Source organism: Chanodichthys erythropterus, chromosome 17 (assembly GCF_024489055.1).
Source record: "Chanodichthys erythropterus isolate Z2021 chromosome 17, ASM2448905v1, whole genome shotgun sequence".
In the NCBI taxonomy this organism is placed as follows: Eukaryota; Metazoa; Chordata; class Actinopteri; order Cypriniformes; family Xenocyprididae; genus Chanodichthys; species Chanodichthys erythropterus.
In genome coordinates, this window is record NC_090237.1 from 6438880 (window position 1) to 6561982 (window position 123103).

The 123103-nt window shown below is 37.3% G+C and overlaps 8 protein-coding genes and 1 pseudogene across 16 annotated transcripts; 8 read left to right on the forward strand and 1 right to left on the reverse strand.

The window, feature by feature from the left end:
• Window positions 1–8165: 8165 nt before the first annotated feature.
• pxylp1 (2-phosphoxylose phosphatase 1) lies at window positions 8166–25285 on the reverse strand. 2 transcript variants are annotated; one of them, XM_067365627.1, is made up of 6 exons: window positions 25156–25285; window positions 23157–23298; window positions 15366–15527; window positions 15163–15289; window positions 11813–11952; window positions 8166–10141 (listed from the first exon to the last, which is right to left on the reverse strand). In XM_067365627.1, exons 2-6 carry the CDS (start codon window positions 23233–23235, stop codon window positions 9126–9128), a joined length of 1524 nt encoding a protein of 507 aa, XP_067221728.1. In that variant the 5' UTR covers window positions 23236–23298; window positions 25156–25285; the 3' UTR covers window positions 8166–9125. The 2 variants fall into 2 exon arrangements, with proteins under 2 accessions (XP_067221728.1, XP_067221729.1); XM_067365628.1 differs by lacking the exons at window positions 23157–23298; window positions 25156–25285 and adding an exon at window positions 16372–16458.
• Window positions 25286–31829: 6544 nt separating this feature from the next.
• On the forward strand, window positions 31830–49677 carry slc25a36b (solute carrier family 25 member 36b). Its single transcript, XM_067364875.1, has 7 exons — window positions 31830–32193; window positions 37285–37449; window positions 41960–42037; window positions 44766–44866; window positions 45858–45924; window positions 46085–46374; window positions 47823–49677. The coding sequence occupies exons 1-7, from the start codon at window positions 32153–32155 to the stop codon at window positions 48014–48016; spliced, it is 936 nt and encodes a 311-aa protein (XP_067220976.1). The 5' UTR covers window positions 31830–32152; the 3' UTR covers window positions 48017–49677.
• A 3620-nt stretch (window positions 49678–53297) lies between these two features.
• LOC137004629 (tripartite motif-containing protein 16-like) lies at window positions 53298–57480 on the forward strand. 3 transcript variants are annotated; one of them, XR_010892161.1, is made up of 6 exons: window positions 53298–53691; window positions 54304–54537; window positions 54655–54808; window positions 54898–54957; window positions 55097–57255; window positions 57401–57427. XR_010892161.1 is itself a non-coding variant. In XM_067365127.1 (5 exons), the coding sequence occupies exons 1-5, from the start codon at window positions 53530–53532 to the stop codon at window positions 55627–55629; spliced, it is 1143 nt and encodes a 380-aa protein (XP_067221228.1). In that variant the 5' UTR covers window positions 53298–53529; the 3' UTR covers window positions 55630–57480. The 3 variants fall into 3 exon arrangements, 2 of the variants coding, with proteins under 2 accessions (XP_067221228.1, XP_067221229.1); XM_067365127.1 differs by having other exon boundaries at window positions 55097–57480; XM_067365128.1 differs by lacking the exon at window positions 54898–54957 and having other exon boundaries at window positions 55097–57480.
• Window positions 57475–63365, forward strand: LOC137004628 (E3 ubiquitin/ISG15 ligase TRIM25-like). Of its 4 annotated transcripts, none has more exons than XM_067365126.1 (7): window positions 57475–57492; window positions 59986–60580; window positions 60758–60853; window positions 61115–61348; window positions 61434–61584; window positions 61677–61721; window positions 61850–63365. In XM_067365126.1, the coding sequence occupies exons 2-7, from the start codon at window positions 60023–60025 to the stop codon at window positions 62413–62415; spliced, it is 1650 nt and encodes a 549-aa protein (XP_067221227.1). In that variant the 5' UTR covers window positions 57475–57492; window positions 59986–60022; the 3' UTR covers window positions 62416–63365. The 4 variants fall into 4 exon arrangements, with proteins under 4 accessions (XP_067221227.1, XP_067221224.1, XP_067221225.1 ...); XM_067365123.1 differs by lacking the exon at window positions 57475–57492 and adding an exon at window positions 59639–59732; XM_067365124.1 differs by lacking the exon at window positions 57475–57492 and adding an exon at window positions 59644–59732 and having other exon boundaries at window positions 59991–60580.
• A 7840-nt stretch (window positions 63366–71205) lies between these two features.
• On the forward strand, window positions 71206–78837 carry LOC137004624 (E3 ubiquitin/ISG15 ligase TRIM25-like; annotated as a pseudogene).
• Window positions 78838–80109: 1272 nt separating this feature from the next.
• On the forward strand, window positions 80110–84490 carry LOC137004894 (E3 ubiquitin/ISG15 ligase TRIM25-like). The gene is made up of 7 exons (XM_067365583.1): window positions 80110–80404; window positions 81093–81708; window positions 81844–81939; window positions 83003–83236; window positions 83363–83516; window positions 83615–83674; window positions 83824–84490. The coding sequence occupies exons 2-7, from the start codon at window positions 81148–81150 to the stop codon at window positions 84351–84353; spliced, it is 1635 nt and encodes a 544-aa protein (XP_067221684.1). The 5' UTR covers window positions 80110–80404; window positions 81093–81147; the 3' UTR covers window positions 84354–84490.
• A 3141-nt stretch (window positions 84491–87631) lies between these two features.
• Window positions 87632–91038, forward strand: LOC137004982 (E3 ubiquitin/ISG15 ligase TRIM25-like). Its single transcript, XM_067365718.1, has 7 exons — window positions 87632–87767; window positions 88014–88586; window positions 88731–88826; window positions 89101–89334; window positions 89431–89584; window positions 89664–89723; window positions 89861–91038. Exons 2-7 carry the CDS (start codon window positions 88029–88031, stop codon window positions 90400–90402), a joined length of 1644 nt encoding a protein of 547 aa, XP_067221819.1. The 5' UTR covers window positions 87632–87767; window positions 88014–88028; the 3' UTR covers window positions 90403–91038.
• Window positions 91039–95248: 4210 nt separating this feature from the next.
• LOC137005227 (uncharacterized) lies at window positions 95249–107953 on the forward strand. Its single transcript, XM_067366044.1, has 14 exons — window positions 95249–95368; window positions 98925–99597; window positions 99731–99826; window positions 100091–100324; window positions 100449–100602; window positions 100909–101009; window positions 101796–101947; window positions 102139–102358; window positions 105116–105691; window positions 105834–105929; window positions 106361–106594; window positions 106696–106849; window positions 106930–106989; window positions 107120–107953. The coding sequence occupies exons 2-14, from the start codon at window positions 99037–99039 to the stop codon at window positions 107671–107673; spliced, it is 3192 nt and encodes a 1063-aa protein (XP_067222145.1). The 5' UTR covers window positions 95249–95368; window positions 98925–99036; the 3' UTR covers window positions 107674–107953.
• An 884-nt stretch (window positions 107954–108837) lies between these two features.
• Window positions 108838–120345, forward strand: LOC137004744 (E3 ubiquitin/ISG15 ligase TRIM25-like). 3 transcript variants are annotated; one of them, XR_010892177.1, is made up of 8 exons: window positions 108838–108958; window positions 109576–110191; window positions 110313–110408; window positions 110648–110881; window positions 116400–116553; window positions 116660–116719; window positions 116959–119328; window positions 120312–120345. XR_010892177.1 is itself a non-coding variant. In XM_067365351.1 (7 exons), exons 2-7 carry the CDS (start codon window positions 109631–109633, stop codon window positions 117489–117491), a joined length of 1638 nt encoding a protein of 545 aa, XP_067221452.1. In that variant the 5' UTR covers window positions 108838–108958; window positions 109576–109630; the 3' UTR covers window positions 117492–119990. The 3 variants fall into 3 exon arrangements, 2 of the variants coding, with proteins under 2 accessions (XP_067221452.1, XP_067221453.1); XM_067365351.1 differs by lacking the exon at window positions 120312–120345 and having other exon boundaries at window positions 116959–119990; XM_067365352.1 differs by lacking the exon at window positions 120312–120345 and having other exon boundaries at window positions 116681–116719; window positions 116959–119990.
• Window positions 120346–123103: the final 2758 nt, after the last annotated feature.

Genomic DNA, 123103 nt, shown 5'->3' on the forward strand with positions numbered 1-123103 from the left:
TGTTCAAAGTATGTCAGTGTGTAGGTCAGTCTTTCACAAAGAATCAACACACAGCCTTAACACTCAAGATACCACCATTCCTAAATTCATCTTTATAATTACACCAAGTGAATGGAAGTGTACAGTAAATTAATTCTGTCAAACGGTTCTGGTTGAGCACAATCTCATGGGAACCCAAACATGCAGTTAAACCTTCAACCTTTGAATTATGAACTCAGAAGGCAACCAAAACTAACTAGTTAATTCATATTTAATCTCTTCAAAGACATGGTAACTCATAACTATATGAACATGCAGTGGTATTTGCAACCTTAAATTATTAAATTTTAATGTTTTTTTTTGTGTGTGTGTGTGTGTGTGCTTGTGTAACAAAATCTAAAGCATTCTTAGTGTGTGACGTATGTGTGTTGCAGAACAAAGACCATATTGTGTGAAAAATGTGTGTTTGTGCTATGGTATTCCCCCGTACATGTGCAATGTGTGTGCTAAAGTGATCTAATTGTGTGAGGAACGTGTTTTTTATAGTGTGTGATGCATTCTTTCAATGTTTTTGTGTCTCTCTGTGTGTGTGTAGTTCAGGTAAAGCCTTTGTTATGGGGATAAAACATCCCACACAAAGATGGCAATATCCAAAATTCTTGTCTTTGTGGGAACATTTTTGTCTCCATGAGGAAAACAGCTTATAAATCATTTTTTGAAAGCAATTCTGAGTTTTTTGTGATGGGTAGGTTTAGGGGTAGAGGATAGAATATAAAAATCATTATGTCCCCATAAAACATGAAAGCCCAACGTGTGTGTGTGTGTGTGTGTGCACACTTTCTGCGCACACTTTCTGAAAGCATTAGAAGTGTGTTTATCAAGTCGAGAATTCTCATCATGTGGTATTTATTATTCTCAGTGTGTGAGATGCATGTTAAAGTGTTTTCACAGTTTGTAAATATTATTTCTGTGAGATAATGTTGTATGTTCAGTCAAACGCTGCTTAAACCTTGGACTTCGTCTGCTGTACTAATTAGGGGCCAAGCACTGAAGCTGAAATTATATGTTGGCAACACCTTTGCAGAACGAAACATCATTTTCACCATGCCTCAAACTCGAGCAGGTTAGAGGCAAAACCATTAACTGGTTAAAAGAAAAATATGACTAGGTTTGACAAATTTTAGATTGGATTTCCAAACATATCCAAGCATATTCTATTTTCCTGTGAATTGGACACAAATATAGAATCCACCTATCTTTGCCATGATTTTAATTATTCAAATGAAAGTTAGCATATGACCATGGGACCATAAATTACTAGACAAAAGAAGTGGGAAATTTAGTTGCACCAAATGCGATTGCAAAAATATCTAACAAATATTTTATCTGAAGTATTAATTCATCAACACAGGGTAAGAACAGAAAAGGGGAAAATTTCCCAGCTACCTCTGGATCCTTTCAGACAGATTTATTGCAGATTGGGAAGTCCAATGCCTTTCGATGTAGAATTATACACACAGAATGAAGGATATCTGACCTTATGCGATTTTCAGGTCGTTGGTTTTGCGTCTTGCAAGTCTGCGCTGATGCAACTGAACTCTGCCACCCCGCAGTTTTAACCCACTCTTCTCATACATGCACACACTTATATTCACAGATTTCTTCCAAAACACTGAATAATGAGTGAGATACAAATGTACCAACTGACTGACTGACTGTTTATTTGAGTGTTTGTGGGTCTCAAGCGGTCGGGTTAGTGATTGTGTTATTGTATTGCGATATGTGTGTGGATTTGTTCTGCCCTGGGGGTTCTGTGTCGTTTTGGCTCGGATCTGTTCCACCCATCTGGTTTTGGAGTACAAAACTGAGAGGATCAGACCCAGCCAGAAATATTTCACTCGCACACACACACACCGTGAAGAAACAAAGCACAAACTATTAGAACTTAATTTTATAACAAACAATTTCTTTCCCATTAGAGTTAGGCTATTTCTTGTTTTTTGCTTTCTTGCTTTCTTTATTCTGTAGTAACTTTAATTGAACCTTTTTACATTTTCTGATGGCAATGCAAGTAGAACTCACAGTAGTTTCTGAGGTATTCTGGGTGTTTTTTAGTGCATTGTTATTGTTCTGGCTGGTTGCTAGGAGGTTGATTACTGGCCTTCTTTTTGTATTCTGGTCAATGTAAAAATTCTTTGACAAAAAAGGGACGTTTGAAAATCAACCTTTAAACATAATAGCACACCTCTCTTTAACAAGACATGATTTGTGGTATTGTTCATTTTTCTGTATATGAGTTATACACCAAAGTTGGGGTAAGAGTTTTAAAACAGACATCAGTAAACATCTAAACAAATGTCATTCAGACACACAAGGAAAGAGGCACATAAGGAGATAAGAGTAAAATTCAAAACAACTCTCTTCTTTATGTGTGTGTGTGTGTGTGTGTCCCTGCAGGAGGTGAGCTGGTACGACCTGCAGCTCAGTGTGGTGTTGAGGAACAGGTGGAGATGGAAGACACCACAGAGACTGACATGGGGGTGTTTGGGCTCAACCATGTCATACCTGTAAGAACAGCATGAATTGAGTCTCTGTCACTGTCTTCCATTTAAACATGCTAATAAGAAGTGCTAGGATGGTCCTAATCATTGCTAGGGTGTTGCGTGGACATTGTTAGGTGTTTGCTAGTGTGTTCAGGCAGTTGATATGAATGTTTTTAGTGCTAGGCAGTTGCTAGGGTGTTTTGGGTGGTTGCTAGGGCATTGCGTTTTGTTTTTTCTATCATTCATGTCCATAGTACAAATGGCGCAGGATGTGTTAATCCCAAAGTATACTTTGGTTTTAGGTTTAAATTTTAAATTTTGTCACCAGAATAGTATGCAAGCCACACAGTTTTTGTAGCATATCCGCATTGAATTTGTTTTGCACATATCAGTTGTTCCACAAGGTGGCTGTTGTTTCACAGTAGAAAACTAAACTAAAGAAATCGAACAACAACAAGAGATGCCCGCTAGAAAGCATGAGTCGACTGCTTGCATTCATGCACCCTATCAAATGGGGCACATTTTATGTACGTGTAAAAAAGTAAGTATGCTTTGGGATTAAAGGGATAGTTCCCCCAAAAATAAAATTTTTTCAACATTCAAGTGGTTACAAACCTGAGGTACATTTCCTGAAAGCATCGTTAATCAACTATGGTCGTAAGTCCCATTTGTAACGACGGAACTTGGGTTTGCTTTGGGAAACACATCCCTGCACGGTAAACCCTAACTCTGAAAATAATTAATTGTTTTGAGTAGGACAAACTTAAGTTAAATAAATTAGTTATTTCAAATTAACTTTTATGAGTATTGTGCACTTTCTTTTTCTTTCAAGTTCACAGAACTGATATATTTTAAGTAAACGGAACGGTTTCATTGTTTTGAGTTTTATGAACTTATTTCTTTTAATTTAGAAGAACTTAAATTTAACTGAAACTGGGCTGGGATTTCTATTTTCCAGCCTTCTTTGCCCATGGCACTCGAAAGGGAGAGTAAATGCTAAAATTAAGTGTTATATAATGCACATTAAGTGGGAGATTTAGTAGTGATTGATGTTTCATTACATAATTTAGAAGAGTTTCTGTTAATGTGGGTTTTTTGGAGAGTTACCATCAAGGTGACAAGTTTTGCATGCAGCAGGTATGTTAGATGCTTTATATTTCTGCACTCATTCAGCAAGTGCTATGCTATTGCTTACATGGTACCAAATTAGCAAGTTAACATTTTCTGAATTAGCTTGTTACAGCTATACCCAAGTGTACACTAATAAAATGTTTACATTGAGGTTACGTGATAATTTTAATTTAAATGTAAGAATCAGTCTACTCAAACATTTCAAGTTACGTTAATTAAAATGTTTAAGTACAAAATAATCTGCCAATTACTTAAACTTTGAATTCCTTAACTTAAAAATTTTGAGGCAACTGATTGCCTCAAATTTTTTGAGTTTTGCCAATTTATTTGGGTTTGCAGTGTGTATGAATTTATTTGTTCTGCTGAATATAAAAGAAGATATAAAAGAAGAATATGGGTAACCAAACAGTTGATTTTTGTGGTGCCCCACAACTCTCTGGTTGTTCATCCAGGTTTGGAACAACTTGAGGTTCAGTAAATGATGACAGAATTTTGGGTGAACTATTCCTTTAACATGCTCAATATCATAACTGTAAATCTTTAGCTGTGTTTTGCGATAAGAACATGTTTATAGAAGCACATTCACACACATTTGTTTACTCATTGCGTCTCGTCTAAAATATTCAGTCACTCTGTAAGCGTGTTGAGGGAAGAATGGAGAGAGAAACACAACGTTTGGCCAGGCTGATGAACTGCGTCTGGCATGTGGAGGTCAGGATTTCTGAAACACTTCATGATCACTCGGCACCAGCATTCACTCGTCATTCTTTTCCTCACTCAATCACTCACTCTGACACGTACACACACACGGAAAATCTCGCAGTGCGTTAATGTTCCATAGCTTTCTGCACCCTTTAAGTGTGTGTATGGAGACATATTCGTGTTTTAGGATCTGTTTTTGAAGGAGGAAACATCAGGTTGAAGAAAATGTTATGACAGAGCAGTGAGTGAAGCATCACAGATGTGACCACACACACATGCACAGAACTGAAAAAGCCTTTTATAAAGACACAGTCATGAAGGCAACCGTTTATTAATCTTACTTGATGGTGTTGCTCTGAAGAGTTCAAAGTTAAATATGGATGTCAACAAAATATTTCACTGATGCTCTTTGCTCAGTTCCCCTTCTTTCTAGATTTATTATTCTGTTTGTCTATTTCACTTTATCTCTATTACTAATAATCAGATTTAACAATTAAAGGTAATGTTTTTCATAAATGCTTTTTGTTATACTGGTTGAAACTCTCTTCACATCATCATAGCAAACAATTATAGAAGTGGTCTAAATATTAAAATATTGAAAGCACTAGGAGGGGAGGGTGGGACCTTATACTTTCAAAGCCTCCAAATTTGCCTCCTCTACGTTAACCTCCCTAGACATTAACAATGGACACGTATTTTGACTGTTGGTTGATTAAAAAGGGGTTTTGTTGAGTCCACCCTAAACTTTGGTTTGTCTTGGTTTAAACCAGGTCTAACTTATCCACACTGAATTTTAAAGACAACACAATCACAACACATTTAAAATTGACTATAGTAGAGACATATACTCATTTAACATACTGCTTTTTGCATACTATATACAGCAGTAGTATGCATATTTCAAAGAGACTTTGTGACCTCAGTTTGAACGGCTCATAACTCTTTTTGGAGATCCAAATGGGTCCATACACACCAAAAACAAGCCATTTTTTTTTGCATAATCGCTAAAGTATAGGCTTATGCAAAAGAAAGTATTTTGTCTGGAAGCATAATGATTTCTGTATCATGCACAATTTAGAAAGTAAATTTAAAAACTCACAGACACACAAATACCATCAGAAACACACACTCCAATTCTCTTTAATTAAGATCGATTTCTCTGTCCAAGCCAGTAAATTAATGATCTTTTCTTTGGCGAGGAAAGCAGCGGCTAATTAAAATCATCTCATAGAGATCACGAGGCCTCAGATTCCTTTACTTACATCCCAATACACACTCCTGGGGAAATTTTGGAGATTACTCTAGGACAGATTTTTGGCTGTTGTGATTGAGTTATTTGACAGGCAAGGCTAAAAACTAGTCTGCATGATTTGCAATCTCGTATTTAACAATAATGACTCAAAGCCAAAAAGGCTTTCTGCGTTTAGAAAATGTTTAATGCTGACCAATGAACTGATGCTTGTTCTATTTCTAGAATGCTGACTCAATTGACTGAATTCTTACTCTCAGAGCCATGTGCAGCACCACAGACGAAAGTCTCCTGCCACCTTGTGGCCATCGTGTGAAACACAAAATCTAAATTGAACTGGCCTAGTTTCTTTGGCCAGCAGTGATGCCAAGTGTTCCCGCGGAATAGAGTACCTCAGGGATGACGTGTTTTTGTAGGCAAAACCTGGAAGCGAGTTAGCATTTTAGGACTTCCGGTTCCATCGCCCCGAAGTCAATGGGTTTTTTGAATGGGTTTTTGCTAAATCGCCTGAAATAAGGTCTGTGGTAAACAAAGCCTCTGAATATTTACACGTCTTGATCTATGACATAAAACACACCAGTTATAACCGCTTGTGATTTTTTAAACCGTTGTGTCTTAAAAACTAACAAGTTGCTAAAAGGGACTACTTCCATTGGCGGGGTCATCATGACAAACGGGACATTTGGACAGCATTTCTCATGAAAAAGTGTATAAGTATTCATACACAGCGCAGATCATAATCAGTGAGCAAGTTTTTAAATAAAGTTTGAGGACGCTTGGTGGTGACGTTCCGCGACCATGGTGTGCTGTCCGTTTATAGCCTACTATGACGACTTTATTTAGGCTTCAAAATGTATAAATGTTGTGTTAACTTGTAAAGATTATCTTGATAGACAAAACGTGTTAGTGTCATAACCCTTTGTTAAACACATTTTCTGCGATTTTCCAAAAGTCTATGGGAAAAACGCAACCGAGGGAACCCGTGCACCGCTAACTTCAGGGATGGCCTACAAAAACACGTCATCCCTGAGGTACTCTATTGGGCTACTTTTTTGTTGCCACGAGTTATTTTTGTAATCCGTAGGTTGAAGAGACCCCCCAACCCTGGGATGCGAACGGGCTAGTGCAGACCTGCCAACCCTTTATGGCCACTCAAATAGTTATGTAGTTATGCTTATATGAGTGAAAAGTGTGACTGTTTGCTAGTTCCATTAGGATTTACTAGCTTTACACAACTTCAGGATCTCTGAAATCACCAGTCCTTGTCTTTTTTTTCCAGGTTTATACAATTATGAAGAAATAATTGATGTATCAAAGTTTGTGATGTTAGTGGTATGTTGTTTGATATCTTAATAGTCAGTAAACTAGATACGCCCATGGAGAATTGAACAGCTGGTCTCATACCAACACTGTCAGACAATTATTTGAATTAATCTCTCCATGTTGGACTGTTGCTGTTTTATCAGGTATTTTAGATAAACCCATGCCTTATTGCCATGTAAATCAAAACAAACTGTGTTTGGACACTTTACATGTCAGTCAGATAATCTCTTCTGGTCTAAGTGGGTGGATCTTGAACAGAGTAGGATACAATTTGGCTGAAAGTCAAAATTATATGTATTTTTTTCAGATGAACCACAGTGAAGTTTTTAGACAAAATGATTCATTTATTGTAAATGTGCTTTGAGGTTTGGAATGTGGCAGCACACACTGATCATAAGAACATTATTCATAATACAAAAGTTAATTTGAATCAATTTTACAGTACTCACAAATACTACCACTCCTTTTAACTTTGTGTTACACAAAAATAAAGTACTAAAAGAAATTAAAGATTAGTTCACTTTCAAATAAAATTTTCCTGATAAATTTACTCACCTCCATGTCATCGAAGATGTTCATGTCTTTCTTTCGTCAGTCGAAAAGAAATTAAGGTTTTTGAGGAAAACATTGCAGGATTATTCTCCATATAGTGGACTTCAATGGACTCCAAACGGTTCAAGGTCAAAATGACAGTTTCAGTGCAGCTTCAAAGGGCTTTAAACGATACCAGACGAGGAATAAGGGTCTTATCTAGTGAAAAGATCGGTCATTTAAAAAAAAAAAAAAAATGTAAATGTATAAATGTATATGCTTTATAAACACAAATTAATGGCTTGTACCTGCTTCTGCTTTCCGTATTCTCCAAAAAGCTTACGCTGCCTGTCCTACGCCTTCCCTATTCTACATACGGAAAAAAAACTAAACTGGCGCCGCGTTCGTTCTGTAAGTAGAATAGAGAAAGCGTAGGACATACAGCGTAAGCATTTTGGAGAATATGGAAAGTGGAAGTACGTTTAAGGCGTTCATTTGTGTTTATAAAGCATATACAGTTGTTTTTTTTCGAAAATGACTGATCGTTTCTCTAGATAAGACCCTTATTCCTCGTCTGGTATCATTTAAAGCCCTTTGAAGCTGGACTGAAACTAATTTTGCCCTTCAACCATCTGGAGGCCACTGAAGTCCACTATAAGGAGAATAATCCTGGAATTTTTTCATCAAAAATCTTCATTTCTTTTCGACTGAAGAAAGAAAGACATGAACATCTTGGATGACATGGGGGTGAGTAAATTATCAGGAAAATTTTATTTAAAAGTGAACTAATCCTTTAAAGCACACGAGGAGGAATGTGTCAGGACAACATGATTGCACTGAAAACAAGTAATTCTGCCAATACTATTCAAGTGAGAAATCATCCGGGACGGAATGAGTTCTCATCAAACGGAAGGGACGTGAAATGTAAATAATATCCATTTCCCGATCACTGCAATAAAGTGGCGAAGTGCCCTATATCTAATACAAATGTTTAAGAAATGTAGTCAAAAAAATTACAGTTCAAACATTTTCTCTATTTAGCAAAACCATTAGGATTGTCATAATGACTGTGCTGGACTCAGACTCAGAATAAAGGCAAGAGGTGTTTTGACAACTGACTGTTTGAGTGCTTGTCTGGATATAGGTGCTTTTGAAGGGACCTTGACATCACATCGTCATCCAGATCTCAATCACAATCACAATGATTGCTGTAAACCTCTTCAGTTTGTGTCAGTTGATTTGATGTGATTAGCAAAGTGTACAAAGTGTCGTGCAGGACAATTATTTGGTCCACAGACTTAACACTACATCAAAAACATTAGTACTCAGTCTTAAAGGAACAGTTCACCCAAAAATGAGGATTCTGTCATTTTCTCACCTTCACATCATTCCAAAAGAACATAAAAGGAGAAATTTTGAAAAATGTTCATGCTGCTTTTGATCCATTCATTGAAACAATGCAGTGATAAGCACCTGGAAACTCCTTGGAATATAGCACATAAGTTGTATTTGCTTTTTTGGAATCTCACTTCCTCAATTTTTTTGGGGGGGGTTTGAAACGACATGAAGCAAATGGTGACAGAATTGTGCAGAATATTTGGGTAAACTATTCCCATGTATCCTCCCTTGGCACTCTCTCATTCTCATTTCTCATTCACATTCATATATTACAGTACAATTTGGTGGCAGGCCTGCTGGTAACTCGTAGCATTGACAATATTGAACATATCCTTTCTCACAAAAGACAGGAAATTGCCCAGAGGGCACAGCGGCTGAGCAGAGCGTCGATTGTGGTCACGGCAGAAAGCTGTGTCAAAGGTCAAGTCCTCTCCGTTATAGAGAACACGAATAAACATATTGTCCAACCACTTTCCTCGTTTTCTATCATTCTTTCTCTCTTTGTCTTCGGGGCTACTCCACAGCTCAAACACTAGGCGGGCCGCAAACTTCGGAAATCCCGCTCCTTCCAGACCGAGCGCGCTTAGCAATGGCGCCATGGTTACATCATGAGCAGATGCTAAAGCGAAGGCTGCCTCTTCTTTACCTTTGCCCGTCTGGCTTTCTCTGGCGATCCTCTCCAATCGTGCTGCGGTCCGATTGAGGTATGGATGTGCCGCGAGCACAGCATAGCGACGATAAAGCCCCGCCTTCCGGCGCTCCAATTCGTCATCTTTCTGCTGCCGTCGAATCACAGCAAAGTGCTGTAGAGTAAGACACGCCCCCTCATCTAAAGCATTTGATGTAATCTGTGTGCTGGAGCATGGAAATGGAAGACCATGGCAAAAGTGACACAACAACGCATCCACCGGATTGGCCGCCCTCAGAGCCTTTGTGGCCACACCCAACGTCTTGGCCATGGTGACATACGTGCGCTCGAGTTCCGTGTCGGCGATCCTCTGGCGATACTGCCTGTGCTGCTCCTGGTCCAGGTACCGGTTGCGTGCGGGACAGTCGCACGAGGAGCCACAGAACAGCGTACTCCACTGCTGTCTAACAGTCAGCCTCGACCAATCGAAATGTGGCATGAAGCCGAAGAGGAAGGCCAGTCCACTCTGTAAGGTGCGGGTTTTACCTGTAGTCTCCACCCACAACTGCCGCGGCGACCAATCAGGAGTAATCAGATTGTGACGCTTGATGTAGGCCTGGCGAAGATGATCACCGTTTTTTAAGTGCTGTACGACTCCTGATAGAGAAAAAAAAGAGAAAGAAATATTAGTAAGCATGGACAATAACATTTTAGTATCTTTGAAATAATATTAGTTTTTATTAATAATTTGAATGTTTTTATATTTCTTGTTTTTATTTGAGTTTAAATTGTTGTTTTTGTTGTTGAGTTTTTATTCCAAATTTAGCTATTTTAGTACTTTAAAGGTGCCATAGAACGTCTTTTTAAAAGATGTAATATAAGTCTAAGGTGTCCCCTGAATGTGTCTGTGAAGTTTCAGCTCAAAATACTCCATAGATTTTTTTTTTTTTTTTTTTTTTTAACTACCTATTTTGGGGCATCATTAAATATGAGTCGATTTAGGCTGCGGCCCCTTTAATTCTCGTGCTCTCCGCCCCCGAGCTCACGGCTGCCTTAAAGAGCATAAACAAAGTTCACACAGCTAATATAACCCTCAAAATGGATCTATACAAAGTGTTCGTCATGCAGCATGTCTAATCGCATAAGTATAGTATTTATTTGGATGTTTACATTTGATTCTGAATGAGTTTGATAGTGCTCCGTGGCTAAAGCTAACATTACACACTGTTGGAGAGATTTATAAAGAATGAAGTTGTGCTTATGAATTATACAGACTGCAAGTGTTTAAATAATGAAAATAATGACTTGTCTTGTCTCCGTGAATACAGTAAGAAACAATGGTAACTTTAACCACATTTAACAGTACATTAGCAACATGCTAACGAAACATTTAGAAAGACAATTTACAAATATCACTAAAAATATCATGATATCATGGATCATGTCAGTTATTATTCCTCCATCTGCCATTTTTCGCTGTTGTTCTTGCTTGCTTACCTAGTCTGATGATTCAGCTGTGCACATCCAGACGTTTTGCCCTTGTCTAATGGCTTGAACATGGGCTGGCATATGCAAATATTGGGGTCGTACATATTAATGATCCCGACTGTTACAGTCGGTGTTATGTTGAGATTCGCCTGTTCTTCGGAGGTCTTTTAAACAAATGAGATTTACACAAGAATGAGGAAACAATGGTGTCTGAGACTCACTGTATGTCATTTCCATGTTCTGAAGTCTTGTTATTCAACTATGCCAAGATAAATTCAATTTTTAATTCTAGGGCACCTTTAAACTAAACAAAAATGAGAAATGTTGTCTTGGCAACTAAAAGAAATTAGATAAATTTACATGTTTTTTTATACTTTTTTTTCAGGTAACATTTTATTTTAAGTAGCACATTGTTTTGTGTGATTTTAGTTTTAGTTGATGATAATAACCCCGATTTACACCTAGAGAAAAAAAATATCGGTAAGACTTTATTTTAGGGTCTTTTAACTAGTTGCTTATTAGCATGCATATTACTAGAATATTGGCTATTTATTAGTACTTAATAAGCACATATTAATGCATGACCATATTCTACATTCTTAATCATACCCAATACCTAAACTTAACTACCTTACTAACTATTAATAAGCAGTAAATTGGGAGTTTATTGAGGGAAAAGTTGTAGTTAATAGTTTATACGTGTTCCCTATACTAAAGTGTTACCAAAATATATACATATTTCTTTGATTGTTGATATGTATCATTAAGTAATCACTTATTCAAAATAACTACCTGCTCAAGAGAGTATGCGATTTCGGACACAGCCTGTTGACTTGTTACCTGTCTGTGTAAGCTCTCCTATTTCACAGGTGCTGTGATTGGGTAATCGGGGCAGAGATCCAAGTGATGCGTCCCAGTGACCACGCCCACCGAGAGCCATGTGACTAATGAAGGAGGCCAAAAGGGCATGAGAGGGCTTTCTGCAAAATTACCATGAAAGATGCGTTTTAGTACTTATTTTAAATCAGAAATATATCTGATGCAATACATTCATGATTTTTTTTTTCTTTTTCAGATAAACAGTCTAAAAAAAACAGGATGCATCATAATGGCCAACAAGCATCTCTGAGGATCCATGTGAGAGTGTCATTACAAGATATATCCACAAGGGGGAGGTATGATAACATGTATGATATAAGCTAGAAAAGCCTTTAAATTTGACATGCTAATTTACATATGCATAAGGGACCTCTTTATAAGGAAAAGAGCTCAATAAAAAGGTCGATTAGCCTTTTGGTTGTTTATAAAAATGCAAATATTTACTTTCAGGAGTAAGTCTTTTGTTAGTCTGTAGTAAAATGATTAACATTTTAAAAACAATAAAATTCCAGATGTCTGCTACCAGCTTTGTTCTCGAAATGAATGCAACTACAATTACATGCATCATTTATATAATTATTGCAAGGATTTGATGCAGATCTAATGCAACTAAGGAGAAATCAAAACTAGTACTATATATAACATTTACATATATAAAATAATTAAATTTCATTATTATATGTACTATATGCAATAGACTCTGAGGTAAAGTTGATCATTTTTAATAGACGTCTGTTCAATACATTTCTTATTCTTTTTTTTTAGAAAACTGGAATTCAAGAAGATATTTCAATAACACTGTATGTTATGATATCGAACACAATGGGTATTATTTCCCTTTGCAGGCTGTTTTGAGCACACAGGAGATTTCTGAGCAGGGATTTCAGATGGATCACTCCATTTTATTATAATGCATCTTCATTTTTAAGTCAGAACCTGTCAGAGTATTATGGTCAGGTTAGGTCGGGTCATAAATCAGACCTCGACATTTAGATAGCAAGGTATGCGTGTATGTGAAGAACTACTGCGTGATAAAGAGAAAGAGACAGCAGGATTTATGGTTGAGGATTACTTTCTAATACATAAATCTCAGACATCATGGGAATATTATGGGTTGCTGTGCGTGATTAATAATACTTGCAATATTGTGAACAGCATTGGTCATGACATTGGTTAGAATACTACGATGAAACCATGGAAACACAACAATGTTATTTTAGGCAGCATTAGAGTGACTGTTCAATGCTGCTGTAACCACGGCGACACGGCTCAGGCATGGATAAAAGACAACGGTGGGAATTAAATATTAATCTGATAATGATTCAAAAACTCCATGAAAAGCACTAAACCTGATAAACACACACTAAACAAAACATAAGCCCACATTTACACACCAGTCACTGGTGGATATCAGTAAGATCAAAGAAAAAAATACAACCTTCTAATATGATGGACCAGGGAAGCATTTTAAAATGATGCATTCTGTGCCTTTTCAGTCATTTCATTATATATGTTAGATAGATAGATAGATAGATAGATAGATAGATAGATAGATAGATAGATAGATAGATAGATAGATAGATAGATAGATAGATAGATAGATAGATAGATAGATAGATAGATAGATAGATAGATAGATAGATAGATAGATAGATAGATAGATAGATAGATAGATAGATAGATAGATAGATAGATAGATAGATAGGATCACAGGTAGACAAGGGAGACACATTATCATTTACACCCGTTGTTTTAATCCGTCTCTTTTATCCGCTTTTAACCACTTCTGTCCTTATTTCTTTGAGGGGAGGGTTTATGGGCGGGTATATGTATGAGTTTTTTCAGATAATTTAATCTAGTGGATGAAATAAGCTCACGCAATTTACATATGAACGCAGCTGGAGACGATGGAAAAACATACGGAGCAGCAGCTTTCGTTTCTGCTCTGACAGCTGCGAGACCACACTGAACACGGTGAGTGTGTGTTAGAAATCAGGAATGGTGAGAGAACATTGTGCTTGGTACATTTTTCGTCTTCAAACCAAACTTGGGTCTTCAGCCTTTAAAGTTTAAACCCAGTCTGACTAGAGCTACATTTACATTTACATTTACGCATTTGGCAGACGCTTTTATCCAAAGCGACTTACATTGCATTATACTATACATTTGTATCTGAGTATGTGCAATCCCTGGGATCGAACCCATGACCTTGGCATTGTTAGTGCCATGCTCTAACCACTGAGCTACAGGAAAGAGCTCTTCCCATAATGTTTAAGCATTAGGTCAGTAGGCGGAGAGTAGGTGGTCTTTTGCGCTGTTCAAACTAGTGATTGACCGATATTGATTTTTTTCGAACCGATACAGATAATTTGTGTGTTTATGTGACTGATAACCGATATGCAGATATACTTATGTTTTTGACATGATTATAACACCACTAAACTGAACAAACCATTTTATTTATAACAATCACTCCCTCCTTGCATAGAAAACAAATCTTATTTATACACCAGTAAATTTTGTTAATTTTAGTCTTCATATTACAAAAATAATTGTATTTATAAAAAGCATCAGCAGCAACACTAATGTTAACACTAAGCAAAATAAATGTAGAATGTCTAATGTTTTTAAATGGAGAAAATAAATAAAAGACAGGAGTCATATCAACTTTGCAGAAATGCAACACTTCATTTTAAACTACAGTTTTAGATTTATAAGCTGTTTAATAGGCTAAAGAGTGAAGAATAATTCGCTGCATAATGTTAAATAACTGAATAATATTCTCTGGAATATTGGAATATAACAAACAAAACATCGTATTTTATTGCATTTCTCAACTGGTATGTCGATTCGCTGTAATGGCGATCCTGCGCGCAATTCTTAAAACACACACAAGATGGCGGCGTTTTTCGGTAAATCCGATATTGCAAAACCGTTATCCGATTATGGTAAAATGTTTAAATATCGGGGAAATTATTAGTAAATTGATATATCGGTCGATCTCTAGTTCAAACGCATTCACCCGCATGAGCATTTACACTACGAAAGCAATCCGGACGAATGCGTATTTAGCGCCATCCACTTGTGATTCGACCAAAATGCATCTTAATACCAGCTGTAAACAGGGCCATAGAAAGACAAAGATAGATAGATAGATAGATAGATAGATAGATAGATAGATAGATAGATAGATAGATAGATAGATAGATAGATAGATAGATAGATAGATAGATAGATAGATAGATAGATAGATAGATAGATAGATAGATAGATAGAGTTGGTCATCAGATCATTTACATTTGAATGTGTACCTCTTTTCTGATAGGGTGCAATCTATGGCGGGTTTCTTGGTTTTGGGGATGGAGTACAAAGGGAAACGGTCTCCATGCCGAATCATTACCTGGACCGACAGCAGCCTGTAGTCAGCCGGACTGTGACCTACGACACGCAAATACGTCACCACACGTCTGAGAGAGTCTTCAGGTGTGTGAGAAGGTAAAGGTGTGTTTCTTACCCTCCCAGCCGTGCTCGGTGAGGTTGGGGTAATTGCAGTACTGGTGTGTGTCTCTGATGGGGTCTGGGGCGGGTGGATCCGTATGGAGGACTGGATTCACACGCTTTCTGCTTTTACCAAGTGACCTTTGCTCTGCCACCGGATTGGTTGGAATGAGATGCACTAGGAATAGAAAGAAGGGAGTCATTAAGCACAAGCGCACACACTATTTCCAGCTTCTCAGTTCTGACCTCATTGAACAAACATTGAGTCTGCACAGTGCTGCAGATTGTTGAATTTTGGGAATTGCCATGGTGATGTGGGCAGAGGGAGGAGTCTGACAGGATATTAGCCACTGATTGACATCTAACAGAAATCCTTTGAATGTGACACACAGAAAAACACAAGACCAACATCTGGAGGTTTTTTTAAAATTTGAGCTACACATTAGGTACACATAAACAATCACAGCAACTCTCAAACGGGTTCATATTATGATAAATATTATTTTCTTTGAGGAAAGAGTAAACTGTACTATGAAAACCAATTTATTAAACCAGCCCAAGAGCATTTATACAAACTAACCTGTTTCACCCACATTATGAACAATTAAATTATGATTGTTTTTGACTCAAAAAACATTTGTGGATTTCAAAGAAAAGAAGTCAAATGTGAAAATAATAAAATGTACTATGTTTTGTAATAACGGCACCAAGTTAAGCCATGCATTGCTAACATTTTCATTATCCCTTATTATATAACAATACAATTTCGGCATAAATTAAAGCATAGGCAGATTTCTGGTAATGAGTTCCTTTTATTCAATTCACATTGAAAAATATTTATGCAAACATCAAAAAATAAAAAAAAACATTAGCATAGAAACAATAACTAAACTGTTCAATAAAACTAAACAAAATAAATGAATGTATGAATGGCATAGGGCTAAACAATAAACGCTTTATTAAAACTATTCGCAAACCAGCATTTCCAACTACTGATGTAACCAACCAGGAGTTAAACTCACCAGACAGAAGTATAACGGTTAGCTGGTTTATTCGCACAGCGACGGACATTGTGGAGATGTGAACGCGAGCATGTGTGTGTGTGTGTGTTTGTGCACCACATTCTGGTTTTAATTCAGCACTGACTTACTCCCTCCTGTAAAAGCAGTCCGACCAATCGCATGTTAGCTCAGAACTCTCAGCCAATCACAGAACATCTCTGTGTAGGCGCCGACCACACAAAGAGCTCTTTGTAGCGGAGTATAGTGTACAAGAAAAATCACACACACCTAAGCACAAATACAACAGACACAAATCAAACAGGGCAGACAGCGTTTACATTGCCGTTCAAGGCTGATATTGTGTGTTGTTGACATTGCGATGACTGACAGAAACCCACAATTCACCGGGATAAGAACCAGTCCTCTTTCATCCTTCTCTCCTTCTCATTTTCAATGTAAAGCTTCTTTCTCTCCGTCTGCTTGTTAGTCTCTACAGACCTGGAGCCTCTTTCTTTAAAAGTGCATCAGTCATGCTTGAGTGAACTGAAGTGAAGAGAGAGAGAGGATAATCTAAGACTCGGTTCTGTCCTACATTCAGACAGCTTTTTGCTCTTGTTGGAGATACCACAAAGGAGGGAATGAATTAGTAATGACCTCACACAGGGTGAAAGAAACAGGCATCGTGAGGAAGGCAGGATGACAAACGTAATGACAACACACATCAGACCAAAAACCACATTTAGGCATTTAAGATGCTTAAAATGCCATTGCAATAGATGAGCTAAGACTAAGCAACTGGTCTCAAGGTGGATGCATAACATGGTACGTTTTATGGTGTGTTCACACTTGTAGTTCGGTTCGCTTAGTTCTTTTGGTCATGACCAAAAAAAGAAAATGATACATTTAGTCCTGGTTCACTAGTGTTCACACAGTCATTTTATTCTAGATAAAATGAGATTTTTTTTGGTTTCAAATAGAGATCACGATTCTCCCACGATTCTGATTATGCAACCAAACAAAATAACATGCAATTTACAAAAGGTTCTGACAAAATATAAATTGCTGACTCTAATTGCTGGAAAATGTTTGAATTAATTATTTAAAAATGTTTTTGAATGAATTCAATGACTCATTAATACATGTTTCATTGCTGGATGAATCAGTGTTTTTGAACAAATCTTTTGAATGAATGATTCAAAGACAAATACATTTTTAACAATCAGTTGTCGCCAACTAGTGGAATCAGATGTAATTGTTACAACCGTTATTTGACGTGTTAAGTTCGTTTCAAAAGGTAGCTTGCTCTATTTTGTTCGCCATCATAGACATCTGCGTTTAAATACTAACTTAAAACTTATATCTCAGTACTTCTGTGATAATGTGAATATTTGTAACACAGAAATAACTAATGTGTGATTCAAAATGGTTCTGGCAGCACAAGCACAGATTTGAGCGTTCTGGTATGATTTTGTCAAAGGTTTAATAGATCGGGAACGGGAGAATCGTTGTCATTACTAAAGTAGGATCGTGTGGGTGCTTGAATCGAGATCGCGATCTTTTTACGATTAATCGTGCAGCTCTAACACAGTCATTTTTTAACCAAAAAAAAACAAAAAAAACAACAGCTTTTATTACGTATAATTGTTGAAAATCCAAAACAGTGTTGTGTGCTGGGCTAAATCTGATCTTTGTATGTACATACATATGATGGTATATGATGGAGCGGACAACTCATGAAGAGCTTAAAAATTGTCTAAAGGAGTCAAAACGGTGGCAGGAATCCCTCCGTCAGACACACAAACAAAGATCTGCTGCAAGGAGATTCGGTTCTGACGCCTGTATTGAACTATGATGGACAACATTGCAACTATGACAAGAAAAAAAAAAGGTATGCTTGAGCATTCTGTCCTTTTTAGGGTCGCATCTTCTGACATCATGTCCTGTTCTTGGTTTGTTTACATGTCTTTGGTCCGTGTTGCGTTCATATTTCAGTTGAACCACACCAGAGTTTTTCTGGAAGCGAACCGAGACCCATTTTTTTTTAGGTGTCTCCGTCTGCTTGTTTGGTGCGCACCAAGGTTCGGATGGTATCGTTCACACTTATTCAAATGAAAAGCATTAACAGAGCAATCACACCAGAATCCATTTTAAAGGATTAGTTCACTTTAAAATGAAAATTAGCCCAAGCTTTACTCACTCTCAAGCCATCCTAAAATTTAAAATTTCCTGATAATTTACTCACCCCCATGTCACCCAAGATGTCCATGTCCTTCTCTCTTCAGTCGAAAAGAAATTAAGGTTTTTAAGGATTATTCTCCTTTTAGTGGACTTCAATGGAATCCAAACAGATGGAGGTCAAAATTACAGTTTCAGTGCAGCTTCAAATTGTTCTACACGATCCCAGATGAGGAATAAGGGTATTATCTAGAGAAACCATCACTCATTTTCTAAAAAAAAAAAAAAAAAATATATATATATATACATTTTAACCATAAATGCTCATCTTGAACTGTTCATTTGATGAGCATGATGAGCATTTATGGTTAAAATGTATAAAATGTTGTTTATTTTTTTAGAAAATGAGCAATGATTTCTTTAGATAAGACCGGATGTGTCTCATACGTTCTGAAAAGTGAAGCCACGGGCTCTTTGATCGCCCCCTGGAGGCTGGATGCAGTACAGGTCATAAACCCCGCCCTCTCAATGCAGTCGAATGAGACTTCAGTGAAAACTTAAAAATAAATTCTGCTTCAAATAAAACTTTCTGAAAGATGGTTTTGGTCATTTAAGGTAGTTATCACACTGATATATATTCAATTGTTCGTTTTTGTGATGATTTAGATTTTAGCTAGCAATTTGATTCTATAAAAACGGGGCGTGTCGTCATGATTCGAAGTTGATTGACAGGTTTTCTGAGGACTGTCGGAGCTTCGAGGGGAGATTGAAGATGTATTAACTAACTGCTAATTTTCGATTTCTTTGTCATTAACACCAACAAAATGAGTTGTTCAGCAGTAAACTGTACTAACCGACCTACAGGATCTGACGGATCACTGAACTTTTTTTCTGTAACATCAAATGTGGGCGTTATAAGCTAATTAATAAATGTTATTAGTTAAGATAACACACCTAATGTTAACCATGTCGGGAAAAAGAAGGTGATCGTTATCTGGCAGTTACTTATTATTTTTATGGGTATAAAATAATAATTAGCAGGACAAAACTAATGATAGCTTACTCTAATTACAGCAATCGATCTCCTGTAAAGTTAGTTGAACTTGATTTAAAATGGCAGGACCGTTTCTGACGATTTAGAGTTGTTTCTAGTGGCATATTATATTGATTTTATCTACTGAATTTGCTGTTTCAAAAATATTATTGCTCTATAAACAGAATAGCCTATTATTTTATAGGTAGACTTTTAAATTGTGTATAATTTTTATAGTCTATTTAAAATACTAGAATGATGACGCAGTCGTCTGGGCGGAAGTTTGATATCGCGACTCCGCCTCCGGCTCAACTGACGATTCCTTCTGCGCACGCCCAGGCTCCAAACTTTTTTTTTTTTGACGTATTTGCGTAACGTTGCGTAACGTGTCAGCGCCCATTCATCAGCCCATTTTGGCTTCAGTTCAATACAATGGAAGGAAGCAACGTTGCGTCGTCCATCTTTTTTTACAGTCTATGGATAAGGCCCTTATTCCTCATCTGGGATCGCGTAGAACGCCTTGAAGCTGCAATGAAACTGTAATTTTGACCTTCAGCCGTTTGGGCTCCTTTGAAGTCCACTATATGGAGAAAAATCCTGGAATGTTTTCATCAAAAACCTTAATCTCTTTTCGACTGAAGAGAGAAAGACATGGACATCTTGGATGACATGGGGGTGAGTAAATTATCAGGAAATATTAATTTGAAAGTGAACTAATCCTGACCAAAACCAACCCAACCCTTATGATGGATGGATGCACTTTCTTTAGCTTCATACTCGTTGTTTCTTATTCACTTCCATTATAAAGCTTAGATGCATCAGGATATTCATAAATATAACTCTGATTGTGTTCATCAGAAAGAAGAAAATCATATACAACTAGAATGGCTTGAAGGTGAGTAAATCATGAGGTAATTTTCATTTTAAAATGGAATAATCCTTTAATTAAACCTGCCAAGAGTGAACACCTCCTTAAGGACTTCATGTCTGAACACAACAAAAACTTGGTTCTCATACACTGTCCAGGTATATCCTTTTGTTCAGACTGAGCTGTGATTGGCTGTGGGATGCAGGGGGAGGATTTTAAGAGGATCACTGACCAATCCCTGCTCACATTGTCCATAAAAAAGTCATGTTTGGTTTCATTCGAGTTGGTTTTGCAAATTCTTACCATCTGTGCTGTTAAATGACTAAATTAGCAGGATTTCCCTGTAGCTGTCACTGTGACATGAACTGGGGCTGGTTTCTAAGTTACAGATAACCACAGTCCTCAGTGAAAGAGGATTTTCAGTCAAGGACATGGGACACCTGGGTCTAATCTGGGAATAATCTGTCTCAAAATCCAATCTTACTGACCCTTATATTATAAAGATACATAAACATTTCTCTACTGCAAATCATTTTCTCACTAATGACTTTAGGACCTCGAGGTTTGTTGACTGCTCGGTTTCAGGTTTTAAAAATATATCATGTAAACATGATATGATTCCAGCGACTGCATTTAGACGGTCTAAATCAACCGTCTGTGAAGTATCATCCAAGTGTCAGCTAGTGGCCCCAACTTCTGCTGGGTTAACAAGCTCATATAAATGTGCTCAGAGGTCAAAGAGTCTGTACTTGAAAATTCAACTATCTATTTTCTAAATGCATGTTACAAAGTGTGAGCCATTTAAATTTTATTTTTATGTTTTGAACTCCAATTGTTTAAATCTTTTGATTTATATGCTGTTTATGGTTTTATGATCACATTATTTTACATGTACACAAGCAATGCTTCTATCGCTTGTTTCTGCTTCTTCGTCTGTGTTTGTTCTGGAGATTTTGTACTCGTTCAGAAGATGTGTAATAGCGCCCCCCACAGTATAACAGTGAAAACATGGGTTGCTGGAAAATTCCGTCATTGGCGGGAAAGTGTGCCATGTTTGATGGAAAATTCCATCAATGGCGGGGAGGCGTTGTGGCATAAATGACGGAAATTCCACCAATGACGGGGAAGCGTTGTGTCATAAATGATGGAAAATTTAGTCAATGCCGAGGAAGCGTTGTGTCATAAATGATGGAAAGTTCTGTAAATGGCGGGAAAGCATTGTAACATAAATGATGGAAAATTTCATAAATGGCGGGAAGGCGTTGTGTCATAAATTGACAGATAATTCCATCAATGGCAGGGAAGCGTAGTGTCATAAATTACGCAAATGGCGGGAAAGCATTGTGTCATAAATGACGGAAAATTATGTCACTGGCAGAGAAGCGCTGTGTCATAAATGTTGGAAAATTGGTTAACAGTGGGAAAATGTTGTGTCAGAAATGTCAGAAAATTCCATAAATGGCGGGAAAGTGTTGTGTCATAAATGATGGAAAATTTCATCAATGCCGGGAAGTGTTGTGTCATAAATGATGGAAAATTTCATCAATGCCGGGAAGTGTTGTGTCATAAATGATGGAAAATTTCATCAATGCCGGGGAAGTGTAGGGTCATAAATAATGGAAAATTCAATCAATGGTGTGGAAAAGCTTTTTTGTCATAAATGATGGGAAATTCCATTAAAAAAAGGGTTGAAAAAAAGTGCTAATCAAAAAAGTGTGAAAGTGTTAATCAAAATGTCATAACTGGACCTTCCAATGAAAAGGCACACTTCTATCAGGTGATGTATGCAGGACTTCTCCAGTCATTTATTCTGATTTCACCCCACCCTTTCAGTTCTGCTTTTACCTACCTCCAATTTTAACTCAACATCCAATCAACAGCTGGTGCATAGAACCAAGTCCTCGTCCTCCTTTTTTTTCTTTTTTTCTCTTCTCTTTTACATTACAATGCATAAGAAAATATTTGTCGTTTCTTCCATTTCATTGTGACTTTAATATTGTTTGACATTCTTTGCAGTGTATCAGGCAGAAGCCATTTCATTTAATGCGTTGCTTTATTCTTTTCTTTCTTCAGTGGAAGAAAGGATCTTAGATTAGTGGTTCCCAGAATGCTAAATTACACGTATGTTTGTTGGACAAGCACCATCATGTACCCTGGAGTTAATTTAAGTACAATGGTATATTTCAAAACACTACCACAGTACTTTTTTGTAGATGTTTAAGTATTGGTCATTGAAAAACCCATATTGACTGACCAAAAATCTGAATATTGAGGGAGTTCATGGTGGCCTAGCATGGTAATACCATGGTATTCAACCAAAGTATCACAGTATTTCTATAGTGCTGCCACCGTACTGTTTTGTAAGAGTATATATAGACACTCTTTGTATTTTTTATTGATTTTATTGGTTAATTTAAAAAAAAAAATCCCTTAAAATTGTGTTCTACTGAAAAAGGGAAAATCCTGATATATATAGCACGTCTTCAAGGGAAATGCCTTTGTTTAGTGTGGTGAATGCAGTCTAATTGAGACCATATTCCCACTGGAATTACAAAACACACACAAGCACATAACAAGAATGTAAATACAATCCAGCGGCGGTTATATTCCCACCTGACACACTAAACATACAAACACCACAATCCCCAGGGAAACCTTACAGTATGTATGAATAGCTGTAAGTTCATACAGAGGAAACGTGACTGAAATCATACATTGTGGTTCACTTACAATACTGCAAGCTGAAACTCAGCACCGCCAGCAGCGCACCCACCACCAGCACCAGGATGAAACGGCTCCGTGCCAGCATTGTCCTGTGATTGGTTCGGACACCTGTCCATCAGCCATACATGCACAGCTTCCTTGCTGTCACCTGGGAAATAAAGAGCGACAGAAACTTAATATTGCACAATAACACAGCATTACTAGGAGTTGCACTGCTTAACAAAAGACATGTCTGAGATGTTACAAGGACTCAACACAAACACAGTAATGAAACCTCAACAGTGCTGCTGGTTTCCCTTTTATAAACGTATTGCAGACACAACTAGTATGTTGAAACACCAACGGACAACACTACACACAGCACCAGCAAACAACGTGTAATTTACCCCAGTCGCAGAAAGCAGAAACTGTTATTAACTCTAAATACAGATAATAGCTGTGCCTTTAAATTCATTCCTACAACAAGCTTTTTGACCAAATCTGAAGCACACACACAAACACACACATCTGATGAACTGAGCAGATGTTTAAAGCCACCATAGGCCACATCATGAAAGCATTAAACCACGCTTCCTTGACTACACCCTTCACTCCTCTGCAGCGCACATGAAAACAAATATGCATTGACATTTACGAAGTGTTACAAGTTTTCAGCTGCAGCTTGGGTTTGTCACCTTTCTTTTCCTTCTTTAAATAAAACAATGCAAACCCCTGTGACTTTTTTGACAAGCATTGTGAGCAGTCTCTTGTAGCATGACATGCCATACTGCATCTAAAACTAGTTGAATTTTTCTGTAATTATTATTCATGTCATTTTATGACCCCATTTTAAAGAAGAGAGGACATGAAATATTCATACTTTCAAAATTTGTCACACAACCCACGCAGGATTATTTAAATGAATTAGTGAAGGCTAAAGCGATTCAAAAAGCAAATTCATACAGAGAAAGGCTTGAATACACCCTCTTTTATAATGAACATGTTTTCAGTTTCTGAAATACAAGGAACCATTCTGTCATGTGACAAGAAAACTATAAAACACACCCTTGAAGACCCTCAGTGACTCAAGGTCATCGAGTTCATTATGTGAAAAGAAATGCTTTGTTCAAGCGAAAGTGATATTCATTCACATCTTAAAACATATGCTATATAAAAATGATAAAGATGTATATTATTTTGTGCCTTATTATACCACTTTTTTTTGTAAAAACAAAATTATTATGTATAAACCCAAGTGTTGGGTGTGCTTAATAAGTAATCTAGTTACTGTAATTTAATTACTTTTCCCTTGAAAAAGTAAGGTATTACTCTTAATTGTTCTGTAATTTAATTAGTTACTTGTGATATAATTGCATTAAATACTGTACAGACTATACAACAAAAACAATAATGGATTTAACACCAAAATTTAATGTTAAAATGTATGTTTTTAATGTAACCTCCCTTTATGCACTTTGGTCAGTTAATAACTTAAGCAACTATGCATTGTTTATTTGAAAGAATCAGAGCAGTTTCAACTGGTAGATTGATGCTTAGTAACAAGTAATCCAATACTTTTTAGAAAGAGTAATCTAATTACACGGTTTAAGATGTAATAAATAGGCTACACATGTTCAATTTAACCTATAATCTTGATACTGAAAAAACAAAGCCCATGTTATTTGGCATCTACTCAAGTCAAGTAACGTTATATGGAGTATATTAGATGACAGCTCGCCTTTAATAATAAAGCAGTTTTCGCAATAAATGTCTCTGTCTGAAAGTGTTTAAATGCTGGAAGGACAGTTTACCTTCAAATAATGTCCATCTGTCGTGTTATGCGAGTGAAGATGGTCAGTTTATGATCTTAAAAGAGTCTTCAGAAATCGCGCAAAGGAAAAGAATGAGAAGAATGCATGGAAAAGTGCATAAGGAATAATGAATCTGTAAGCAGCGAGATCAGCTGCAGCAGATCAAACACATGCACAGACACGTCACGACACGAGAAGAGGGAAACCCGCTTTACCTGACCGAACAGAGACCAGTTATTCCGTGCAGAGGAGTCGATCCGAGCGATAATCCATCTGTCCGTAGCGAACGATAGACTCAACCCTGCTGCGATCCTCTCTGCTGCTCTCCTAACAATATAAACCCAGTGTGTGTGTGTGTGTGTGTGTGTGTGTCAGTCATTGTTGAGTTTTGCTGCTCCCTCTGTTGGTCATAGAAGGTCAAAGACGTTGTTGTGGGTCCATGTCTAGGTCTGTCTATCAGGAACTCTGTGAATGTGTGTAGAGATGGCCTAATTCCTCACTAATATAGTGAAGTGATACATTATAAAAAACAATTTGTGATGACATATAAGGTTTTTGATTGAAAAAGAAGAAAAATTGTTATGTTTAGGAGTAGAGCAAAGGAACCCAGGTGAAAAAATACTCTATAGCAAATACTTTTTAAACCATACTATAGTAAAGTACTTGAATTCATGTATTGTGGTAATTCTATAGTTGCTGTGATAATATAACAAATATAGTAATATAAACAATTGACTTTACCCAATAGTGTAAGTTTTCTACAACTTTAGGGTATATTATACTACAATATACACTATAGTTTACTGTAGTAAAAACTAAAGTATACTACAGTATTTATAACAGTTCACTATAGTTGATACTACAGTATGCTGTAGCATTCATTAACGAAGTGTTGTGAATACTATAATATATACAGTATACTAAAATTTAGTATGGTTCAAAAACACTATAGTATTTGCTATAGAGTATTTTTTCACTGGGGAACAAAAAAAAAAAAAAGGCTAATTTTCCAACTCCCCTAGAGTTAAACAGTTGAGTTTTACCGTTTTTGAATCCATTCTGCCAATATCCGGGTCTGGCGGTACCACTTTTAGCATAGCTTAGCATAGTTCATTGAATCTGATTAGACCGTTAGCATCTCGCTCAAAAAAATGACCAGAGTTTCGATATTTTTCCTATTTAAAGGGTTAGTTCACCCAAAAATGACAATTCTGTCATTTATTTATTACCCTCATGCCGTTCCACACCCGTAAGACCTTCATTAATCTTCGGAACACAAATTAAGATATTTTAGTTGAAATCCGATGGCTCCGTGAGGCCTGCATAGGGAGTAATGACATTTCCTCTCTCAAGATCCACAAAGGTACTAAAAACATATTTAAATCAGTTCATGTGAGTACAGTGGTTCAATATTAATATTATAAAGTGACGAGAATATTTTTGGAGCACCAAAAATAACAAAAGAACGACTTATATAGTGATGTCCGATTTCAAAACACTGCTTCAGGAAGCTTCGGAGCACAAATGAATCAGTGTGTCGAATCTGCTGTTCGGTGCGCCAAAGTCACGTGATTTCAACCGTTGGGCAGTTTGACACACGATCTGAATCATGATTCGATACACTGATTCATTTATGCTCTGATGCTTCCTGAAGCAGTGTTTTGAAGTCGCCCATCACTATATAAGTTATTATTTTGGTTTTTTTGGCACTCCAAAAATATTCTCGTCGCTTCATAATATTTATATTGAACCACTGTACTCACATGAACTGATTTAAATATGTTTATAGTACATTAATGGATCTTGAGAGAGGAAATGTCATTGCTCCCTATGCAGGCGCCTCACGGAGCCATCGGATTTCAACTAAAATAACTTAATTTGTGTTCCGAAGATTAACGAAGGTCTTACGGGTGTGGAACGGCATGAGGGTGAGTAATTAATGACAGAATTTTCATTTTTGGGTGAACTAACCCTTTAAAACTTGACTCTTCTGTAGTTACATTGTGTACTAAGACCGACGGAAAAAGAAAAGTTGCATTTTTCTAGGCGATATGGCATTTTTTTGAGTGAGATGCTAACGGTCTAATCAGATTCAATGAACTATGCTAAGCTATGCTAAAAGTGGTACCGCCAGACCCAGAGATTGAGATGGTCCTCACTGCAGAACACAAGATCCAGGGGATGGGATTGGATATAGATCCAACTCCTCCCACTTTACATATCCCTAAACTACCAGTCTCTGCACCCTGGATCTAAACCTACCCATCTCCACCCCGTGGATCTGGATCAAACTCTTCCCACTTTACATATCCCTTAACCTAGCCGACTCTGCCCCCTGGATCTCAAGTGTTCTGCAGTGAGGGGCTACTTGGGAGATCAGCTGAATGGTTTCGAAAACAGTAAAACTCAACTGTATAACTAGGGGAGTTGATAAATGAGCCTATTTTCAAAAAAAGTGGAGTGTTCCTTTAACCTGCTACGAAAACAATGGATAAGTAGGCCTATGTCCTCAGTACTATAGTCAAACAAATGCTAACGTGCGTGTGTGTGTGTGCACTTGTGAACTTTGATCTGAAAACTATAAATGATCTACCACGGGGCTTCTGGTTTTGCTTCAGGAACCAGATGCTGATCAAGGGTTCATTATCTTAAATTTTGGATGGTTTCATGCTTGTGGCAGCGCCGACCACATGTCAGCAAACCATGTTTATCCTTGCAGATGAACCCATATTTACTCCTCCCTTTTAAAGCATAGTAGTAATAATAGTAAGCCTATTTATTTTGCAAGTATGCACAATTATATGGTCAGTTGCACTGTGTTATTTGCATTTAGCATTGTTTTTCCTTTGCCGTCTGCAACCCAGTCAGAACAAACCTGTAATTTTTGTGTCAGTGTGTGTCATTAGTCTGTTCAAGTGTTATTGGCTGACCCTTTACAGTACTAGATTGCTCTGTGGCGATCAGTGTTGCCAAGTCCGCGGTTTTCCCGTGGAATTGGGCTACTTTAAAATTGTTGCCATAGGTTTACCAGGAGAACTCCACCAAAAATGCAGATTTTACCCCCCTGAAACGTGTTTTGGCTAGTTTTGAATAGCAATTGGGTGAGTTTGTTGTGAAAACCTGGCAACCCTAGTGGCAATGCTGTTCAGTGTTGCCAAGTCTGTGGTTTTCCTGCAGAATTGGGCTACTTTAACACTGTTGCCGTGGATTGTTTTTCATGTCCATGGGTTGAAGCGACCCCAGGTAACATGATATTTAGTCCCTGGAATGCAAATTTTACCATGGGAACCCTACCAGAAACGCAGATTTTACCCGCCAGCATGCAATTTTTACTAGTAGAATAGGGAAGGCGTAGGACATTCGGCGTAAGCATTTTGAAGAATGCAGAAACCGGAAGCACGTGCAAGGCATTCATTACTTATAAAGCATATACAGTTGTATTTATTTTTTTTCGAAAATGACTGATTGTTTTGCTAGATAAGACCCTTATTCCTCGTCTGGTATCGTTTAAAGCCCTTTGAAGCTGGAGTCCATTGAAGTCCACTATAAGGAGAATAATTCTGGAATGTTTTCATCAAAAGCCTCAATTTCTTTTCGACTGACGAAAGAAAGACATGAACATCTAGGATGACATGGGGTTGAGTAAATTATCAGGAAACTTTTATTTAAAAGTGAACTAATCCTTTAACACTGTTGCCGCAGTTTGTTTTTTATGTCTGTGGGTTGAAGTGACCCCAAATAACATGATATTTAGCCCCTGCACTCTTAGCCCGGATTTTATGTTTACTTAAAAATATAATTACAATATACTTAAAATATTTAAGTTTGGTTGCATTAATTATAAAATATAAGTAAATTCTACTAATTTGTGGGTGTATTTGAATGTGTTAATAAATGTAAGTTAAATGCACTTAAATTAAGTTTTTCTCCTCACCACGCCTCCTTCACACTGGTTTGCGGCAGGTAATTGACGCCATTTTGTCGTGGTGTGTGTGAATTCAAGGAGCTGTTGATAAACAGTTGGAACATTTGTTTTGGCTGTTCTACAGACATTTTTTCCTAACATTTACCTTTTTATAGTCACCAAAGGAGAAAATCACAATTTTTAAGTTACCATCATCGAGGTCAGGGTTTGTTTTAGTTGAGCTCTTGACCCTTAACTTTTTAATATTACATTTTGTTTGGGCAGTTTTAACTGCATTAAAACCAACCAGACAAGCAAAGTTAAAAGATGATCAGGTGATGTTGGTTATGTTTTCACATAATCATTATTTGATCTGAATCACTGAACTCATTTAGAGCCCAATCTCTGAGTTAGATTTACATCATTGATTACAAAAGCACTGTGAATTTTTTTTTTTTTTTTAAGTTGTCCTTATCACAAAAAAAAAAAAAAATATTATATTTTAGGCACACAGAGACATCAAGAATCAACCTGTGAATCTCAACGACGGTGACAAGCAACATGTTCTGATAAACAGATCAACTCTGAACATTAGAAAACAAGCTACTAAAAAGTCACAGAAAAACAGCAAAATTTAAATAGTGAGAATAAAGAAAATTACTAAGACAATTCAGCTCGTAATTTATTCATGCAGCAATGCATGATGGGAGGCATGGATGAATTTTGATTGGTGGCAAGTTAACTTGCTTAGTACATTGAACTTAAATATACTAGTTGTAATAACTACAAAATAATTAATATTACAAAACATTTTAAGTTAAATGAACTCGAATTATTAAGTTCACATTACTTAATCATTACTTAATTTTTTTAGGGCAACCAGTTTCCTCAAATTTTTTAAGTAAATTCAACTTATCTGGGCTAACAGTGTGGAATGAGAATTTCACCAGCAGAACCCCACCAAAAATGCCATTTTTAGTGGGGGATCCCCCCGAAACGTGATTGGGCTAGTTTTGGACTTGTTTGAATAGCAATTGGGTGGTTTTGTTGTGAAAACCTGGCAACCCTGGTAGCGATGCTGTTCAGTGTTGCCAAGTCCGTGGTTTTCCCACAGTTGCCGCGGGTTGAAGCGACCCCTAATAACATGATATTTAGCCCCTGCAATGCAAATTTTACCAGGGCAACCTGTGGATTTTACCCGCCGGAATGTCATTTTTACCGGGGGAACCCCCTGATATGTGATTGGGCTAGTTTTTAATAGTAATTAAGCAGTTTTGTTTTGAAAACCTGGCAACCCTGATGTTGTTGTACACTTTGATATTTTGTTGCATGTTTGTACCCGTTGAACTCATTCCAGGGCTTAAGGTGGAGCTGTGTCAGCAATTACAGATCGGTCAATTACAGATGGTGGGGAATGAGGATCTGCAAGGAGAAAAGTAAGAGATCTGTTGTTTGGATAAACCAGTTAGTGAACTACACTAATTAACCAAAAAAATAGTGGTTTCCACCCTTTCATGCTTGCACACACACACACACACACACACACACACACACACACACACACACTCTTTCTTGTACATCTGCCTTTAAGGACATTTATAGGACATTCAAAATTGAGTCTACAACAGGTTTGCAAGTTAATGCATGTTTGACACTGACACATATGACCTATATAATTAAAACCACGCATACACCCACAAAGATTGAATCACTGTAAATATAGATCTGCCTGTTTACACAGAAAACACACAGTTCAAAGGGCCAGTCTTCTGAAGCACCCTATTACAGTGTCTTCATCTCATCCTGGGTTTCTTTATCTCTCTTGAACACACTCACAGAAACAGTAGCCGTAAATGTTTTCCAGCTGATTATTTAGTTTGAATGTAAGTTTGTTAATTGTATTTTTACATATCTGAAAATGGTTAGTGCTGATTTCATTTAAGGCTAGGAACTACAGCATAAGTTTTGTCTTAGGTTGAAGACACGTGACTACCATTTTGATAAAATGATGACCTACAAAACAGTTAACCATTCACACACCATATATGCTATAATTCTCCTTTATGTTTACTACTTTATAATACAGTACAGATATAATTCCACAGTCAGACAAAATAAACTTAAAAAAAGTAATTATGATTTCCAATTTCAGTCCAGGGAAAGAGTAAACTATGCTTTTAATTTGTTTTGGAAGACATACAATGTCAACAAAAGAGAGTGTTTTGTGCACAAAGTTATTGTTTGTTCTCAAAGTACAGCTCAAAATTTTCCGATTTGAATTTGACAGCATTTTTCTCCTCCCATTTGCAGATGTCAAAAGAAACAAAGTAAGGGTCTGAAAACACAACGGCAGAAAATTAACTTAAAATAATAATAAATATAATAAATATAATAATAAAATAAAAGTAATAAAGAAAGAAATCTTCAAGTTTATTCCTAAAAAGATACCTGACATATACTACATCATCCAGGGTAAAAAGAAAAAAAATAAGAAGAGAAAATTAAAGAAAAATAAACACTGTATGGGATGGAGGAAAGCAGAGGCTGGTTTTATTGAGAGGTGTTTAATTATTAATATTAATAGGCCTACATATGTGAAATATTGTGAGTGAATGAAGAACAAAAGAGCAGAGCAGCTATTAAAATTACAATATTTTATAATAAAATTACTAATTTTGCCAGAAATATGTAAACCAGCATTTATTTTATATCTAAAGAAATATGTAAACCAGAATTTATTTTATATTTAGTACTTTAGTTATAAAATAAATGCTGGTTTACATATTTCTGGAGAAAATTGTAATTTTATTATTTTAATTTGATTAAATCTTTCACTGTAACCTTATGAATGTCATTGTTATATGAAAGACACAAGTGATCACGTGAAAGGAGTTTGATGGAGGCGGGCTCTAGTGACGCAAATTAACATCGACCAATAGACGTTTCTGTTTTGCGCGCTCTGATTGGTCGATCGACAGAGTGAACCGTGAGCGCGTTTACGTCGCAGAAGTGAGTGAACACGAGCCGATAAGGTGAACTGCGTACGGGGGAAACGTGCACGTTTTTAACCCCCTGATCTGACCTGCCACTTGGATTTTGACCCAGATCAGTGATATGTAGTCACCCCTTCACCGCAGACTCACTTTCAGACCATCTATCGAAGAAGCGCTGTGCGTGGATCGATTTGTTGTTGGAGGCGAAGCCGCGCTGAGACGCTTTGAGGTCGGATAAAGTGGTCTCACACCCACCCGCATGAGCTCCACACGGACGCGGACTTTGACACTGCTGCCCAGTGAGCATGAGCCGAGATGAGCCAGAGAGACACACTGGTGCATCTGTTCGCTGGAGGGTAAGAGCTTTACTCATCAAGACTCTCGACACGTACACAAACACGCCGATTAAAACTAAAATAGCTGGAGACTTCTTTTTAATAATAATAATAGTAGTAGTAGTAGTAGTAGTAGTAATACTACTAATGATAGTTGACATATTTATATATATTATATAAGATTAATTTATATTGTTATTGTTGTTAATTTTTATAAAAAGAGCCATTGTTTTACTTTTTCTTATTTTTGAGAGTTAAAGGGATTTCACCTAAAAATTAAAATCTTGACAATTTAGTAAATGATGACAGAATTTTAATTTTTGAGTGAATTATCCCTTGTATTATGTGTTTGATATGTGCCGAGACTTCTTAATTCCCCTTAGTGGAAGACTTTTAATTTGGTAGGTATGTGTGTTTGGTTTATTTTATAAAAAAATAATTGCTGGTTGCATTACCATCATGCCAACACTTGGGTAAAGTTGGTTTTATATTCGCACATTCGGACTTCTGATAAATTCAGACTTTCCAATAAATGTGCAATAAATTAATGTTTGCGAATTTTAAGCAGCGACATGATATTGACAACCAACGATTGTCAACTTACAACATTTTTCACAGTTGATCAAAATAGGCAAGTATTGCTTTAATGGCATATTTACTTGTGAATGTCCACTGAATGTCCAATGTAGTGTGATTAACAAGGCTATTAAATACAGATGTCTGAATGTGCGAATATAAAACCAACTTTACCCAAGTCATGCCAACCATTTTAGAAAACAAGTGTTTGGTTATTAAATGAGAAGCGACAGCAAATCCGCCTAGGACGAAAGATTCAGAGTTCGATTCAGATTTTGGATATTCTGCGAGTAGCTTTGTGTCATTTAGCAAATGAGTCAGTATTTAAATCCAGAATCAAGTTAACTTGGTCACACTTTAATTCTCAATATTTACTAACTATTAACTATGACTTTTTCCCTCAGTAAACTCCTAATTTACTGCTTATTAATAGTTAGTAAGGTGTTAAGTTTATGTATTGAGTACGATTAAGGCTTGTAGAAAATGGTCATGCGAAATAAAGGGATAGTTCACCCAAAAAAATTAAATTCTGGCATCATTTACTCACCCTCAAGTTGTTCCAAACCTGTATAATTTCTTTGGGTCTGTTGAACACAAATTAAGATATTTTGAAGAAAGTTTGTAATTAGGGTGCTTTGGGGCACCATTGACTTCCATAATAGAAAAAAAAATGCTATGGAAGTCAGTGGTGCCCCAAAACAGTCCCACATTCTTCAAAATATCTTCCTTTGTTGTTCAGCAGAACAAAGAAATTTGTACAGGTTTGGAACAACTTGAGGGTGAGTAAATGATGACAGAATTTTCATTTTTGGGTGAACTATCCCTAAAGGCATTAAAGGTACAATATGTAATATTTTTGCATAGGGCTGGTGGATATATCGCATGAGATTGTTACACGCATTTCGTCAGTAAAGCCGGTTCCCTGATTACCGCTAAATCGGCATCACCTGCTTTCAAATGGAGCGGCTTTTAATAGACAGAGCCGTAGATCACTGACAAGCTACGCAATATTGCGTTCATTATCGCAGATGAATTGCCTTCGATAATGAACGCGATATTGCGTAGCTTGTCAGTGATCTACGGCTCTGTCTATTAAATGCCTCTCCATTTGAAAGCAGGTGATGGCGATTTAGCGGCAATCAGGGAACCGGCTTTACTGACGAAATGCGCGTGACAATTGCATGCGATTTATCGCCCAGCCCTATTTTTGCAGTAAAATATCCAAAAACAACTAGGCCAGTGTTATATATTTTGTTCTGTTGAGTACTTACAATATCCCAAATGTTTCCAACTGTTTGTAAATCATGAGAAAATTGCAATTTTAACCAAGGCTCCAGGACGTGTTAGGAGTCGCCTGTCAATACCCGCGTTACCCTCGGTTTCCGGTTTTATTTTGTATAAACCATGGAAACACCAAAGACGCTTTAATATATTACACGTTTTAATAGACAAGGGAACAACTGTTTTGATATATTTATAGACCGAAAACGAATTATGTTTGTTTTTTTTTTTGTTTTTTTTGTGAGTACAATGCACTGTAAACCCTAACGCTCAAAATACTTAATTTGTTTGAGTAGGACAAATGTAAATTAAACAAATTAGTTCAGTTAAATTAACTGTTATGGGTATTTAAAACTTTCTTTTACTTTTGAGTTCACAGCACTGACATTTCAAGTAAACTAAACTGTTTTGCCCATGCTTTGCCCATGGCACTCGAAAGGAAAGGTAAATGCTAAAATCAAGTGTTGTTTAATGTTTTTTGTGCAAGATTAATGGTAAGGGAGATTTAGTAGTGATTAATGTTTTGTTATGCTAATTTAGAAGAGTTGGTCATTGTGACCGTTTGTTAGTTTCACTCAAATAATAATAAAAGTTAATTGTACTTAACAGAAAAAAAGTTGTGTGAACTCAAAATTTCATTGTAGCAAGGTGAACTTAATATGATTGAGTTGAGTTGCAGCAGATTTCTAATTCCCAGAATGCTTTGCATCAGAGTGTATAAATGTTGAAATTAAGTGTTATTTTGTGTGTTTTTGCATAGGGAGACATAAGTTAGTGTTTAATGTTGTGTTCTGTTGGGATTGACAGGGGGTTCTGCTATGTTAGTTTTGTAGGGTTACCATTCTGGTGAAGAGTAGACCGTGTGGTGAGGTTGAGGATGTCTCTTTGTCTCTTTAGTCTCTTTGATAGTTATAATAGCATGTGTTTTTTTGCTAACTGACATTTAACCAAGATCTGAATGTGATGTTTATGTAAATTAACTATGTACTTGAATGGGGCGAGGCTGAGAACTGTGGGAGCGAAGGAATGCCAGTCATGTGATTGTTAATGTGCACCACACTGGCCTTGCTCCACTTCCATGGCTCTCGGCCCCGCCCCACTTGTCACAAAAATTTTCTCCATCATACAGTACGTTTTAAAATGTATTGCATGCCATTTATCAACACGAGACATCCAATATTTAATATGATATTCTAAAATCGATCTATCTTACTGCAGTGTGTAACAGATTCTCACAGCAGCCGCCAAGCGAACGCACAGAGTAACGTTATAACATAATTTTCAACACACTCAAATGTATCTAATATGATAAACAGACCTGTGTTACCTCATACTCATGACCGGAAAAGCGGAAGTGGCGCCGGCGACTGTGTCATAATAAAAGTCCCGCTGCTCGTGAGGCGTGTTGTGCAATCGCTCATTCAGGTCCCACAACACTCGCTCCTGCTCTGCTTCATACTACAATAACGTTAATAATCGCATCCATGAACATGATTTCTTCCCGACTCCAATCCCTATTCTTTTGCACCATCCGTTGAGATGGAGACCACATGTCCCAAGATTCCGCTCTAAAACGTCATCAAACTACGTATTTGTTTTGAATAGGCTTCTAGTGACCTCTAGTGGCCAAAATTATGACATATTGTACCTTTAATATGTGCTTTATAAGTACTAATCCAATATAAAGCCAATATCCAAGTAATATGCATGCTAACAAGAATTGGACCCTAAACTAAATATTGAGAATTGGACCCTAATCTAAATTGTTACTGTTAAGTAGGTGCTAGTTAACTTTTTGGGTTTACTAAGTCAAAAACTAATGCAACTGTTTCCAAAAACTGAAAAATTTCATTATTGTGTCACACACAATATTCAAAAAAACACTTGAAGCTCAAATAAGCCTGTCATCTGACCTCTTTTTTTTTTTTTTTTTTTTTTTCTTCAGAAGACTTCAATCTTTTAGCCTGTGTTTGATGCAGTATTTACATTAATAATGTTTACATTCCATATTCTCACACATATATACATATATACTCAATACTGTACACATAGTAAATGTGGTCTGATTGCTCCACACTGCTGAAATCTTTGCATTTCCACAGGAAGAACAAATCTGATGTAACAGAGGAACAGACCGCTGGGCTGATAATGACTCTGAAAATGACACTTACTTTCAACACAACTCAATAAATCACTGATATATGTGACCAGACACTCAGCTTGATTCTAAAATGCAAAGAAAATCAACAAGTACAAACATACCTAAATATAAACGGAGCATTGTGGTTTGCAGTATGACTATGCATAATTTAGCACCACCATCCCAAGAGATCTTGAATTCAGCCTCACTGATGTTTATATTACAGTCTATATATAGAGAGAAACCTCAAGATATTTGTGCTCGAATTCTTTAAGATATTTCCAGATATTACAAAGACAAATTAAAATAGTTTTAATCTGTAATACTTTAATAGCAAGAATGGGTTTTTGTAAGTGACAGTTGTAGGTTTCAGGAACTCATCTGATCCGTAACTGGCATGAGGGAATCATTATTCCTGGCATTGATATTCTCATTTATTCATTGTAGCGTGTGCTATAAATATCTGTCCTTAGATAAACTGGCACAGTGTTTGAAATAGGACTATTGACGGGCACTCTCATTTACTCTCTGTCGACAGTATATGGCACTGTCTAAACTAAAGAACAGGCTTTTTATTGCATCGTTTTGTCCCATCTACTCATGTTATTAGGAACTGTTTTACAAAAAACATTAACGTTTTTTAACATAAATTGCACCTTTGTTTGGTTTATTTCTGTCTCATCAACGGTTCCTCTAACATTTCTGTAGCTGTAGTTTTAGATTCGTATCACATGTATCACATCTCTCGGATGCCTTTTTCCATTGGAAAATACAGATAGCATGTTGTTCCCGGCTCGTGAGGGATGGTTTGGGTTACTGTTTTGGCTGACCCATATCTCCCAGCACGAGTGCAGGTTTTGGAGATGATTAAGGGCAACTCACCTTTCACATTAGAGTTGAAACTCTATCACCCTCATTTCCTCTAAATCTGTTGTGATGTTTGACTGAAGTCATGTGGCTATCAGATAAGCCATGGCACGACTGACCCACATCGCGCGGTCAAACTTTCAACTGTTATTGGTCGAATTTGGCCATTTCTTCAGCTTGAATTCCTTTTGATTTTCTGTGTCTCTTTTTTCACTGTATGTCTGTCTTTCGCTCTCTGTTTCTCTCAGATGTGGAGGCACGGTGGGTGCGATCTTGACGTGTCCATTAGAGGTGGTGAAGACGAGGCTTCAGTCTTCTTCAGTAACGCTCTGCATCTCTGAGGTGCATCTGAGCACAGTTAATGGAGCCAGCGTGGCACGTGTGGCCCCTCCAGGGCCCGTTCACTGCCTCAGGTACGCATGTCAACAAGTTAAACCCTTTTCAGTAGTGCATACAGTATGTAAACAATTTCTTCTTTAATTCTTTAAGGGATTAGTTCAATTCAGAATTAAGATTTCCTGATAATTTACTCACCCCCACGTCATCCAAGATGTTTATGTCATTCTTTCTATAGTTGAAAAGAAATTAAGGTTTTTGAGGAAAACATTCCAGGATTTTTCTCTATATAGTGGACTTCATTGGGGTTCAACGGGTTGAAGGTCCAAATTACAGTTTCAGTGCAGCTTCAAAGAGCTCTACATGATCCCAGCTGAGGAATAAGGGTCTTATCTAGTGAAACAGTTGGTCATTTTTAAAAAAAAAAAAAAAAATTTAAATACTTTTTAACCATAAATGCTCATCTTGCACTAGCTCTACAATGCACCACGCATTACGTAGTCACATTGGAAAGGTCACGCGTGACGTAGGCAGAAGTACCGATAACAAAGCGAACATGCAGACTAAGTCAAACAGCTTTTACTAAAATTGGTAAAACTACGATGTTGGAAGTTTTTCGCCCTTTCCAACGTGATTACGTAATTCATGGCACATCGCAGAGCAGTGCAAGATGAAAAGGACTGATCGTTTCACTGGATAAAACCCTTATTTCTCGTCTGGGATCATGTAGCGCACTTTGAAGATGCACTGAAACTGCAATTTGAAAACTTTGAAAATTTGATTTGCATTGAAGTCCATTATATGAAGAAAAATCCTGGAATGTTTTCCTCAAAAACCTTAATTTCTTTTCGACTGAAGAAAGAAAGACATGAACATCTTGGATGACATGGGGATGAGTACATTATCAGGAAGTATACTAACAAAAAAATACCAAAGATGCTATGAAATTACCATGTTTTTTGGACATGAACCATGGTAATGCCATGATATTTTTTGAATTGCATTGGACTACCATAATGTGGTACATGAATATATTATTCAGTGTATATATATTTACTTGCATAAGGACGCAGGTTTGTCCATTACATATGTGTCCAATCAAAGGCCTGATCATCTTTCAGTACCCACAAACCCAAGCTCTGAGTGTCTGTACTGTATATTTGTGAGTTTTAGTAAAGATGAGAATATTTACTCTTCTGATTTAACATGTCGGTTTTAGTTCTGGATACAGGCTACACCCTGTACTGGAATAGTGCGAATGTTGCATTTGCGTTGTGAGAGTGTTGAGTCTGCGTTGCATTAGCTCAGAGTTTTGTAAACATTTGCTCTATGGTTTGTGGGCCTAAAACCGTGTGTCTGTCTTCTCTGCCAGAGCAGACGCCCCCTTTCTGTTGTCTCTTTCCAAAAATGTGGTCATATTTCTTCACTGCTCGACTAAATAAAGTCAGAAGACAAGACGAAATAGGGAGTGTTGGTTTGCCATCTTAGAATTTGTTTATTTTAGTTCTGTCATGGTCAAATCCATGAATGTAACATGTAAGTATATACATTACCAAGGCAGAGCTACTGAGTTTACACACACAGCGCATATTGCATAAAGTCTATAATCCCCTCTCTTTGCCTCTTTCTTTCTGTTTTCTTTATAATGAAACTGTTCTCAGTAGTTTCCACTCCCCCTTACCCAACCAATCACTGCCCTCACACTAAAACACTTCGTCCTGGAGTTTGGCTCTCGGATGAATTGTGTGTGTGTGTGTGTGTGTGTGTCTGACTCACTGGTTCAGAGAATGGGCCCCTTCACAGAAAGTTACTAAAATACTAAAGACCAAAGAAATGTAGAGACTTTGGTCTCTTATCAAAGTAATAATAAAATCATTATACACTTACTCATGGTTTATGGCTTGTTATGCAACCTGTCCATGTTGGCATCTGTCTATTGGCTTTGTGTTACCTGAAAAAAATTGCATCTAAATACCGTAGACTTTGATTGGATGCTATGCCTTGGAATGAAGCATTTTAGCCACCTTTCCTTTTTAAAAGTTGACAAGTCTGTTAATTTCGCCATCCCAACTATGCCCAATTACGCCCAGTTATATGCATAGTTGCATTGGTTTTTTTTATAATATTGTATAATATTTTTTAATTATGTTTCAAAATGTCTTTACAAAGAACACAATTTTTTTTCTCATTTAAAATCTCATTACTGTAATACAGCTGTAATACAGTTCATCCTGTCTCAGGGCTCCAGACATCAACCAAATGGGCGCATTCTGTGACCATGTTTTGTAGGGTTATGTGTGTGAGAGGGTGAGTGTCCGGGAGTGTCTAGTCAACTGTGTGCGTCACTCACGAGTCATCGGTGTGTCTCGCTGTCAACACGTCTAACGTCACAGCTCAGTCAAAAATGGCGAAATGAACCATTGACTCTCACCAGAGCCAGGCCCTCTACTGTGGAAGCTTGTTTCGATCACTGAATAAAAAATTAAAAAAGTGTAGGAAATATTGTTGTCTTGCCTTTTTTGCCACAATGGCTTCTTCTGACTCGTCATCTGATTTGCTATAGAGCAGGGGTGGGGAACGTTGATTCTGGAGGGCCATTGTCCTGCAGAGTTTAGCTCCAACCCTGAAAAAAACACTCACCTGCCTGTAACTTTATTGCCTGGCAAGGCCAGACTGATATCTCTTCTACAAGATATATCAGTCTGGTCAGTCCGCCCTCCGTCGCGATTAGAGTCAACTCCAAACTGTACCGTGCAATCAGATTTGTTTATTTCAGTGACGAAAACTTCACTCTAGTCACTCTAGTGCGGCGAAAGTCCCTTCAATATCAACAAAGATTGCGCACGGGAGACCCGAGAGTTTGTTCTATTCAGCCGTGAATTCAGTTTTAAATGACCAAAAAGACATTCATTATTTACTTTTTGCTGTTGACTCTCTTGTCGCTTTGCAATTGCATATCCGCCCTTCTCTGATTGGTTTACTCCGCTTCCTGTTTGCTTGGATTTGCTCCGCCCTAGAAATCGAATTGATTCTGTGGCCAACCAGACTCATCCGCTGGTACAGTGGTGAGGCTGGATATTCCAGGCAAGTAATTTTAGTAATCCTGAAGACCTTGACTCGCAATTGCAAGAAAAAACTTCAGAATTGCGAGTCAAGGTCTTCAGGATTACTAAAATTACTTTTATATCTCGCAATTCTGACTTTATAACTATCCATTCTGACATTATATCTAACAATTCTGATATTTTTCTCACAATTCTAACTTATTCTCGCATTTCTGACTTTTTTTTCACAATTACGAGATATAACCTCAGATATAATATAGATATAATAAAACCCTGAGATATAAAGTCAGAATCGCAAGATATAAACTCGCAATTGTGAGGGAAACAAGTAAGGATAGTGAGATAAAAAGTTGGGGTTATCTTTTATTTATTTTTTTTACATTTCGACAGAAACAAGCTTCCATACGCAGGGGTGGGGAACATGACCCTGCAGACCCTGCAGAGTTTAGCTCCAAACCTAATTAGTACACCTGAAGCTAATCAGGGTCTTCAGGATTACTAAAGTTACAGGCAGGTGAATGTTTTTTTCAGGGTTGGAACTAAACTCTGCAGGACAATGTTCCTCCAGGATCATTCCCCACCCCTGCACTATAGTAAATCAGATGACGAGTCAGCTGTTGTGGTGAAAAAAAAATATGCCAAGACAGATACATTAAGAAAACCGCATTGCTACTTTCAACAGCATTTCGCAGGCAGGAATCTAGCTTTCAGTCTGACTCTGAAATGAAAGTGAAATTTAACAGTGTATTTCATAGCTAGGGTGGAACCACCAAATTCAAAGGTTAAATTGAATTGTTAAAAAAGAATTGTGTGAAAAAAAAAAAAAAAAAAAAATGTCCACTCCTAGTGGCCCACAGGGGGATGTGCTCTGAGGGAGAGTAAGGAGAGGCAGGAGTTGTTTACTTGTTCTGATGCTCTAATGACCACTAATCTCATGTTTACATTTAATGTATTTGTTTGTACTGTCCACATCTATAAATACATTTGTTAAGCTGTGGTTCTTACTGTAATGTCCGTAATGCTGCTGATCCATATGAAGCCTATTTATTACAAAAGCGTTTGTTAGTAATACAGTTAAAATGGCGGGAAAATATAAACAATTGCATTGTGGGTCAATTTAAAGTGTTAGTTCATCCAAAAATGAAAATTCTGTCATTAGTTACTCACCGTCAAACCCGTAAGACTTTCATTCATCTTCAGAACACAAATGAAGATGTTTTATGTTTTATATTATTATTTTTGCAGTTATCAATTTGTTTGAATTACTTAATTGTACTGAAAATATCCCAATGAATGTCACAATAAACAAAAATAGGATTCATTTAAAATGACATGTTTTCTGTTGATTTTGTAGTAAAACACGAGACATTTATTCCACCTCAGCCCCCAAACATTTCTCAAGAGCCACGTTGCATGTTTTACCAACACCAGACTGTCTTTATAGTGTTCATAAAGCCATTCAATACAAAAAAATGTTTGTTTTGCGCTTCTGTTGATTTGTGTCTCTCTCTGTTTGTCTCAGATTAATTCTTGAGAAGGAAGGGCCTCGTTCTTTATTCCGGGGTCTGGGACCCAATCTAATCGGAGTGGCTCCTTCACGGTGAGTGTTTGACCATTCATGCAGTTAAACAGGCTGATCGAAACATGTCAGCGAGTGTATGGGAAACAGTAAGAATGTGTAGTCCTTCAGACAGTCATTCGGACTGCAGAGCGACTGATGCAATCCCTGCTCAACCGGTAAAGCTGCAAGTTTACAGGGCTTGAAATAAACACACAGATACAGCGTTCAGTTTTGGGGTTTTTTTATAGGTCAAACACACCATGATCTTATCAGCCATGCATGGTGCAAATTACAGGACTTCTGACCCCCAATTAAAGGGATAGTTCACCCAAAAATGAAAATGCGGTCATTTACTTGTTTTGTATGATATTTCTTCTGCAGAACACAAAAGATATTTTGATGAATGACTTCTTCTTACATTGATAAATATCTTCTTTTGTGTTCCACAGAAGAAAGTAAGTCAGTTTTGGGTGAACTGTCTCTTTAAGGCCTGAAAAGTACATACTAAATCATTGTAATTTTCAATTAAAGTATCATCAACATAAAGAAAACATGTGCTTTTCAGGCCTTGCCCTGCACTTTTCCACCACTCAAGCATTTTTTCGGTTTTCTGGAACAATGAAGCTTATAAACTGAAACTGTTACACCTTCGGGCCAAGGTGTAACAGCCCGCAAACTGCTCTAAGAAGAACAGCACAGCTTAAAGAGCGATTAAATAAATGAGCGGGCATGATAAATGGAGGTTTTAACATTTGGCATCTGTTTGAACAGATGTTTTACGTGCATACGTTCAGGATAAAGTGTTTATCCAATGAGGCACGCATGATAAATCGGTGCTAACTGACACTGGGCCTTACTTAAAGTTATGTAAACGTGTTATATGGACAAAAAGGTGAGATCAAACTTGAGATTAGTTGCTGAGCGTGTGGAAAGTGTTTCCATGTTGGACGAGTCCCCATGCTTCAGTTAACAGCTTCAGGATACTGCATGTGCAAACATTTGTGATTACATGTGAGGGTTTGCGAAGAACAGATTGTCTCTGTGAGCTGCCTACGTAGGCATCATAGTCCCCAATGGGTGTTTTGAAAGGTGGGGATAGGCTGCATTAAACAACTTGCCAGCATTGCATACAGTATATCATTGAGAAAAATCTTGTTTGGGACATGTTAGATGGTTTCTAGCTGGTCTAAACTGGAATTTAGCTGGTCATTGATTGGTCAAACAGGCAGCTTGTTTCAAAACCCAACTTAAACTATTATGAGGTTGGTTTGTTGGAGATAATGATCGACTTGGACCAGCTAATGACCAGCTTCCTTACTGAAAAGAACATCTTAAACCATCCTAAATGTAAATGGTTTTCTCATCTTGGTTGGTTTAGAATGTCTCCAGTAATACTTTTTATAATGGGGAACACATCTTCACTATTAACTATGACTTTTCCCTCAATAAACTCCTACTTTACTACTTATTAGTAGTTAGTAAGGTAGTTGTTAGGTTTAGGTATTGGGTAGGATTAAGAATGTAGAATAAGGTCATGTAGAATAAGGCATTAATATCTGCTTATTAAGTACTAATAAACAGTCAATATTCTAGTAATATGCAAGCTAATAAGCAACTAGTTAAAAGACCCTAAAATAAAAAGTTACCAAGTCTCCCGGACTGGCCAAGATTATATTAATCAGATTAATCAGAAAATATCTGTATTTTATTGCAAATGCTTTCCAATGTTTTTGTCCAAACAATGTGCAAATTTGGACCACTAATGGCCGGCTTCCTTGCTAAACATCTTAAACCAACCTAAATGGTAGCTGATTTAGTTAGTCTCCCGGCCTGGCCAAGATGATGTTAATCAGATTTATCAGATAATACCTGTATTTTATTGGAAAAACCTGTTATTGAACATACTGTCCAATGTTTTCTCCAAACAATGTGCAAATTCAAGGCTATGAAACATAAATATAAATGTATGAATTTAAACTATGCATTATAAAATTTGGCCGCAATGCATTTATTCTTTGAAAAATCAAGCTTAGCTTTGGTAGTTGTTTATAACAAGATAGATGGTTTTAGCTATTGTAAGATGGAAATAAGTGGGTCACCAAACAGCTATTTCCATCCAGTATTTGGTTGGTTTGTTGCCGGTTTGGACCAGCTAATGACTTGATATGATTTATTAGACAAAAAAGTAGTGAAATACACTTATTTGATGTAAAGCACAAACTTTACTCCTAGTGACACACAGGTTACATTGGCCTTGCATACTGTAATAAATGCAAAGCTACAATAAGTTTCTACATTTGCAAAATTTGCAAAAAACAATCAAACATCCACACAATACACTAATACAAATGCATCACTAAAACAACCTATCTAATAACCAACTTTTGGCATTAAAAATAAAACAAACCATATTTAAAAATACAATGTAATATCCATAAGCCTTTGCCTAGTATTAAAACAATGTTTCTCACCAGTTTCCCTGCTGCCAAAAAAAAAAAAAAAAAAAATGGAAAAGGCCAGAACGGTTAGCTTGTCTTAGCTGGTTTAGTTAGTCTCCCAGCCTGGCCAGTTAGTGTTCAGCTGGTTTATCTGGTTGGTTTAGTTAGTCTCCCAGCCTGGCCAGTTAGTGTTCAGCTGGTTTATCTGGTTGGCAACTCAATCTCCCACACTAACCAAAGTGGCCAAACCACAATGCCAGAGCAGTCTGTTTTTGTTCAGTATGTTAGGTTGTGTGTTATTACTCATGTGCATCCTGCTGTGTTTTCAGGGCCATCTACTTCGCAGCCTATTCCAGTGCAAAGGAGAGACTGAACCATGTGTTTGAGCCAGACTCCACACAGGTCCACATGACGTCTGCTGGGATCGCAGGTAACTTCCATTACATTTGACCATGTGATTCAACTACATTCCTGATGGGCTCAGATAGTGACGGGTTAACACGTCATCTCCATTGATCCTTGATTGCATGTGTAGATGCGTCTAGCATATTTTGAATTTTTCCCTTTTGTTTCATGCTTTGTCTCTGAGTAACAGGCCAGTAAATGTCACATGGCCAGAAGAGGGCATGTGTGTGCTTGTGCCTTCTCACCTGTCACTTGGACTTTTGCCAAGGAGGATTTAGATTCACACTCTGAGTACATATGCTAGAGTTTTTTTACACCTTTAAGCTGTTTGTTCATTGTTTAAGACATTTGATTGACAGGAAGTCCTTCAAAAGAGAATCACATGGGGAGATCTGTCGATTATTTCTTCTATCAATTGATTAATCAGATGATTTCTTTATTTTATGGGAAAAACGTGCACATACTGTACAATGTTTACCTGTAAACAGTGTGCAAATTCTATGAAAACAAATATAAGCTGTGCTAACATTGTGCAAAAGATGTTTAAGTTGAGCAAATATTTGTCCAGTTTTAAAACAGCAGAACACTTTAAATCAAGTTCTGAATGATAATAAAGAAAAAAAAGTCTCACATGATCTTTCAGAAATCATTATAATATGCTCATTGCTGCTTTTTATAATTATTTTCAATGTTGAAAACAGTTCTGCTGCTTAATTTTCTTGCGGAAACTGTGATGAATTTCTTTCAGAATTCTTTGACGTTCAAAACAGCAGCATTTATTTGAAATAAAAATATTTTGTAAGTAAATGTCTTTACTGTCACCTTTTATCATCACATCCTTGCTCAATAGAAATATTAAATTCTTTCAAGAAAAAGAACAAATATTACTGACCCCAAACGTTTGAATGGTAGTTTGTTATAAAAAGTATGAAAGTATCCGAAAGTGGCTAATTGTGCAGTGTGTGAAGGTTAGGATTCATTTTCAGCTCAGTAAAATTGCACCTTAATCTTTCCAGGGTTCACGGCAATAACGGCAACCAACCCAATTTGGTTGATTAAGACACGTCTACAACTGGATGCCAGGTAAATACTGACAGAAATGTGGCATACTGTTTGATTAATATCCTTAGTGACTGATTCCTTAGCCAGAGATTATGGTTTTAACTTGAACTAGTTCTTATTATTCCTGATCCCAGATTAAGTTTTGTTTTCCACTCACTAAAGCATGTGTTGTTCTGCACAGGAACCGCGGGGAGCGTCGTATGAACGCGTTTGAGTGTGTGCGGCGCGTGTATCAGACAGACGGTCTACGTGGGTTTTACCGTGGCATGTCTGCATCCTACGCGGGCATCTCAGAGACTGTCATCCACTTTGTGATCTATGAAAGTATCAAACGCCGTCTTTTAGAGGCCAAAGCAGCAACGCACATGGATGAGCATGAGGACACAGCCAAGGACGCGTCTGACTTTGTGGGCATGATGCTGGCAGCCGCAACCTCCAAGACCTGCGCCACATCGATAGCCTATCCACACGGTGAGCATGTCAAGATGCATGTGTATTTTCCCATCAGAGCACTATTTCATCTTAAAGGGTTAGTCCACCCAAAAATGAAAATTCTGTCATTAATTACTCACCATTGTGTCATTCCAAACCTGTAAGACTTTCCTTGTGTTTCCTTTGGAAGTTGGAACACAAATGAAAATCTTTTTAATAAAAACTGAGAGATTTTTTTCTCCCTCTATTGACAGTCTTGACAACTGACACTTTGACACTTCAAAAAGTTCATAAAGAGATCGTAAAACTAATCCATATGAACTGAGAAGTTTTGTCCAAGTTTTCTGAAGAGTTTCGATTGTTTTATGATGAACAGACTGAATTTAGGTTTGAGAACAGAAGCTCATACGTGCTGCATAACATGAGAACGAACCTCATTATTTCTTGCGGAAGCTTAAACGTGCTGCGTAACACACCAGAATCAACACAAGAAAAAAGAACATGGTATTTTATATATATATATATATATATATATATGTATGTATATATATATATATATATTTATATATATATATATATTTATATATATATATATATATATATATATATATATATATATATATATTATATGATATATGAAATATGCATTCTTTATAACAACTTGTATACAACATTATTCATTTTTCAAGCAAATATATCTATTTGTATAAATTAAATATATATTAATCCTTATTAAAGGTATTAAAGTTATTCAGTCAAGAACATTGAGTGATTTCCTCTTTTCTGTTGTTGTTTGATTAACAATAATGATGGATAGCAATGGGTTTATTAGGCTGCTGTCACTTTAAGGCCGAATGCACAGATCTAATACACTGATACACATCCGATTTTCCTCCAACTGTTTGTTCACTTATGACATAACTGACTGTGTTTACGTAAAAACTCACCAAAACAGACATTTTGACATCATTTTGTGTGTAGGTGTCCTAGGGCTGCCCTTGACTAAAGATTTTTCTATTTTTTATTTTCATTTATTAGTCGACTAATTGTACATTATATTAATAAACCATATAAATCATAATAATGAGCCTTTAATTATATAGGTATATGTATGTGAGCCTTATCAGTGCTCAAGCACACGCATAAAGCTTGCAGCAGCGCACCAGCAAACGTAATGATTATGAATTTTGTTTTGGTTCATTTTTGTGACACGCTCAAGTTCACTTGAGACCGAGACGGCAGAAAGCACATCCTGTTTGTTTTCATTATTTTATAAAAGCTTTTATAAAAGCACAACGCTTTGTTGTTATTGTGAGTTCATTCATTGACGAAAATGTCAATAGTTTTTCATCATCATTTTTGTAATTCAGAACTGTTTTTTATTTAGTTATCGTCTTGTTTTCGTCAGTGAAAAAATGAACACTGCTTTTCACATGGTTTGAAACCAATTCTGAGTGTTTTTGTTTTTCCTCTGTTCGGTTCTGCAGAGGTCATCCGTACACGGCTCAGGGAAGAAGGTAACAAGTACCGCGCGTTCTTCCAGAGTCTCAACCTAGTGATCCGAGAGGAAAGCTATCGAGCTCTTTACCGAGGACTCACCACACACCTGGTCAGACAGATCCCCAACACGGCCATCATGATGTGCACCTACGAGTTCGTCGTCTACCTGCTCGATGGCTAACCTTTGACCCGAGGTGCCTCAGTACTCATGGACAAAAAGTTATGTGGTTTTATTCACCTTGTCAAATGGTGTGTGTTCTGGGAGGAAGGTGTTAGAAGAAACGGGGTAATGACTAAAAAGTTGGTGTCTAGAAAGAAGCTTTTCCTTCCCTTTCGCTCTTTTAATGTTGTTTAAAATGATGCTGCTTCTAAAAAGCCTTGACATACCTGACTAAAGATTACAAGACGGATGGAGTGTGTTACATTAACATCAGCACCAGTTCACCTTTAACCCCTCAGAGTTTGGCTTTCCATCTCAAACAGCACTTCACGTCAAATTGATCTTGAATGTGGTTTCAGCGATTTAGTTCTGTCGGAGAACCTGTTGTGTTGGCAGGTCATTGAGGGTTTTGTCTGCCCCATTTCTGGACTATGTTGGGGATTTTCTCAAGCTCTGAGCTGGGAAGGCATTGGAGGGCACCCAAACAGAGGCTCACTTCCTGTCTGGAAATGGCCATTCGGGTTGCTCTTACACCATGCAGTGCAAAAACAGGAAGATCCTACATAGATTCACATACCTGACACTGTGCGCACACATGTAAAAAAATAAATACAAATGTCTAAGAGAGTGTTTTGTCGTTTTGACACTGTACAGGTGTGTGTGCTAGTCTCAAGAGTGTCATATTTGTGCGTTTATACATGTTGTCATGTGTTTGCCGCCCATATTTGACCTTAACACATGAATGTAAAAATCAATGCAGCCAAAGTAGGTTGTTGGCACAAAACAATATTTAATAAATATATGTTCTGTTCTCAGCAGAAAAATTACTAATGAAAGAAGGAATAATAATTTAAATTTGTAAAAAGAATTAAGTATTATGCAAAAAAAAAAAAAAAAAGCCACTGCACTGTAACACAAAATAAGCTTATTTTTCTTGGTGAGCATGTTGTGCCCCCCCCACACCAAACACACACAGAGAGCACAAAAAAATCTGAGAGTGTGTGGCTGCTCTGCTGAATGCCATAAATTCCTCATGCCGCAAAAAAAAAAAAGTTTTTCATTTTTGTCTTGTTTTGCAGTCAAAATACCTAGGCATCCATTGAACAAGATCCATTTACTCGAAAAACCAAAATTGCATTATATATTAAGGCTTTTTAAGACAATATTGAATTTCATTATTATTGTATTAAAATTTAATAATAACCTCAAGAAAAAGTGAAATCTTAATTCCTTTTAGATTTACACTTAACAAAAAAGAAATTTGCCAATGAGTTGAGACAAATAAACTTAATTCAGTGTATATTTACGGAAAATGCCTTGATTCTTAATTTCAAGTGAATTGATTTTGTTTTAAGGATGTTTTAGATCCTTTTTTCAAGGAAAACAAGACAAAAATACTGTTAAAATGTTTTTGCAGTGTGGACAAAGAAAAACATTAAAATAAAAATATAGACAAGCTGTCAAACGCATGTTTTCTCTTTACGACGCAGTTTTGTATCTGGTTCTCTCACTTTTTCATGCCTTTATGATTTGATATGACTCCCCCCCCCCCCAACCCTAGTGTTTTGTTGTTGTTTACAGTCAATTTGGTGTGAAAGGTGAAATAACATGCTCTGTTGTCACTGTTCATTATGACATTAATATTCAGCAGTTGATCTTATGGAAAAATAAATGCATATGAGAAAACAATGAAAGACTTGTTTATTTTGGGTTGGATGGAGTTGCTGAATGTTTCTCGCTGAAGTAAATGTACAAATGTGAAGAGCTGGAAATTTCTGAATTGAGATTTTTCTGATTAGACATTCACATTCACTTTAATTTTACTTTCACACGTGCACCAAGAGATTTTGTGTGCACATGAAACCAGGAAATGTGTGTGGATTCCAGTAAAGCAAAAATTCCTTTTAACTTGTTACACGAGTGATTCAGCATTACAGGTCCATACTGGTGTAGTTTGGTCAAATCTACATGGAGGAAAGTTGTTTAGTTGTCAAAGCAGGTAAGAAATTTACTGAATAAGAAGCTAATGTTTTATTACTATTATTATTATTTGCATATATGTAAACTGTAGTAAACACGTGTTTCTTTTGGTAACAAGTTAGACTTAGGGTTATGTTTTTATATAAACAAATTCACAAAAAGTAAAGTATTTTTGTACACTGAAAATTTTAGTTTTCATGCAGAAATTGTTAGTAAATTTCAGATAATTACAAAGAATGGGTAAGTAACACTTTGAATTTAAGTCACTATGAAGCAAAATGAACCATATTGTAAAGTGGAATATTGCTGTGTTTATTATAAATTCTCCCTGTTCACAATCTTTAATCAAAGTTATACATAATTCCCCACTCTTTGAAAAGAAATCTAATTTCTGATGACGTGTATACTGGCGCGAAACAGACGTCACTTTCCCGCCAGAACACGCTCCCTCAGCTGGACTGGGGTGCGTTTCCCAAAGCGAACTATGGTCGCAAGTTCCGTCGTTACCAATAGAGTTCAATGGGACTTACGACCATGGTTCACCAACGATGCTTTCGGGAAACTCACCCCTGAGTGGCGAAAAAGGACCTGCATGACTGGATTTAATAGGGAAACTGCGAAAACGCGAGTAAAACAAACGATTACACTAAACGTTGAGCTCGAAAATGTTCCTTATGATGTCAAAGAAACCTAATCCATGGATATTGGCATGCAGTCAGGAATCGTTTTTCTTTATATGTGCCTGATTTCGAAGTCCCTAGTCGCACGAAACTTTGAAATCGGTCGTGAAGCAACCGTTCACCATAGTAAACTGAACGATTTTAATGAATGTAACGTTAAAGCATATATGAATGTATCCACACAAAGCAAATGACCCTCAAAAAGGGTTTGTATTTCCACAGCGAATTAGGTACGAATGAACTGATTGTTTTAAAATCTTCCCGGTCTACTGACATTTAAGACATCTGCTTTAAACATACAATGCTCATTATAACTTTTGTTAACTCTATTTACTTCACCAGCTAGTTATTCTTTGACAGCAATGCCATAGAAATATACAGAGCTACCGCAAAAAAAGAAGTTCAAAGACAATATTATAAAGATGGCAGCACACTTGTTTCTCTGGCGAAAAGTAAAAATTGATTTAATATAATATAATTATATAGACATAATAACTGCCATTTTACATAAATAGTGTTTACATAATAACGTTAAAGTGTTAAAATATTGGTAATTCTAACTTCGCGCTCATCATATCCGGTCGGCCGAAGCTCAAATCGGATCCGAAATTTTCGCACATGATCGGAACTCAGCCCCCGTACTGCTCCATTGGAAATGAATGGTCATGAAATACTTCCGGTCCAACGGCTGTCTTTTGTCGTGTGCAGTGGAAAGGCAGCTTCAGTCAGGTTTGACGCCCTACTGAACTTAACACGGATGAAAACACGGATTTTTTTAAAATGCGCCGTTTAAATGTGTAGGTCACATCATTTTCACAACTAGCAACTTTCACTGCTTTAGACCTTATTCACAGCAGCGCCATCTTTGATTTTTTTTTTAATGGGAATGAAAGCGAGGCTGTGAGGGATAGACATCTCAAGTGGGTTGTACAATTATTTAAAATGTTTTTGATTGTGCTGTTTACGAAACAGTCAAAAAAACTTAAAATGAAATTTGGGTAGACAAAAAAACTCCAATGATGCACTAAAAACACGGTAAGTATATCCCTCACAGCCTTGCTTTCTTACCTGTAATGGCACTGCATTGAATAAGGTTTTTGTCTAAGAAAGTTTTTTCTTCTTCCTTTTTTTTCCCAGAAAGACAGTTTGTCAGCTGATCATTCTGTTAAACAAAAATTAGTGAAGGTGTGAAGTCTTTTAAAGTGAGTATCAGAAGATGCCAGTTTTTTTTTTTTTTTTTTTTTTTTATAGTGCAGAGGAAAAAATAGAATAAAATAAATGCAATGCAGCGTATTATTACAGGAACCTATGAGAACCTGAGCCTGGGAAGTCACCTGTAGGAGAAAAAACAAGATCCGCAAATCTGTCGCCACAGTTTCCCTACTCACAGTTCCTATGGTTTAACAAAGAAACAAAGAAAGACTTGTTTATTTTGGGTTGGGTGGAGTTGCTGGGTGTTTGACTCTCACTGAAGAAAATGTACAATGTGAAGAGTTGGACATTTCTGAATTGTGATTTTTCTGTCAAATTTTACTTTCACACATGCACCAATTTTTTTGTTACACGAGCATTTACAGTTCCATACTGCTGTAGTTTGGTTCTACACGGGAGAAAACAAGTTGTTTAGTTGTCAAAGCAGGTAAGAAATTCACGAAAGCTAATGTTTTATTATTATTATTATTATTAGCTATTATTATTTGCCTGTGTAAAAAGTTAAGCTAAAGAATGCTTATATGTAAACTGAATAAAACACGTGTTTCTCAGTTCCTTTTGGTAACGAGTTAGACTTAGGGTTATGTTTTTATATAAATAAATTCACAAAAAGTAAAGCATTTTTGTACACTGAAAGAAATGGCGTAAAACAGTTTACACTCAAAAATTGTTAATAAATTCCACAGATAATTACAAAGAATGGGAAAGTAATACATTGAATTTAAGTCACTATGAAATCAAAATGAACCATTCTTATTGTTTAATAGAATATTGCTGTGTTTATTATTTATTTGTGCAAGTAATTATTTTTTTAATTCATAATCTTAAATCAAAATAATAAATAATTAGCCTTCTAATTTCTGGTGACATATTCACTGGCGCGATGCTCGTGTAAACGTCAAAATAGACCGTGTCGTGTCCGAATGTCGTGTGCAGTGGAATGGTATGTGCCAAGGTCACATAATTTTCACAACTCACAACTTTCAAAACTGCTTTATAGACCTTATTCACAGCAGTGTCTTTGATTTTTAATGGGAATGAAAGCAAGGCTGTGAGGGATAGACATCTCAAGTGGGTTGTACTATTATTTAATATGTTTTTTGGATTGCTCCGCTTACGAAACAGTCAAAAAAAAACTTTCAAAGAAATTTGGGTAGAAAAACTCCAAACTACAGCTTTTTACAGCAGATACCACTAAAAACACGGTAAGTATATCCCTCACAGCCTTGCTTTCTTACCTGTAATGACACTGCATTGAATAAGGTTTTTGTCTAGGTAAGTTTTTTTTCTTCTTCCTCTTTTTTTTTTTTTTTTTTTTTCCAGAAAGACAGTTCATCAGCTGATCAGTATGTTGTTAAACGACAATCCATTGAACCCACTGTACTTCTATCACTCCCTTCATTCCTGTCAAAAATTAGTTTGTTGTTTGTGTGTGACTGACAATCATAAAAACCACAATGTGGTGTCTGTGGGTTCAGAATGGATTAGTAAAAAGGTAATCAATGCATATTATTTCAGGTTGTAATTTTTTCCTGAGTTGATACTATTCATCAAAGTCAATTATTTTTAAATACTAACTTAAATTAATGAAATAACCTGGCTTACCTCATCATTACCTCACTAATCTCAGAATTTTTGGCTTTTATATTTAAAGACTGCAATATGCGAATGGCAAGATATATATATCTACTTATATTATTTAATGATTTTGTATGTCAACAACTTCAGATAGAGTTAAAGAAGATAAAGGTGGCGTGTCAGAATCTGATCCAGGAGCGAGAGAGAGTTCAGCAGGAAATTAGTGAAGCTGTGAAGTCTTTTAAAGTGAGTATCAGAAGATGCCAGTGTTTTTACAGTGTTTGTAAAAGTGTTCAGCATGAGGATAAAAACGGAGAAAAAAATAGTATACAATAAATGAAACACAATGTATTATTACAGGACCCTAGAACCTACAGAGCCCAGGAAGTCACCTGTAGGAGAAAACAAAACACAATCATCCCCTCAGTTTATAAACCGTACTCGCAGTTCCCAAGGTTTTTTAGCAAATCGTGACCCATGGCAATCCGTGCCCTCAGATTTGTAAACCATACCTTTGATTTTTCAATCTGTACCATCAAATTCCTAATCCATGCCCACACTTTCGCAGTCTGTTCCCAGGGTTTGCAATCCATACTGGAACTGGAAATTCATGGGTATGGTTTATTAATCTGTGGGCGCGATTTTTGTTAAACCGAGGTAATAATTTATGAATCCGTGAGTAAGTCACTTTCATGCTTTGTAGTTATAGCCTAGTGCATGTTTGTGAAAAATGGGAAAACTAATTGTCTATAAACAGGCAACTTTTTTATGTTGCAAGATTTATGATAATGGAATAATAGATTTAATTGAAATTGGTCACATAAATACAGTATTTTGGCTGTTGTTCCTGTCCAACAGAGTTCAGCTCTAGAGACCATGGAGGACATTGAGAAGGTCTTCACTGAGCTCATCTGCTCTCTTGAGAAGAAACGCTCTGAGATTAAAGAGCAGATCAGAGCTCAGGAGAAGACTGAGATAGATCGAGCAGAGGAACTTCACAAACATCTGGATCAAGAGCTGACAGAACTCAGAAAAAGACAAGCAGAGATTGAGAAACTTCTGAATACTGATGATCAGATCCATTGTGTGAAGGTAATAACAGAAAAATGTTGAGAACTATCCATAAAATGAAACATCATGCTTGTTTTGTTTATTTTAGAAAATATTGGTTGTGTTTTACAGCTTATTTGAACTATTGTCTCATTTCAGAGCTGTCAGTCTGTGTGTGTTTTACCTTCATTTGAAGATGTTCCCAGCTTCACTCAACACACTCATCTGTCTTTTAAAGACATTTCAATCTCAGCGTTTAAGGAGGTTTTGGAGGACGCCTGTCAACAGCAAACAGCCAGGATATCACGAGAAGGTCTGAATCTTTTAATATGTTGGTATTTCTCTTCATACTCTGCAGAATTAAACCAACAAATTAACCGTACACTTGTTTTGTCTCTTCAGTGTCAAATATCTTTGTAACAAAGCCTCCAGAACCAAAGACTCAAAATGATTTTTTGCAGTGTAAGTTGAACTGTGGTTTCTTGAAGGCAAACACTCATTAATTTTTAAGTATCAGTGGATATGATGTTACAATGTGATCATTTTGGAACCAAAGTTTACTTTGTTCAATATGTGTTTTTTGTTCTTTCCTCCTCCTCAGATTTCTGTGAACTTCACCTGGATCTAAACACATCAAACAAATACCTCAAACTGTCAGAAGAGAGCGGAAAAATATCATGCTCTGATAAAGTTTATCGATATCATGATCACCCAGAGCGATTTGATGAGTTTCCCTACATCTTGTGTCGAGAGGGTTTGTACGGTCGCTGTTACTGGGAGGTCGAGTGCAGTGGCAAAAATTGGGCTGTAGCAGTTTGTTACAAAGGAATTGGACGTAAAGGAAGAAGTGATGAATCCAAACTTGGGTTGAACAAAATATCTTGGAGATTGGGCTATTATCTGCAGAATTTCAGTTTCAATCATGATAAAGCACAGGTCCGTATCCCTGTTGTCCGCTCCTCTAGAATAGGAGTGTATCTGGATCACAGAGCAGGAACTCTGTCCTTCTACAGCGTCTCTGACACAATGACTCTCCTTCACAGAGTCCAGACCACTTTCACTGAACCCTTATACCCTGCTTTTTTTGCTGCGCTGAGTTCGTCTGTCAGAATCATAGAGCATAGGAAAGTTTAAAAAGACCAAATGGAAAAGCAAAATTTATAGCAAAGTTATACAGTAAATTTATCAAACTAATCACAGATGCAAAGGATCAGAATACATAATCTCAACACATTTATTGAATGGTTTTACTCTCATCGATCTTGATTTAGTCATCTGAAAATCAACGTTTGTATGATTTATTCCATCCGTTTTGAGGTTAAATGATCTATTTAGATTTTTTTCATTTTGAATACCCATTTTTAATAGGTTATTTTTAGTGTGGAAGGAGAGATTTATTAAACATCAGTTGACTGGCCAGCACCGATAGCAATGGCGACAGGGATATAGGTTTGTCATTGAGGTTGCGGTACTTGATGCGTTGCCTCTCTTAAACTTTTTCACTCAGGGTGATTATCAATAGCTTTTTCACTCACTGTTGGGGAAGTGAGGCAGACAAATATTTACTGTTCATGTACCTTTTATGAGTTGGTGGCCGCGTACCAGCTAAAGATTTTAGGTTAGATGCCACTGAATTTAACGAGGATAAAAATGAGGCTGTGAGGGCCAGACTTACAGTCTTTTCAATGGCACACACTGTATAAAGGTACTAGATCACATCATTTTCACAAACTTTCAAAACTGTTTTGTCTACTGAAAGTTTTTTTTTGTTTTTTTTTGTTTTTTGGAAAGACGTTTCATCAGCTGAACAGACCATTGAACAACAAACCATTGAACCCACTGTACTTCTATCCCTCAAAGACTCATATTCCTTTCAAAAATACTGTAACTAAAGGCTAATAACATTCTTTGAGACTGACAGGGTTCCAAGCGATCCATAAACTAAATTTATTTTTTTTACTGATGTGTCTAATATTTGTGCCCTAGTGTGGGCGTTTTTTGGGCACTGAGCATTGAGATTTTAGAGCAGTTGCTCATTTGCTATAGTATATTTTGTTGGTTGTGTAAGGAACACACATTGAATTAATGCACAATAATGTTGTGGACATTACACTTTTTTTTTTTTTTTTTTTCAATAATTCAGTGGACCAGAATCAATTATTCTGCTTATGGTTAACATACCTCAAGACATTTGTCAGGTTTCTGTCTTTAATATGCTATTGTGCAAAGAACTATTTTCTTGCGCATCACATCCCCAGCCTCCATTTGTAAATTCCAAAACCTTTTATTGGAAAATAATTGCACACCTTAGAATCTTTGTCATCCAATCAGAAACAAGCAGTCAACTGCCCCATGGTGTAATTTGTAATATTATACTGTAGGTTGTGTGGCTGGCAATTAATATGTATTGTGTTAAATATGTATGTATTTTTGTTAAGTCATGCATTGAATATTGTTTTGCTTTGTATCTTTGTTTTTGTTATTTGCAAGGGATTGCTGTCTTCTGTTTGTGTGTTACAGTGTGCCTAGTGGCTTGGACTAGTGATTCTTGTGGTGTGTCCTGAAACTCTAGATGGCACAGGATGATCCTTATCTCAATATGCTTGCAATCACATCATTTTCTGTAGGGCAGAGCTGATTGGTTCCTGCTGTATCAGAGGCCAATGAACTTGCAGCTCAACTTGGTCAGCGTTTGCATTTGCAGTGTGCTTTCAGAGTCCCTCCACCTTCCCCAGCTCCACCTGTATAGATCTGCTATGGGTAATTCATGTTTGCTACATTGTACAGCAGCAGAATGTCTTACTTGCTCACAGCAGGGTGTCAGGTATTGAATATTGTTTTCTTTGTATCTTTGTTTTTGTTATTTGCAAGGTATATGTTGCTCTCCTCTTTTTGTGTGTTACAGTGTGCCTAGTGGCTTTGTATAAGAGCCAGGCCTGCTTTGACACTTGATCTTCTCGTTGACCGGTGATCTTGTGGTGTGGCACTGGCTGTATGGTGTGTGTATAAGAAATTTTGCACCTGTAATCATAATTAAAGGTTTTTAAGAGCATTTTACTCGTTGTTTGAGATGCATGCTGTGGGTTTTTTTTTCTTTCCTTTCTGAGGGGAGCTATATCTTATGAATTTTATTGACGTACAAATGTTTTACTTGATCTTTTAATATAAGATCTGTGTTAGGATAATAAACTTTGTATTGATATTGTTCCAAATCTTAAGTTTATAGATTCTTTTAACCCTTGTGCTGTGCTGAAAATCCTTTACCTAATTTGGTGTTCCTGGTCAAAAATGACTGGCCTTCAACAAAATCGGCTGTAAATCTCCTATTATGCTATATTATCTCCAAATCTTGAATATGTCAACTTGTTTTCTTTAAATTAGCACTAGCACATCACACACCCCGCAGGGTAGCAATCACATCTGTCGAACCTGCCATTCGTGCTTACCCTAAACTTTGGCACTGTTTGTCACCACTTAAAACATATCAATACATCCAGGATTTTAAGCTTAATAACAAGGAAGCTAGTCTGACTTTGATGTAAAATAGTCAAAATTAATAAAAATAACCCTAAAGTTCAAGATATGATTTGCCCCCGTTTCGTGTTGGAGTTTGTTTTTTAATATATATATGTAATAATAATAATATTAAGCAATATCACACAAGCAAGATCAATCATCAATCAACATAAATTTTTGCTCTATTTTGCCAACAAATTTAGTTCTAAACAAAGCAGAAAAGTTGTGTCTCCCAGTAAAACACAGTGCTGTTTCGTTCTTGAATGATTTAGCATTTTCTTAATGAATCAGGGGAGTCAAACAGCTAATTCTGTCAGAAGAGAACAGAAAAGTATCCTCATCGGCCAGAGCATTTTGGTTTGTGCAATTAAATTTTGTGTCGAGAGGGTTTGTACAGTCGCTGTTACTGGGAGGTTGAGTACAGTGGGGAAATTGGGCTGTAGCAGTTTGTTACAAAGGAATTAGTCGTAAAGGAAACGGTTATGACTGTAAATTTGGCTCAAACAAAGTATCCTGGAGATTGCCCTACTATAAACAGAATTTCCAGGAGTGTATCTGGATCACAGAGCAGGAAATCTGTCCTTCTACATCCTTCTACAACTCTCCTTCACAAAGTCCAGACCACTTTCACTGAATCCTTATACCCTGCTTTTCTAGCTGGAATAGGTTCTTCTGTCATAGGAGAGCTCGGATAAGGATTTCCCAGAATCAGATGTTACAGTGGGTCTTCATGTGTGTGTATTTCATCATCTTTAGCAAGGTTACTTTACTGCAGCTCATAATAATTGATGCAGTTCATCATCAAGCCACAAGATGTCAGAATTAGTTTGTGAAAATAATTGGCTGCAGGATGTAGTAAACTTTCATCTCACTGTTGACCAAAAATTTGGATAACTGGTTTGACTTCAGGATGAGGATGAGGATTTTTACTGTTATACTCATATCTGACAAAAAGCTGAGAAACAGCTGTGAAACCTTTTTAAAGGAGAAGGCACATTCTTAAAATAATCCTTCTACATAAAAGATTTAATCTTTATGTTTGTTTTTATAGTTTAATATGTAATTAACAATGCTGTAATTTGTTTCAAATAAAGAGAAAATCAAAGTGTGCATTTGTGTTAATAACATTCTAGTGATCATTTAATTAATTTCAAAGTGGAATAGAAATGTGGCTGTTTTAGGAAATATTTTGTCTCAAAAATCCGTGTGATTGATGTTTTTCTTACCATTAATAGCTATTTGCTCTTCTTGTGATCAAGAAGTATCATTTTTTAAAACAAGAAATGTTTTGATGCCAATAGCATTGTCCAGCCAACATAAAAAAAATAAATGATTTAATCATTTCAGATGGCTGAACGTGTGTTAGCAGTTAAATACACATTTTCTGTCTTTTAGACAGTATTGGACTGGTCTGATAGCTTGAATAGCCATTCCTTAAAAAACAAAACAAAAACAAAACTTTTGCATAAGCGACTTTCTCTTTTAGCCTACTTCTTGACGTTGTAGGCTACTGTAACTACTACGTTAGAACAGATATGTATCGTTAATACATATTACTACAGATAAGGGAAGTAAATGTTATGGTTTATTAGTCTTTACTTGCTCTCCATCTCGGCACACATGCGCACATCTGCACACTGAGAACCAGGAAGTGTGTGGATTCAAGAAAAACGGAACCGTTAGTCGGGTTAATATTTGACTTTTGTGTTCTGTCAAAGCAGGTGAGAACTTAATACAATCTTTAAATAACGTTTTTTTTTTCCCCGTGTCTTTTTGCTTGCTTTGAAATAAAGAGTATTAAAGTATTACTGTATTGATAATTCTATGTTAATCTTGATGTCGTATGTTTATTGTTTTGGTTATACTGATGAAGCGTCTAGGATTAACTGTAAGCATTTTGTAGCTTTTTAAGTAGGCTAATTTATGATTTATATGTGGGTTTATGTACATTCTTTAATGATTTACTTCTGGCAGAGCAGTTCCTATTTGAGGACAGATTATCTGCAAAGAAATGGCCGAGTCTGCAGTGAGTCAGTATGTGGATCAGTTCAGCTGTCCAGTCTGTTTGGATCCTCTGAAGGAGCCGGTGACGATTCCCTGTGGACACAGTTACTGTATGAGCTGTATTACTGACTGCTGGGGCCAGAAGGAGCAGGGGCCGCCGTACCGCTGTCCCCAATGCAGAGAGAGCTTCAGTCAGAGACCTCTACTGAAGAAGAACACTCTGATAGCTGAGATGATGGAGACGCTGCAGAAGACGTCCCTACAAACGGCTGCTGTGGAGTGTGATGTTTGCACTACAGAGAAGAACAGAGCTGTAAAGTCCTGTCTGCAGTGCTTGGCCTCCTTCTGTCAAACTCACCTGCAGCTTCACTATGAATCTCCTGCGTTTATGAAGCACAAACTAGTCCAAGCTTCCAGAAACATTCAGGAGAACATCTGCCTCAGTCATGGGAAACTTCTGGAGATTTACTGTCAGGATGATCATCAGTGCATTTGTTGTTTGTGTACAGATAATCATAATGGACACAGTGTGGTGTCTGTGGATTCAGAATGGACTAGTAAAAAGGTAACATCAGCAATAATAAAAAAACATGCATAAGCAATTTTAATATTATTTTTATTATATTGCATATATTTATAGGCTGTATTTTCGATTCACCTTGTCACAAAGCCTTTTATCAGACTGGAAATGTGTTGTGCCTATTCTTGCCTATTGTTTTATTATGTATGTTAACATCCTCAGAAAGAGTTGAATGAGATAAAGGAGGAGTGTCAGAAGCTGATCCTGGAGCGAGAGAGAGGTCAGCAGGAACTCGGTGAAGCAGCAAAGCTTCTTAAAGTATGTTTCTTTATGTGTTTTTTTAGTTTTAAAGTTTGTTTGACATGCAGAAAAGTTGATGAAGTCAATAAAAGTATACGATGACCAATGGGTTTTGAGCTGTAAAAATTGATTTAAAAACTGCTATAAGATGCATCACACAGTGTTCTTATTGAGACTTCTGACAATTTTGGTGCTTGACAGCCACTTATTTACTGTCTTACTGCATTGTTTTGAGTCACAACAGTGATCTGCATGATCACATCTTTCTATCTCCGACAGAGTTCAGCTCTAGAGACCATGGAGGACATTGAGAAGGTCTTCACTGAGCTCATCTGCTCTCTTGAGAAGAAACGCTCTGAGATTAAAGAGCAGATCAGAGCTCAGGAGAAGACTGAGATAGATCGAGCAGAGGAACTTCACAAACATCTGGATCAAGAGCTGACAGAACTCAGAAAAAGACAAGCAGAGATTGAGAAACTTCTGATCACTGAAGACCAGGTCATTTTTCTGAAGGTACTGAAAGTCCTTTCATCAATATACCACCATGTTTCTATACTTACTCTTTTACATAAGTAGTGTTGTATTTGTCTCATTTCAGAGCTGTCAGTCTGTGTGTGTTTTACCCACATTTGAAGACGTTCCCATCACTCAACACACTCGTCTGTATTTTAAAGACATCTCAATTTCAGCATTCAGAGAGGTTTTGGAGGACGTCTATCAACAGCAAACAGCTAAAATATCACAAGAAGGTCTTAATATTTTGAAATATTGTTTTGCCATTCATATTCTGTAGGATTAAACCAACAAATTAATCACACATTTGTTTTTATTGTCTCTTCAGTGTCAAATGTCCATGTTGCGAAGACCCAAAATGATTTTTTGCAGTGTAAGTTGAACTGTGGTTTCTTTAAGGCAAATCATTAATTGATAAGTATCAGTGGATATGATCTGTTACAATGTGATCATTTTGGAACCAAAGTGTACTTTGTTCAATATTTGTTTTTTTGTCCTCAGATTTCTGTGAACTTCACTTGGATCCAAACACTGCAAACAATAAACTCAAAATGTCTGAAGACAACAGGAAAATATCATTTACATATAAAGACCAACAGTATCCTGATCACCCAGAGCGATTTGATAGATATGTGAATGTCTTGTGTCGAGAGGGTTTGTGTGATCGCTGTTACTGGGAGGTCGAGTGCAGTGGGAACAATTGGGCTGTGGCAGTTTGTTACAAAGGAATTGGACGTAAAGGAAGAAATTATGACTGTAGACTTGGCTCCAACAAAGAATCCTGGAGATTGTCCCGCTCTCAAAAGAACGTCTATTTCACACATGATAAAGCCCAAGTCTCAATCCCTGCTGTCTGCTCCTCTAGAATAGGAGTGTATCTGGATCACAGAGCAGGAACTCTGTCCTTCTACAGCGTCTCTGACACAATGACTCTCCTTCACAGAGTCCAGACCACTTTCACTGAACCCTTATACCCTGCTTTTTACTCTGGACAAGTTTCATCAGTCAGGATTATAGAAAAGCAGAGTTTAAAATATAATCTATCTAATATATTAAAAAATACATAATTGTATTTGAGCATCAAACAATGATTTAAATTAAATAGTAGTTCTGAATTCTAAAAATGTGAATATGTGAAACAATTTACCTGAAGTGTAATTTGTAGTTTGGTTTATTAATGTCATGTACTTACTTTCTTAGCAGGAACTCTGTCCTTCTATAGCGTCTCTGACACAATGACTCTCCTTCACAGAGTCCAGACCACTTTCACTGAACCCTTATACCCTGCTTTTGGGTTGGAGATGGTTCATCTGTCAGGATCATAAAGCAGAAAAAAGACCAATTATATATAAAAAAAGAATTTATAGCAGAATTACCTGAACTATTTACAAATGCACAAAGTCAGTATCTAGTGTATATATACAGCACAAGGGAAATTTCCACCACATTTTTCCATGCTTCTCAAAACATTTAATAAATGTTTATGCTCTCCTTAATCAGGATTTAATAATCTAAAAATCCAAATTTTTCATATTTATATATCAGTTGTGAGGATAATATATGTATTTTTTTGTCAAAAGACAATTTCACATTGAATATTAAAGATTTGTATATATTTTTAAATGTGTGGATAAAGTAATTGATTTAGATTTGAAATGATGGTTGTTTTTATTTCAAAGAGAAATAAGAGAAGAGAACAAATGTGATGTATGTTTCTTTGAGATTTTGTCATTTGTGTCATTATTAACTGATTTACATAGAATTTTTAATTTAGCATTTTACATTAAATCATCAAAAATGATATATGTATTTTCATATCTGCTAAAACCAAATGTCAGCTGTAATAAGTCATTGAACAAAATAATGTCAGGTTTCTGAATGTTGATATAAATTATGTGGACTACTAATGTAGATGATATTTAGAAATGGGACAAAACACAGTGTTTACTGTATTATAGGCTACTGAAAAGTCTACAATAGGCTACACAATAACATTTTAGGTTACAAATGTTCCTGAACAAATAAAAGTAGTAATTGATTTAATAAATTCACAAGCCTGATTTTTGTTTTAATTGTCAGAATCTATCGTAGCCTAAATGACAAAAAAACATGACACTTAGCTTAAAATGATAATTTAATGAGTAGATAATTCAATAATTATAGCATATGTACAGTTTATGTTATGTATTTTTATATCAAACGAGGACAATAAAGTGGACTGAATCCAAGGAGCTCTAAAATAATTTTAGAATCATTGTCTGAAGGAATCATTATCCCATGATTTATTCATCCTCAAGCCATCCTAGGTGTTCATTACTATCTTCTTTCAGACGAACATTAAAACATTAGCAACACTTGGCTAAGTGCTAGTGTATGCGATTAATGCCACGAAACAGGAAGTAGTTGTTGCTCAGGCATACAATGTCCAATCTGCCTCAAACTTCACGCCAAAATTTAGTTATAGTCATATCGCCACCTGTTGGTAGCAGGAAGTGTGGCAAATGCAAATGACTGACGTTGTCCTCTTTATATTTATATACTTAAATGCATATTGCCCACCGTGCTCTGTTTTCCTAAAGCCACCAGGTGGCGATGGCACGGGTGTGAGGGCCCTTTCATCGCTACTTGCAGCTTTAATTTTTTCTTTTCTATTTCTCTCACTGTTTCATTATCACTGTCTGCTTTGAGACAGCCCCATTTTGTTTACGTACTCACTGAAAAACAGAAGTATTTGAAACACATTTCGCCACTGATGATTCAATCACTGTAATAGTACCACGCACTGTTCTTCTGGGCAAAGCACATCATATTTGAGAATTATTTCTGTCAAGGTAAGAACTTAATAAGATCCAAAAATTATGACTTTATCATGTTGTCTGCTTTGTATATATTGGTTCATCTGTGTGTACAGAGTGTTTATATTCCTTTAACTTGTAATGGGCCAGGGCTGTGTTTCTCAAAATCATTGTGAGCAAAGTTGATCCTATGGAGTCCATTAGGTGGGTAGAGTTTCTTAAGCTCATGATGCTGTTGGGAAACCCATGAATGAGCTGCCATTTTAAAATCTTCCTCAGTTATGACATCTGCTTCAAACATTACAATGCTTGTGATAACTTTTGTTAACTCTACAATAAGTAAATTCACTTCACCAGCTAAAAGGGAAGCATTCACATCACTTCATTTTTCATTGATCACATGATTTTCTGAAAGCCTGTGTTTTTTTCATCCCTTTATCGTGGAAGCAACACAAAGGAATTAAGGTGAAAGTGGAAGTGAAACCTGGTAACGTAATCAACTTCAACAAAATGTGGTATTTATAGATTCATAATATATTACAGATGCATTAATATGCATTGAACTGCAAGCACTCATACCACACCTAAGAAGGAAAAACCCATCTGCAAATGTTATTTGCTGCAGCTCGTTGAGATCTGAGTACCGGTGTTATGAATTCTGACCCCCTGCCAAACTATTACCCCCCCTTGTTGAAGTCGCTACTTGATTGCCTAATCCTAACCCCACCCCTACTTGTGTTTGTAGAGTATATGGAGCAGGAGCCTATGGAAGTAAACTACGGTGGCCCAGTAGTGCACAACACAACAAAATTAAAAAAGCAAACATAAGTTCACAACACAATGAAATCGAGTAATAAAGCCACAACACAACGGAATAAAGTCACAACACAACAAAATCAAGCAACAACACAACGGAAATGCTCCCAACCACTAGGGGGCTCTCAGAGCTCGGTATTGTTAGTATTCCTTGCCAATGTTTTATAGAGTCGGCAGTGATATGAATACCACGATTAGATTCAACAGTATATAACCACTGTATATCGACATGAAATATTAATTCAAAATCACTTGAGTGCACAAAAGCTTCATATTTATACCTGTGAATGATATGATGCACTACCATGGCGAATGATGAAGGGAACGTCTGACAATTCCACCAAGTGGTTAAAACGTATAATTTGTATTCATTCAAATTACTATTAACATTTAAAAACAGACATGTTTAAATTAAAAAGCTTGTCAGTCTTACCAACAGGAAGTAACAAGCTTTGGAATTTGAACATGTCTGTTTTTAAATGTTAAACAAAGTCATTGTAATGAATACAAATTATACGTTTTAACCACTTGGTGGAATTGTCAGACGTTCCCTTCATCCGTGGTAGCGCGTCAAATCATTTACAGGTATAAATATGAAGCTATTGTGCACTCAAGTTATTTTGGATTATTATTTCATGTCGATATACAACGTTTACATACTTAAAACTAATCATGGTATTGATATCTTTGTAAGACTGTTGACTTTATAGAACATTGGCAAGGAATACTAATAATAAATGAGCTCTGAGAGCCCCCGTTGTGTTGTGGCTTTATTCCATTGTGTTGTGGCTTTATTTCATTGTGTTGTGGCTTTATTCCGTTGTGTTCTGGCTTTATTCCGTTGTGTTCTGGCTTTATTCTGTTGTGTTGTCGCTTGTTTCCGTTGTGTTGTGGCTTTATTCCGTTGTGTTGTGGCTCGATTTCGTTGTGTTGTGAACTTATGTTTGCTTTTTTAATTTCGTTGTGTTGTGCACTACTGGGCCACCGTAGTTAACTAATGACAAATGTTTTTGAAACAAAAAAAGTTTGTTGAATTGCACTAATTAAAAAAAAAAGCATTGCATTAACCATATTTTTTATGGGCTGAAATTCAACATAGTTGTATATTTGCGCTGTGAATATTTCAATTAAAAACATTTCACACACATTTAAATTATTAAAAATTCATAAATCTAAATTCACCTTTCAGGTTTCACTTCCAAAATATTCGTCTGTTTAAAAATACAACCTATTCAACAGACAATTTTTGGTCCATTTTGTTTCACTTTACAAATCTGCTTCCACAAGTTCAGTGGTTCAAATTCGATAGAAAATTCAACATTGAACATCCAGGAACTGCAGGAATAGTAGTAGAGTACAGCATTTTTTACCGCAGTAGTGCATTTTCCAGTCCCAGGTATCGTCCAGCAGGGTTGATTCCATTTTTGTAATTGGCTTCACTGGAAGTTGTCCTGCTCTTATGAAGGCGGTGGATTTTGAGAATCCAGGCTTTGGAGGAGAGAGGGCATTGATGGTGGTTTTTCTTCCTTCCAGGATAATCGCCAATTCCTGTGCCTCCAGGTATAATGGTCTTGGGAAAGGTTGTGCCTTAGCGTTTCTAGGGTTTGACATAGAGGACATGATGAATCCTCTCCAATCCACTGGTTTAGGTTCTTGGGTGTGGGAAGAACATCGTAGGTGGCTGTAATAATGATGAAGCTCAGTCTGCTTCCTTCCATCTCCCAAAAATCCTTCCAGGTGAGCTTTCTTTGCTCCAGGTTTTCCCATTTTGTCCATTGTCCTTGTCTGGACTGCAAGACTGCCTTTGTACATCTCTCTGGCTCCTCTTGCTGCCAGACCTCAGCTACTACCAGCTGTTTTCTCTGGGCAGATGTTGCCTTGCATCATGTGGATCAGCTTGTCCCATGTCCAAAACCCCCTCTTCCTTGCTTCAACTGTCCTACAATGTCTCTATGCCTTGAGAGTGGAATATGCTTGCTGTATGGCCTCAGTGGTGGTCCACTTTCTTCAAGTTGCCAGTCTGGGAGCAGCCTCTTGTATTATAGCATTTTGAGACTTGGTCAGGGTCATGTCCTGTCTCACTTTGGTGCATTTTTACTCTTCAGTGATGCTAGAGACAGGCAGGTCCAGAGCACTTTTTCCATACAGGCTGATATTAAAGAGAACACATGGGAGTCCAAGACACTTCTTGGAGAGAGGACCAGGCCTGTACTTTACATTGTGTTTTGTTTATGAGGGTACACGTGGCAGTTGTCTATTAGGGCCTGCCGTTTTTTACTTTCTTTTTGTGTTTGTTTATTTATTAAAGTTATGTTTGAATGTTCGCCAATTCCCGCTTCCTTCTTCCCTGAACAACATACCATGCTACATAGGTGCCGAAACCTGGGAGGAAGGAGGACCGCACTGTAAAAGCCCTTGCCGCTGTGGAGAATCCATGGTGCCATCAGGCATGGCTGTGCAGAGTCTGCCTTCATGGACACTCAAGGCGGTGGGCTGGAGTGAGTTGTCGGGGGGACGAACAAACTCACTGCCAGCAGACTGTGTTGTGGAGGGGCGGTTGCCACCCGTGAGGGAGCGGAGGAATCACAGCCGTTTGCCTGAGGCCGGAGCCTGCTGCTGTCCCCCATGTTGCAGAGGAGCAGGGAATGGTCAGGGACTGCCGGCTGCCCGATCCTGGAGGAGACACCGCAAGGCATCACGGACAAGTTCACCCAGCTAGTGGAGGACTGGATGGGAATGCGTTTTGGGAACCGGACCAAGAATTTCCCTCTCTCATCTCTGTCTCTCCTCATCCTGCCGTTTCATTTTCTCTGCATTATCTGTCCTTACCCCCAGGTGCTGCAGCCACTGTGACAGGTCCCCCTGAAGTAGAGCGCAGTCTCGATTGGGGTATGTGATGGGCAGGATGAGGCTGAGCCGTGAGAGCGGAACAAGGCCAGTGGCACAAGTGTTAATGAGTCTCAATTTTATGAATGTCAAAATTCATAGAAGATGTGTTCATCTGTGAAGATTACAGTGATTAACAAAACGTGTATCATTAACTTTTGTTGATCACAGATCTTATTTTTTGCAATAACCCAGTATCCTATGGAAAAATCCTATTGGGTTTTTGTCAAGGAAATCTTTTTTTATAAAAAGTGAAATGTAAAAAAACCCCCTAATACTTAATGTTTAAAAGTGTAATCTGGCAATTTTTGGCAAAATTTTCTGCCGTCACTGGCATGCAATGAATTCTGGGGTAGGCTAGGCCACAAATCTGTTGGCCACAAATCCAACTGCTGGATCTGTCATTGCACAGGAAACGATAGATGCATTTTGACAACACATTTGAAATAGCCTTCGAATTTGGACAGACTTCGTTGCTGTGATTCATTCGGCCTTCGCACACGGCCTTCAAAGGATGCAGCCTCTGAATTGGGATGCAGCTACTGTTTGCTCCAGAGAGTCCAAAAATATGGCGAGCACTACACAGATTGCAATGGGCCATGATGTATTCCCAAGCTTCTCTCATGTTAATGTTGATTATATGTAAAATCTTGGCAGTATTCATACTTTCACTTTAATTGTCAAATGTCAAATTTCACTAATGTTGCTTTTCTTGGCAAAACAGCTCTTATTACAGAACAGAAGCGGAAATGGCAGATTCTGTAGCGAGTCAGTATGCAGATCAGTTCAGCTGTCCAGTCTGTTTGGATCCTCTGAAGGAGCCGGTGACGATTCCCTGTGGACACAGTTACTGTATGAGCTGTATTACTGACTGCTGGGGCCAGAAGGAGCAGGGGCCGCCGTTCCGCTGTCCCCAATGCAGAGAGAGCTTCAGTCAGAGACCTCTACTGAAGAAGAACACTCTGATAGCTGAGATGATGGAGACGCTGCAGAAGACGTCCCTACAAACGGCTGCTGTGGAGTGTGATGTTTGCACTACAGAGAAGAACAGAGCTGCAAAGTCCTGTCTGCAGTGCTTGGCCTCCTTCTGTCAAACTCACCTGCAGCCTCACTATGAATCTCCTGCGTTTATGAAGCACAAACTAGTCGAAGCTTCCAGAAACATTCAGGAGAACATCTGCCTCAGTCATGGGAAACTTCTGGAGATTTACTGTCAGGATGATCATCAGTGCATTTGTTGTTTGTGTACTGACAATCACAAAGGACACAGTGTGGTGTCTGTGGATTCAGAATGGACTAGTAAAAAGGTAATTTCAACAATAATAAAACTGCATAAAATATTTTAATTATAATTGTTATTGTTATTATTTTTTATTATTTTTGTATTATACTGCTTTTATTTAGACAGTAATTTCAGTTCACCTTGTTACACCCATTTACCAGACTGGAAAGGTGTATATTTTTGTCTATTAATGTTTTATTAATTTTGTATGTTAACATCCTCAGAAAGAGATAAAGGAGATAAAAGAGGAGTGTCAGAAGCTGATCCTGGAGCGAGAGAGAGGTCAGCGGGACCTCGGTGAAGCGGTGAAGCTTCTTACAGTATGTTTCTTTACGTCCTCTTTACGTTACGTTTAGGTTTTTGACACATACAAGTAGATAATTTAGATTCAGTAAAGATATACAGTGACCAATGGGTTTTAAGCTTCAAAACTGATTAAAAAATGCTAAAAAGTAGTGACATAGAAGTCATGGTGTTCTTATTGAAACTTCTATCCATTTTGGAGCCTGACATACACTTGTTCCCTTTTGACACTACACTCCGTACTGCGCTGTCTGCCGTTTAGGCAAGACGCAACGGGGAAACTCCTGTTTTCACTGATTCTGAAGCCTTGTTTAATCACGCAGTGAAAACTGCATGGCCATTGGTTCGTGGAGTTTAAGTAAATAAACCAATGATGGTGCGGCATAGCCGCATGAGCCAATAGTGAGCGAGTCCGCTGGAGCCCGCCAAAAGCCTGGTCAGTGCTTCACACCTGAGCTGCCCGCAGCGCCGAGCACATGTCCAAGCCGTGTCGCAACACGTTGACCCTCGCTGGATGGGCATACACCTCAGCCGGCCAAGCAGATGTCTGAAATTATGGCGGTGTATAAAGCTCTCCAGTCTTTCCTCCCTCTCCTGGTGGGACACTATGTCCTGGTCAGATCAGACAATATTACAGTGGTGTCCTTCATAAATGGCCAGGGTGGGCTCGCATCCAAGCCCCTTTTCACTCTAGCAAGAACAATCCTAGAGTGGGCCCAGCACAACCTGCTCTCTCATGTTCAGGGCGTACTGACCAAAGGGGCGGACATGTTGTCCCGGAACAACCTTCCCTCAGAGGAATGGTCGCTCCACCCCCTCGCGGTTCAGGAAATTCTTCGGGAGGGCAGAGATTGACCTCTTCGCCTCAGAAGACAACTTTCGTTGCCCAATTTACTTTTCGAAGACGAAGGTTGTGCTAGCCCATGACTGGCCCAGCCTCCTCCTGTATGCTTTTCCCCCAATTGCTCTGATTCCCCAGGTTATCAGACAAATCAGGGAAGGTACCCACAGGGTCCTCCTGGTGGCTCCCCTATGGAGGAGCCAACCATGGTTCTCGGACCTGTCTCAGCTGTCATCCATGGAGCCATGGCCGATACCCTTAAGGCGAGACATCCTCTACCAAGCGGGAGGGACAATTTGGCACCCCAAACCCGAGCTGTGGGATCTCCATGTATGGCTTCTAGACGGGAGCCTTCAAACCTCCCTGCTCATGTCCAGAACACTATTTCACAAGCCAGAGCTCTGTCAACGAGATGTCTCTACTCTCTAAAATGGTCAGGTGCAACAACTAAAAAGTTGTCCTGAAACCAAGACATGGATATGTCCCAAAGGTCCTATCCACATCCTTTAGGGCACAGATGGTCATTCTCTCTGCACTTCCTCCTTTCCAGGATGATCAGGAGTTGAACCTACTCTGTCCAGTCAGGGTCCTGAGGACTTACATCCACTGTGACAGGTCCCCCTGAAGTAGAGCGCAGTCTCGATTGGGGTATGTGATGGGCAGGATGAGGCTGAGCCGTGAGAGCGGAACAAGGCCAGTGGCACAAGTGTTAATGAGTCTCAATTTTATGAATGTCAAAATTCATAGAAGATGTGTTCATCTGTGAAGATTACAGTGATTAACAAAACGTGTATCATTAACTTTTGTTGATCACAGATCTTATTTTTTGCAATAACCCAGTATCCTATGGAAAAATCCTATTGGGTTTTTGTCAAGGAAATCTTTTTTTATAAAAAGTGAAATATAAAAAAAAACCCTAATACTTAATGTTTAAAAGTGTAATCTGGCAATTTTTGGCAAAATTTTCTGCCGTCACTGGCATGCAATGAATTCTGGGGTAGGCTAGGCCACAAATCTGTTGGCCACAAATCCAACTGCTGGATCTGTCATTGCACAGGAAACGATAGATGCATTTTGACAACACATTTGAAATAGCCTTCGAATTTGGACAGACTTCGTTGCTGTGATTCATTCGGCCTTCGCACACGGCCTTCAAAGGATGCAGCCTCTGAATTGGGATGCAGCTACTGTTTGCTCCAGAGAGTCCAAAAATATGGCGAGCACTACACAGATTGCAATGGGCCATGATGTATTCCCAAGCTTCTCTCATGTTAATGTTGATTATATGTAAAATCTTGGCAGTATTCATACTTTCACTTTAATTGTCAAATGTCAAATTTCACTAATGTTGCTTTTCTTGGCAAAACAGCTCTTATTACAGAACAGAAGCGGAAATGGCAGATTCTGTAGCGAGTCAGTATGCAGATCAGTTCAGCTGTCCAGTCTGTTTGGATCCTCTGAAGGAGCCGGTGACGATTCCCTGTGGACACAGTTACTGTATGAGCTGTATTACTGACTGCTGGGGCCAGAAGGAGCAGGGGCCGCCGTTCCGCTGTCCCCAATGCAGAGAGAGCTTCAGTCAGAGACCTCTACTGAAGAAGAACACTCTGATAGCTGAGATGATGGAGACGCTGCAGAAGACGTCCCTACAAACGGCTGCTGTGGAGTGTGATGTTTGCACTACAGAGAAGAACAGAGCTGCAAAGTCCTGTCTGCAGTGCTTGGCCTCCTTCTGTCAAACTCACCTGCAGCCTCACTATGAATCTCCTGCGTTTATGAAGCACAAACTAGTCGAAGCTTCCAGAAACATTCAGGAGAACATCTGCCTCAGTCATGGGAAACTTCTGGAGATTTACTGTCAGGATGATCATCAGTGCATTTGTTGTTTGTGTACTGACAATCACAAAGGACACAGTGTGGTGTCTGTGGATTCAGAATGGACTAGTAAAAAGGTAATTTCAACAATAATAAAACTGCATAAAATATTTTAATTATAATTGTTATTGTTATTATTTTTTATTATTTTTGTATTATACTGCTTTTATTTAGACAGTAATTTCAGTTCACCTTGTTACACCCATTTACCAGACTGGAAAGGTGTATATTTTTGTCTATTAATGTTTTATTAATTTTGTATGTTAACATCCTCAGAAAGAGATAAAGGAAATAAAAGAGGAGTGTCAGAAGCTGATCCTGGAGCGAGAGAGAGGTCAGCGGGACCTCGGTGAAGCGGTGAAGCTTCTTACAGTATGTTTCTTTACGTCCTCTTTACGTTACGTTTAGGTTTTTGACACATACAAGTAGATATTTTAGATTCAGTAAAGATATACAGTGACCAATGGGTTTTAAGCTTCAAAACTGATTAAAAAATGCTAAAAAGTAGTGACATAGAAGTCATGGTGTTCTTATTGAAACTTCTATCCATTTTGGAGCCTGACATACACTTGTTCCCTTTTGACACTACACTCCGTACTGCGCTGTCTGCCGTTTAGGCAAGACGCAACGGGGAAACTCCTGTTTTCACTGATTCTGAAGCCTTTTTTAATCACGCAGTGAAAACTGCATGGCCATTGGTTCGTGGAGTTTAAGTAAATAAACCAATGATGGTGCGGCATAGCCGCATGAGCCAATAGTGAGCGAGTCCGCTGGAGCCCGCCAAAAGCCTGGTCAGTGCTTCACACCCGAGCTGCCCGCAGCGCCGAGCACATGTCCAAGCCGTGTCGCAACACATTGACCCTCGCTGGATGGGCATACACCTCAGCCGGCCAAGCAGATGTCTGAAATTATGGCGGTGTATAAAGCTCTCCAGTCTTTCCTCCCTCTCCTGGTGGGACACTATGTCCTGGTCAGATCAGACAATATTACAGTGGTGTCCTTCATAAATGGCCAGGGTGGGCTCGCATCCAAGCCCCTTTTCACTCTAGCAAGAACAATCCTAGAGTGGGCCCAGCACAACCTGCTCTCTCATGTTCAGGGCGTACTGACCAAAGGGGCGGACATGTTGTCCCGGAACAACCTTCCCTCAGAGGAATGGTCGCTCCACCCCCTCGCGGTTCAGGAAATTCTTCGGGAGGGCAGAGATTGACCTCTTCGCCTCAGAAGACAACTTTCGTTGCCCAATTTACTTTTCGAAGACGAAGGTTGTGCTAGCCCATGACTGGCCCAGCCTCCTCCTGTATGCTTTTCCCCCAATTGCTCTGATTCCCCAGGTTATCAGACAAATCAGGGAAGGTACCCACAGGGTCCTCCTGGTGGCTCCCCTATGGAGGAGCCAACCATGGTTCTCGGACCTGTCTCAGCTGTCATCCATGGAGCCATGGCCGATACCCTTAAGGCGAGACATCCTCTACCAAGCGGGAGGGACAATTTGGCACCCCAAACCCGAGCTGTGGGATCTCCATGTATGGCTTCTAGACGGGAGCCTTCAAACCTCCCTGCTCATGTCCAGAACACTATTTCACAAGCCAGAGCTCTGTCAACGAGATGTCTCTACTCTCTAAAATGGTCAGGTGCAACAACTAAAAAGTTGTCCTGAAACCAAGACATGGATATGTCCCAAAGGTCCTATCCACATCCTTTAGGGCACAGATGGTCATTCTCTCTGCACTTCCTCCTTTCCAGGATGATCAGGAGTTGAACCTACTCTGTCCAGTCAGGGTCCTGAGGACTTACATCGATCGTTCAGCCTTTTTTCGTCAGTCTGAACAACTGTTTGTCTGCTTCGATGACCGTACGAAAGGTCTTCCAGTCACGGAGCCCAGATTATCCAGATGGATAGTCGATATTATAGCGCTTGCTTACTCGTTCTTGGACATACAGTGCCCCATAGGTGTTAGAGCACACTCCACAAGGGCATGGCCTCTTCTTGGGCATGGTCCACTGGCGTGTTCATCATGGAAATTTGTGAGGTGGCTGGCTGGGCCTCACCGTCCACCTTTGTCAGATTTTATAATCTGGACGTCACTGCATTACAAACGCAGGTTCTCTCTGCATAAGCCTCACCAATGTGACCAGCTTATGAGCACTCGTTTATGGCCCTGACCAAAGTCCGGGTAATAACATATTTTTTCCATTCCCAATATATGCTCTAGGCCAAAAGGGGCTCCTAGAATACAGTGTCCTCAAGTCACCGATCTTCCAGGATACATTATGTTATGTGCATACGTGCAAGCCATCCTCAGTGCTCCGCTCTGATTCTCTGTCGTCCCCACTTCATAGCACGGCATGATTGTATATTCCCCGTTGCGTGTTGCCTAAACAGCAGACGATGCGATACGGAGTGTAGTATTGAAAGAGAACGTACTAACATAACCTTAGTTCCCTTGCATACGAAATGGAGTACTATTCGTAGGACGCCACATGTTGTCGTTTCAGTCTAATTAAATCAGTTTGCTAATGTGAGACGGGCGCTTATATAGCCCGAGACCCCGTCCATTTTGGTGGGCTCAAGCGGGCTCTGCCCTGCCGCCATTGGTTCGTTTACTTAAACTCTGCGAACCAATGGCCGTGCAGTTTTCACTGCGTGATTAAAAAAGGCTTCAGAATCTGTGAAAACAGGAGTTTCCTGTTTTGGATATTACACCAAATTAAGTCACAATTATCTGCATGATCACATCTTTCTATCTCCAACAGAGTTCAGCGCTAGAGACCATGGCGAATGTTGAGGTGGTTTTCACTGAGCTCATCTGCTCTCTTGAGAAGAAACACTCTGAGATTAAAGAGCAGATCAGAGCTCAGGAGAAGACTGAGATAGATCGAGCAGAGGAACTTCACAAACATCTGGATCAAGAGCTGACAGAACTCAGAAAAAGACAAATTAAGATTGAGAAACTTCTGATTTCTGATGATCAGGTCCATTGTCTGAAGGTAATAAAAGTCATTTCTAGGGCTGTTCCACTCAACATGACAACCGCCTCACCATAGTGTTCAAGTGGTACGTCAAAACAAGGTTAAAGGGTACATAACACACACAGTTTCTACCAATGTCATGTTAATCTTAAGTACCTGTAGAGTAGTATTGCATCCTTCATATCTCCAAAAAGTATTTAGTTTTATCATATTTATAAAAGATACATACGCTGTACTGACTCTTTCCAAAAAAAGCCTAGCTCCTGGAGGCTTGCCTGACGTGGGCAGAGCTAAAGAGTCATGAGCACGCACAGCTTTTGCGTAGAGATCGTCTGCAAGCTGCGACATCATTATAAATAAAAAGGGAACAAAAATGTTTGTGTTGTTTACATTATATGCACTTGCGTGCCGATTGCCAACAAAACACAGACATTTGTTGCAGTTACTCACCGTCCACAATCTGCAAGTCCAGTGTAGAACTGGGACTTGTTTACAAAGCATTCATCACCGAAATTCCGGGATCAAACAAACATACATGCACAACTCCCTGGAAAAACAAACTTCATCCACTGTTCCCTTTATGCTGGGTTCTTTGGGAAGCTGAAAAAGGTCATCTTTCTCTCACAACCAAAAACACACTCCTTTGGTGACATTGTGGAAAAATCTCTTGGCTTCTGTAACCCGAACGAAGCGCGTTGATGGGCGTGCTCTCGCTCTCACTCTGGGTGATGTGTGCAGGCTTATCAGGGAGAAGTGCCTATACAAGGAATTCTGCCCTTTATTACGTGATACTCGAAAAAAAACTTTCCGAAACTGGTGTATTTGGCACACAAATACTCCGTCATACGTCCAACTCGTGTTTTGAAACTTTGGTCATGTTTAGCATGAGAATGTAACTCTTTAACAGTGAAACAGTGACGTCATGTGTATTATGTGTTTATTTTATAGGCATGCGCATTTTGCACGAGAATGCACATGTGCTTCTGTGTAGTGTTGACATCACCAACTACTGGTCTGGCAGCATAATACAGAATTTTTAGTAATTTTCACAGAACCATGTGAATGGGGATCATTTTGACAACGTTGTCGTCTGTATGCGAAAAAAAGCATATTTAGCACATCGTTGTCGTGTAAATGTAGTTCAGTTCATGGAGCTCTCACCTAAATCTGCGCCGATTCTGTGCAGTAGTGACCGAAGTGTGGCCGTAGTATCAAGGTCTCGCTCACACTCCCTCAGAGTCATTTTTTTTTCTTTTTTGAGAAGCCTGACTGCTCCAGGTTTGATGTTTGCTGATCGCAGTACGACAAGAGGCTTGTTAAAATAAGGTAAATACAATTACTAACCACAGATTAAGAGTAAAAGTGTAGTCCATTGACTCCTCAGTTCGCTTAGAGAAACTGTCAATCTCAGCTGTCAATCATGACGTCACACTCCTGTTTTTAAGCATCAAATAACTAACTAAAACCAAACATATTTTAAAAAACGAACACTTTAACTTACATCAGTGTGATAAAAACTTTATAAAATGACAGAAACCATCTTTAGAAGTGTCATTTAATTGTTTAGTTTGTCCCTCATACCATTAGATTAGATGGAGAGGATGGGATTTATGACCTATACTGGGTCCAGCCACCTGGGGGCGATCGAGACGTTTTGGCTACACTTTTCAGGACTTGTGCAGCACACAAGCTGTAGTTGTGTTGTCTTACCGACAGAGGTGCTAAAATAAACATGCTTGTTTGTTATGAAAGTAATGTTTGCCGATCACTGCACCACCGTCACAGCCCTAGTCATTCCAACACTATATACCACGTTTCTATAATTACTTACTGTTTCACATTTTTAAATCTTTTTTACATGTAGTGCTGTATTTGTCTCATTTCAGAGCTGTCAGTCTGTGTGTGTTTTACCTTCATTTGAAGACAGCATCACTCAACACACTCATCTGTCTTTTAAAGACATTTCAATCTCAATATTTAAGGAGGTTTTGGAGGACGTCTGTCAACAGCAAACGGACAGAATATGCAGAGAAGGTCTGAATATTTTTATATATGTTGTATTGTCATTTTTGCTTAATAGGAATCAACCAACAATTTAATTGTATGCATGTTTTGTCTCTTCAGTGTCAAATGTCTACGTTGCAAATCCTCCAGGACCAAAGACCCAGAATGATTTTTTGCAGTGTAAGTGGTTTCTTCAAGGCAAATCATTAATTGATAAGTATCATCTGTTACATTGTGACCATTTTGGAACTAAAGTTTACTTTGTTCAAAATTATTTTTTTGTCCATTCCTCCTCCTCAGATTCCTTTGAACTTCACCTGGATCTTAACACTGCACACAAACACCTCAAACTGTCAGAAGAGAACAGAAAAATATCAGCTTCAGATAAAGCTCAGCAATATCCTGATTAACCTGAACGATTTAATGAACGTCCCTACATCTTGTCTAGACAGGGTTTGTGCGGTCGCTGTTACTGGGAGGTCGAGTGCAGTGGGGATGAATGGGCTGTAGGAGTTTGTTATAAGGGAATTGGACGTAAAGGAAGTTCTGATTACTGTGCACTTGGCTTCAACAAAAAATCATGGAGACTGGGTTATTATCTGCAGAATTTCAGATTCATTCATGATAAAGCAAAGGTCCGTATCCCTGCTGCTTCTAGAATAGGAGTTTATCTGGATCACAGAGCAGGAACTCTGTCCTTCTACTGCGTCTCTGACACAATGACTCTCCTTCACAGAGTCCAGACCACTTTCACTGAACCCTTATACCCTGCTTTTAGGGTTGGAGGTGATTCATCTATCTGGATCATAGAGCATAAAAAAAGACCAATTATAAAAACATAATCTATATACCATAAATTACCTGAATTATTCACAAATGCAAGAGGTCAGTATGTAGAGTGTAGCACAGGGTAAATTTCCACCACTTTTTTCCACATTAAATCTCTTCTCTAACATTTATTAAATGGTTATGCTCTGATTAATCATAATTTAATAATCTAAAAATCAATATTTTTGACATTTATTCCATCAGTTTTGAGGTTACATTTTTTTTTAGATAGATAACTGATTAGTACATGTGTTTTATTTTGGATATTAAAGATTTGTATGAATATTTGTAGTTAAAATAATTGATTTAGATTTGAATGATGGTTGTTTTTATTTCAAAGTGAAGTGTTATTTTGAGATCCTTGAGGTAAGAAGCCTCATTGTAATTGGTGCAAAAAAAAAAAAAAAAAGCTTTTTATAATTTATTATAATTCATGAAATCATTTGTTTATGGCACATTTCAGACATCTTTATGATTTATCTTAACATGTAGGCCAATTAAGTTCAGTCATTTTAATCTCAGTTTATAGTCTGTTACTGTTATGACATTCCTTCAGTTAAAAAATTAGACCTGTGTATAATTTACAACAAACCATAATTCAAATGTATTTTTTTGACTGAGATTTTGCCATTTAATTTGTCTGTATTCAATTATTTAACTAAATGTTACTTTAATTCTCATTAAATATTCTAAATTGCAATTCAACTAGATTCACAATATTTAGCATTTTACATTAAATCGTCAAAAATTGATAAAAAAAAAAAAAATCAAATGTCAGCTGTGATCAATTATGGGCAAGATAATCCACTTTCATGATTTTCAATTGTGGACTTAAGTATTGATTCTAAAAGTATTGTAAATGTCTAAATTTAATAATTACAATGTTCACCAGTCGATAATATGAGGAAAATAAACATTTTATTTCTCTTTCACTGTTTCTTTCTCTCTCTCTTCTTTAAGCCCATTTTGTTTATGTGCTGAGAACCAGGAAGTATTTGATTTCAAGAGAAATTAAACTTATTTCTCCACTACATAAGCGATTCAACCTCTGTAATAGATCCACTCTGCTGTTCAGCTGTAGAGCAAATCATATTCAACAAAAATCTGTGTGTGTGTGTACAGAGTGTTTCTACTCCTGTAAGTTGTAACAGGCCCGGTGAAACAAAATTGTTTTGTTTTAGCTACTTCATTGCTGAAAGATTATTTTAGGATTTTGTTTTTCTAAAGAAAACGTAAGTAGTAGCTGAACTAAATACTCAATTACATACTGAAGTGTAATACAAAACTTTACTTTTTACAATTTTGATGATTCTTTAAAAATCATGGATCCTGGATTTTTAAAACATTTAGTAGTTTTGATCAGGACTGAGGTTGATTAACAGATTTATGCAAAAAAAATTGAAAAAAATATTTATCTGATACAGTTTTACAGCAGTTTAATTAGGTGGATGTTTTCATCCACGAACATAACGAAAGGGTAGTAAATTTGCCCACAGTTTATTTTTGAGGTTTTGAAAATTTTCAACGCATTCTCCCAAAATATGTATCAAAATAAGATTTGTCACCAAAAATCATTCCATTTGCTGAAACACAGAGAAAGTTGTGGCCAAATTAAGACTCAAAAACATCCCATAGTGGATGAAAACATCCCCAACAACACATAAGGGTTAATAATGTTTACTAGGAATTTCCTGAATAAGGTTCTAACACCATTTAACAGATTTCTTGAAGTGCAAGAGACATGAACGTGAGCAAGAATGTCACTTCACACAGAGTCTTGCATCCATCAGTGCAGAGCACATTGCTCCTTTAGTAGGAGTGAAGGCAGATGAAGATGTTATTTACTTTATAATACTTTTTTTTTTTTATTATTAACAAATAGGGATGTCACCAAAAATCTAGTAGCCTAGTTGTTACCGATACCACCAAAAGTGCACAATACTATAATATACTAAAATATATAAAAATACAAATAAAACAATGATAGGCTATATATTTTTTTTCCAGGTAGGTCTAAGTAAAACTACCACAGAAATTGAATAATCAAATATAAAATAACTGCATAGTCATAATAACTGTATCAATTAAATATAGATTAATCCTTATTAAAGCTTTTCTTTTGTTGTTTGATTATCATTTATAATACAGACAGCCAATAGTAATGCGTTACACCCAACACTGAATGACAGTTCAATAAAGTTCACCAGTCGTTTATATGGGGAACATAAACATTTTATTCTCTTTCTCTCATTATACTGTATCTCTCTCTTTTGGGACACAGAACACACGCCCATTTTTGTTTACGCGCTGAAAACCAGGAAGTATTTGGATTCGAGAGAAATGAAACTTAATTCTCCACTACAAGTGACTCAACCTCTGTAACAGATCCACACAGCTGTTCTTTGTGGCAAAAGCTGTAAAGCAAATCATATTTGAGCTGCATTTCTGTCGAGGTAAGGATCCAAAGATCATGATTTTATTATGTTGTCTGGTTTTAAAAAGAAATCGCGTGCATTTATGTATTTTTGTGTGTTTGCGTGTGTATGTGTATGTGTGTGTGTGTGTGTGTGTGTGTGTGTTTGTTTGTGTGTGTGTGTGTGTACAGCGTGTGTACAGACACTTGCGACAGGCCTGGTGAAACAAAATTTTGCTTTGTACTTCATTGTTTAATGATTATTTTTGCATTTAGTTGTTTAATAAAAACGTAAGTAGTTGTAGGCTACTATTGAAATGGTGTTCTCGATTACATCTTTCTTTCAAATATATTTCTGGTTAGGTACTTGGACTTTGTCAAATCTTTACAGTATACTTTCACCTAAGTGAAAAATAGCATTTGACAAATTGTTACATTTTGAATTATAAGGTTCTATCTGACATTTTTGACAAAATTGAGTTATTCACATATTCTTATTCTGTGACAACTTATTTACAATATGTGATGTTTGTTTGATTGTTTGTTTTAAAAGTTGTGTACATTTTGGGACTTTTTTTTTTTTTTAGAAAACAAAAAGTGTCTATCCGCAAAGGATTATAGAATGCAAAAACTTTGAAACTTTTTGAATATCTAAAAACTGCTCAGAATACAGATAGAACCTTATATTGCCAAAGTGATGAAATAACATTATTTTCTTGGCATAACAGCCCTTCTAACAGGACATAGACTGAGAATCTGTTCATCTTTGAACACTACAAAGAAATGTCAGAGTCTGCAGTGAGTCAGTGTGTGGATCAGTTCAGCTGTCCAGTCTGTTTGGATCCTCTGAAGGAGCCGGTGACGATTCCCTGTGGACACAGTTACTGTATGAGCTGTATTACTGACTGCTGGGGCCAGAAGGAGCAGGGGCCGCCGTACCGCTGTCCCCAATGCAGAGAGAGCTTCAGTCAGAGACCTCTACTGAAGAAGAACACTCTGATAGCTGAGATGATGGAGACGCTGCAGAAGACGTCCCTACAAACGGCTGCTGTGGAGTGTGATGTTTGCACTACAGAGAAGAACAGAGCTGTAAAGTTCTGTCTGCAGTGCTTGGCCTCCTTCTGTCAAACTCACCTGCAGCCTCACTATGAATCTCCTGCGTTTATGAAGCACAAACTAGTCCAAGCTTCCAGAAACATTCAGGAGAACATCTGCCTCAGTCATGGGAAACTTCTGGAGATTTACTGTCAGGATGATCGTCAATGCATTTGTTATTTGTGTATGATTGACGGTCATAAAAACCACAATACAGTGTCTGTGGATTCAGAATGGACTAGTAAGAAGGTAATCAATGCTTATCATTTCAGATAGTTGTTGATAATATTAGTCAAAGTTATTTATTTATTTATTTATTTAAATTGCCAATTTAAATTACTGAGATATTAACCTACTTCCTCCTTTGTCTGTTAACATCCTCAGAAAGAGTTGAAGGAGGTAAAGTTGGCGTGTCAGAAGCTGATCCAGGAGCGAGAGAGAGTTCAGCAGGAACTCAGAGAAGCTGTGAAGTCTTTTAAAGTGAGTATCAGAAGATGCCAGTGATGTTTACAGTGTTTCTAAAAGTGACGTATTATTACAGAATCCTAAAGAGAATCTTAAAGATTTAGTTCACTTCAGAATTAAAATTTCCTGATAATTTACTCACCCCCGTGTCATCCAAGATGTCTTTCTTTCTTCAGTTGAAAAGAAATGAAGGTTTTTGAGGAAAACATTCTAGGATTTTTCTCCATATAGTGGACTTCAACAGGGTTCAACAGGATGAAGGTCCAAATGTCAGTTTCATTGCAGCTTCAAAGAGCTCTACATGATCCCAGACTAGGAATAAGGGTCTAATCTAGTGAAACAATCTGTCGTTTTCTAAAAAAGATAAAAATTATTTACCTTTTAACCACAAGTCCTCGTCTTGCACTACTTCTGCAATTACGTAATCACATTGGAAAGGTCACGCGATAGTACCACGGTAGAGCGAAAAACTCCCATCTCATTTTCTCTTCCAACTTCAAAATCGTTCCGACATCGCTGTTTTACATTTTTTTGACTTAGTCTTTGTATGTTCGCTTTGTAAACACCTGCTTCCGGCTACGTCATGCGTGACCTTTCCAACGTGACTGTCATGCATGACGCATCGCAGAGCTAGTGCAAGATGAGCATTTGTGGTTAAAAAGTAAATAATTTAATTTTTTTTTTTTTTTGAAAAATGACTAATCGTTTCGCTAGATAAGACCCTTATTCCTAAATTTTAATTCTGAAGTGAACTCATCCTTTAAGTGTTATTTGCAAGGAAAAAACAAGACCGAAAACATACACGTATGCACAAAAAAACAACAACAACGTGCAAACGCGGATGTTTTCTGGTTTATGTAGTTTTTGCAAATACAAAATGTTTTTTTCCCCCCGGAAACTTCACTTTGCAGTTCGTTGTAGTTATATAATTTATGTTTGCAAATAATCTGAAAAATAATTGTCTATAAACAAGCGGCATTTTTTATTTTGCAAGATTTGTTTATGATAATGGAATAATACATTTAACTGAAATTGGTCACATAAATACAGTATTTAGGCTGTTGTTCCTGTCCAACAGTGTTCAGCTCTAGAGACCATGGAGGACATTGAGAAGGTCTTCACTGAGCTCATCTGCTCTCTTGAGAAGAAACGCTCTGAGATTAAAGAGCAGATCAGAGCTCAGGAGAAGACTGAGATAGATCGAGCAGAGGAACTTCACAAACATCTGGATCAAGAGCTGACAGAACTCAGAAAAAGACAAACAGAGGTTGAGAAACTTCTGAATACTGATGATCAGATCCAGTGTCTGAAGGTAATGATGCAAAAATGTTGAGAACTATCCATAAAATGAAACACTATTGTGTTGTGCTTATTTTATGTTCTGGAAAAAATATATTGTGCTTCACAAATTAAGAGTGAATTATTATTCTCATTTCAGAGCTGTCAGTCTGTGTGTGTTTTACCTTCATTTGAAGACGTTCCCAGCTTCACTCAACACACTCATCTGTCTTTTAAAGACATTTCAATCTCAGCGTTTAAGGAGGTTTTGGAGGACGCCTGTCAACAGCAAACAGCCAGAATATCTCCAGAAGGTCTGAATGCTTCTTTTCCTTGGTAAATAAATGTGTCATTCATACTATAGGATACCTAAATATTGACTTTATAGCTGAGTTTCTTCTCATCTTTTTAGTGTCAAATGTTCATGTTGCACAGACTCCAGAACCAAAGACTCCAAATACATTTTGGCAATGTAAGTTGAGCTATTTTTCACAAACACAAATATATTTTAATATAAATATCATTAAAAGTGCAAAATAAGAATTTTATGATAATAATCATAATAATAATAATAATAATAATAAAAGTATTCCATATGGGTTTGTATGCATCCATCCTCAGATTTCTGTGAACTGCAACTGGATCCAAACACTGCAAGCAAAGAACTCAAACTGTCAGAAGAGAACAGAAAAGCATCACATTCAGTTGAAGTTCAGCAATATCCTGATCACCCAGAGCGATTTGATGGATTTATTTACATCTTGTGTCGAGAGGGTTTGTACGGTCGCTGTTACTGGGAGGTCGAGTGCAGTGGGGACGACTGGTCTGTAGCAGTTTGTTACAAAGGAATTGGACGTAAAGGAAAAAGTGATGCCTGTAGACTTGGTGGCAACAAAAAATCCTGGAGATTTTCACTCGATGAACAGGATGTCTATTTCCTACATGATAAAGCCCAAGTCTCAATCCCTGCTGTCTGCTCCTCTAGAATAGGAGTGTATCTGGATCACAGAGCAGGAACTCTGTCCTTCTACAGCGTCTCTGACACAATGACTCTCCTTCACAGAGTCCAGACCACTTTCACTGAACCCTTATACCCTGCTTTTTACTCTGGACAAGGTTCATCTGTCAGGATCATAGAAGTGCAGAAATAATAAAAATAATAATAAATTAAAATCTACATAACTGTATTTGATAAAAAAAAGTAACACTTAAAGGGATAGTTCACCCAAAAATGAATATTTGATGTTTATCTGCTTACCCCCAGTGCATCCAAGATGTAGGTGACATTTTTTCTTCAGTCGATCACAAATGATGATTTTTAACTGCAACCGCTGCCCTCTGTCATTCAAATAATTGCAGTAGATGGGAACTTCATCTATAAGAGTGAATAAACCTTGCTTAGACAAATCCAAATGAAACCCTGCGGCTCGTGACGACACATTAATGTCCTAAGACACGAAACGATCGGTTTGTGTGAGAAACCGAACAGTATTTATATAATTTTTTACCTCTAATACACCACTATGTCCAACTCCGTTCAGCTTCCTGTTAGTGAGGTCAAAAAACGCATTGTGATGACGGAAGTGATGTCTCGCCCATATACTTCAATGAGCGCGAGACATCACTTCCGTTGTCAGAGCGCGATCTGACCTCACTCACCGGAAGCTGAACGGAGTTGGACATAGTGGTGTATTAGAGGTAAAAAATTATATAAATACTGTTCGGTTTCTCACACAAACCGATCGTTTCGTGTCTTAGGACATTAATGTGTCGTCACGATCCGCAGGGTTTCATTTGGATTTGTCTAAGCAAGGTTTATTCACTCTTATAGATGAAGTTCCCATCTACTGCAATTATTTGAATGACAGACGGCAGCGGTTGCAGTTAAAAATCATCATTTGTGATCGACTGAAGAAAAAATGTCACCTACATCTTGGATGCATTGGGGGTAAGCTGATAAACATCAAATTTTCATTTTTGGGTGAACTATCCCTTTAAAGCCTTTATGTATAATGCATTATAAATGTATTCATAATGTACGTTAATACATTATATCTTTTCGTAAATAATTGTAACCAAAGTTCAAACGCATTATAATATTTGCAGATTCTGAAATTGGTTGTTTTAATGCATTATACTTTATTAGTACTTTATTAGTTCTCACAACGACACTCAGATTGGATGTCAGTAAATAAATCTGCAGTTCATAAATCAGATGTTACAGTGAATTTTTGTGTGTATTTCATCATCTTGGCATCTGAAAGTGCTCATCTTCAGCAAGGTTATCTAGTGCAGATCATAATAATTAATGCAGTTCATCAACATCAATTAGATTGGACATTATCTGTTAAAGGTGCCCAAGAACGTTCTTTCACAAGATGTAATATAAGTCTAAGGTGTCCCCTGAATGTGTCTGTGAAGTTTCAGCTCAAAATACCCCATAGATTTTTTTAAATAAATTTTTTTAACTGCCTATTTTGGGGCATCATTAACAATGCACTGATTTACACTTGGCGCCGCCCCCTTAAATCGGGTGCTCCCTGCCACATGAGCTGTCGACTATATTACAGCACATTTACAAAGTTCACACAGCTAATATAACCCTCAAATGGATCTTTACAAGATGTTCGTCATGCATACTGCATGCATGCTTCGAATTATGTGAGTAAAGTATTTATTTGGATGTTAAAGTTATATTCTGAGTGAATTTGAGGCTGTCCTCCGTGGCTAACGGCTAATGCTACACTGTTGGAGAGATTTATAAAGAATGAAATTGTGTTTATGAATTATACAGACTGCAAGTGTTTAATAATGAAAATAGCGACGGCTCTTGTCTCCGTGAATACAGTAAGAAACAATGGTAACTTTAACCACATTTAACAGTACATTAGCAACATGCTAACGAAACATTTAGAAAGACAATTTACAAATATCAGTAAAAATATCATGATGATATGGATCATGTCAGTTATTATTGCTCCATCTGCCATTTTTCGCTGTTGTTCTTGCTTACCTAGTCTGGTGATTCAGCTGTGCAGCTCCAGACGTTAACTGGCTGCCCTTTTATAATGTTGGGAACATCATGGGCTGGCATATGCAAATATTGGGGTCATACATATTAATGATCCCGACTGTTACGTAACAGTCGGTGTTATGTTGAGATTCGCCTGTTCTTCTGAGGTCTTTTAAACAAATGAAATTTACATAAGAAGGAGGAAACAATGGAGTTTGAGACTCACTGTATGTCTTTTCCATGTACTGAACTCTTGTTATTCAACTATGCCGAGGTAAATTCAATTCTTGAATCAAGGGCACCTTTAAGGTTATGTGCATTTCCTTCAACCCTAAAACACAACATGATGCAATGTGTAATTCAAAATTTGATAAAACACCTGTGAAAATTCTTTTATATTAACACGGTACATTGGGTTGTATTTCTTTACAATTTGGATAACTGGGATGACTTCAGGATGTGGTATTATTTTGATTTTTACTGTTTTACAAAAAGCAGAGAAACAGCTGAAACCTTTTAAAAGAGGCACAGTTTTAACACCTTCTGTCAGTAGATAGTAGAAATGTTTGTTTCAGATTCATCTTTTTATTTCTGCTTTTCTTCAGTTTAGTATGTAATTAATGTTGTAATTTCAAATAAAGAGAAAATCAAATGAAATGGTGCATTTGTGTTAACTTTGGATGAAAATGTGGCTTTTAGAAAATATTTTGAAAATCTCTATGTGAGATCGTCTGTGATTGTTGTATTTCTCCACAGCAGCTGAATGAACACCTGCTGTTCTTATAATCAAGAAGCATCACATGTTAAAACAAGAAATTATTTCTGAAAGCTCTGATGCCAGTGACATAACAAACATGATGTAGTAGCAATAATCTTTATTCTCTCGAGAAAAGAATCGACTCAGGTCTTCGTTCAAATTTCAAACGTTTACTGGATGTTCATGAACAGAAACAAAATAAACTCGGTCAAAAAATTGTGTTGCTCTGTCTTTCTTTCTTAAAAGGGGTGCTAAGAATTAAAGGTGCATAAAGGCAGTCCAATGATAAAACAGCAAATCATTACAGAATAAACATGTGTTTAACAAATGTATATAAATATAAACAAATTAAAATGATATCTATTCAAGCACTTTTAACTTTAATTTAAATTTTAATTATTCAAATTATGGCTCTTAAACAAGAAATCATCAATGATTTAATCATTTTACACAGATTGCTGGTTTGAAGCAGTTAAAACAAAGAAACACATTTTCTGTATGTTGTTACACACCATTCAAGTCTGATTATTGGTGTCGAGAGATAATGTATTTTAAGCAAAGAGTAGAGCATCAAAACTACAAAGTCACGGCTTCACATGAACAATGTTTACTCTCTCTCTCTCTCTCTCTCTCTCTCTCTCTCATCTGCACACTGTAAACCAGGAAGTTTGTGGATTCAGAAGAAATGAAACCTATTTCCCTGCTACACGAGCCTCTGCTTAAGGATCCACACTCTTCTAGTTTGGTTAAAGCTGTAAAGGAGGGAATATTTGACTTGATATTCTGTCAAAGCAGGTAAGAACATCATATAATCCTCAATTAATGGTTTTACCATGTCTTCTTGCTTGCTTTTTAACATGAACATTCAAATATTGTATGTGTTTGATAATAATTATATGTTAATCTAGATGTATTATGTTTATTCTTCTGGTTACAGATAAAGAGTTTAAGATTCTTTCATATTAATAAAAAAAACTGTAAGCATTTTGTAGATTTTTGTACATGCTCTCTTTCATTAATGATTTACTTGTGTATTTATAGGCTACTCCTTCAGAAATGTCTGAGTCTGCAGTGAGTCAGTATGTGGATCAGTTCAGCTGTCCAGTCTGTTTGGATCCTCTGAAGGAGCCGGTGACGATTCCCTGTGGACACAGTTACTGTATGAGCTGTATTACTGACTGCTGGGGCCAGAAGGAGCAGGGGCCGCCGTACCGCTGTCCCCAATGCAGAGAGAGCTTCAGTCAGAGACCTCTACTGAAGAAGAACACTCTGATAGCTGAGATGATGGAGACGCTGCAGAAGACGTCCCTACAAACGGCTGCTGTGGAGTGTGATGTTTGCACTACAGAGAAGAACAGAGCTGTAAAGTCCTGTCTGCAGTGCTTGGCCTCCTTCTGTCAAACTCACCTGCAGCTTCACTATGAATCTCCTGCGTTTATGAAGCACAAACTAGTCGAAGCTTCCAGAAACATTCAGGAGAACATCTGCCTCAGTCATGGGAAACTTCTGGAGATTTACTGTCAGGATGATCATCAGTGCATTTGTTGTTTGTGTACAGATAATCATAAAGGACACAGTGTGGTGTCTGTGGATTCAGAATGGACTAGTAAAAAGGTAATTTCAACATTAATAAAAAAACCATGCATAAACTATTTTAATATTATTATTTATATGATTTAGGCTGTAATTACCGGACTGGAAAGGTGTTGTGTCTATTTTCGCCTATTGTTTTATTATTATTTGTTTTTTCATCCTCAGAAAGAGTTAAAGGAGATAAAGGTGGCGTGTCAGAAGCTGATCCAGGAGCGAGAGAGAGGTCAGCGGGAACTCAGTGAAGCTGTGAAGCTTCTTAAAGTAAGTTTATTTATGTGGGTTTTTTTTAGCTTTAAAGTTTGTTTGACACACAAAAATAGTTATTTTAAATTTAATAAAAGTAGATGTGACCAATAGCTATTAAGCTCCAAATATTGTTAAAAATGTGCTATAAAAGTGAACAGATACAGCTTAATTTGGCTGCCTGAACATTTAGAGAATGACAAAAAAAAAAAAAAAGAAGAAGAAGAAGCAAAATGGATTGTTTTGAGTCACAACAGTGATCTGCATGATCAGATCTTTGTGTCTCCAACAGAGTTCAGCTCTAGAGACCATGGAGGACATTGAGAAGGTCTTCACTGAGCTCATCTGCTCTCTTGAGAAGAAACGCTCTGAGATTAAAGAGCAGATCAGAGCTCAGGAGAAGACTGAGATAGATCGAGCAGAGGAACTTCACAAACATCTGGATCAAGAGCTGACAGAACTCAGAAAAAGACAAGCAGAGATTGAGAAACTTCTGATTTCTGATGATCAGGTCATTTTTCTGAAGGTAATGCAAGTCTTTTATTGATCATGCTTGTTATATGTTTTTTAACATATCAGTTGTGTTTCACAAATTATGTTTGAACTGTTTGTCTCATTTCAGAGCTGTCAGTCTGTGTGTGTTTTACCTTCATTTGAAGACGTTCCCAGCTTCACTCAACACACTCATCTGTCTTTTAAAGACATTTCAATCTCAGCGTTTAAGGAGGTTTTGAAGGACGCCTGTCAACAACAAACCGCCAAAATATCTCCAGAAGGTCTGAATCTTTTGATGTTATTTTGTCATTCATACTTTAAAACCAAAAATTTAACCATACACTTGTTTTGTCCCTACAGTGTCAGATGTTAATGTTACAAAGGCTCTAGAACCAAAGACCCAGAATGATTTTTTGCAGTGTAAGTTGAACTGAGGCTACTTTAAGGCAAATTATTAATTAATAAATATCAGTGGTAATGTTCTCTTACAGTGTGACCATTTTTAAATCAAAGTGTACTTTGTATAATATTTGTTTTTGTTCTTTCCTCGTCCTCAGATTTCTGTGAACTTCACCTGGATCTAAACACAGCAAACAATAAACTCAAACTGTCCGAAAACAACAGGAAAATATCAGGTTCAGATAAAGCTCAGCCGTATCCTGATCACCCGGAGCGATTTGATGTGTTTCCCTACATCTTGTGTCAAAAGGGTTTGCACGGTCGCTGTTACTGGGAGGTCGAGTACAGTGGGGACATCTGGGCCATAGCAGTTTGTTACAAAAGAATTAGACGTAAAGGAAACCGCAATGACTGTAGACTTGGCTTCAACAAAAAATCATGGAGATTGGGCTATTATCAGCATAATTTCGGTTTCATACATGCTAAAATAAAGCTCTGTATCCCTGCTGCCTCTAGAATAGGAGTGTATCTGGATCACAGAGCAGGAACTCTGTCCTTCTACAGCGTCTCTGACACAATGACTCTCCTTCACAGAGTCCAGACCACTTTCACTGAACCCTTATACCCTGCTTTTGGGGTTGGTGCAGGTTCATCTGTCAGGATCATAAAGCAGAGGAGAGTTCAGACAGACCAGAAATAAATATATTGATCAAGTTTCCAATTCAGTTGCTAAACTCCTAACAAGTGTATATATTTCAATTAAAATGTAATCGGAAGTTGGGATGAACAAAAGGTATAACATTTCTTAAACACCATCAATGAATATAAAAGATGCCTTTGAGACACTCTCAAGTTGAATATAGTAAATAAATATACAGTATACAACCAGGGCCACATTAAGACTACAGGGGGCCCCTGGGCTTTACCTCTTGAGGGGGCCCTTCATCCACCAGAACTATAACCTACATTCACTCAATCTTCTTAATCACAAAGTGCAAGTTATCAGCCTTTTATTTTGCATAAATAAATGCCATTACCAAAACATCTGAACCTATAGGTCTGTTATAAAATAAAAATATCACTGCATGAACTACATATTGGCACATAGTCTGAACTATTTGTACAGGCTACTTACAGTACTTAGAACTATTGCTTACATCAACTACATCTCAAATCAGCCTTTTGTTTTGCAGAAATAAATGCAATAAAGCTCACTCGGTTTTATTATTTCATATGAAAATATACAAAAACGTTCCTTTCTGAACGCTTTTTTATCATGCTGAAAATGTAATCAGATCATGGGGGCTAACTTACAAAGGTTTCCTTAAACTTTTTCAGACACAAAAAAGATAAGTTTTAAAAAGCTTCTGTGTGACAAGGTGTACAGCTAACAAACTAAAAAACCCAGAAATAAGTTTTTATATGCTGTCGACCCCAAAAAACTAATGTTTAAGGACACAAAAGTGGACACAGGCATTGAGACAGAGCACAACGGGTCATATTACTATAAGAACTACACTGGAGGTGAACGTAATTGGCGACAGGTGAAATAATTCTTTGACATGGTTAAAAATAATGAATGGTTTATTTTTCTTGGTATTTTTGTTTAGCATATGTTGTCGCTGATTACGACCCCCTCCAGTGTATTTCTTATAGTAGGCCTAATATGACCCGTTGCGCTCTGTCTCAATGCCTGTATCCACTTTTGTGTCCTTAAACATTCGTTTTTTGGGGTCGACAGCTTAGAAAAAACTTATTTCTGGGTTTTTCAGTTTGTTAGCTGTACACCTTGTCACACAGCAGCTTTTAGACATTGTTCTGTTTTTTGTAATAAGTCAGAAAAGACAAGGAGGCAGCCTCACGCTATACAAAGTCAATGGAGACGGATTGTTTCAGATTATACTAAATGCGCTCTGTTGTCTATTCACTTGCGCGTTGTCTCAAGGACACGCTCACAGTAGGAGGATATCATGAATATTCGCGTAAGCGCCACCCAGTGGAACAGAATATTTCACGGACTGAATTTGTAACACCAGTCTACAGCTTATATCACATGTCGGAAACCAAACAAATGACCATATTTGAATTTCCGGAGGCTTCCTTAGCACTTGATACACGATAGCTGCATCTCATTTCAAAGGCTGCATCCTCCGGAGGTCGCATTTGAAGGCTGCATCATTGAGGCTGGCTCATTTAAGAAAAATAACTGTTGGATTGCAAAGTAAGAAAGAAAATACAGCATTTTGCACCTCACGAGGAATAACCATCAATTTTATTATGGTTACTTTTCTTAAAAAAGACATCCTTAATGATGTATGCAGCCTTCATGCAACCTCCGGAGGACACAGCCTCTGAAATGCACTCTTAGCCTAGATTTTATATTTACTTAAAAATATAATTACAATATACTTAAAATATTTAAGTTTGGTTGCATTACTTATAAAATATAAGTATATTCTACTAATTTGTGGGTGTATTTGAATGTGTTAATAAATGTAAGTTAAATGCACTTAAATTATGAAGTTTTTCTCCTGACCATGCCTCCTACACACTGGTTTGCGGCAGGTAATGACGCCATTTTGTCGTGGTGTGTGTGAATTCAAGGAGCAGTTGGAACATTTGTTTTGGCTGTTCTACAGACATTTTTTCCAAACATTTACCTTTTTATAGTTTTTCACCAAAAGAGAAAATCACAATTTTTAAGTTACCATCATCAAGGTCAGGGTTTGTTTTAGTTGAGCTTTTGACCCTTGACTTTTTAATATTAGATTTTGTTTGGGCAGGTTTAACTGCATTAAAACCAACCAGACAAGCAAAGTTAAAAGATGATCAGGTGGTGTTGGTTATGTTTTCACATAATCATTATTTGATCTGAATCACTGAACTCATTTAGAGCCCAATCTCTGAGTTAGATTTACATTATTGATTACAGCAGTGATTCTACAGCAGAAGATCAACTTTTACAATACAATTTTTTTTTTAAAAGTTGTCCTTATCACAAAAAAAAAAAAAAAATACAAATTTTAGGCACACAGACATCAAGAATCAGCGTATGAATCTCGACAACGGTGACAAGCAACATATTCTGATAAACAGATCAACTCTGAACATTAGAAAACAAACTACTAAAAAGTCACAGAAAAACAGCAAAATTTAAATAGTAAGAATAAAGAAAATTAGACAATTCAGCTCATAATTTATTCATGCAGCAATGCATGATGGGAGGCATGGATGAATTTTGATTGGTGGCAAGTGAACTTGCTTAGTACATTGAACTTAAATATACTAGGTGTAATAACTACAAAGTAATTAATATTACAAAACATTTTAAAGGAACACTCCACTTTTTTTGAAAATAGGCTCATTTTCCAACTCCCCTAGAGTTAAACAGTTGAGTTTTACCGTTTTCGAATCCATTCAGCCGATCTCCGGGTCTGGCGGTACCACGTTTAGCATAGCTTAGCATAGTTCATTGAATCTGATTAGACCGTTAGCATCGCGCTTAAAAGTGACCAAAGAGTTTAGATATTTTTCCTATTTAAAACTTGACTCTTCTGTAGTTAAATCGTGCACTAAGACCGACGGAAAATAAAAAGTTGTGATTTTCTAGGCTGATATGGCTAGGAACTATACTCTCATTCTGGCATAATAATCAAGGAACTTTGCTGCCGTTCCATGGCTGCAGCAGTGCAATGATATTACGCAGCGCCCGTGAGCCCCTGCTTGCACAGGGAACGTGCCTTGTAACCATGGAGACGTTTGTGAGAGACGCTGCGTAATATCATTGCGCCTGCTGCAGCCATGATACGGCAGCAAAGTTCCTTGATTATTACGCCGGAATGAGAGTATAGTTCCTAGCCATATCAGCCTAGAAAATCGCAACTTTTCATTTTCCGTCGGTCTTAGTACACGATTTAACTACAGAAGAGTCAAGTTTTAAATAGGAAAAATATCGAAACTCTTTGGTGATTTTTAAGCGCGATGCTAATGGTCTAATCCGATTCAATGAACTATGCTAAGCTATGCTAAAAGTGGTACCGCCAGAAACGGAGATCGGCTGAATGGATTCGAAAACGGTAAAACTCAACTGTTTAACTCTAGGGGAGTTGGAAAATGAGCCTATTTTCAAAAAAAGTGGAGTGTTCCTTTAAGTTAAATGAACTCGAATTATTAAGTTAACATTACTTAATTTTTTTAGGGCAACCAATTTCCTCAAATTTTTTAAGTAAATTCAACTTATCCGGGCTAACAGTGTGAGACACAGCTAGTGATACAAACAGTAACAATGGCGTCGGTTTTACCGTATCAATTCCAGCGCGAGTCCTCCTTTTTTGGAAGTGCATGCAAAGTGGATTTGCTTTTGCTTCGTAAAAATAAAATAAAATAAAACAAAAATATTCTCAACATGTCAACAACACAAACTCTTAAAACTCTTCCAGTCTCAGCTACAACAGTGTTTGAAGGCGGGTCAAAATATATGTTGTGAGCAACCAATGAAAACCATCGGCTGCCATTGTGCAAATTTTTACATTGTTATGTAGGTTTGTAACAGGAAGTGAGACTGGAATTTCTGACGGCTCGTTTCAGCAGTTCAGAATCAATTCATTCTTTAAGGAGAAAATTACTTTATTTATCCTGCACTTTGATCTTAAAAAAATGTGACAAAAACACACGCAAGTTCGACCCAAATGTTTAATTTCATGATTGTTACCATCTATTTGCATTAGTTTATATCCATCTGGTCGCTTTTATCGAATTGTTATGCAACAGACATAAATATATAAACAAATCAGAAATGCATTCGATTTCAGTTCCCTTTTATCATCACTGTAATACAATACAAATATTATTTAAATAATAATCAGTGTTCCAAAATGGAAGCAAATAAAGTATACATAAATACAATATGTGTCTAATGTCAATGCTATGGCCTTTGTGTAGATATTTAAAGATGGTCATCTTTAAGCATGACTGTTTGGAAATGGTATACGTATACATATGAAATGGTAACACTTTATAATAAGAGTCCATCTGTAACATCTGAAAGGTTAATAATATTGATTGTTATTGATAATAAGTATTGTTTATTGTTAATTTCAACATTTTAAGTACAGTAGGCTACCACATTGAACTTTTCAGAAACTATGCAAAGCAATGATTTGTATTTTTATAGGACTTCAGTTTTATATATAATTTAGAGAACTGTATAGTAATTCAGATGTATATCTTTGACTGAGATTTTGTCATTTGGTTGTCATTATTCAATTATTTAATTTAGCTTTTTACATGAAATCATCAAAAATGATAACTGTGATGAGTCGTGGGCAATATCCTTTCATGATTTTAATTATTTGTTTATGAATTCACCCCTAAGTCTAGAACTAAAAAAATGTAAATGTGTAAATAAAAGTGTAATAATCTAATTACAGTTCAGTAATGTTCAGCAGTTGATCATACGGGGGAAACAAACATTTTATTTCTCTTTCTCCCATTATCTCTCTCTTTTGGGACACAGAACACACGCCCATTTTGTTTACGGGCTGAGAATCAGGAAGCATTTGAATTCAAGAGAAATGAAACTTATTTCTCCACTATAGTGACTCAACCTCTGTAATAGATCCACACCGCTGTAAAGCAAATTGTATTTGAGCTGTATTTCTGTTAAGGTAAGGACTTCATAAGATCCAAAGATCATGACTTTATAATCTTGTCTGCTTTTTTAAAAAAAAAAAAATGCGTGCGTGTATTTGTATGAATGTAACTTGTAACAAGCCTGGTGAAAGAAAATTTAGCTTTGTACTTCATTGCTAAACGATTATTTTTGGAATTTGTTGTCTAATAAAAACATAACTACTACAGAATTGAAATACTCGATTACACTTACCTCAAAATAAAAAATTTTACTCTTACGATTTCGATGATTCTTTACAACACAAACCTATTTCTGTGAAGTTGTTTTTATATTCGCACATTCGGACATCCGTATTCAATAGCCTTGTTAATCACACTACATTGGACATTCAGTGGACATTCACAAGTAAATATGCCATTAAAACAATACTTGCCTATTTTGATCAACTGTGAAAAATGTTGTAAGTTGTCAATCGTTGGATGTCAATATCATGTCACTGCTTAAAATTCGCAAACATTAATTTATTGCACATTTATTGGAAAGTCTGAATTTATCAGAAGTCCGAATGTGCGAATATATTTCTGTGGTGTTCATGGCTAAAAAGACTATTCTGAATAAATACAAATTAAAATCTATTGACAGTGTTGTGAAGGAGTAAGATTGTGTTGCTAGTTTGGAGTTATGATCACTGTGGGGCATTTGTTAGAATACACGAGTCTTTATTCTCCATAAACATTGTCATTATTCCAACTTGCTTCTTTAAGCAAGCAGTAGCACTTTAAGCATTTTTGCAACAGAATGAATCAATACTGAACATAGGCTACTTCAGCTGGACAATTAGCCTACACTATTTTCTTCTAGAGCTACTGTACAGCCAAAATTATGTTCCCTTTATCACTGTAAAGCTGCTTTGACATAATCTGCATTGTAAAAAAAAATGCTATAAAGGTGACTTGACTTTACCTTAAGGCCAGAACACACCAAGCCGACGCCGACGAACTAGTGGCGACGAAAGCAGACTGCGGGGTTGGCTCACGTCGGCAGCGTCTGTGTCCAAAGTTGCCCTGACACACCAAACCGACGCTAAACAGCCCACGGCCAAGTAGCACGTCAGTTCTGCGCCTGCGTGAGATGAAATGCCTTTCCGAACAGCAGACGGCAGTAGCTGAACAGCCAATCAGAATGATCATATGGCCCGACGGCCCGACGAGCTCCAACGCCGATTCAACATTTCGAATCGGCCGAAAAAAAGCCGACGAGGACCAACTTCAGCCGACGGTGCAGAAACACACTGAGAAAACTTAGTTGGCCGACGAAGAAAAACTGCCCGACGGCCGACCGTCGGCTTGGTGTGTTCCTGCCTTTACAGGACCTGGATAGAGATTAATTTTCTGCACGCACAAATCCACCAAAGCAATATTAAATGTTTAGCTTTAAAAAAAAAAAATTCTGTCATTAATTCCTCACCCTCATATTGTTCCACACCCGTAAAAGACCTTTGTTCATCTTCAGAACACAAATTAAGAATTTTTTGATGAAATTCGAGAGGTTCATGACTCGTTAATAGACAGCAATATAATCAACACTTTCAAGGTCCATTAAGGTACTAAAGACATCTTTAAAACAGTTCATGTGACTGCAGTGGTTCAAACTTAATGTCATGAAGCAACGATAATACTTTTGTGAGCAAAAACAAAACAAAAATAACAACTTTATTCAACAATCTCTTCTCTTCCCTGTCATTATCCTTATTAGAGTTGTGACGTTCGCGAACGAACCGATTCTTTTGAACGGCTCATAAACATGAACGATGGGAGCCGAGTCGCGGCTGGAGGGGAGCCGTTCTTTCTGTCGTTCTTTTTTCCTATGCGTGTTTCACACAGATGCACACAAATGAGCTCCTCCGCGAGACAGAACAGTTATAGGGGGAGGGGCGCACCCAGCGCAGGCCAACCCTTTATAGCGTGATGATATTAGTTATTAGTTGTGCACGCATCCTTCACGTGAGTACTCCAGTGGAAAAAAACCCTGCGTTCCTCTGTCATTGGGTAGGAGCGGAGCCATGACGTGTGCACGCTGCCGTCACATGCTTACTCCAGTTAAAAAAAAAATGTTCTTTTGTGATACTGTTCTTGTATTGAAATTTTTCACTAAAAGCTGTTTTGCACAGACATTCATTGCAGCCCACTTTGTTATTGTTCATTGACTTGAAGGGGCTGATGTCCTATTTGCAAAGTTTACAGTAGTAATAGTATGTAGACATTTCCATTTTATTTATTCTAATTTTATCTACTTTAAATATTTTTTGTTTTCTATCAAAATGTTCTTGTGTGATAACAATGTTCTTGTGTGGAAGTGTTTGTAGTAAAAGCTGTTTTGCAAAGAAATTCATTGCAGCCGGCTTTGTTTTTGATGTTTATTTGTGAGTATTGTATGAATAACATAAGTCAACGTAGCTTTACACACACACACACACACACACACACTTTGTACTAAAGGTAAATCCAAAATAGTGATGTCACTGTCTAAGCAGAGGGATTTGTGCAACCCTATGGAATATAGTCCACACATGACAAATGAGGTAATAATCAATATTTCAGAATAATTCAAACTCAGATATTGGTGTGTGATATCCGAGTTTTATTTATTTGACTACAAATCTCACCTCATCATTCCTCCCAGTGATTATTTCCAGGATAAACTGAGATGCCCCCAAGCTGGCTTCTTAAAACTGACTAAATATTTAAAAAGAGCCAAAAGAGCCGTTCTTTTGAACGGCTCTTTGAAAGGAACGGATCGCGAAGATCCGGATCCCCTCAAAGAGCCATAAATCCCATCACTAATCCTTATGCAGGTGATGCAGTAAGCACAGTAAAGGCTTCCGTGTTTACGTCCAATTGCCGGCTCTGTATTGGCCAAAGCTGATCACGTGACCAGCATGCGCATGCGTGTGATGCTGTTGCAAGAGCCGGCCAATAGTGAGTCTGCGTTCTGACATAGAACCTGGAAGCGCTGGACATAAACAACGTATGAGTGACACAGAAGAGAAGACATTGTTGAATAAAGTTGTTATTTTTGTATTGTTTTTGCGCACAAAAAGTATTCTCGTCGCTTCATAAAATTGAGGTTGAACCACTGCATTAATGTCGACGGTTTTAATGTCTTTAGTACCTTTCTGGACCTTGAAAGTGTTGATTATATTGCTGTCTATTGACGAGTCATATACCTCTCAGATTTCATCAAAAATATGTCAGTTTGTGTTTTGAAGATGAACGAAGGTCTTACGTGTGTGGAACGACATGAGGGTGAGTAATAAATGACAGAATTTTAATTTTTGGGTGAACTAAGCCTTAATCATTTTTGTAAACAAAAGTCCTGGTTTCCTAATGCCTGTCGTTTTACTATAAACTAAATGACTTCCGCATATTAACGTGTCAGTACTTCAGTCAGTCAAATAATAATACAGTCTTTATAGTGCCCTCTTTTCAACAGACAGCATATATTTCAGCAGCATTTGCAGCCTGCAGTTGATCAGCAGAGAACAATTTTTGAAGCGTGATTAACTATTTTTTTGTTGTTGTTGTTGTTAGGTACTTGGACTTAGACACTTGCATTTGTCAGATAGCGTTGCTTTTCTTGGCAAAACAGCCCTTATTACAGACAGAGACTGAGAATCTGTTCATCTTTGAACACTACAAAGAAATGTCCGAGTCTGCAGTGAGTCAGTATGAGGATCAGTTCAGCTGTCCAGTCTGTTTGGATCCTCTGAAGGAGCCGGTGACGATTCCCTGTGGACACAGTTACTGTATGAGCTGTATTACTGACTGCTGGGGCCAGAAGGAGCAGGGGCCGCCGTACCGCTGTCCCCAATGCAGAGAGAGCTTCAGTCAGAGACCTCTACTGAAGAAGAACACTCTGATAGCTGAGATGATGGAGACGCTGCAGAAGACGTCCCTACAAACGGCTGCTGTGGAGTGTGATGTTTGCACTACAGAGAAGAACAGAGCTGTAAAGTCCTGTCTGCAGTGCTTGGCCTCCTTCTGTCAAACTCACCTGCAGCTTCACTATGAATCTCCTGCGTTTATGAAGCACAAACTAGTTGAAGCTTCCAGAAACATTCAGGAGAACATCTGCCTCAGTCATGGGAGACTTCTGGAGATTTACTGCCGGGATGATCGTCAATGCATTTGTTGTTTGTGTGTGACTGACAATCATAAAAAACACAATGTGGTGTCTGTGGATTCAGAATGGACTAGTAAAAAGGTAATCAATGCTTATCATTTCAGGTAGTTGTCATTTTTTATTGAGTTGATAATAGTAATCAAAGTTATTTATCTATTTAATTTAAAATACTAAGATACTAACCTACTTCCTCCTTTCATGTTAACATCCTTAGAAAGAGTTAAAGGAGATAAAGTTGGCGTGTCAGAAGCTGATCCAGGAGCGAGAGAGAGGTCAGCGGGAACTCAGAGAAGCTGTGAAGTCTTTTAAAGTGAGTATCAGAAGATGTCAGTGTCGTTTGTCACATGAACCTTCTGTTTTGTATCATTTTGGTTTGTTTTCATTCTGTCTGCTTGGTTCCCGTTTGACTGTGTTATTATTAGTCTCCATTGTTACTCATTACCCACTTGTTTTTACTATGGTTACTCTTTAGTTTGAAAAGATTTATGATAATGGAGTAATTTCATTGAAATTTGTCACATAAATACAGGCTGTTGTTCCTGTCTGCATGATCAGATCTTTGTGTCTCTGACAGAGTTCAGCTCTAGAGACCATGGAGGACATTGAGAAGGTCTTCACTGAGCTCATCTGCTCTCTTGAGAAGAAACGCTCTGAGATTAAAGAGCAGATCAGAGCTCAGGAGAAGACTGAGATAGATCGAGCAGAGGAACTTCACAAACATCTGGATCAAGAGCTGACAGAACTCAGAAAAAGACAAGCAGAGATTGAGAAACTTCTGATTACTGATGATCAGATCCAGTGTCTGAAGGTAATGATGCAAAAATGTTGAGAACTATCCATAAAATGAAACACTATTGTGCTGTGCTTTTTTTATGTTCTGGAAAAGATCTGATGTGTTTCACGAACTGTCTGAATTATTATTCTCATTTCAGAGCTTTCACTCTGTGTGTGTTTTACCCACATTTGAAGACGTTCCCAGCTTCACTCAACACACTCATCTGTATTTTAAAGACATTTCAATCTCAGCATTTAAGGAGGTTTTAGAGGACGTCTATCAACAGGAAACAGCTAAAATGTCTCAAAAAGGTTTCTTTTAAAAAAAAATCTTTTTTCTTTTTTTTTTAAAGATTTGTTTATAACATTTTAGAATTCATGTAAAAATGAAGCATTCGATTGTGTTTCTTACCCCTTCTTTGGTGTCAAATGTCCATGTCCCAGAGTCTCCAGAACCTAAAAATCGAAATGAATATTTGTTAATAATAGTTATTAACTGTTTCTATTATGTTAAAAAATATTAAATAATTTAACTACTTATTGTTATCATTAACTATTAATATGTGACATTTGTGAGAGGAAAGTGTGGATGACAGAACTTTATTTGTATATTTACAGGGCTCGACAATAAGGACTGCCCGATGGCTCAGGGCCAGTGTGAACATTGTTCAGGACAGCTGACGGAACTGTCACTTGCCCAATCGAACGAGCGCTGTAGGGTGTGTGATATATATCATCTATGATATTGTAATTGTTGATTTAATGATCTGACAATATAGAGTAGAGGAGATTAGGATTGGAGAGTGCGTTTTGGAGGCGGAGCAATGAAGAGAGGGGTGGGTTTGTTTGGGTTGATTTCAAATATCAACAATGTCCAACAGCGTTTAAATATCACTTACCCCACATTTAAACCTAAATGAAAAACCTGAAAAGCACCATTTGTTTCATTTATATGTTTGTTCTGTTGTATTTATTTGTGTTATTACTTGTAAATTGATTATTTGTTCCTATTTTATTACTTACTGTTTATTTGTCTAACAGTATTTAAAATTTAAATGAGTTAATCTAATACTAGCTTTTGGTGCCATAACCATATTACATGAATAAAAACATAGAAACCAATAACTAGGCTTATTTTAGAGGCCTGTTTTATTTTATTTTACTTTATTAATTTTTTGTTGTGGGGCCAGTGTAAATTTTGTCAGGGCAAGTAAAAATTTGAACTACTGGCACATTGGGCCAGTAGAAAAAATCCTTAGCATTGAGCCCTGATATATATTTGTCCCTCTAACTTTATTGGATTTCTGTCAACTGCAACTAGATTCATACACTGCACAACAAAACTTCATCCTGTCAGAAGAGAACAGAAAAGTATCACATTCAGATGAAGTCCAGCGATATCCTGATACATTGGGAACAGGACTGTTAAATAAAGTGCTACCGATCTTCTTAGTATATTATTTAGAGCTTTTTCTGAACTGTGCTGTGGTTCTGTCCCTCTTTAGATAGCTGAGGTTGCCCTGGCAAACTTGAAGAGCAAATATGAGAATGAAAAGGCCATGGTCACCAAAACCATGATGAAGTTGAGGAACGATATGAAGGCTCTTAAAGAAGATGCTGCCACCTTCTCCTCTCTCAGGGCTGCGTTCGCCACCAGGTAGTACAAGAACACAACTGAAAAAAAAAATGTTTCCAGCTTTATTGTCTGGCTTGCCCTAACCAAGTATTTCCACCCTTAAAGAAGATGCTGCCTGCTACTGTCCAGAAAACGGTTACTTAATTCAGGAACTAAATCTGTTTAATTACATTTCTCTTGCTCTATCCCTCTTTCACTTTTTTTTTCTTTAGGATTGATGAGTATGAAACACAATTGAACAACATGGCGAGTCAGCTGGCTGCAGCAGAAGATGAGAAGAAGACTCTGAACTCCCTCCTGCGTTTGGCCATCCAGGAGAAACTGGCTCTCACTCAGCAACTGGAGGATCTGGAGTTTGACCACAAGCAATCCCGAAGAGGATCCGGTGCTGGGCCAGGTGGCTGTGGTAAAGGGTCCTCTGCCACGCCCAGATGAAGCCTATCATTTTCAGCCCCCATGTAAGTCCTTGACTTCCCAGTAGGAACCGACCAAAACCACACAGCCTCATTGGAAGTCCTGCGGTTTTCTGCAGTGAGAAGTATAAAATTCTGTGTGACGCTGGATCCGATTAACATCTGTGTGTAACTGTCACTCATCGGCATTCCTCATACTAACTAACATTCCTTTTACTGTATGTGTTCTTGGGACAAAACAAGACTAGCATGAATCTGCTAAAAGTTCTGATGGCTTCATTAATACTTGTCTAAAATTTGGGCTACCTACTAGTTTTATCACAATCACTACAAGGTATGCCAGTACCCTGAAAAACAATTATCATTGTTCTTGGAGTTTTTCCAAGAAATTCAGAATAGGTTAACTCAAATATTTGGGTAATTAATTGAGGCTTTTTTTGCAACTTTAGTATTGACGAGTGCTGGAATTATTAACATTCATAATACCTACTATATACTACCTATAAGCAGTCTGTAGTGCATGTAATTGTCTGTTATGCATTGATTACCTGGATGACCTACCACATATATGACCAGAGCAAACTGTAATGTATTAATGCAATGCATTAGTTCATTTCCAGTGTCTTTGCACAAACAGATTAAGACCCGGTTTCACAGACAAGGTTTAGCCTAAACCAGGCCTTAGTTCAATTAGGATACTTAAATATCTTTTATAAACGTTCACTAGAAAAAAACATTACTGGTGTGCATCTTGATACAAAACAATGGCACTGACATATTTTTATATATGTCAGTGTAAGTTGCTTTTAGGTAAAACAGATCAATCACGCATTTTAGTCTAGGACTAGTTTAAGCCTTGTCTGTGAAACTGGGGGATATTGTGTTAGAACTAAACTACAGAAATATAGATATCTATGAACAAGGTTGGAGGAAACGATTGTCTAACCATGTTTAAATACGGCCTTTTCTGTCTGAACGTTTGACCCCAATGTTTGTACTCGAACACACCCAGCACTGAGAATATTGAATGTCATTGAGTTAAACCCAGTTTCACAAAGCTAGTCTTCTTCCCACTGACACAGAGATGAACAATCTGTGTAATCCCAACAGAGACGCACCTTACTGAGCCTGCTGGGAGCTTTGCAATTCAGGTTGCAACCCTAAAGGACATAATTGATGCTGCAGATTTTTTTGCTAAAAATATAAAACAAAAACGAAAGGTCTTTTGTTAAAGATGATGTCTAGATTTGTGTAAAGAATTCTTTGTTTCAACTGTGACTTTGTTATAATGTTGTTTCATGTCTGTTGATTTTGTTCATACTATTTAAACTGCTGAAAAAAATGCCGGTTAACTTTATTTTTTTTCTTGACAATTTGTGACTTTTCCTCATTTAATGTCATGAACATGCATGCAAAGTCACGCTGATGTGTCATGAAATGTGCATACAGAAATTGTATATGATCTTGTTGATCATGGGTCAATTTGATCCATATAGGCAGCTGTTCAAAAGCAACAGTACAGACCCCAAATAAAAAACACTTCAACTCCAGTCCTGAAGTGCCAGTGTCTTGCTGAGTTTAACAACTTTTTATTTTCAAAGTTTGTGAAAATAAAATGTTGTTTTACCTGTTAGCTGTTTTTGAGCATAGACTTGAAAATTACTTTTCAAATTTTTAATCTCTCCTCCAGACCATAACCCTCTCAGTCTATCGGATATTGATGATATCTTCCATCTACATCACTCTTACATGAAGAAGTCGTCTTACCATGTAGGCAGGCAACCCCTCGATAAGTCTGGGAGGTGGCGGAGCAGAGGCCCAGGGCTGAAGGGGGGAGTGAATAACAGGCTTGATCTTAGAAACATGAATCTCTGGATGAATCTTCTTGAACTGAGGGGGTAATTTGAGTCGAACCATCACCAGGTTAAGCACCTTTGGTTATGACATATGGTCCAGTAAATCTGGGTCCCAGTTTACGTGCTGTTTTAGGAAATACTCTGCCTGAAGAATCTGTGATCTGTGTGAGATTGTCTGTGATTGTTGTTTTTCTCCACAGCAGCTGAATGAAAACCTGCTGTTCTTACAATCAAGAAGCATCACATGTTAAAACAAGAAATGATTTCTGAAAGGTTTGTTGCCAAAGAACAAACTTTATCAAACATGAAGTCATCAATGATTTAATCATTTTACACACAGATTGAAGTGTGTTAGAAGCTGTTAAAACAGAAACACAATTTTTGTATGTTTTTACAAACCATTCATCTAGTCTGATTATTGTCGTCAAGAGATACAGATCCTGCTTTTAAGCAAAGTACAGAGTAGAGCATCAAAACTGCAAATTAACGGCTTCACATGAACAATATGTTTATTCTCTCTCTCTCTCTCTCTCTCTCTCTCTCTCATCTGCAAACTGAAAACCAGGAAGTTTGTGGATTCAAGAGAAATGAAACCTATTTCCCTGCTACACGAGCCTCTGCTTAAGGATCCACACTCTTCTAGTTTGGTTAAAGCTAAAGGAGGGAATATTTGACTTGTTATTCTGTCAAAGCAGGTAAGAACATCATATAATCCTTAACTAAAGGTTTAATGTCTTTATGCTTGCATTGAGTGTATGTGTTTGATAATAATTACATGTTAATCTAGATGTATTATGTTTATTCTTCTGGTTCCAGATGAATAGTTTAGGATTCTTTCATATTAATACACAAAACTATAAGCATTTTGTAGATTTTTATACATGCTCTCTTTCATTAATGATTTACATGTGTATTTATAGGCTACTCCTTCAGAAATGTCTGAATCTGCGTTGAATCAGTATGAGGATCAGTTCAGCTGTCCAGTCTGTTTGGATCCTCTGAAGGATCCGGTGACGATTCCCTGTGGACACAGTTACTGTATGAGCTGTATTACTGACTGCTGGGGCCAGAAGGAGCAGGGGCCGCCGTACCGCTGTCCCCAATGCAGAGAGAGCTTCAGTCAGAGACCTCTACTGAAGAAGAACACTCTGATAGCTGAGATGATGGAGACGCTGCAGAAGACGTCCCTACAAACGGCTGCTGTGGAGTGTGATGTTTGCACTACAGAGAAGAACAGAGCTGTAAAGTCCTGTCTGCAGTGCTTGGCCTCCTTCTGTCAAACTCACCTGCAGCTTCACTATGAATCTCCTGCGTTTATGAAGCACAAACTAGTCCAAGCTTCCAGAAACATTCAGGAGAACATCTGCCTCAGTCATGGGAAACCTCTGGAGATTTACTGCCAGGATGATAATCAATGCATTTGTTGTTTGTGTATGATTGACAATCATAATGGACACCGTTTGGTGTCTGTGGATTCAGAATGGGCTAGTAAAAAGGTAATCAATGCTTATAAATTCAGGTAGTTGTCATTTATAATATTTATAGTTGATAATATTAGTTAATGTTATTTATTTAATTTACCAATTTAAATTACTGAGATATTAACCTACTTCCTCCTTTTATGTTAACATTCCTCAGAAAGAGTTGAAGGAGGTAAAGTTGGCGTGTCAGAAGCTGATCCAGGAGCGAGAGAGAGGTCAGCGGGAACTCAGAGAAGCTGTGAAGTCTTTTAAAGTGAGTATCAGAAGATGTCAGTAATGTTTACAGTGCTTCCAAAAAGTGACGTATTATTACAGAATCCAATGAAGATTCTTAAGTGACATTTGCAGGGGAAAAACAAAACCAAAAACACACTCATACACACACAAAAAAGGTGCAAATGTGAAAGTTTTCCATTTCCGGTTTGTCATTTTTGCACATGCAAAAGTTTTTTTTTTTTTTTTCCCATACATTATCTTTCCCTTCTTTGTAGATAATGTATGTTTGCAAATAATTGGAAAACCAATCCGCTATAAACAAGCAACATTTTTATTTTACCAGTTCATTTGACTGATAGTAGAATATTAAAGTTCACTGTTTTGATTTCAAGACAAGATTTATGATAATGGAGTATCATGGAGGCTGATGTTCCTGTCTGCATGATCAGATCTTTGTGTCTCTGACAGAGTTCAGCTCTAGAGACCATGGAGGACATTGAGAAGGTCTTCACTGAGCTCATCTGCTCTCTTGAGAAGAAACGCTCTGAGATTAAAGAGCAGATCAGAGCTCAGGAGAAGACTGAGATAGATCGAGCAGAGGAACTTCACAAACATCTGGATCAAGAGCTGACAGAACTCAGAAAAAGACAAGCAGAGATTGAGAAATTTCTGAATACTGATGATCAGATCCAGTGTCTGAAGGTAATGATGCAAAAATGTTGAGAACCTTCCATGATTGTTTCTCTGTTTTGTTTTTTGGAAAAGATCTCCCAAATTAAGTTTGAACTATTGTCTCATTTCAGAGGTGTCAGTCTGTGTGTGTTTTACCTTCATTTGAAGACGTTCCCAGCTTCACTCAACACACTCATCTGTCTTTTAAAGACATTTCAATCTCAGCGTTTAAGGAGGTTTTGGAGGACGTTTATCAACAGCAAACAGCTAAAATGTCTCGAGAAGGTCTGAATATTTTGATATGTTCTATTAATTTGTCATTACTGTCATTAAACCAACATATTAATCATGTATTTTCTCTTCAGTCTCAAATGTGTCTGTTATAAAGCCTCCAGAACCAATGACCCAAAATTATTTTTTGCAGTGTAAGTTCAACTGTGGTTTCTTCAAGGCAAATCATTAATTGATAAGTATCATTTGTAACAATGTGATTTTGAAACCAATGTTTACTTTGTTCAGTATTTGTTTTTTTTTTTGTTCTTTCCTCCTCCTCAGATTTCTGTGAACTTCACCTGGATCTAAACACAGCACACAAAAACCTTGAACTGTCAGAAGAGAACAGGAAAATATCAGGTTCAGATAAAGCTCAGCCGTATCCTGATCACCCGGAGAGATTTGATGAGTTTCCCTACATCTTGTGTCGAGAGGGTTTGTACGGTCGCTGTTACTGGGAGGTCGAGTGCAGTGGCAAAAATTGGGCTGTAGCAGTTTGTTACAAAGGAATTGGACGTAAAGGAAACAGTGAAGACTGTGGACTTGGCTCCAACAAAAAATCATGGAGATTGGGCTATTATCAGCATAATTTCGGTTTCATACATGCTAAAATAAAGCTCTGTATCCCTGCTGCCTCTAGAATAGGAGTGTATCTGGATCACAGAGCAGGAACTCTGTCCTTCTACAGCGTCTCTGACACAATGACTCTCCTTCACAGAGTCCAGACCACTTTCACTGAACCCTTATACCCTGCTTTTCTAAATGGACAAGGTTCATCTGTCAGGATCATAGAGCAGAAAAAAAGATCAATTATAAAACCAGAATGTATTCCATAAATTACCTGAACTATTCACAAATGGAAAAGGTCAGCATATGGTGTATATATAGAGTAGGACTTCAGGGGAAATTTCCACCACTTTTTCCACACTAAAATGATTATAATCTCTTTAATCATGATTTAATAATCTGAAAATTATAAAATTTTTGTCAGATAACTGATTTGTAATTTTGTTTTATGTTTAATATTAAATACATAAATTGTATAAAACAATTTGAAAGAATGTTGTTTTTATCTTGAAGTGAAATATATTGTGAGACTCTTGAGGTCAGAAGTCTCCATAGGAATTCATGCAGAAAACCCCCAGTAGGCATGATGTTGCTTTTAATATTTAACTTTAGAATTATAATTCATGGAATGATTATTTAATAATGTTGCTTTTAATATTTAATTATATATATATATATATATATATATATATATATATATATATATATATACACATATACATATATATATATATATATATATATATATATATATATATATATATATATATATATATATATATATATATATATATTAATAATTAATATTTAATTTTAGAATTATTATAATTCATGGAATGATTATTTAATAATTCTATGAATTAGATGCACATTCGGACATCTTTATTATTTATCATAATGTATAGGCCAGTTAGGTTCAACCATTTAATCTAAATTCATGGTTTATTACTGTTATGACATTGAGCTAAAAATACAGGTTTATGTATAATTTAAAGAACTGTAGAGTAATTCAGAAGTATTTCTTTGACTGAGATTTTGTCATTTAATTTGTATTTCATTATTAGTTAAATTGTCAAAATATAGATTTACAGAAAACATTTAATTTAGTATTTTACATTAAATCATCAAAAATTATATCTGACAAATCAAATGTCAGCTGTGATAAAAGTTTTTTGTTTACCTCAGTAGAGGATCATTATCCCAGTAGTGGGCAAAATCTTTAATGATCTTTTTAAGTCTTGAACTAAACACTTAAATGTGTAAGTTTTAATAATTATAGTTCAATAATGTTCTGCAGTCGATCATATGTGGAAAATAAACTTTTTTGGTTGTTGTTTTTTCTTTCTCTGCTCATCTCTATCATCTCTCTCTTTTGTGTAAGTGGGACACAACACACGCCCAGTTTTGTTTTCGCGCTGAAAACCAGGAAGTTTTTGGAATTCAAGAGAAATGAAACTTATTTCTTCACTACAAGTGATTCAATCTCTAATAGATCCACACCGCTGTTCTTTAGGGCAAAGCTGTGAAGCAAATTTAAGTTGTATTTCTGTCGAGGTAAGGACTTAATAAGATCCAAAGATCAAGATTGATCGATTTGTCTGCTTTTAACAAGAAATCGCATGCTATTAGGCTACAGTATGTATTTTATGTATGTGTGTACAGCGCAAAGACTGTAAAAAAGGTACAGCGTTTCTACTCCTGTAACTTGTAACAGAACTGGTTAAACTAAATTTTGCTTTGTACTTCACTGCTAAACGATTATTTTTGGATTTTGTTGTCTAATGAAAACGTTAGTACTTTTGAAACGGAATACTCGATTACATACTGAAGTGTACTACAAAACTTTACTTTTTACTCTTTACAATTTCGATGATTCTTTAAAAATACAAACCTATTTCTGTGGTGATCATGACTAAAGAGACTATTCTGGGCTCAATACAAGTTAAGCTCTATTGAAAACATGTGAACAGCATTTGATTAGCAGAGAACATATTGATTTTTCCTCAGTTAGAAAATCGAAACGTTGTGATTAGGCTTTTCTCAAACTATTTTTTTTTTTTTTTTTTTTGGCTTGGATACTTAGAACTTTGTCAAATCTTGACAGTATTCATACTTTCACCTCAGTGAAAAATAGTACTTGTCAGATAACTTTGCTTTTCTTGGCAAAACAGCCCTTCTAACAGGACAGAGACTGAGAATCTGTTCATCTTTGAACACTGTAAAGAAATGTCTGAGTCTGCAGTGAGTCAGTATGAGGATCAGTTCAGCTGTTCAGTCTGTTTGGATCCTCTGAAGGAGCCGGTGACGATTCCCTGTGGACACAGTTACTGTATGAGCTGTATTACTGACTGCTGGGGCCAGAAGGAGCAGGGGCCGCCGTACCGCTGTCCCCAATGCAGAGAGAGCTTCAGTCAGAGACCTCTACTGAAGAAGAACACTCTGATAGCTGAGATGATGGAGACGCTGCAGAAGACGTCCCTACAAACGGCTGCTGTGGAGTGTGATGTTTGCACTACAGAGAAGAACAGAGCTGTAAAGTCCTGTCTGCAGTGCTTGGCCTCCTTCTGTCAAACTCACCTGCAGCTTCACTATGAATCTCCTGCGTTTATGAAGCACAAACTAGTCCAAGCTTCCAGAAACATTCAGGAGAACATCTGCCTCAGTCATGGGAAACTTCTGGAGATTTACTGTCAGGATGATCATCAGTGCATTTGTAACTTGTGTATGATTGACAATCATAACGGCCACCGTTTGGTTTCTGTGGATTCCGAGTGGACTAGCAAGAAGGTAATCAATGCTTATCATTTCAGGTAGTTTTCTTTGTTTCTTGAGCTGATAATATTAGTAAAAATTCTTTAATATTTTTAAATTACTTACTTAAATTACTTTTTTATGTTAACATCCTCAGAAAGAGTTAAAGAAGGTAAAGGTGGCGTGTCAGAAGCTGATCCAGGAGCGAGAGAGAGGTCAGCGGGAACTCAGTGAAGCTGTGAAGTCTTTTAAAGTGAGTATCAGTATGAAGACGACTGGTTAAATCCATGGGGTTAAATCACAAATACAACAGATATACTATATGTTTTAATGTTTTAAATAGGCAACATTTAAATCTTGACATTTTCATTTGACTGAAAGTATAATCACTTTGGATTTGAACAACATCTATGATAATGGAGATGGTCACATTAATGTATTATTTAAGCTGTTGTTTCTGTCTGCATGATCAGATCTTTGTGTCTCTGACAGAGTTCAGCTCTAGAGACCATGGAGGACATTGAGAAGGTCTTCACTGAGCTCATCTGCTCTCTTGAGAAGAAACGCTCTGAGATTAAAGAGCAGATCAGAGCTCAGGAGAAGACTGAGATAGATCGAGCAGAGGAACTTCACAAACATCTGGATCAAGAGCTGACAGAACTCAGAAAAAGACAAGCTGAGATTGAGAAACTTCTGAATACTGATGATCAGATCCAGTGTCTGAAGGTAATAAAAAATGTTTTAATTTTTTTTTATCATATCTGTTTATGAACCTTCCACATCACAACATATCACCATAGATGCATACCCAGATAGCATGTAATCATTGAAACAATGTTGAGTCAGTGTTGATGCGTCAACTCCAATTGCACTGAATTAACGTTAGTGATGTTGCTTCAGTATCACTCTTGCACCCTCAGTTAATGTTAAAAAACAATGTTGAGATTTCAACCAAAAATCAATGGTAATATTGATTAAACATTACAAATGGATATTTTTCAACATCACATTTGCACCCACATTTAATGCTGAAACAATGGTGAACAAAAAATCAATGATAATGCTATTGAATCAACATTATTGATTCCACATCACCCACAACCACATCATAATCATTAGTAATATAGATTGATCAATATTAATGTGATGTTTATTCTAAATCACTTTTGTTGAAACATTGAAAATACAACTTAAATGTCAACGTGAAAATAATGATGCAACATTAACATTTCAGCTGCACTTCAATGGTATGTCAACAAATTTCTGACCATTTCAAAGAGTCAGTGTATTTTATTTGACAGTTTAACACAATCAATGTCAAAGAGATAGTAAATTGAGTGGGGAAAAAATGACAAAAGCATCACAACTTTTAAAAATGACATTACTTTTTTAAGGAAAATTTCTTTAAAGCTGCAGATTTACCTTATGTAGATCTTATTCTGTTTAAATATCACAAAATAGCCATGTCAGTTACACCTGTGTGTGTGTGTGTGTGTGTGTGTGTGTGTGTGTGTGTGTGTGTGTGTGTGTGTGTGTGTGTGTGCGATTGTGTTTCAGTGGGAACAGGCTAAATTAAATGGAGATAAGTTATGTTCCTCAAATTTAATACGGATTCAGGAAAATTAATGATTGCCTGATAGAGCAGTAGTCAGGGAGCAGGAGTTAAAGGTGCCAAAGAATTGAAAATTGAATTTACCTCGGCATAGTTGAATAACAAGAGTTCAGTACATGAAAATGACATACAGTGAGTCTCAAACTCCATTGTTTCCTCCTTCTTATGTAAATCTCATTTGTTTAAAAGACCTCCGAAGAACAGGTGAATCTCAACATAACACCGACTGTTATGTAACAGTCAGGATCATTAATATGCACGCCCCCAATATTTGCATATACCAGCCCATGTTCAAGGCATTAGACAAGGGCAGCCAGTATTAACGTCTGGATGTGCACAGCTGAATCATCAGACTAGGTAAGCAAGCAAGGACAATAGCGAAAAATGGCAGATGGAGCAATAATTACTGACATGATCCATAATATTATGATATTTTTAGTGATATTTGTAAATTGTCTTTCTAAATGTTTTGTTAGCGTGTTGCTAATGTACTGTTAAATGTGGTTAAAGTTACCATTGTTTCTTACTGCATTCACAAAGACAAGAGCCGTCGCTATTTTCATTTTTAAACACTTGCAGTCTGTATAATTCATAAACACAACTTCATTCTTTATAAATCTCTCCAACAGTGTGTAATGTTAGCTTTAGCCACGGAGCACTATCAAACTCATTCAGAATCAAATGTAAACATCCAAATAAATATCATACTTACGCGATTAGACATACTGCATGACGAACACTTTGTAAAGATCCATTTTGAGGGTTATATTAGTTGTGTGAACTTTGTTTATGCACTGTATTATAGAGTCGTGAACTTGGGGGCTGGGAGCCCGAGCATTTAAATCGGCTGAATCGGCGCATTTATAATGATGCCCCAAAATAGGCAGTTAAAAAATGAATTAAAAAAAATCTATGGGGTATTTTAAGCTGAAACTTCACAGACACATTCAGGGGACACCTTAGACTTATATTACATCTTGTGAAAAAGCATTCTAGGGCACTTTTAAGGCACAGGACAGCATCAAGTCCCAGGTCAGGTGATTATGCTGTCAACAACAACTCAATGTATTATCAATGTCAGTATTATCAGCAGGGTGCTTCTCATTTTTTTTAATTGTCCATCCTCTTCTGCCTTCATCCCTACTAAAGGAAAGAAGTCAAGGTGCTCTGCAAGCATTGAGTAATAGATGCAATACATGGGCTATGTGTAAAATATGATATTCTTGCTCAGGTTCATGTCACTTGCAATTCAAAAAAATTTTATTATTAAAGCAAGATGTGTGTACTTTTAAAAATTTAGAAAAATGGATGGTTTATTCAAACTATTTAATAACTTTTTAATAAATATATCTTATTAGATTCAGTAACAATAAATCAAATTCAAATAACAAGCACAAAAGAACAGAGAAATAATACGAAAGATGCACAATTTTTTCAAACCCAGAGAAGTCAGGTGGTTCAACACACAAGACTTCTGTGTAGGATGCACCTGTGTTTTCTCTCTAATAAGGAAGCATCAATTAGACTAAAAACGCTTTGGTGGACACACGGCATTAGCTACTATAAGGCCGTGTGTCCACCAGAGCATTTTTAGCCAGCTGAAAACGCTAGGCGCTCGGCTTAAAACGCCTGTCTGTGAGCGCTTGAGAGCGCTTCTGCAGCGCAGCGTTTTTTTTCCGTTGAGACGCTTTGTTGCTATGATACGGAATATCCACGGCACTGTTACTTAAAACTGATTTTGCAGGTAATTTGTTTCAGACTTAAAATGTTGACACAATATGAAATTACTTTGCTATGTATATTCGGAGAGCAGCAATATTAAGTTCTCATCCATTTTGTTTCTGTTTATTGATGTCGCTGTACAGCAAGAATTTGTGACAGTTGGACGGAGTTGTATTTGTCCCGCCCCTCCTTCACTCTGATTGGATGGCTGGCTAAAAAGTGACAGTGATGAGCGCAGCGTTTTACTCAAAGTTGAACATTCTTCAACTCGAGGCGACCAAAAACGCCCAGCTCTCAGCGCTTGAGCGTGAAAAAGACGCTCAGCGCCTCGTGTTTAAAAAATGCGGCGTTCCCATTGAAAACAATTGAAAAAGTAAGCTAGCAGCTGGAAAAAACGCTCTGGTGGACACACGGCCTAAGGGGCCGTTCACACAGAACGGCCCCTTAAAAACGCAAACACTTTGCGTCTAAAAACGCATGACGCAGCGCTCAGGAGTGGTTTTAAAAAAAGCTCAGCATAGAACGCGAGAGTCTCGAGACGAGCTTTTAGACATTGTTCTATTTTTTTTTGTTTTAAGCCAGAAATGACACGGAGGCAGCCTCACGCTATATAAAGTCAATGGGGACTGTTGGATTGTTTTTCCCCTCCGGTGGGCGAGGTTTTCAGATTATGACGCGTGTCGCTCTGTCTCTATTGTTGTCGCTGTACATCGACACAAAACCATCAGTGGTTGACTTTTTAATGTTATATTCAAATTTAAAGCAGTTATCCCATTTACCTAATTTGCCAGTTTTATTGATTGCAATAAAGACGAAGCTATTGGGACCGTTTAAAAACGCAGTGTCTGTAATTAGACACGCATTTTTTACCCCAGCACCTCAAATGTTATTTTTAATGTGATGACCACAAACATTATTTGTTCATCCTTCTGAGATTGTCCCCATTTGTAAAACGAACGAGGACGAGGAAATTCAACATTTGATAGAAAAAAGACATTAATTACCATTAATTACCACTATAACCAGCAGGTGGCGGCAGAGTAGCATTTATTTACGCAAATATATATATATAAATATTATATATATTTTTATATAAAAATTTATCGCAAAATATATATATTTTTCCTCTTAGTTTTATTAAACATTATAAAATAACTAGGTTTAAAAATACATTTTGTCAATGTGAAGTATGAAATACTCAAAAAAATCGTACAAAAACAATAACTTTTCTTATGAATGAATGACACAGAAAGCGAGCACCATGCTCTCCCTTTGTAATCACATTAGCTGTCAGTCAGTGCAGCACATGATCAATGATTTCAGCACACTTGTGAAAACACATTTTATTCAAGGAATCTAACTAAAGTGCACAATAAATATTTAATTTGACGCTTTTTTTCACACTAAAGTGTGAATTAAATGAATGCTATGCCTGACTATTTAAGTGTCTGTATTCTGATTATAAACTAAGTATTACACTATTGATGCTCAACACACCAGCAAATGACATCTCACTGAAAGTTTTCCAGCTGGCTTATATTAGAACCCTCAGTGCATGCAGTCAATTGGTGTTTTTCAACCATTTTTCAATAGACTTGCTAAAATCATGAATTCCCACCCCTAAAACGAGCCCCCAGTGGATTAGAGCAAATCGGGTAAAGTGGTTGAAAATGCCCAACATGGTTTAAAAACACCCGACTGATTGAGAATCACCCACTAGTGTTCTGCAGAGATACAAGCCTGCGTGATTTTGTGGTCATCAATTACAAATCTCTGTTAGTTCAATGTCACTGTCTCCACCCATGTGTGCTGATGACTTTCATCAAAATTTCAATGCTGATCCAACATACATTAAACATTGAAATGTCAATCTCAACCAAAATGATGGTTTGGATAAAAACAGTCCCGGCTCCATGGGCGGGCATTGGGGAGCCTGGCCCGCCCTGTGAGTCACTAGTGCCCGCCCTGGACGAGTCAACCACGTCCCACCAAACAACCAGTCCTTGCTTTTTTATATCAATAGGCTACTGTTATCAAAAGTTATTGTTTTGTATATACATAACTCCTGGATAAAAATGTGTTTGGTCTGATTTAAAAAAAAAAAATTGGATTAAAAAAAAAATGGATTTGATTGGTTTGTCGATAGTGAGCGTGTTTGGTTGAGTGCTAAGCATAGCGCTGCCGCTTAACGTAGCTGACATTTTTTATACAACTAGCTATCTTGTGTGACAGTGAGTAGGGAAAACCAACGGCGTTTCTTTAATCAAAGACCACCAAAGTAGGCAGGAGATCATCATGCGAGGTAATGCTAGGCGAAATTTGTTTCAATTTCTCCTCGAGAGGCAGCGCGAGCGCCTCAACAGCACAACATTTTGTTAGCGTTACTACATTACATCAGCCTATATATTATTATGCACTATCGATAATATCAATATTATTATGCACTAATCCACTTAGACTAAATGAATGCAGAAGCATTATCGCATTTTGGTGATTCCCTAGTAATTTTTTGTTATTGGCGTTTTAATCAGGCCAGGCAAGTAAAATTCTTTCATTTACCCCTTTTAAAAAAATCTACTTGTCCCAGGCTAGCGGACAAGCGTTAATGTCGAGCCCTGCGACGTGTGTTTAGTTCTTCCTTGTTTTGTTTTTTGTGTTTGTTTGTTTTTTTTTTCTTCTTTTTTTCCCCCATTTAATTCATAATTAATGTTATTATGCAATGAGGTTGATCTCATTTGTGCCCCCCTGAAAAAAATGTAATGCCCATCCGTGAATTTGTGTCTGGCGCCGGGTCTGGATAAAAACTCAACATTATGTCACCATGCTATCTGGGATGCTTTTCTCTCTTACTGAATGTAAAAAGTGTCTCATGTTTCACAAATCATGTTTGAACTCTTTGTCTCATTTCAGAGCTGCCAGTCTGTGTGTGTTTTACCTTCATTTGAAGATGTTCCCAGCTTCACTCAACACACTCATCTGTCTTTTAAAGACATTTCAATCTCAGCGTTTAAGGAGGTTTTGGAGGACGCCTGTCAACAACAAACCGCCAAAATATCTCCAGAAGGTCTGCATATTTTTAATCAGTATTAAAAATAGATGTTTTTAAATGTGTTGCTTCATTCATTACATTTTATATTACATTTAAGCATTGTTTCTTACCTCATCTTTAGAGTCAAATGTCCATTTTTCAGAGTCTCCAAAACCTGAATCTCCAAATGAAATTTTGCACTGTAAGTTGTTTTATTTTTATACGTTGTTCTCTCACACAATTGCTGAATGATAGTTAATAATGTTATGAAGTATTTCTAAATTTGTTGAAAAATATTAAATAATTAATCTGCTTATTGTTATCAATAACTATTAAAATGTAAAATGTATAACTATTAACTATTGACATTGACATTGTTAGGGGAAAGGAAGGATGGCAGTACTTTATTTGAATATCTATTTCTCTCACCATCCTCCTCAGATTTCTGCCAACTGCAACTGGATCCAAACACTGCACACCGAAACCTCATCTTGTCAGAAGAGAACAGAAAAATATCATGTTCAGTTGAAGTCCAGCAATATCCTGATCACCCAGAGCGATTTGATGTTTATATGAATGTCTTGTGTCGAGAGGGTTTGTATTATCGCTGTTACTGGGAGGTCGAGTGCAGTGGAGAAAACTGGGCTGTAGGAGTTTGTTACAAAGGAATTGGACGTAAAGGAAAAAGTAATGACTGCAGACTGGGGTTTAATAACAAGTCATGGAGATTGACCCACTGTCAACAGAATTTCTATGTCAGACATGATAACAAGCATGTCTGTATCCCTGCTGTCCGCTCCTCTAGGATAGGAGTGTATGTGGATCACAGAGCAGGAACTCTGTCCTTCTACAGCGTCTCTGACACAATGACTCTCCTTCACAGAGTCCAGACCACTTTCACTGAACCCTTATACCCTGCTTTTGGGGTTGGAGATGATTCATCGCTCATGATCATAAAGCAGAGGAGAATTTAGATCAGCAGTGAAATACTTACAAAAATGTCCTAAACTGTTTAAAGGTATAGATATACTTAAAAGACTGAAAGATTTCTGTGTCACGTCTCCATGTTCCTTTTCACTATCCTGTACTGTCAAAGACAACCAGCAGCCATATGGTGCCTGCTTTAGCTCCTCATGTGTTTCACAAAATTTCATTTTTGTGAACAAATTTCAAATGTAAAGCCTACTGGCATTTACAATTAACTAATTCTAATAGTTCAAATTAGATCTTTGAAAACTTGCTATTATAAGTCAGCAATAAAATTTACAAACTTCTGTCAGGAAAAGTGGCTTTTAGAGCTGTTAAAGTGCTCACATTATTGCATTAGATTAAACATGTCTAACAGCGTTAATAAATTTATGTAATTTAGCATTAGTCATTCTCTGTAGTTTTTTTGTTTGTTTTTTTGAGTGATTTCTAAAAGGTGTTACATTTTTCATGACTTTTGATTAATTTTGGGGAATATTGTGTTCAGGTGAGACAAATAAAGAGCACCTCTGCCCCATGTGTTTACATGTGTGTTTACAAAGTCCAAGTAAAATGCCAAACTCAGCTGAACTCTTTACTGCTAGGATAATATAGCACAATGTGATTGTTATAGATATACAGGTGCATCTCAATAAATTAGAATATCATGAAAAATATATTTTTTTCTGTAATTTATTTCTAAAAGTAAAACTTAAATGTATTCTAAATTTTTTAGACAAAGTGAAATATTTCCAGACTTTTTTTGTTTTCATTTTGATGATTACAGCTTGCTGCTCATCAAAATAAAAAAATCAGTATCTCAAATTATTAGAATATTTAATTTCAAGTTCTATTAAATTACCATTTATTTATACCAGGGTATAAATACTGGGTCTAGGTCAGTAATCCCAACAGCAGTCATGGGGAAGTCTGCTGACTTGACAGTTGTCCAGAAGCCACAGAGGGTCATTGCTGAAAGGGCTGTTTGCAGAGTGCTGTGCCAAAGCATATTCATGGAAAGTTGACTGGAAGGAAAAAGTGTGGTAGGAAAAGTTGTACAAGTGAAAGGAATGACCGCAGGCTTGAGAAGATTGTCAGGCGAAGCCTGAACTTAGGAGAGCTTCAAAAGGAGTGGACTGAAGCTGGAGTCAGTGCATCAAGAGCCACCACACACAGACATCTTCAGGAAATGGGCTACAACTGTCTCATTCAATGTACCAAGCCACTTCTGAACCAAAGACAACGTCAGAAGCGTCATATCTGGGCTAAGGAGAAAAAGTACTGGACTGTTGCTCAGTGGTCCAAAGTCCTCTTTTCAGATGAAAGTAAATTTTGCATTTCATTTTGAAATCAAGGTTCCAGAGTCTGGAAGAAGAGTGGAGAGGCACAGAAACCATGTTGCTTGAAGTCCAGTGTGAAATTTCCACAGTCAGTGATGATTTGGGCTGCCATGTCATCTGCTGGTGTTGGTCCACTGTGTTTTCTGAAGTCCACAGTCAACGCAGCCATCTACCAGGACATTTTAGAGCACTTCATGCTTCCTTCTGCTGACAAGCTTTATGAAGATGCTGATTTCATTTTCCAGCAGGATTTGGCACCTGCCCACAATGCCAAAGGTACCAAAAGCTGGTTCAATGACCATGGTGTTACTGTGCTTGATTGGTCAGCAAACTCGCCAGACCTGAACCCCATAGAGAATCTATGGGATATTGTCAAGAGGACGATGAGAGACACCAGACCCAACAATAAAGATGAGCTGAAGGCAGCTATCAAAGCACCTTGGCTTCCATTACATCTGAGAAGTGCCACAGGCTGATCGCCTCCATGCCATGCCGCATTGATGCAGTAAGGCCCAACCAAGTATTGTGTTCATAGAATGCACTCAATATGAACTTTTCAGAAGCCTGACATTTCTGTTTAAAATATCCTTTTTTTTATTGATCTTATGAAGTATTCTAATTTATTGAATTGGTGGGTTTTTGTTAAATGTAAGCCAAAATCATCACAATTAAAGAACCAAAGACTTAAAGTAATTCAGTCTGTGTGCATTAAATTTAACACTCCACTTTTTTTGAAAGTAGGCTCATTTTCCAACTCCCCTAGAGTTAAACAGTTGAGTTTTACCATTTTTGAATCCATTCAGCCAATCTCCAGGTCTGGTAGTGCCACTTTTAGCATAGCTTAGCATAGTTCATTGAATTGATTAGACCGTTAGCATCTCGCTCAAAAATGACCAAAGAGTTTCAATATTTTTCCTATTTAAAACTTGACTCTTCTGTAGTTACATCATGTACTAAGACCGACGGAAAATGAAAAGTTGTGATTTTCTAGGCCGATATGGCTAGGAACTATACTCTCATTCCGGTGTAATAAGGAACTTTGCTGTCGTACCATGGGTGCAGCAGGCGCTATGATATTATGCAGCGGCTGTGACCCCCTGTTTGCACAGGGAGCATGCCTTGTAACCTTGGAGACATTTGTGAGAGACGCTTTGCGTCGGGTGGTTCTTCGCCTCTACGTCATGCATTAAAATCCTTCAATGCATGGCTAGCTGTGGATTATCCCTTACATAATGTTGTAATTTTGATCAAATAAATAGAAAATCAAGTGACATGGTGCATTTTGTGTTAATAACTTTCTTGTCATAATTTGATTCATTTTAAAGTTATTGCTTGAGGATTTAAGAGTATGTTTATAGGTTGTTTAATATTTCCGGTAAGTGTCTGATAACAGTTTGATAAAATGTATTGTGGCAAAAAAAATGATATAAAATCAAAAAATGCTTATTGGCATTTCAATAATAATTTACTTTGTGATTCTCTTTTTAGGGAAGCTTTTAAAGAGTTTCGGGCACATGCTAATGCCATAAAATCTTCTTTCCTGACCTTACAGCAGTGATGGGATTTTGTGAAGGTACAAATTTAAACAATTATGTCAATATACTCACAATGCCACAAGAGACATAAATGGTTCAGTGAGTGTGTTAGAAGATTTAGTTACAAGAACTTACAGAATCCATAAAAGATGCATTCTTTGTGGAGTCCATTAAAAAGTAGAAAAATGTATTGCCTGAAAGTTTAACAACACAGAGTGCAACAATCAGATCCCAGTTTCAAAGTGTCAAATTAATGGACTCGCCATCAAATTTCCTTTTCAATTTAGAAAAAAAGGAAGGTCAGAAAAGTATTTATGCTTTGTGTTCTGAAATGGGTCTTGTCGAATCCCTTAGATATTAGAAAAAGAGCTGTTCAATTTTACAAAGTTACATTTCCCATTAAAAAGATATAAATCATGTTTATATATATATATATATATATATATATATATATATATATATATATATATATATATATATATATATATAATTTAACACAGATAACCAAATAAGCCAATAAGGAAATTTGTTGAAAAAAATTTAAGAAAATATTATGTGGATATTTTTAATTGTGTAGAGAGACAGGAATTTGAAGTTAGTCATGTTCCAAATGGTAATGGTGTGATTATTAGACCTGTTAAGGTCAGTTATGCTATTGAGAACTTGGCAGTTAATAAAGCATGTGGTCCTGATTTAATAGCAGCAGAACATCTGAAGCATGCTAGCCAAAAAATTTTAATGTTACTTGCTTTGTGTTTTACAGGATTTTTAATAAATGGTGTACTACCTGAATCTATGTTAAAGGTGCCCTAGAATCAAAAATTGAATTTACCTTGGCATAGTTGAATAACAAGAGTTCAGTACATGGAAAAGACATACATTGAGTTTCAAACTCCATTGCTTCCTCCTTCTTATATAAATCTCATTTGTTTAAAAGACCTCCAGAAAACAGGCGAATCTCAACATAACACAGGCAGTTACGTAATAGCCGGGATCATTCATATGTACGCCCCCAATATTTGCATATACCAGCCCATGTTCAAGGCATTAGACAAGGGCAGGCAGATGAAAATGGCAGATGGAGCAATAATAACTGACATGATCCATGATAACATGATATTTTTAGTGATATTTGTAAATTGTCTTTCTAAATGTTTCGTTAGCATGTTGCTAATGTACTGTTAAATGTGGTTAAAGTTACCATCGTTTCTTACTGTATTCACGGAGACAAGAGCCGTCGCTATTTTCATTTTTAAACACTTGCAGTCTGTATAATGCATAAACACATCTTCATTCTTTATAAATCTCTCCAACAGTGTGTAATGTTAGCTTTACGGCGCATACTATCAAACTCATTTAGAATCCAAATAAATCCAAATAAATACTATACTTACACAATCCGAAGCATGCATGCAGCATGCATGACGAACATCTTGTAAAGATCCATTTGAGGGTTATATTAGCTGTGTGAACTTTGTTAATACAATGTATTATAGTCAAGAGCTCGGGGGGCAGGGAGCTCGAGATTTAAAGGGGCCATGCGCTGAATCGGTGCATAGTTAATGATGCTCCAAAATAGGCAGTTAAAAAAATTAATAAAAAAAAATCTATGGGGTATTTTGAGCTGAAACTTCACAGACATTCAGGGGACACCTTAGACTTATATTACATCTTGTGAAAGAACGTTCTAGGGCACCTTTAACAGCTATATTAGTGCCAGTAATTAAAGATAATTAATCTAGTATGGAAAATTAAAGGCCAACTGCCTTAGTGAGTATAATTTGGGCGTATGTATGGATACACTCAACTACAGATAATCAGTTTGGTTTTAAAAAGAAGCATGGCACTGATTTATGCATATATTCAATGAAGGAAGTGGTTAGTAAGTATAATAGGCACAATTCAACAGTATTTTTTTTAAAATATGATTTTAAGGTATTTGAATGAATACCTCGAATTAATCAAGCTATTTATAAAGTTAAAAGAAACACCATGAGGACACCCATGGCGATGGACGGTGATGCTGGCTCACACCCCTGGTCAGACTCTGTGGTGCTTTGGCTCCAGGGCGACAGTGGGTGCTGTCCTTCTTTCCTTGGGCATAGGCTCACATATTGTAGCAAGAGGAAGCTTCCAGTCTGTGGGAGGCTCTATCCTTTGAATGGGGTGGTAACAGGCTGGGGTCTGGATCAGGCTGTGGTCTGGATCAGGGTTAGACACTCTCCAGACACTGATGATGGTCTCCCAGCTAAGTCCAAATGGGGCATTTGTGTTAATAACATTACAGTGATCCTTTGATTAATTTCAAAGTGGAAATTATGCTGTTTTAGAAAGCATTGTCTTAAGAATCTGTTATTCTATTACTATTATGACATTCCTTTAGCTAAAAATACAGGCTATGTATAATTTAGAGAGCTAAACGAGGAGCTGGAGCGATTGATCAACACACGCCTCACGAGCAGCGGGACTTTTATTATGACACAGTCGCCGGCGCCGCTTCCGCTTTTCCAGTCATGAGTTTACGGGAGCTGTCCTTGACGGCAGAACCAGCGGCAGATGGTAAACAGTAATTATGTTCCATAAATAAGTAGCACAATCCACCATAAAACATGCACGAAGTAAATAAGGAACTGCTTGAAGCAAGCTAGTTTGCTGGACGCTAGACACTACTTCCGCATTTGTCCACGACACTGTTGTCATGTGGTTTCTACGTCAGTAAAGGCGGTAACAAAGGGTAACTGACAT

Coding starts and splice junctions, on each gene's coding strand:
- pxylp1 (XM_067365627.1), bottom strand. CDS start 23,235: ATGCTGGCACGGAGCCGTTTCATCCTGGTGCTGGTGGTGGGTGCGCTG. Junction 15,290..15,365: donor CACCGAGCACGGCTGGGAGG/GTAAGAAACACA, acceptor TGCGTGTCGTAG/GTCACAGTCCGGCTGACTAC. Junction 10,142..11,812: donor AGGAGAGCTTACACAGACAG/GTAACAAGTCAA, acceptor TTTCTCTATCAG/GAGTCGTACAGCACTTAAAA.
- slc25a36b (XM_067364875.1), top strand. CDS start 32,153: ATGAGCCAGAGAGACACACTGGTGCATCTGTTCGCTGGAGG. Junction 42,038..44,765: donor ATCGGAGTGGCTCCTTCACG/GTGAGTGTTTGA, acceptor CTGTGTTTTCAG/GGCCATCTACTTCGCAGCCT. Junction 44,867..45,857: donor GACGTCTGCTGGGATCGCAG/GTAACTTCCATT, acceptor TAATCTTTCCAG/GGTTCACGGCAATAACGGCA.
- LOC137004629 (XM_067365127.1), top strand. CDS start 53,530: ATGCGAATGGCAAGATATATATATCTACTTATATTATTTAATGATTTT. Junction 54,809..54,897: donor AGCCAGGATATCACGAGAAG/GTCTGAATCTTT, acceptor TTGTCTCTTCAG/TGTCAAATATCTTTGTAACA. Junction 54,958..55,096: donor TCAAAATGATTTTTTGCAGT/GTAAGTTGAACT, acceptor CCTCCTCCTCAG/ATTTCTGTGAACTTCACCTG.
- LOC137004628 (XM_067365126.1), top strand. CDS start 60,023: ATGGCCGAGTCTGCAGTGAGTCAGTATGTGGATCAGTTCAGCTGTCCA. Junction 60,854..61,114: donor AAGCAGCAAAGCTTCTTAAA/GTATGTTTCTTT, acceptor TATCTCCGACAG/AGTTCAGCTCTAGAGACCAT. Junction 61,585..61,676: donor AGCTAAAATATCACAAGAAG/GTCTTAATATTT, acceptor TTGTCTCTTCAG/TGTCAAATGTCCATGTTGCG.
- LOC137004894 (XM_067365583.1), top strand. CDS start 81,148: ATGTCAGAGTCTGCAGTGAGTCAGTGTGTGGATCAGTTCAGCTGTCCA. Junction 81,940..83,002: donor AAGCTGTGAAGTCTTTTAAA/GTGAGTATCAGA, acceptor CCTGTCCAACAG/TGTTCAGCTCTAGAGACCAT. Junction 83,675..83,823: donor TCCAAATACATTTTGGCAAT/GTAAGTTGAGCT, acceptor ATCCATCCTCAG/ATTTCTGTGAACTGCAACTG.
- LOC137004982 (XM_067365718.1), top strand. CDS start 88,029: ATGTCTGAGTCTGCAGTGAGTCAGTATGTGGATCAGTTCAGCTGTCCA. Junction 88,587..88,730: donor CAGAATGGACTAGTAAAAAG/GTAATTTCAACA, acceptor TTTCATCCTCAG/AAAGAGTTAAAGGAGATAAA. Junction 89,585..89,663: donor CGCCAAAATATCTCCAGAAG/GTCTGAATCTTT, acceptor TTGTCCCTACAG/TGTCAGATGTTAATGTTACA.
- LOC137005227 (XM_067366044.1), top strand. CDS start 99,037: ATGTCCGAGTCTGCAGTGAGTCAGTATGAGGATCAGTTCAGCTGTCCA. Junction 99,598..99,730: donor CAGAATGGACTAGTAAAAAG/GTAATCAATGCT, acceptor TAACATCCTTAG/AAAGAGTTAAAGGAGATAAA. Junction 106,595..106,695: donor ATCAGATCCAGTGTCTGAAG/GTAATGATGCAA, acceptor GTCTCATTTCAG/AGGTGTCAGTCTGTGTGTGT.
- LOC137004744 (XM_067365351.1), top strand. CDS start 109,631: ATGTCTGAGTCTGCAGTGAGTCAGTATGAGGATCAGTTCAGCTGTTCA. Junction 110,192..110,312: donor CCGAGTGGACTAGCAAGAAG/GTAATCAATGCT, acceptor TAACATCCTCAG/AAAGAGTTAAAGAAGGTAAA. Junction 116,720..116,958: donor TCCAAATGAAATTTTGCACT/GTAAGTTGTTTT, acceptor CATCCTCCTCAG/ATTTCTGCCAACTGCAACTG.